Source organism: Danaus plexippus, chromosome 4, assembly GCF_018135715.1.
Source record: "Danaus plexippus chromosome 4, MEX_DaPlex, whole genome shotgun sequence".
NCBI classification, from domain to species: Eukaryota; Metazoa; Arthropoda; class Insecta; order Lepidoptera; family Nymphalidae; genus Danaus; species Danaus plexippus.
The window spans coordinates 2,904,243-3,048,421 of NC_083538.1; the positions used below are offsets into that span (position 1 = coordinate 2,904,243).

Genomic DNA, 144,179 nt, shown 5'->3' on the forward strand with positions numbered 1-144,179 from the left:
GATTTGGAGTTTATCCAAAAAAAAATTAATGCGCAAAAAGTAGGTATATTATATAGAAAAATTTGTCACATAAAAATTAGTCATTATAAAATATAAATAATGAGATCTAAGACTTTCGCGAGTTTTATTCATTTAAATAGAATATAAATGTCCATTTAAGTGTACGTATATAAGTAATATATTTCAATGAAGGGTACTTTGAACTTTTTATTCGATACAAGTTTTATTTGTTATACAACACAAGAAATCTCTGAGGAGTTACGATGTTGACGCTCAGTCAATGTTTTTAACAAGAAGTGAGGCGTTTCAAAACTTGATTATAAAAAGATTTAAATCTTATTTCTCTACACTACATCCTGTCTTGAACGGTTTTTTTGTACTTTGATCAAACGTGAGCAAGCGAAATACGATACGACAGACACACAATTGCTACTCATATTGCGAACTTAGTAATAATTAATTACGAATATAGACCGAATTGACAATTACCATATGGAAGAGGAAGTTGGCATTTATTATTAAAAGAAAAATCAATGAATAAAATTTGCTGTTAAATAAAAAAAAATTGACGGATTTTTATGAAAATCATTTTGCTTTTATCAAAATTTTAAAAGTAAATACTACGGATGCTTTTATGAAACTAACATTTGTTGATTTACATTAACTTTATACTGAAACTTCTCCAGCAGATAGTTTAACTAGCAGGTGTTAGGGCTTTCATCCTAGATGCTGTTTAAACCCCAGGTCTAACAGCAATTATCCATAAAAGGAGATAGTTGAAGGCTTATCTCATGTGTAATGCTTTAACAGCCTTACTTAGTGTAAAGCTGTTGGAGCGTTAGCAACTTATTCTTAATGAGTATGACAGTAACTAACATTAACAAAATAGCGTTAGTGATGCCCTTTTATATACCTTTAATCTATAATGTAAGAATCCAGGTCTACTCAGTGGTTTGCAGTTTCGTATTAGGGCTTGTCAAATAGATTTATTATGTGAATTGTGTTGGAAGTATCTGTGGAAACACACATATTTCATTGTTTTGCTATATTACAGTATCCGACCTAGGACAGTCTACTATTTGGCAATAGCTGAAAGAACAGCTATACATGGTTACAGGCAGGATTCTCCACTAGTTGAACAGTTGGCTCGATTGTAACTAGCACTAAAAAGTGAGACAATCCGTTCCATGTCTTTTTGTTTTTCGTCTTACATATGAAGTTATTTCAAATATTCCGCGCTGTCGTTGCTTGTGTCAATATTATGTGAGGTTATTTACTGTACATTTTACTTAGAGATCTTTTTTTTTATTCATTCGTTACATTACACTACAGCAAAGAAAACTTTAACTCCGTATTCCTGTAATTCTAGTGAGTTCAATGATAGCTAGATAGCATTTTGTAACAAGTCTAATAATGAAAAATTAAATTGATCATAGGATATTCTAAGATTAATTCGTCATTAGCGTAATATTTGACATCCTAGTAGACTTATTTAACATAACAAAGTTGTGAAAATACGTATTATATTGGAGGTAGATGTTATAGAGACAATTAAGAGGAAACGCTTTTCATTAAATGAACATTATTTCACAAATCATAAGGTTTATATTACAATATACTTTAATTTAAGAGTCAAGAGAGTGTGTACAGTTTTTTATCTATTTATCTGCATATCTATTTGTGATGGTAGGAATTATCTGGGGATACTAAGTCCTCTATGTTTTTGTTTTAAGGGCTTACCTTTTTTTGTACAAACAAAAAACTAAATGTCAACATACTGTAAGTCGATTATATTCGTCAGGCAGACGACAACGTAACTATTACTCATTATTAACTAATAGAGCAGATGTCAAGCTGAAAATAAATTTCAATTTAAATACGTTTCTAACTTAAATATCAAAATTTATTAGTAAAAATGTGTAATATTTGGTATATCGTCTTACAGCTGTCACACCATTTTCTTGTAAATTTGTTAAACGTCCTAAATCCTGCCATGCAACTTGATATTTCAGTCATAAAGAAAGTCTAGATTTTTAATTAAAATATAATGCTATTTTTCTAACCTAATCTAATTTGTAAATATTTTTTTATTAATGATATATTATGATTCGATCTGCTACATTATATACCTACCTTGTATGGAAATATTGATAGAATAATAAAAAAAGTAAAATATTTATCTTAAAATGAAAATTTTTTTCATATGGTAACAAAAATATAGGTAAAAAATAGAATGCTAAGTTAGGTTGCGTTGTAAGTGTCACTTAATTTTTAATGTTAGCTCTTCATAATAAAAATAATTTTCTCAATACTATTAAACGTATTAGGAAAATAACTAAACTAAGTAGCTTAAGCTATAAAAGAATCTTATAGCTATTTTGAAACATCGAATTTTTAACCATAATACAAGCATTTATTTCAAGTATCTATTTTATAAAAAAGATTTACTGGTTTTAAAAACATTAAACTATAGCAAAAACAATGTAGTTACATACAAATTTATAAATATTTACTTTTAAAATATTTATAAATTATTTTTAAACATACTTATATTTTTTTTATTTTTTTTTGCAGAATTAATTAATATGTCTTAAAATTACTTCTCTTCTTCGAAAGCTGTCCAGGTTCATGATTATGGACGATGGTAGTACATACGTGAATTCGGGTTCCAGGTGGTTCTCGACATCTTTCCATAGCGCGTACAATAATGGGAGTCACGCTCTGATTTTTCTGGTAGTCACCACGGATATTCCTCCCGAGACACGCAAGTACCGATTTGCCTGAAGAAAAACTATCTTGCAATATGTTATTATCAGGCCTCATGGTGTCCGCATAGCCGGAGACGTTTATTCTTTATCCTTACGACGCAATGGCAAACAGGTGCATCTGTTATCTGTTTAATATATTAGACCATAAAATAATAATAAAAAATAGACAAAATATATGGGAAATGATATGTAGCAAAAACCAAAGAGCGATTTTTTTTATTACAGTACTAATAACTTCGTTATTTCACACGAAAATTTAATTTGACGATATCAATACATATCAACAACATTGTATTTGTATTTGTTCAATAGCAATAACTCCCTCTATGTTAATAAGCTGTCCTCCAGACGAAATTGATTAGGGAATACAACTGTGTCATGTTCTATAATGGACAATGCAATTTTTTGTTATCTTTTAGATAAAATATATATAAACTTCGTTTATTGTGTTAAAACTTTGGATGTGTAATTGAATTATATATACAATTTGATTCACATTTGCTTATTAAAATGTTGTTGAACTTAATTACATCATTACCAAAATAAGAATTATGTTACGCCTTATGAAGACTCAGATTTAATAGACATTACAAACATGTGGCGTTCTGTATATATATACATATATATATATTGATTTGTTTTTTATTCGTTTTACATGTTTTGCCATTTTTTTTTATTTTCTTGTATTTTATTTAGAATTATTTTATTATTATTAAATATTTAAATATTAATAATGTTGTGCATATAATCCTTTAACATTTTTAAATTAACTTATATTTTGTTCTGTATTTGTTATTTTAGATGCAAATCTAAATAACGTTTTCGAACTGTGAATTAAATTATTTTTGCTTTGAATAGAACAAATTGCGAATACGTTTTAAATTACACATAATTTTAATAGTTTGAAATGTAAACAATTTCATGAAAACTATTTTACACATTCAATTTACTTGTATCCATGACACATTAAAATTTTGAATCAGCAAAATTAGGACATATTTAGCGGTCGTTAAGTCACAATTAAAACTTCAGTAACATTATTATAATGGATTGAAGTTATAAGTGGAAGCTATTACAGCTCTAAGCTCTAATTATTTATTAGTAGTGTTGATGATAATTTCATATAAATTTATTTACCGCTGTTGTATTCATAGATATCATAAAGAAAGAATGAATTTACAAAAAGTATATGTAAACTCTCCTAGTCACTCGGAAAGTTTTTTTTTTTATTTAAGCAATACTACAAAATTTAATGTCCACTTATTATTTTGCTTCTCCAATAAACTTCTGAAATATCTTACCTGTTGGACTCATTTCGAATCTATGCGTAATCATATCTAATTTAACCTCTTGAATAGATTAAACCGGCTTAACTATTGTCACGATCTGTAGTTACTGTTTCAACAGTAGGAGGTTGTAGTTTGTAATTAGCCTAAATGTCATCAGCGGCAACAAAGCGTCTATTAATTGAACATAAATTGAATATGTACACACTTGCTATATCTATCTATACGAGGACACACATAAACGTACTTACACGCCCACATATAAAAATATGCATATGTCTTAACAGCGTTTTCAGATTTATCAGAACAGAAAACCGGAATCATGCTCTAAATTTACTAAAAAGACACATATATATATTGACCACCGCGCGCACACACACACACACACACACATAAACAGAAATGTACACGCACACGAATTATACAGGGTGGCAACCAGAGGTTCCAGAAAAACTACGAAACCTTCTTATATATATTATAATAAGAATTATATATTAAAACTTATAACCTATACCTAAGACTATATGATTGCCCCAATGTTAGGATAGCAATCCCATTTCATAGCTTGTGTGGTATCAGGAATCACACGGCTTGGTGTTCGGTCCGCGGAGTCAGTAACGTCACTCGTTATATGATATTTTATCCATATAATGAAGATTGATGATAAGGATGTTTCCCCGGCGTTGTTAATTTATTTTTTAATATGTTGCGCGTACGTAACACACGCGTAAATACGCAACAGACTTAAACACATACAAATTGGGACTAAAAGTCATAATGACGAGTGTATGAAATGAAACCATGTTTATTAAGATAATTTATTTAAAGCATTTTTTAACATACAAAGGAAGTAGATATATCGATTATCGAGTAATATAAAGATTGTAGCAAACTTGGTACAAACATTCACTATGTATAGTACATATAACATTGATCTTTGAAAGTTTGGGTAACGAATACATTGCACGAGTGCAGCTGAAGACTGAACCAGATCTGTATGTATAGTATCTGATGTATAGATTTATTTTAAAATCAATTGTTGCTGATAGCTTTCAATGTGTTGTTATTAACGGGACAATACTTTAATTTTTTATACAGTTTGCAATAAAATACAACACTATACTGTAAAAAGTAAATAATAAAAAAAAACATCATATATACATTTACGTTATATAAACGTTATAAAAAAATCGTCTCAAAAATTATCCGTTTATTGATTTATCTATTATAATAAAACATAACAAAAAAAATAAATTGTATCAGATGGTATTCAACATTTATGAACATAAAGCCTCTAACAGGTAACATCTCAAACATTTAAAATAAATGTCAACTATGACAATAATTTCCTAAATAACTATACAAAAAATAAAAATAAAATTCTGTTTTCCAAAACAGCCATAGATTATGTTGTATTGTTATAAAGGCAAACAATTTATTCTAATTTTTTTATATATTTCACTAACAACTAACGTTTTTAACGTTATAGTCACGCTGGACGCTTAGTCTAGACTACTTCGAGTCTCTGTGAAGCGGGTACTGCGATCAGCGGTTAATTTAAACCATATATAACAATATATCTAGGTTATTATAGCGAATATATGAGGAATTAATCTTTCTCTTTGAAAAATAATATAAATTCTCTATATGTAATTTTAGTTTCGTTTAATTTCACATAATGCGTATATAATTAGTCTCTTAACGAATAGCAATATTCATTAAGTGTAAATATTTGTTTTTTTAAAAAATACACAACTTCTTTATGTATAAATGAAACTAATATTTTTCGGATTACTACGTCTGCCCGAGATCATGGTTACTGCAAAGTTACCGAAACGTCGGGAGTATGTAGTTTTTAAAATAATAAAATACGCGTAGTAATCCGGAAAAATTCAAGATTTATTTAAATGAATACTCGCGAAAGTCTTAGATCTCATTCTTTAAATTTATAATTTTTTATAATAAAATGAATACCAATATTATTCGAAATATTTTTAACATCTTTCTGAAATACATTTCTGAATAAGCAAAGTATACATTCTGCTAAAATCTAAGCTACAAATATAGTTAACCAGTTTTTTGACAGGCAGGAAGGAAGTATTAAAAAAGTATATATGTTTTGGTCCCTTCAACAACATCACTGTAAAATTGTTAATGTTTTTGACTGTTCGTTATATAATGTTAAAATTTTATTTGCTTGAATATTTAAACCTAAACATAATCCTGATTTTAATGTCCTCATAATAATAGCCCTGCTTTATCTCCTATTCGGATGAGACAGTCGGATCTGGTTCCTCAAGATGTCGCAGACTTCTATCACCATTCCGTCTCGCTCGGTTCCTTATCATCTCATTCGTAGCTACTTTCACTGGAATAAAAAAACAACAGTGTCTTAAAACTAATTAATTAATTAAGAAGTTCTAGTTCAGATCAGGAACGTTTTATTCAATTTTATAACAGAAACGATGGTCAATGAACATTTAAAGTTGTGACAAAAATAAAATAAAGAATAATTCTCGCGATCAAACGTAATTATTTCAAAACAATGGGTCGCTGCACGCAAAAGGCGGAATAATTGCAATGAAAAAAAAAATAACACCAACGATCATAAGCCCATCCAATTTTTGCGAACGCATCTATGAAGGTTGTGGATATATTAATCATTCCTAGTTCCGAAGTCCGATAGTCCCAGGGGAACACGTGGTGGTAATTGTGCCACCCCTCGCCCAAAGCTGCCAAACTGACTATTCTGTTCTCCACAGATTTTATGAATCTGCAAAATTATCAAAACATTATGAATATCTATCTTATTTCATATATATTTTGGGATTTTGGATGATAAGCGGGTTTTTTTATATACATAGCGTTTAATTTCCTCACCTGTCGTAAGGTTTATTTCCCCACATGTGAGCGAAACTGTTCACGCTGTAGGCAATGTTCAGCGTGATTGTGAATCTCGTAACGAAGCTCAACACGAAACTGTTGATGTAGCTCTCTTGCCAAAAATAAACAGGAATAGCGATCGGTAGGAAGACATTCAGTAGTACAAATAATGGAATAAAAAATCTGAAATTAAATATTTTATTTATTACGTGAATACATAAATATTAAACTGACTGTTCATAAATCATACTTGGAACTGATTTTGATTTTTATAATCTTTAATTGACAAATTATATGACACATTCATGTATGTGTACATACAAAAAGAAAAAAATAAATGAATCTATCATTATCTTGAAATAAAAAGCGCCTGAACATAAAAAATAGTTTTTATTTTTTTTTGACACGTATTTATATTCAGAATAGATTATCATTATAAAGGTTATTACATTTTCTGCCATCTAACAACTGGATCAGCGAGCAAGTCCAGCGACGTTTTTCTCAATGAGATCCTTCGATCTTCAACGGCAGGGTGGGGGGTCAGCACCAGCCAGCCAACGTGAGCGAACCAGAACCCACGTCTCACGTCGTGAGGATCCGCCACGGTTTCAGTGTACTTATGATGAACCCGATGATCCAAGGCCCATGTATAAATATCGCGCTGAAATAACATACCATATAGTAAATGTATGAAAAAGCTCCCCCTTATTGTAATTATTATAAACATTCACACGCAGTCTCAGTTATAAAGGAAGCTAGGACGATAAATGTGAAAGCAAGAATTCCAGATAGAGATTTTTTTCTTCCAACTAAGAGCTCATTCAGTGCCAAAGTGTTGTAACCTGAGGATGAGTTCGGGTGCTGGAGGTTTCTCACTTCTCTAGAACTTACTTCATTAAGTTTCACTAAATGTACTGATACTATGGAACAAAAAATTCTCATACACTTCTACATCTGATTCGAGATGATCTCATCTCATACATTTAGCTTATTAATTATTAAAGTAATGTAATAATTGTCTTTATTAGTACTTTGGTGGAAGATATCTGGGTTTTCAGAATTATAAGAACAATAGTCTGTAAAATTGCTATAAAATTCAGTGAGATCATGAACAGATGATACAATTGGTGTTAAAAAAAACTTTTAAGGGTATAAGTAATGTATGGGGAAAGAGAAACTAATTGATATAAACAGTATTGGACATTAAGACTCATATTTGGAGGAAGCCAAAATGTTTAATTGGCCGTTCAATCAATAGTCTACCATCTTTACTAAAAGTCGCTATCTAGCGGATTGTATGCTTAGTCAAAGCTTGCATCATGGCTACATACGAAGCATTTCCCGTTCCTCAATAAATATATATCAATTTTAATACTGAATGATTATGTGCATAACGTTTGTGACATGCAAATGATTTGATTTATAATGATAGGGCTACATGTTATTGATATAAAAAGATGAGAAGTCTGTCATCAGGAATTCTTTATTTAATGCATTTTTGATAAGTTTTTTTCTTTCAAGCTGTTAAATTTTTTCTATTCCGTTTATATTTAGCAGTGTACACCAAAGAATAACTGATACATTTAAACCCACGTCAAGGTCACCGCTTTCAAGATACCTTCTGATAATTTAATTAAAATTAATGACTATTATTATTACGATTCCATTGTCACTATAAACGTCGTTTGACTATTTCTCATAAAACGTGGAAAGGCTAAGCTTGCTAATTAATGTCATCGATCCAAGTCATTTGATTAAATGGCTAGATAAAAAACGCAGTACAGATATACTTGCCACGACCCGCCCCCTCACGTTGCATAAAATACAGAAAAAAAAAAATTCATTAGTAACACCCAGCCTCGCGACCTTCTGCGGTGTGGGATATTGTTAAATTCGTTCATAAATTATTTTTATGTCAATTACAGAAAATGCATTCAAAATTTGAACCGTGGAGTAACTGTATCTTGAAAATTATTTTTCTTACTTTTAACACCCACCCTTTTATTATCGGCGATGAGTTATTATAAAATTCGTAATAGATAAATTTTACACCACACAGAAGATTCCCACCAAATTTAGCATGTACGAGCTATATTTTGAAACAGTAATTTTTCATTGTTGACGCCCCCACAACAGCGCTAGTGGGTGGCATTTCTTAAAATCTTTTCTTACTTGACCTTTACTCGGCAAAAGGAATATTCCTACGAAACTTCAAGTCTCTACGCCTTATGGTTCCTGATTAATCGTTATGAGGCAATACATCGGTGGAAATCTCTTATATATATATATATATTATTTATTTAATATCCAAATTGACCATTGCTTTGTACGCGTCATACATTTCGTTGAAGAAGCGACTTATTTAAGTTTTCATGACATTACATTAAAATTTAAACCGAAAGTATGTTTTAAATAAGATTTAATTTAAATTTTATTACATTTCTTTGTAAATCAACGAAAATTGTAAATAAAAAGTTACAGTTTCATATATGAAATTTGTTATGTTTATTATCGGGATTGCTAAAAAAAACCTAGATAGCACGTGTCTGTGTAATATATTTTTTAAATATTTTTCCTTTTTCTTTTCCATAGCCGGGACGTCCTAAAACCTTTAATACAATAATATAAACACATGTTTTAGGTAACTAAAAATTTTAAATATCTTTAATTATTCAGAATTATTATGCAACATGTATTAATTAAGAACGCAATATCATAATTTAAAGCCAATAACAAAGGGTCAACTCAGCAATTGACTCTAATATAAATGGCGCGGTGATCTGTTAACAAACATGTATGACTATTTTTGTTTCAAATTAAAAGTATAGATGTCGCTGAACAGATTTTATAAGTCAAAATGATTTTTATAACGTTTCATAGATCACACTTGGAACTGATTTTGATTTTTATAGTCTTTAATTGACAAATTATATGACACATTCATATATGTGTTCATACAAAGCGAAAAAATCATTATCTTGAAGTACTAAATTCGACAATTGATAAATATAAAAAGCTCTAATCTATTAATTATATTTTAATATAGCAATGTCTTTACAAAACAATTAAAAGAAGGCTCAAAAGGACTCCTATCCAGAGCCGTAAAAACATTTACAATAAAAAAAAACAATTAAAATGTAAGTGAAAAGATATGGTTCTAAAATTTTAATACATGGCAACACATTTCTAAATAAATAATTAGGAGATGTTGACCAAAAATTCAATTGGTCTTTCTATATAGTTATCCGAATTAAATTCGCATAATCTATTTTGTTTTGTGAAGTTTTCATTCTTTATAATTCATTACAATTCTAATACGAACAATTAACTTTGTTTTAATTTTATAAAAATATCATGGGGACTTTAAAATTACCGTTAATTAATATTCACAATTAGATTTCCCTTTCAACATTCGCTTCATAAAATAGTATAGAGAATTTTATAATGAAGTGACTTGAAATTTAATTTCAAGAGTCGTCCAACATTTTACAAATTATATTAAAACGTAAATACATATATATTAAAGCAAGTAAGTAATTTATGAGTATACCTACATCACAATTTCATTATGTTTCATAAATAAGAAGGGTTTCTGGGAGGAGTCGCTATTAAGAGATAAGTTAATTTTTGTGCATCAAAATTTTTTTTGTAATATTCAAACTTTTTTAATACATTAATAAATATAAAAAAAGGTTATTGAAATTCAGTTAATTTTATGATAAATATAAGACAATCTGGTGAGGGTCTACGGAGTTACAAGTCTGTATAGCGGAGATCATTATAATTAAAATATGTATTATGAGTAATTGAAAAAATATTCAAATCTAACGCTTTCGTATTGAAGAGGATCGGTATTATAATAAATTACATGAGGAATTATGAATAAAGACGTAACAGTAAAAGGAAAACATTCTATCACTGACTTATTATTCATACGCCCTTTTTAATAATAAAAATAAATTATATTCTGTATTGACATCGTGTCATGAGAAAAATGCTTAAATTCGAAGTCATTAAGTCAATTTATAATAGAAACCTTAAAGTCTCTTTAAACTACGTCAAATTATAATGTATATATATAAAATATCCGCCACATAAATAGCAATTTTTGTAATCACAGATATCATTGTGTTCTGTAAACAATTTAAATTTGTATTACAGTAAATGTAAACAAATAAACATGCATTTTTGTTATCAAATTTTATATTTATATTGCTGAACACCTGCGTGGAAACTAACTGTTATTATAGTGTTTATCATCTGATAAAGACTGCATACAGAGACGATAAAGGGTCTCGGTTATCAGAAGTGATATCTATGAATGGTAGATAAGGCTTCGATCGGAGATTTAAACTCATAATTTGATGGGAAGGAGTCTATATCGTAATTGTTATGAAAAAAAGTCAACTCGGAACCGCCTCACGATTACCATTAGCTAGACTGACGTCATGGTTTTCTAAGAGGTCATACCACTAAAAAAATTTAAATTAATTTAAAGTTAAAGGATTAAAACCTTATTTATTTATATTATGACAAATTTAACGGTACCCAGAATTACTATTTATTTGACGAGTCGTTAGAAATATAGCTAAACTAAAGGCTATTCAACAAACTGACATTGAGATATTACAGTGAATTTTCATATTTTCATTACTATTATGATACTGAGTCATACACAAAAGAACGTGTAACCGTCGAAGTATTTAAAATGCAACGATTTTAGATTGTCTTATAATTATTTATTTATAATCATCTACGTATGTCAATTGGCATTTATGTTCCTTGCATATTAAAATTATTGTGTACAAGTACTATCTAGTTTTAAACCATTAACAAAATAGTATTAATAAAAGCCGCGATTAAAAATTATTTTTCTGTTCATTTTAATTCATAGACATATTAATAACTAGACCATGTTTCTTGTAGATGTAAAATATATGTAAAACATATGCCAGGAACGCGTGTAACGTTGGGTTAATCAGAAATAAGTTTGAAGATTCTTTCATTCAGTTTCGAAATTATGTAAATATTTCTTCACAAAACATAAATCTACAGCTAAATAGCTCTTAATAATTTGATGGATTTGGCAAAGAACCAAATAATTATAAATGAAATGTCTATTAAGTATTCCTTGTCATTAGTTTAATAGTATCTAAATTGGGAAAATTGGCACGAGATTACGTCATACTTTGCGTTAACAACATCGTTATTCAGGGAAAGTCAATAGAACATGAACTTGACCGACTAGTTGAGTAATATTCACAGTTAGTTAGTTTTTATTATAGAGTATGAAGAAAACAAACAAAATATAACCGAAACTAGAGGAACCAAATTAGTAAAAATAGTTATATAATAATTTTACTCAATAAAGGTTTTAAATCGTTACTGAAATTAAAGTAAATTGAAAAAAAAAATGTTCAAAAAGATGGCTGCCTATTTTTTTCTCTATATTGTCAGAAGGATGACAATGTGTGTGTGAATATATGGAAGGCGACTTAGTCACAGTAACCGTATCATTAAACACTCGTATGTATGACGTAACACATGTGCACGTGTCTCATAAAGCTATATGTATGCCATAGAAAGATTAAAACTAAGTCAGTTTTAACATAAATTGGGGGGATGATGTGCATCAGTCACTAACTTCTAATTTGTTCTTATTAAATTACAATAATGATAAAATTTAATTATTAAAAATAAAATTGTATTCCACATTAATTTTTTTTAAACATTAATATGAATCTATTAAGGATTTTCAACCCATATTTACAAATACACTCCACACCAACACTGACGCACACGCATGCATGCCTTCGTAAACATGGTGATGTTTACGGAGCCTAGATTTGGAGAAAGCCAAGCATTTTATTATCGCAATTATTATTGTAACAATAACTCATAAATTATCATCTGCCTGCCACCTAGAAACTAAATATGTGGTATAATACAAGTAAGTTATTATTTATTGCAAGGATAATAGTTCTGCTATAAATATATTAACATAATTGCTGTCAGCTATACATGTGTAAACATTTCAAAAATTTAATGCTTAACTTACCTGTCCAGTGACAGTGAATAGCAGTGCGAGTAAAATTCTTAAAGGCAGATTCGCTTTGTACGCTCTGTGCGACCAGAGCCTGTGCACGCCGGCTGTAATACCGAAGCCCGATGTGTATATAGTAAAAAAAACTGGAACAAATATAAACAAAATTTTCTTGTATTATCTAACAGCATTAGACTGGGATCAGATTTCATGCATAAGAATTGCTCTAGCTTATACATATGGAGACTTATTTTATTTAGGCTATGGCTTCATCTACAGTTATGCCTTTTTTAAATATGTTTAAGTTACACCACTGTCATTTTATGTCATTGCTTATTAGTGTCATTGGGTTTTGTTTGTTTTAAAGCGTCATAAAACGCCGTCGACTGACACGATTTACTTCGTTTGTATTAATTTTAGTACGTAGGTTCAAACGTTAATGAGAAAATAAATCTTGGATTTTCATTATCAGTTGTCATCAGAAGATATTCTGAACATAATCACAAGTAATTTGCCTTTGCAAAGGTAGCCTTTGAATAGTTGAAGAATTAAAAAATACAAAACACATCAAAAAAACTGTAATTCGATTCTTGCTTCATTTAAAAAGATCTTAACCTTTAGTACGGAAAATAATAGAAAATATACAAACAAAGGTAAAAAAGGAAGGGGGCGAAACATTAGCCACTGTAATGGAATATAGAATTTCAGTGGCATTGTTTCGTAAATGAAGTTATGACCTTCACAACTTCATATCAATTCTAGTCATAGTGTAGTCATAGTTGTATTACACTAAAGAATTTAATATACAAAGTGATATAAAACCAAGCCTTTTATGAAAATATGAAGTTGTATGACGTCATATACCTAAAAAAAAGATTATATGTTCATAACATTATGAATCTCAATAACTCGACATCAATAAAAAAATACTCACCAAATAATATAGTATATAATTTCACTCGATTAACTAGTATGAGGTAGAAGCCATAAACTGTTGTCGAATGTAAGCACAGCTGAACTAATAAATCCGGCCATTTAATTCGTGGTTTAAATTCTAGAGCTTCATATTTCATTAAATCAAAATCACTGTCACTTTTGTTATCAATAATATCTTCATTTAACTGGTCAGCTATACTATGTTTAGTTTTTTGTCTCATTATCGTGTATTTAAGTTTTCAGAGTTCAGCGTTTCAAATCAGACTGAAGCGTTGTAGGCGTCGATGTATTTGTAACAGAAATTACTTAACTTTTGTCAATTTTGTTAATACCAGATTCAAAAACATACCGACACTATCGTGAATGGCAGGTGTTTGGATGCGTCATAATTATACTAAAAATTGATATGAATATGCGATTATAAATAAAAAGAAAAACGTAATCAATAGACAGTTGTTATGACTATTATTAGACCGTCCCCTTTTATTTTTAGGTTTTCAGCTATCCGTCACTACAGACGCGTGGAAACTTGTCTTACAAATTAGATTTTATAAATTTTCTCATTTATAATATTAATATTAATATAAATTTTATTAGTGGTGTAAAATGTTGGTTTCAGAAATATTCATTTCAGTATAATAATTGACAGAGTATAAGTAGAGCTAATAGCGGCTACACACGAACGCGTATATGCATAGGCGTTCTTAAATGTTTTATAGAAAAATAAATTTTATTCAATATGTTATCATCATAATACTTAGAAGCAAATGTAAATATAAGAGTCGAAGGGAATTATAAAAAAAATAATGTTATATAAATATAAGTTAGGATAGTTAATCCTATCTAGAACAATACGCATGCATAAATATTGTTCATACAAAAGTTAGGCTTCGAACAGAATAAATAAGTAATCTGTAAATAAAAAAAAATAGATATTCCACCACAAATATTACGTAATTTATGATAATACCTACATTTCTTGCATGATAAGATTAAATTATGGGTTGCAAATTTTAAACAGAAACACATTTTCAAAAACTATTGAATCCTCTCCATATATGACAGCCTATTGTATGAAAATGTCTGGTTTAGTTAACATTATAGCTCATGTATTTATTCAAACGATATAACTTCTAAGGGAATAACTAGAGGTTTGATTAGACTTATTAGAAATTTTTCAGCATATTAGTGTTAGTATTAAAATTGTGTGCATGTTTATGAAATTGCCTATAATAATCACATATATTCCTTTATATTATAAATATTTTATTATTAAAATATAACGCATCTACCTTTTATTGTAAGATGATAGCATTAGTTTCATCCTTAAAAATATTCACAATATAAATCCTATATTAAATAATACATTAAGATTGAAAGAAAAAAAATATATTGTCTTCAATTCTTAAGTGTTAATAAAATGAATGTTACTAAATCTTTATATAAGTAATATAAATTGATAAATGAAAAATTTATAACATTAGAGCAAAATTCAAAATATGTCTTGGGAAGTTTAATATATAAATTCAGTTAATAAACCAGCTATGGGTATATTTTGAGGGAAGAAGTCAAGGAAAAAAGACAATAGATTTTTGGAGTACCACAGAGAACAAAAGATTTTGCCAATATCTTCTATTGTCAATATCTTAAATATTTTTAAGATGTTTGATATATATCTAATATGGTGTCATGGTTTTAGTAAATTAGCTTGTGGTAGAACTAGTGCTATACATAAGAAATTCAACGCTCTGTCCTAAATTGAGAATAGTTTTCCAAAACTTTTGTGGGAAAAACTGTCAAAAGCCTTTCCTAATTTTTGAACAAGTGCATCCATGAAGTACACATATCAGCTGGCTATCATCTTGCTATGAAGCAGATGTTTAATGGCATAGTATTGTTTGAAAAAAAATACTACCCTAATAAAAAAAAAATACGAAAAATTTATACATGATCCTTGTAGGTTCTTACGAAGATGTGCTCACGTAATTCAAAGCCCTTAAATAATTGAATATGTTCTACTGACTGTTTTTGTAAATATATCTTCATTCCTAGATTTTGATATCAAATATTTCCAGTGTTTCAGTTGTTATTTTTAATCAATATTTTATAAAAAAGCACCCACTGTTCAGAAATGTTTAAGAAAAATTTCTTTTAGACATTACTACAAAGTTACGCAAGGTATTTTTTTATTTTCGAACCATTTTCTTATTGAATGTTTTCTTGTTGTTGTAATTTGTTTTTTTATTATTTAGATCCTTTTGAGTTCCCGGGTTGGGCAGGATTCTTATAAATAAAAGATTACTCAGTAGATCAGTCCATCTACTTAATAATATTCTCACAGTTCACCACTCATTATGTCTATTTCCTCACAACATTTAATATAAAAGTACGAAGTATATTTGTATTTTTGATTCTTGTTCCACTCTATTTGAAATGTAGTATAAAGTATACAATCCCGTATATTATATAGTCATTTTAATATGTTAACTCAATCACCAGCTCTCAATGTTGGAACATCTCAATCAATATTTTACTTTTTGAGTTTTATTGTCCTTCTAACGAGTTTTCTATTGTTAGCAAATAATATAAACATTCAATTATTACGAGTCACTTAAAAGTTTGCTTTTAAACGATAATACTTTTGTCAAATCTTTTTCCTTAACTGTTTTACCGGTGATTGGTGCACGTTTTTCCTGATATATATTACTTTTTTAAACGATTAACATCACGGTATTTTCTCCGATTAATTTTTAGGAAGGAGCATTATCCCAACGATGTCTTTTCTGTCGTTGACTCTTCTATTTATTTGCCATTTGGCTTTATAATTAAAACACTAAAATAATATGAACTATCAAAGTGACCATTCAAACAAATTTTTCACGACTTCTTATTGGGACACGTATTAAATCCTGAGATTTTTGCTAGTGTATAACTATATATATATATATATATATATATATATATATATATATATTGTAATATGGATCGCACATAGCTTAACCCCATTATTGTAACAAGAAGTAATTACCGACTCAAAAGTAATTTAAATTGGATTAGCAGAAAAATGTTAATATGGGCGCCAAATATATCAAAAACATTGTTCTATTTCATAATTTTTGCATTGCACAAGTCATCCCAATAGCCTTTTATAATTTAGAAGAAATTTAAGTTGCTAAGGGTATCGGTTGAATCGAGTTCTACATCAAATACGTGGTCTAACTTTTAATTTCATAAATATTCATTCGCTATTTGTGAAATAAAGTTATGAAAGAATTTTAAAGTTTCTGTAAGAAAAACCCGATGTCAATTATTCTTATATAATTTGTATTAATTTATAAGTATGTGTCTTCATAAAGTTTTATAATGGTCTGTATTGCTAAATTTTGTGCTTCCACAATCCTATGAAATGTTAAGGATATATATAGGATGCGCTATGAGGGCAATGAAGCAGACTTCCTTTTGGTTTCCGTTTTTAATATTTACGTATTTTTATTAAGTAATATTTTTTTGTGATGTGTATAATGAAGGATATATTTTTTATCCAAGTTATATCAACGTCAATTATATTCTAATTTTATGTCAAAATCAATTTTACTATATTTATTTTTATAAAACGAACATTCGAGATCTTTGTCAGATTTATGAAAAGCGTGTTAAAAAATAAATTGAGTTTAGATAATTTCAATACGGTTCAAGTGTTGCCTCTTTCGTTCTGATATACATATTTGTTTTGTTTTAAAGGACAAACTTTCCGTCTATAACCCTGCTACGCATTCCGTTTATAACCATTAGTATTTGGGATCCATAATTTATGTCACTTTATTTAATTTGGTTACTAAATAATCAAATTGAACGACTAATAAAATGTTAATGTCATGACTTAAGTGTATGTTCACACGTGACATTTAGAATTATGAATCACTATTAACATTTTCATACTAATAGGACTGTATACTGTTTCTTTGATCTTTATCTATTAGAGGTTTTTCTTTCGACTTTTTTCAGGGACGTTAGTATTAGTTACGTAGTGACTTCACATTTGAGATATAATAGTTGTGTTTTCAGAATAATTTTAAGTCATTTGCTAAACAATATAATTAGATTTGGTCTATGTTTGTTGGTTACGTAATGAACATAAAATATATGGAGATGTCATTATCAATGGTTGTGTGAAGACTGATGATATCATTTCTAGTATTTACATTCAAGGCCCCTCAAGAATTATCTAAACGAATTGTTAATTCTATTATGTAATTAATTTTCAAATTGAATCTTTATTAAACTACTTATAAAACGGATGACATTTTCTTTCACAAATTATATGTCTTAATACGTTAATTTTCCTCTACATATAAAAACTTTCGCTGACACACACTTGATTAAACTATAATCGTAGTAGTTGAGTGATGTCTCAAAAATAATCTATTATATTTCCGAACCGAGAAACAGCAATATCACAATAACCTTTCGTAATTCTTTCACGGAAAAATACGACTCAAATTAGTCATGCCGACACTAAAGTTTGAGGCATTACAGCGCGGACCGACTGCGCTCGCGTTCTATGGTGGACTGTTATGGTGGCACAATGAAGCCGTTGCGTTCTATGATGGGGTGGGGTCATGGTCAGACGCTATGTATACATGTCGTCACACTATAGGCACATCTCCTGACTAATGCGCCGTCTCACTAGACTGGCTATGATCTTAATTAATCTAAATCATAAACTCTTTATCGCCTTATTACTAAGAGAAGTATAATCAAATGAATTAATTGAGTGACAAACTAATATTACTAGTTTAATGTTTTTTACCGAAAAAATATAAGTGTTTAAATTCTAGTCCTGTTACTTTTCACTGTCTCGTTATGTGACGTAGTTCATAATGTCATCATTGAAATTCGACCTGATTTATCAACGACCCAATTTATCTACAGATCGTCTTTCTATGGGCAGTTTTAATGGTGTCACGAAGGCGTCACTTAGGCGAGGCTAGTACCTACGCATACTACAACAAGGCACACCATACTATATCATTCTATAGAACATTAGGATGTCATAAAATTTATTTAAATTTGAATATTGATAACATGTCACCTGCTTCAGTTACAGTGTTGAAAATGATTTTTTTTTTTTATTAATTTTCATTGGTTATGAGTTATCGCTACATATGTTATTAATAGATTTAATATTAAGATTTTTGCAAACATCAAAGCATATAAATAAACACAACATATACCCGTCACCTTGCTATTGTATCTGTCTTTTATCTCACACCTGCAAGCTTTACAATTTTGTTAGCTCTTTGATAATGTTTATTATCATCGACACAACAAGGTTGTAGCTCAGTCAGCCGTATACACTAAAAACTTTTCCAAATGAAAGTGCTATATAATATAGACATGGTACACTCATGAACACGTTACTCTTATAATAGCTGTTTAATCGTCCGTTTAGTTTTGTTCATGCGTTAATAAATAAGTAACACGCGGATAAAACATTTCTTATTTTTTTTTTAAAGAGAAATAAAAATAATATATTCATATGGATATAAAATATTTATTTCTGATTTAGTCATACAGAAAAAAAAATATTGCTTAACGATATTTACTTATTAGGTAACATTTAATGTATTATAGGTCTCAAACTTTTGAGAACATAAGGACAGTTATGATATAGATAAAATGACAAATCAATATAGAGTTTAATATTTTCTGTCATCTCACTAACTCATAGGAAAAATTATGTCTTTAACATATGTAAATAACTGTGGCTTGCTGAAATTATGTATATGAAAGTTTAATAGTACTAGCAAATGCAATTTTCTTTTTGGATACAACATGGAAGTTTTTTAACCTTCTTATGACCTTTCTTTTAAATTCCTATCCTTATAGTGTATGTATATCACGCAATAAGCAGTCATAACTTTGTATAAATCCTCCGTCATGATCCTAAATAGGACAACGTTCCTTCCATTTCCGAGTCTTTCATTATCTTATATAGAAAATATTTTTTTTGAATAAGTTTACACTTGTAATTGCATAGAAAAGAGTACGGTAGCAAAAGTTCCTCTAGAAACTTATTTATGATAATTTAAGGAAGAACTTAGGAATCATAGATGTTAAAGTATTATATCGATAAAAATACTACTATGCCTCAATGGCAACATTACACAATACATACACACATCTTATGAAACACAGTCAAATACAGTAGCTCACATAGAGAAACATATGTGCACCATAGATACAAACAGCAAAGTGTAGGGAATACTGGTAATGTCGTATGTCATGCTCCCTAAGGAAATATTACTGTAGTTTTAAATGAAATTAATATGGAAAAATTTTCATGGCAATAACTACGTATTAACTTAGTTGTATTTCTCCAAAAATATACATTACTACCTAAGTCGTAATAATTCACGCTTTAATGGTACATAAAAATAGATTTAGTAAACATATAAAAATTTGAAAAATAGAATCTTCGGTTATAAGTTACAAATTTAAACCAATATTTTAAGAAATATATTTTTATAGAATCAGAGATATTAAAAGTATACTTGGTCTCTATACAAAGATTTTAAATGCTTTTCAGCAGTCTTAATTCATTATTATGGTAAATTATTTTGTTGACTGTACCTTTAGGAACCTGGGACTCGGCCACGTACAATCTGTGAGAGATCTAAGATTTTCGCGAGTATTCATTTAAATGAAACTAGTACTTTTCAGCAACCGTGATCACGGTTGCTGAAAAGTAACCGGAACGTCGGGGGTATGTAGTTTTTTACAAAAATAAATCACGCGTAGTTCATCCGAAAAATACTAGTTTCATGAAAATAATAAGTGTTGTTATTTCTCTCTGTTCACTTCAAGATGTTCAGTACTGGATGGTACACCCTACCTTCATTAAGATGTTGCTTTTAAAATAAATTCTATTTTAACCGCTCGAGCATTGTTCATTTTATTCCAATAAGTTTATAGTATCAATCCGTTCAATGTGATGATTGTAACGGCTTCCTTGCTCTTAGGGGGATAAGTGATAGAATGATTTTGCTTGAAGGTAGCCAGTAAAATGTATCACCTCAGGATCGTATTCGGTATTAGATCTCAGACATTAAACTTCAAAAAGACAAAATGTCTTTTGATTTGACTTTTATTTATTCAGATAAATAAATGTTAAGTTATCTTAACATATATATCGGATTTTATTATAAATTCATTATTTTAAAGACAGGACGCCAGCCTCGCTGACGTCTCTAATGTCACTTGTTTCAGTAAGTTCCAGATATTTTAAAATGAAACTTCAATTCTTCTAAATGTTCTTGTATTTCTCGAAGGTTCTTTATGCTCCGTACTCGCTGAACTCTGTAGTCCCCTGTTGTGCGTCCAGACGTCATATTTAAACCAGAATTCAAAAATAGTTCTATTCTCTTTGATTTCGTTTTACTTTTAACAATAGTAACGACGACCAATAAGTTGTTACAATAATTGATGCCAGTTATTTCCATGTTGCATCCGTCATTGAAGCTGCTTGCGCCGATACGGCCATTCTGGCAGGCGGTGCGTGCTCTGCACCTGCCTGGTGATGTGTTCTCTCTTGCTTAGCTTTCGTTATGTTCTCGTACCCGTTGCAGGTCTCGTAGAGTAGATGGGCCAGGTTCAAGAATTGATGCTTCATCATCCGAAGTCATGCCGATACGGTTATACTGATGCGTGCTCTGCATTGTTTTCTGTGATAACAGAGAGATACTTATGTAGTCTAGGTACTTCCACAGTAAACCTAGATAACTTTATATTGTTATAGTTATGGTTAACAAATTTGTTGTGGTCGTATGGGTTACGTTGTTTATTACGACTCATCGTGAGACGAAATCATAATATCAGGTCCAATTATTTAATCTACTTATGGCTTTGGGGCGTCACACGAACATTCATAACATACAACACATTTTTTTTTTTTTTTTTATTCGTTAGTCGTAAGACGTGTCCACCCGTCTACAACATTACTTTTTTTTTTTTGTTTTTTTTTTTTTCTTTATTTCTTTGTCGTAAGACGTCTCCACCCGTCTACAATATTATTATTTTTTTATTATTATTATTTTTTTTTTTTTTTCATTTTTTTTTTTTTTTTTTTTTGTTTTGTTTCGGATCCGCACGCCAAATGCATCTTTTATAGTAATATATCTCAAACTAGGTGTTAGACAATCACATTACTAGCAATGATTTATGTAATGCGTTTGAATGAAGTAATTTGAACAACATGAAATACGCTCACCGGATAACTATTAGGTAGGTGAACCGTCCACCTAACTGCTTGCTTAGTAATTCTGTCTCGTCCCTCAGATGCTGTGAAGTCTCATCGTAGCTGGTCATGTGCCACATTCGTAGCTGGTCATGTGCCACATTTCGAAGTCATCCACGGTCTAAAATCACTTTACAAGATATTAATCATTCTCAATTATTTTCTGGATTTTGTATAGTTCACAAAATTTTAAATATAGGGATATTCGATTTCTGGGGTTATATTTTTATTATTACAATATCTCCCTTCTGGAATCTTTTAATCGTAGTTCGACCTCTCAAAAACCTAGCTTTGTATCTTCTCTCCGCCTCGACCATCCTGTTTTGAATGTGTTGGTGCATTACTTCGATTTAAACGGACTGATTGTTGAATTGTAATCTAAACTGTCAAAGCATAATTGACTGTTTAGTTTACGATTTGTTTTCTACACCCAGAGATATCATTTGCAATTGATTCTTGTATAACGCACCACTGCGATCTTTAAGAGTACATTTACCAGTTGGTATTAAATTAAAATTCGACGTGATCTCCTTATTCCCGTCGGAAACACGATTCAAACGCATGACCACGGTTAGCACAAAAGGAACAGAAATTAGTTATATTCGCAATAGACGTATTTTATCAGGATTTTGGAGTCGAGTCTGCTTTCGTTTGAATTACAGCATCGTTTTTGTAGAGGCACTGCCGTGTGTTAACCAGACATGTTGCAAATATTACTATGAAGAGTATGTCTATTGTCGTATTTAAATCAAGCAATAGTCTCAGTAGTTTGATATTAAAATCATGTAAGTTCTTATAGATCGAGTGAGTACCTCTCTACTCAAGTCTTCCCAAGGCCTCCCTACGTCATCTCATGGTATTCTTAAGGATACAGCAAGGACCTGTGGTTGGCTCAAGAGTAACACGCGATTAGTTCAGAGGTACGCTCTCCACATCTGTGGTGTAGACTTGTCTTCTCACGGCTCCACAAGGCATCCCTACGGAATCTCATGGTTCTCTTATGGATACATCAAGGACCCGTGGTTAGCTCAAGGGTAACACGCGATTAGCTCAGAGGTCACGCTCTCCAGATCTGTGGTGTATAATTGTCTTGTCACGGTACCACAAGCCTTCCCTACAGAATCTCATGGTTCTCTTGAGAATACATCATGGACACGAGGTTAGCTCAAAGGATAATAACAAATGTTAGCTATGGTCTCACGTAATGCCTCTTGTGTAGATGTTGTAACTAACCAATCGTCTGCACACATTCTAGCTCGCTCCTTTAAAAGACTTTAATTCGTCGTAGTTACTGATTTGGTACGTATTTACAGCCGTCAAGATGCGTTTGAATCAATCCCGAACACACACACTATCACCGGGGTCAAAAGATGATAAAATTAATATGATCTTGTTAGTAATTTTAATCGTATCCCTTGTTTTTTAGTAGCAAACGTTCGGTCACGCTCTGCAATATTGACATCCTTTGCATGAAAGACTGAGGAGCGTTCTTCATTACACAAGTTGTCCGGATGATTATTTTCTTGAGCTGGATCAGGATTTATAAATATACTAAGACCGGCAGTAACTGATCACAGGAGCGATCCCACTTCTGATATCGGATTTTATTATAAATTCATTATTTTAAAGACAGGACGCCAGCCTCGCTGACGTCTCTAATGTCACTTGTTTCAGTAAGTTCCAGATATTTTAAAATGAAACTTCAATTCTTCTAAATGTTCTTGTATTTCTCGAAGGTTCTTTATGCTCCGTACTCGCTGAACTCTGTAGTCCCCTGTTGTGCGTCCAGACGTCATATTTAAACCAGAATTCAAAAATAGTTCTATTCTCTTTGATTTCGTTTTACTTTTAACAATAGTAACGACGACCAATAAGTTGTTACAATAATTGATGCCAGTTATTTCCATGTTGCATCCGTCATTGAAGCTGCTTGCGCCGATATATATTATATTATATGCATACCTTATATTATAGACGTTTAGGAACAATTTCAATGCTTATTTCAAATTCTCCTGACATGATCTTTGACAGACATCAAAGTGTAGTGTTTGTTTACAGGAACGTTGAAGTAGAATAACACGTTTTAAATTTTAATGTCAGTTAGGATAATTATAGGAATGAAACACAAAAAATCCAGTAACAAAATCTTAATGGCTTACAATAGAATATTCATTAACAAAAATATTAGTATCAAAAAACTTATAATTTTCAGCAATAAAAGTTACGTTTCCTCTTTGTCTGCAAATAACATTAAATTCACATTTTATATAATAAGACCTTATGGATGTAGGCAAGAGCTAAAAAGTTATTTAACTGAGATAATTCTGAGATAAGAAAACCAAACATATTTTGCTTGATCGTCGTATCGGTTTAAATTACTATCTTTAGTTAGCTTAAGAGATAAACTAATGTAAAATGAAATAAAAGTGTTTAAAAAAATCATCTTCCCTATATTGTACATTGACCACCGTAAATGATTTTTTATTTTTAAAATAAAATTTTAGTTCTTTATCTTTATTACAAAAAAAAAAAAAATAGTTTCGTTATCAAAAATAATATTTAAGAATGTTCGAAACAGCTTGAATGAAAGAAACAAATATTATAATTATTATTATTGCATTACATTTTTTATTGTTATTGATAAAGTATTTTATTTAAAGCACAAATAGTTTTGCAGTGAAAACAAAAATTCATAAGAATCCATAATTAATATTAGAAATGATTTTACAAAAGGAGACAAATAAAAAAAAAATACTATGAACGAGTAAAAAGGTCGATTCTGTCTAGTGTGTCCTGTGCAAAACTATTTCGTGGAAATGACATTGAAAATTTGTAGTGACGCCATTTTCTAAGAAGTAGCTTTTACAGCACCGATATCGGAGATAACAATTTTACAATAGTGAACAGACGTATGTACTTATGTTTTTCTTTCAGAAAATATCTACAGATTTTAATGTAGTTTAGCAGTAAAATTGTTATAAATAGTTCAGATTAAACTTAAAAATGTTTTAGGTTACAATTTATCCTATAATTACGTTTGTTTTCTAATAAAATTTGTCATAGCATTGGGATACTACGTACCTACATTAACAGCTTTTCCATGTTCTGTGTACCTATTCTCTTTTTTACATATAGTTTTTAATTTGTTTTTATAAATATGTACATTCGACCAATAACTATTATTTCAAACAAAATAAATATACATATAACATATAAAAAGTTAAGTATGTTATTGTCAATATAATTTTCATTAATTTTTAATATTTGCATATTGTTCTTGCCCAACCATTTACAAAAATTGGAAACCTTGTTACTGATTGAACATGCATAAAATACACAATAAGTTTTCTGTGATTATTAATGACACAGTTTTTCAGTCACGAATAAAGTTTCAATGTATTTTATGAAAGAAAATATTAATATTTAATTAAACTATGTTTATCTTCAAACATTAACGACGATTATACCCTAATGTATGTCACGTATATATGTACAAAGTAATCATAAAGACGTAAAAAACGGGAGATTCAACAGAAATAATATAAGCGCCTGATAAAATATAATAGTCATTTATTAGAACTTAGCATAACGACTAAAATGTAAAAGGGAACTTATTATTGTTAGTATATTATACGTTATATTTAAGTATCAATAAGAATCCATATTAAGTATATTCATGTAAGTATCCATATTGTATAAAGAAAATAGGTGCTTTAATTTATTTTAATTAAAGGTCGGAATAAGAGAATTATCGGAATAAGAGAATTATCATATAAGTGTTTCATTGAATTTATTTCTTTTTGTAAATTAGATAATTGATTTTTGAAACAGAATTACATGAACAACTTCAATAGAATTAAACAATTTTAAATAAAAATGATTTCTCCAAATAAAATTTAAATTTTTAAAATATACAAAATGTACAACAAACTTTCATTAAAGCTTTGATTTTTTATTTATTTATTGAGTAATATAAAATTAAGCATAATGCTCTGGAGACCACTGATGAAGTATTTACGCTTATTTCATTGCAGATATTTTTCATAATTTGGAAATTAAGAATATATCCTTTAAAGTAACTAATACATATTGCCGCAGAAATGAGATGCACATTGCACACACATACACCCCCCCCCCCCCCACACACCAATACACGGACTAGTACCTCAAACATTTCTTTTTTAAATAAACAGAACTTAAAATTAAAGTTTTGTCGTGAACAAATTGTAACCTAAGTCTTCATTTGGTTTTTCTATTAAAAATTGAGCTAGACATGACTTAATACGCAGTAATAGTTTTTCTTTGTCGTGTCAGTGTCCACGTGTTCGAAAATCTTTTAAAAATATAATATTATGGTTGTTATTAATTCAAATAAAACATTGGAATTTACACATGAATTGGTATCTCTTATTTTTCCTTTATATGTCTTTTTAATTATTTTATAGATATAATTGGTAATCTATATTTATATGTTTTTACATATATATGGAAGAGTAGACATTAAAGACAAACTGTATTTAGGCATTGTTTGAAAGTACTTTTAGTTATTACATTTTTCTGACGTTTCGATTACTTTTCAACAACCGTGATCAAGGTACAAGGAGATGAAATACAGCAGTTAAATCCTTAAAATATTACTTGATAAATGCACTTGAAGGTTTTTAAATATTTTTTGTATGAAGGTTGCTTGAAGGTTTTTAAATATTTTTTGTAGGAAAAATACCAAAAGCGAAAAAAAAAATAACAGATACGTCCGTATGTAAATTTGCTATTACATTTGTCAAGGCTTCATATTAGAATGTTAATAGATAATTGTAAGGAATTTCAATACAAGCTCAAATATTCTCCGACAGAAGTTTCTAAAAACCCGTAGCTTGAATGAAGGAACGAATTATATTTGAATACAGAAATGAACAAACGTAGATTTAACATAGATACTTAATTGTTAAATTGCCATTCTATTAATTTTAAAACAAAACATATATGTAATATGGTATATATATACAATATATCTATATATCATACTCGAAAAGATAATAAAGTCAAGGACGGTTTATGCATGTCCCTAAAAGGAATTTTCCGGAGTGACGTGAGCAACCATTATTTGTTCCGGACTTGCAATGGAAATTATCTGTTAAGTTTTTTTATTGTAGATGTCTTTATTATTTTTTACATGCTTTTATTTAGCCTCATCTGTATGTATGTATGTATGTATGTATGTATGTATGTTTGTAACCGACCTCTTCCAACTCGTTTATAACCCATTTTAAACGGACCGTTTTCGCTCAAATTTTGTAGGCTTATCAAGGAACGGTGGCAAATTAATACCTGGTAGAAATTATATCAAAATCATCATTGGTTTGCCAGAATCACCATATCACATCATAAATCCTTTACACGAGAGTGAAAGAGATAGAGCATGCTCGCTCAAGCGCTATTGTGTTTGTTGATAAGCTACGAGTACATAGCTGCATTATCAACAGCGAAAAATCAAAAACTTTTGATAAGGAGAATTTTATGTTTAATTTCTAAGTGACTGAGCTGATACTAACTTAATCGCGATAATTACAAAAAAAATTCCGTGCCACAAATATGACTAATGGCAGGTTCAACCAGGGAGATGTGTTCCGGAATCGCACTTCATGAAATTTATATATATAGCATTAGATGAAATCTATCGGTTACGAAATATTAATGTATAAAAAGTGACCAATAGGGTTGTTTACATAAATCGTTACAGTACTACATTCATCGCAAGTGTAGCTATGTATGGTAACAACACAAAGAGCCTTAGAACGTACACGAATTGGAGACGCAGCTCTGTAAACACAGCTTTATATGTCAATGAATTAAAAATTAATGTAGCTATTTGGTAGTAAAATCAAACATTCGTCGTCTAGAAGATTAACACATCCGACAAAGACAAAATTAACTAAAAAGTTAAAAATAAAATATAGTTAACAAAAACTAAAAAACATGCTTTTCTAATTAACCCAACTAAAAAGTAAAAAATAATGTTTAACATTAACAATAACAGTGGGTGGAAAATATTAGTATTGTTATTACAAAAGCATGGGGTGCTTTGTACCACATCTTTCATACTATTTTTGAACTATTACTTTTTAAATACGATTAGCTCAAAAATAATAGTGTACATATGTTGTAATTCAATTTAAAATGGACCTTTGACTGCAATGCTTTTATTGTGAAGCTGATATTTATCACACACGACAATATCATAAAATTCATCAAATTTATTATAATGGTGTGACAAAGGGATTATGTTTTTAAGAAAGTAATAAGTAAGTAAAATGAACACTTTACGATATGAATGAAAGAATGGTAAGTGTGTATCTGAATATTTTATTATCATTTGATTTTCTGGAGTGAAGAATTGTTACAAGTTCTTTATGTCACATTACCTGTACCTGTATTCATGTACCTGTACCTGTATTCATCATCACAAGGCCTTTACTCAGTAGTGGGCCTATCAGTGCTCAATGCTAAGCAAAGGTCTCTTCTCACATGGTGAGGATTAGAACAGTAATCACCACGCTTTGAATTGAATGAATATTTACAACGCTTGCAATATTTTATTGGCATGTCTTTTCTGGAACCTTACCATAAGTTTTGTTTTCACCATGGACACGCTAGATACGGAGTGTTAACAGATTTTCATTCCTAAGTCTCCGTACATGAAAGTACCGCAGAAGGTTTATTGAAAACTGGAAACTTTCGCATATACTGTGACATGAAAACTTGTTCTAAGGATGGTTAATACCGATCAGATTGTATCTGTATTCTGTGTTATGTCTGTGATGTAGATGATCTTTTTACAAAGTCACCATGTCGAGGTTGACGGAGTTTCTTATTTGAATTGATTATAACGTGATATATAAGAGATATCGATTTTATTGCCAAAATACTGGGTCCTTATTAGAAACTTCTTATGAAAAATATCTTAATTTGTTCATTTATTAGCTCTTTGTACATCTTAGCCTTCGAAATTAGAATATTGAATTTGTCAAAAAAAAGTTCTGTTTTTTTTTTTATGGAGCTATTAAATAATATTAAGAAAAAAACAATTATAAGACACTTATGTATTTATTGAATGAAGTATAATAAATATTTATATAAAAATACTCGTATGTCATGATTACAAGTCGTGATTATATCATATTATATTATATTATATCAAATCACACGACCAAAAAAAAAAATCAGCATATTTTTTGCCCATAAACCAAATCTCGTCTACCGATTAATGGACTTTTGCATTGTTAACTATTTATTTATTAAAATTTGTAAAAAAAACTAAAGATTTAATTTAAAAATTAGCGTAAAGGAAAATTCAGGCATATTAAAAACATAATATATACGGCCATAGTATTTAAATGAACTAATGACGATTAATTGACTATCATAAGTGCAAAAAATATATTTTTTGTCGTTATCTGTCGTCTGTCAATACTTTTTATTATTTGTTGAAAAATATTTAATAGATCATGCACATTATTCATTACTTTTCGAGTTATTATAAAGATGAGTTCTTATTATGACTTCAAGTTGTCTCCGTCTGACAATTCAAATTCGATTCTATCCTGATTGCTTTAAAACCATATCCCACTTAAAGCTTGCATTATGATTTGTATGAAAAGACTATTAGCTGCTAGTTCAGTGGTGCGAGGCCAGCTCCTACAGCAATGATTGGTGGACAGATGAAAGATGCTGGTATCGAGAGGTCTTCAAGTTAGTAAGATCAGCTGTTGTCTGTCTTAATTTTGTTGAAAGTTTTCCTTATGATCAAATACTAGCAACAAGTAATTGCAAAACGTTTCACACCTTTCACAGTCATAATCAGAGGGAATTAGTGGATTATTATTCACATAAATTGAATGCATCCTGGTTTTTATCTCATTATTTCATTAATTTCAGAACGCTGAATTGTAAATAAATAAAATATCTCAATCAACTAATGTTAACTATCGAGATAAATTTGATCGTTTGATAGAATTTTTTTTGGTACTGTTCTCATTCTTCTGTAGCTTCGAAAAATGTATAAAAAACCAAAAGTTAAAAAATATATTACTCAAAATATATTCCGTATAGTCATTCAAAGAGTGTTTTAAAAAAAGAATGACCTATTATTTTATTATTAATGTTCGGAATTCATATAAAAAGTTCCAGATACATATTCTTATAAGTAAATACTAAGAATAGTCGTGATTTGAATGTTATACATATAATGAGATGTAAGACTTTTTCGAGTATTCATTTAAATGAAACTAATATTTTTCAGATTACCACGCGTATTTTATTATTTTAAAAACTACACACTCCAAACGAGATGAGATCTCGTCTGCCCGTGATCATGGTTGCTGCAAAGTAACCGAAAAGTCAACTACTTCACGCCGATCTTCTGTGAGAGATTGGTACTTCCCCGGTCGAGCCAGCTCATGTTCGAGATGTAGTTACTTGACCATAGCTAAGCTCTACCACCTTTATACCTAATACAGTTTATCAAACTGTTCTTGAAATTGAAAAAAAAATGAAGTTTTACTTTTTATTTTATAGTAAGAGATTATTATCTGATATTTTAGAGAATTTGTTGGCTAGAACTTTTTTATAATGTTAGCAACTGAAGGAAAAAATAATTCACTGATATTAAGAAGAGGATTTTTGTAGCCGCGTACTTCACACTCCATACATATTTCTATTTAATAACGTATTAATCGATATACGTTTCAAACATTTTTTAATGAAAAAATTTAAATTATTATCGAATTATTTATATCATTACACCAGGGTCTCGTTTTATGTGTAATCTACATGTAATACTTATTTTATTTATAAAGCCATTCGTATTTTAAGAGTCAATTTTTTTATGAAAATTGGCAGGATCATAATCACAAACTATTTAGTTCAGTCTATTTGACTGAATAATAAGTAAACAATGAGAACTCTAGAATTGCAAACGAAATATATAAAGTCCAAAGCATACAATTTTGTGGCAACGTTGATGTAAGAAAAACAAAATTTACCTTTTGAATAGTTATCAATGTTTTCATGTAAAATGATTAATAAGGATATTAATTTTGTTCAAATTTTAAATTTTAACTTAACTTAATAAAATAAAGATGGCAGTAAAGATGGCAGTTAGAAATAAAGAACTATAAATGTCCATCATGGTGCGTTTAAAGCGGCATGAAAGTTCCAAAAGATGAGTCACGGTTGAATGAAAATATTAGAGACCTCTCTATGAGAAATTCCAACGTCAATGGATAAAATTATAAACACGTAACTATTATTAAACAGTTATCACACTAGACTAAACAGAATAGATCCTATATATTGAAATATTCTGAAAAACATAATAAAATTATCATTGATGAATTTTACGAACTTAATAAGAAGGTTCTATATTCTATAATACGAATGTAATTTATCTTATCAATTCTATTAATAACAAATTAATAAAATTGATAAGAAAATTTATTTTTTTATAAATCATTAATTTAGTTTAAAATACAATAATATTATATAAATATTTTTCCGTGCCTTAATATTAAAATGAAATGCATGAAGGTGGGGAAAGTGTGACGCACATCTGAAAGTATAAGTAAGAGGAGCTGGCAGAGTTAGTGAGTAAGCTTGATGTAATGATCATTCGTTTAAGACGTATGAAACGTACTGAACTGTGGTATGGTGTTTGTTTGAGTGTATACTTTAAACGGGGTAAGTTATTTTATAATATAAATGATAATATTATATTTATAATAGTTATAAAAAAATATATCCGTACATAGTGACCGTCAACAACATTTTCAAACGTAGATTAAATATTTTTTTATGATTCTTAAAATCATGAATAAAAAATTAAAAATATATATATATTAAAATAAATATTCTTACCAAAGAAGGTAATAAAATAAAAAAAATTAAAAATTAAAGACGATCCCAACTATTAGCAAGTGTGATAGATTCTAATGTCAGCACTTCTGTACAAAACATAAATTAAAATATATGGTGACGATATTTACATTTGAAAAATAATTGTAAAAAAATACTATTTATAGTACTTATAGTAAATAACAATAAATAAAAAAATAGTAACTAAATAAATTTAGATAGTATACTATAATGAGCTATCACTGGTTATAAATAATGATGTTTTTTTTTAATTTTTTTTTGAACTGAACAAAAAGTTTCTTAAAAAAAAGTTTTATTCAACAGTGTTTATCGAAAGTTATGTTATGTTATGTTAATGAACAGTAAAATTTATCCCAAAACGGAAAAGATTCAGCCCGTGTTTATACTGAATTATACGAAAAGTGAATTTGTATCAAATGAAACGTTACGATAAATTCATGCTAGTATAGGAACAAATATTTGCAGTCTGTGTGTTTACGTGACGAATGCTATTGTTGTTTATAGAAAACTAATAAGAAAAAAATCCTTATAATATCGGAATTTAAAACCATGTCGAAAAGTCATAAAGACGACAAAAAAAGAAACGGAACTGTTAAATTCAATGAAATCACATAACCGAGAACATTTTTTATGTTCGAGGGAAAGCTGATTATAAAAAACACATTTGAGTGTTTTAAAAGCTTATAATCGATGACGTAGCTGTTGGATTGAAATAATTTTGTTGTCTGTTCCCTAATTTACAGAGATATATTTTTGTCGTCTATCGAGGAGGCATATTTTTGTAATATAATAGAAATAAAATAGAATCTGTTTTGTGAAAAATATTTTTAGAACTCGGATTTTACTATGTATGTTTTAGTTTATTAAATTAAATGAATAAAAATTTTAAGTCATGTTTCGCAGAGTTTTTTTATTTCAAATTTATTGTATATTATTGTTGTAATAAAGAAAAATTATACAAAAATATTAATAGAAAATAAACAGAAAATTTCGTGATACATAAAATAAATGGCAAACGATTTGATTATTTTTATTAGATGATGATTTTAAGAATATTAAAATAATAGAAAAGTCGAAAAATATACCATTAAATATAGGTGACAAAAATTATCTCTGAATACGAGGCGGAAAAATGAGATCTGTTTAAATGAAGATAACATTGTTATCTGATTACATTTTTATTTATTTCTAAAACCAAAAAAAAAACACCATCTTAAGTGTTGTATTGATATAAATCCTTTTTTTTATGATTAATTTCTTTTTTATAGAATTAAAAACATTACGGATTCTTGAAATTATTACTAGATTCGTTATATTCTTTTGTATAATATTCAGTTATATTTGACAGATTAATAAAATTTTAAATAAACTTAAATTAATGTCATTATATATGCTTGCATCGAGGACTTACGGCATCTGTACGTAACCTACAGATAATGTATAATTCTTTACCAAGGTTATAAAACTTGCATATTTTTCGTGCGAATCATGAAATACATAATAAACATTAAGTAAGACAAAAGTATACTGTTTGCTTAGCACAAGTTTGCGACTTCACACTACATACGAATAGTTTCACGTTAATCATTCATTAAGTTGATGCTTTAATGTCCGTATATTTATGAATGCAATACTGTCAACTCTCCGTATATTGTTTGTGTCGACGCAAACTTAGCTTGGTCATAACAGATTAGTCATGAAATTGTTTACCATTAAAATTTGATGGATACAGATGAGCTTGAACGTAATATTGAAAGAGTTAGAACAAGTTAGTCATAAAATAAGTCTAAGGCTGTTGCAGGTCTGTAACAAATGAAGGTCATCCAACTAAATAATATCAAAGAAGGCCTGACCACAAAAGTTCTAGAAATCCTAGGTACTGCACGAAAAGTTTGTACAGAACGACAAATAATCTTTGAGTCTTGTTAAATAAACATAAGAATTTCTTCACTCCTCATCAGGAGATATTAATGTGACTTAATTTTATTGCATTTAAGTTATGAAAACTATTTAATTATTAATCATATTACACAAGTTATAAATAGGTACCTTTCGTATTAGTCTGAAATCATGTCTCCTATATATATTTAAAAAATTTTTTTTGCCATGGAATCTATTAATAATGGAAAAATTAGTAAATGCGTTTTTAAATTACTAAAACACGCTATAATAAAATAAAATATGTTGTTCTAAAAACTTGAATGTAAAATATAGATTATATAAGTATAAGTATATAAAAAAAAACTTTATTGCTGAGCGAAGAAAGGATGTATTGTAACATTGAATTTTTTTTAAGATAGCAACAAATATTTATGTTTCCGACTGTATCGATTTCCCTAAATACGTCGTTTTTAATTTCAATAAATATATGACAATATACAGAATTATTAAAATACATTTTCCTATTATTCCATACTAATCCTATGAATATAAAATTTTTTGACCCTACAAAATTTATTGATTTAAAAAATATACAGCTCACTGTCACCAGTTATGTAATTTTATTAACAATAGTCATTTTATTACAAATCTGATGCCCTTATAAGACTACGTATAGGACTCGCCTGAAACGCAATACAATGTTATAAAGCGTATTATAAAGTGACAAAGGTTTAGTATTTTTTATTAGTAATTTATTAAAGCCTTCTCATCTATAAGCATCGTTGCTAATTGTTCTATACCTTTACCAAAACTTATTAACGATTTTCATTATATAATTTATATTCATAATATTAATACTGTAAGGAACCTACATATTTTGCTTCTGCTGAGGATAATTAAAATTAAAATTGTTTTTATAAATATCAGTAATGTCTTAAGCATATATGTTTAAGTGAAAACAAACTTCTAAACATTAAACTGAGTAAATTTGAGCACGATGACTAGATACTTTACTAACACTGTGAACGAGCGCGTGATTTGTTTACACACACTCTCTCTCTCTCTCTCTCTCTCTGGATTTATTTGTAGATTCCTACATTTTATGTTTTTAAACAAAAAAATATTATATGACACATAAAATTTATTTATTTTTTATCAATCTTAATATTATTCCTGTAACAAAGTTCACAATTCACAGTTACCATTCATAGTTTCGAAGTTGACGAGCACTTTATTATATAAGAAAATATATAATATATTGATGTTTTGAAACTAAAGATATTTTTGTAATTCAATAAATGTTTTGTAATCAACATAAGAGAAGCATAAAAAAAATTAGTGTATTTTGTCATTTTTAAATATCCTGGTACGTATTTCTTATATTTATAAAAAGTATGCACTTTTTAAATAACTTTGGAAAATATTAATATTATAGCTAATGGTAGTATGGTATCATTAATTTAGTCTTAAAAATCTATTATTTAATAATGTTATATTTCCTTAATTAATATCAATTATTATACGTGATCCTCACATAAACAACTGAGTGATATGTGACTATGTTTTATTTACACAATAAATATTTATAAGAATAATTTTATTTACTCTGTAATATGTAATAATATCGGTGAATTCTACGCCTTCTGGTCACGCTCCGTAAATTTTAAGTTAAAGTTCATATTTTACGATAAGGGAATCAATGATAAGCCTCTGTAAGTATATTTATTTTTATTACGTTCCAAATATCGTGATTTATCGTTTTATATGCGCCCTAAATTTCACTTAGATTATGTCGTTTATTGTAATTACTCGTTACTTTCACATTAATGTGAATTTTTTTTGTAAAATTTTATCACGATATCGAGTGTTTCTTGAAATTTATTAAATATCAGGTCGTCTTTATCCGCCTGTAGGTGTTAGCTTGTGTTAAAAGTACAAAGCGTTATAAAACTGCAATCGTTACAGGGTCATACTTGAGGTTTTAGTATGTCTTTTCGAATTTCGATGTTTTGAAAGTATTATATAAATTTTATTTTAAACAACAAAAATTTTTTTTTTTTTGCAAAACGAAGATCGCATGATTAATGCAACGTTATTGAACTATATTTAACAAAGAGTGATTAACACAATGCTTGCAGTATGTAACTATACATATTAGCACTGCTTTAGAGATTTATTTTTATTTTGTTATCATTATAATAACATTTAATTTCATTAACTGTCAATTTAATATTACTTTAAGCGGCCAATTATTCATATTGGCATATACAAATACATATTTTTTATTATTTGACTTCTAACAGACAGGTAACAATGAGAAAGTTTAAAGCCATGCCGTTGACAAAGGTACATATCAGCGACCTCTTTGCTGTAGAATAGGTACATTTTATGACAAACATTTTCTAGGACAGGTCGTAAAACGTTCAGAAACAAAGTCGAATGGCAGGCTGAACGATAATCGTCAAACATCACTTTTATGATAAATTATCATATTTGTAATTTCGTAATTTCAAATTTACATATATTTATAATAAATATATTTAAAATATAGTTTTTATGTACTTATTTTCAAGTTTCATATTCGTTAATACAGAACTTGAACATTCCTTTTTTGTATCAACTAATTCAATATATTGATTTGCAGATATTCTCATGATATTATTTATTTTGGTTACAACATCCTTACAATAATACTATATTTTTTCTTAAAAAAAAATCTTATATTCATCACGTTCCTCCGTATTCTCGTCGAAATTTTAATTTGCTCCAAAGTATCCGTTTTTAGACGTAATGATAAATAACTTTAAAAACGATCAAAATACTTGAAAATAGAATATTAATATGATACCGTCATCTTAATCAATAGAATAGCAACTTTTGTATAGCAAAAGTTGGTACGTGACTAAAACAACGTCTGTAGGAAGGTTGCTTTGAATTAACTTAGAAGAAGGTGTTGCAAGAAATAGCCACTTAAAGATTAATAATATTTTCTTAAAGAAAAGGTATTCTAAAAGTTTTAAACCGTTTGAACCAGAAATTATAATAGTGACATTGACGTTTATGTCAAAATAAAACAGAGTATATTTGTTTAGATATATATTTTTTTTATTTAATTGTGAGTAGTAGATTCTCTGAAACATTGTTTATTCATACAAAACCACGATTGAGTCATTAAAGTTTTTATTGACAATAAATTTGAAGTTAAATGATTTCGACATGGTCTTTTATGTTTCAAATCAGTGATTGAGTATATTAAAGAAAACATTTTGCCTATGTTTAAAGTCGTTGTAGCTGCGATATGGTATTGTAAGTAGTAAAATAAATGATTGTTGGAAATCTTAATTTACTACAATCGGACGATAACATTTGCATCCAAAGAATCACGAATACAACAATACGAGTTGTTATTCATTTTTTTAAAGTATTTTTCCTTTTTTTTTTTTGTTTAGGCTGCAATTTCTACTAGAAAATGTATGAAAATTAACAAAAGAAACAAATATAAGTGTACGAAGATGCTCTATACAGTTTTTTTAATCTTTAATAGTAATAATCTTTATTATTTTAAATATAGTAGGTATGCCAGTCTCAAAAGTCTTGTGGCTATTTATCATATATTTGTATTTTATATAGACTAAGAAAGATCCTGAAGTTCATGTAACAAAACACTTCATTTAAGATCTGCGAGACACATAAAATATAATAATTATTTTTTAAGTTTGTCTTTTATTTTTGGTTCATTGGTTCGGAGACTAATATTTGTTTATCTGAAGAAGAAAGAAAATTGATAGACAGTATGAAATACAAAAATCTTTTAATGGTTTATTGTTTTACCTTCTACGTTTGGAGCCGAAATAATATAAAAAGGAATTGTTCAAACAAAACATTGTTGAAAAAACAAATTTAATACACTTAAATGATTTTATTCTGTACGAGAAAAAAATCTCACAGAATAAAATTTTAAGAAAAAATTCTTTCATAATTAGTGGTCGGCATATATGAAAAATATTTAACATGAGAGGGTATAATTAATAACTCTAAATTTATTTATTTATGTACAAAAAAATATGATAACTTACCTCTTTAAAGATATCTCTGCCAGAAACCCTCTTGAAGATACGTATTTTGCTGTGAAATGAATACTACTACTAAAAGACTTGGGCCTGTCCAGAACTAATATCAATTCATTCTTAAACGTACCTCGAAGGTAACCCTAGTAGGTTCTTTTCAAATTAGGTTAGGTAGGGAGAGGAACTTGGACGGTGGAGGTGAGCGTTTAACGCGCGTTATATAGGGGCCTTTCAAACCTACACTTGGGTCGCAAGTCCCAGGCACAGTTGAAGCTCCTCTCCCTGCAAAGCGATGGACCCGGCACCCGAACGATGAATCCATTGAGTGCTAAGAGGTTACGTCTCGTCACATGACAGTTTACAAAATAAAAAGCAATTGCATCAGTAAAATTATCAATCATCATAAACGCTTTCAATAGAATTGAAATTATATATTTTTCTTTCTTTCATTATATATGCTATCTACATTGCCAATAATAAATTTCAAATGTAAAACGTAGATACTTGTAAAATCATTGTTTTAATGATTTCAAATAGTACATTGAATAAAAATAACGCTCATACAACAAATATATAATCGAATCTACTTTCTCAGCGGTCTCAATTATTTGATTATAATGAACAGCAACCATGGCCGAACTTTCCGGACTCATCATTATTTATTAAGGCCACACCACTTGTTTATTTTCCATTGATGTGACACCAATTTTTCTATGCTACAAAAAGATATCAAAGGTAATTCTAACCATCATTCCAAACTACATAACTATATGGCTTTGTTTTTACGTTTTCGCTTGTACATGATAAAATAAATAGATGAAAGTTAAGTATGACAAGTGATTAATTTCTCAGATTCTCGTCTGTGATTTGTATGGTATCAATAAATTCTATAAATAATCTCAATTTAGTCGTAGTGTAATCGATCTTTATGATTTCTCTTCATAGTATTAGCGTTGTATTAAATTAATATAATACAATTTTTCCTTCTATATTCATATAAAAATACATGCATAATGTGTAGATTAATTAATATGAAGCTAATCATATATATACGTAGATTACTACATATTTAGTTTTTAAATAAAACAGAAAGAGCGGTTATTCAAATGTGATGTTGCTTTTAGGGGTTTTGCAATGAATTCCTTTGTTACAGAACTGAAATGAATTGTTTAAAGTTCATTCATTGAAAAAGTACAGAACTGATTGTAAATTCAGCAATACCATCCGCGTTTAACGAAATAACAGTTAATTTGTATTAAAAGTAAATAGTTACGGTGCATTATTCGCATTGTCATCTCGTCGGAAGTATGTATATCCATCGGAGAAAGTGGTGTCTGTTTAAAGAGAACTGAGGTGCCTCTCTCGAGGTCAAATGAAGAACAGGTTTCGTTATGAACGCTTGGTTCCGTTGAAGTAAAAGTTTGTATTATATTCAAACGTACATACTTTTTAACGGAAGGTTATGAGAATTTTTTAACAATGCACTGTCTAAAGTTGAATACCATTGACATCAATTTAATTGATTACGGGTGCTTTGTAGTTATATGTCTATTATATAATTTATTTTTTTTGAGATGGTATCTTAAAATGTTTTTATAGCACAATAGTCAGATTTAAATTTTTCTTCGATGATATTATACTTTTATTATTTATGAAAAACAATGTTAAATTTAATAGTATGATTGATGATTGATATTAACAAAGAGTTAAATTGTTTTTTAAGAGCAAAAAATGTTGAACTATAATTATATTTAAATTAGAAAGTAACTTTTAAGAGAAGGGCATGGGCTACTTATTGACACAAAAATCGAAATCCAAACGATGCAGCGAGCACGATCTAGTTAAATATAATTTACCCAATGTCATAGCGGCTGCAGTGAAAGTATTGCATGTTCATTCTCGAAAGATCTTATCTTCAAAAGGCTTTCATATGTTCTCTGTATGCTCAGATCTCAGAAATGGCATACAGTATAACTAAATAAGATGACCACCAACGACATAAAATGAGAATACTATGTATAGTTTTATTTAAAATATTTTAATTATAATATTATAAAACGTATTATTTTTTTTTATGTTTTTAAAATTCAAATATATTTTTTATAACGACAATAAGGACGGCAATAATATACTCTTTTTTAAATTAAATTCATGAAAATATCATCTTGTTCAGTAAAATAAACAAAAACAGATCCGGTTACTATTGCTATACGTATTTAATTCAATTTTTTGTAACAGATGGAATTAAAAAACAGGTTTGTGATTGAGCAATGTAAATAAGAGATAAACTTAGAAGTTTAAAATAAAGAAAATAAAAAATCCTCAGCTACCTTTAGGTGAATATAGTTCAACATAATATTTTACAATGAAAAGTTTAAGGCATATTTTTTAAAAGTTCTCTGTAACTCTCATAATAGCAAATTCTTTTTGCATTTGTTTTTCATATTATTTCAAATTTTATTCAAATCAGAACATAAAGAACATTTGTTCTTGGTATGAGCGCATAAGCGGATTTATCTTCATAATGTTGTCCGTGAACTTATAATGATGGTCTATAAAATATGCTTTTGAAAAGTAAACCTAGAGAAAGAATTAACAATCAAATATAAGAATTATTAATAAACGACTACATAAACTATTTTTATTTCAAATGTATTTATCCTTATGTATATTTAGTGATAGAACATAGCTATGGTCAAGTTACTATAGCTCGAACATGGGCTGGCTGATGGCTCGACCGGGGCAGTATCACCCTCTCACAGAAGATCGGCATGAAGTAGCCGCTAATGGCTGCGTTTAATCCGATAAGTGAGGGAGCTGGTTGCCCTTTACCTTTTCTTACCCTTTCCTCTCCCTCTTCCATAATCAAGGTCGGCAACGCATCCGCAATATCCCTTATGTTGCAAAGGTCCATGGGCGCCGTGACTACCTTCCATCAAGTAGTCCGTATGCTCCTTTCCCGCCTTAGAAATAAAAAAATGTTTCAAAGAATCTCAAGTTTTATTATTATACAAACATGCTTATCAAAGTAATTTCGGTTTAAATAAAATTAGGGTAATATATTTTTTGTATTTAAATTATATTTATGATTTAATTAAATTATGTTTTAAGACACATAAGCATGTCATGGTTTTTTAAAACTTTATTATGTATTATTGTATATATTATTTAATTTACTTGAACCTCACAAAATGTTGACTGTTCGAATACTATATCATTACATAAATTCCGTGTACTTTTATAAGTATGGAGAAATAAAGCAAATATTTTATAGTTAACATTTCGTTTTAAATTCCTATCGTGAAACTGTAATTGTGCCCAAAATTATTTTAATACTTTCCAAACCTGTTGAAGTAAAACATGATTCGAAAGCCCTTTTTTAAACCTTTAAATGGTTCTAAATGAACTAATGTAAGCAAAAACTTGTGTCAAATCCATCTGTTAATATAAATGTTTTGTAATTAAACAAATAATTAAATTACTTTTTCATTATTAAATTTATTTTATCTGTAATATTATAAATGTTGGTTGGGAAATTTTATTCACAGACATCTCTTTGTTGTCTAAATTTTAACTTAAACCGCAAAAACCGAACACAATAATGTATAATTATGATGTTGTGTTGGACAATACATTGTTGTTCATGAGTAAAATTTTTTAGATCGGTGTTTTATGCAAGTAGATAAAATTAGTTTCATGATAAAAAAAAACATGATTTCGTATCGGTTTGTCAGCTTACAATTATAAATCAAATTAGCTGATCTTTTAATTCCTTATAACTAATAAAAAAAATGCATAAAAGCATAATAATAATAGTATTTAGTTAGGAATATATAAGCATATGTATACCTATTACCTATTTACTTAATCGAAACGACATAAAGAATGCAAATCGTTTTACAATTTATTTTCTTAATAAAAGTATACAGAAGAGGATAAAAAATTATCAAGATTAATTAAAACTTTCAGGTGAAATTAAAATTAAATTTAAATTAAGTAGATTTCATTAAAATAATGACATACTATTAGATTTGCGAGCAATATTAATTACTCGATACTTACGCTGTCGATCAGTAATTTACAAAATAGGTCGAAAGAAAAAAAACAACAAAAAAATATAAACGAAATTAAACTTTCTACTTAACGGTGTTTGGATAAACCATTAATCTTTAACACTATTACAATAAAGATCAGTTTCCTATCGCCGGTGTAGATTCAATGAGTGCCATAGTTCTGCATTGAAAGTAAAGAGTTACTGTTACTTTATTATAACCGGGACAAGTTATCACAGAAAGTTACATTTACAGCATTCTAAGGTCATTTATTTTACGGCTGATGGTATTTTAATAGTCTTTATTCAGGCTAGCATTCCATTAAACTTTTTTTTTTTCATATCCGTTGTCTTTTTGTAAGCATTACATACTCTTTATTAAAAGTAGGTCATTTTATTATATTGTTTTTACTGAAGACTTTCAAACTATCTGTAGGCTTTTAATTGAATCGTGCAAATCGATTTCTCACCTGCATTGTTAATTTTAATCATGATAAAATCCAGGACGTATATTTTTGGTGGTGACATGATATTAAAAATAATTTATGTATTCTTTATAACAAATTTAATATGGCAACATAGAATGTTTTTTTTTGCAGAAATAAACATCAGGCGTTAATCATGACTGCATCCGCTTTTCTACACGATCCAACGCATCAAAAAAACATAGGAGAATTATCTCAATTGGACCCACCGAGACAAAGAAGAGATTATGAGTATGTAGAGATAATAATATTGAAATAGAATATAATATTTAACAAAACTTATTTTAGTATATTTCAATAATGTTTAAAGAAAATATACATATATATATGTCGGAGAACCATGTCCAAGTTGATTATTAAGAACTGTGACGTCAGCGATGCTATCGTCACTAACACTATTTCCACCTGTCAGGTGATTCATTTTCACCAATAAAGCACTTCCACTTACTTGCACGACTTTATTTTCAACTTTAACTAACACTTAGTAATTTCTCCTGGATAGCTCTCACACTACTAGTCCTCGCCACCAACGTCTCCGAATATAAATGGTTTTCGTGGAGTTATTACATTTACTATTAATTTTCAAATAATCAATAATCATTACATAAGTTTTCGTAATAAATTATTAAATCAACTAAACTTTATATTGCCATTTAAAATTTAAAGAAATCATAATTGAATAACATTGATTACAAAATGGTTACTGTTTAAGTTTGTGTTTTACTAAAACTTACAAAATAACTTATCTTTAAATATTACAAATTACGATACGAATTGACATTTATTATCCTTCAATACAAATCATACAACGATCTATAAAACAAAGAATTTTGTTAAAGTAATTACTAACGCCTTGACATTGTTTATGTCACATCTACCCTCTAAAGTGAAATACATATGAAACAACTACCCTTTATAATGGTTTATAAATGTCGTTGCGCCGACATATATATAGTTTTATATCTGTAGCACGGAAAAAATATAAAAGGACAAAAAACCTATCGTTGACCAGAGCAGTACACATTTGTCTCGTAATACTCAATTTGAGGCGTTTTTGGTGCTTCATTCGTACATTTTTGCACATTATAGTACTGACATAGATTATTAAATCAAGTACGGGAAAAGACGTAGACTAAAAGATAACTAGAAATCGGTAATATTTCACGTCGTAAATGAATATGAAAAATAAATTTCTATAACATATCAAAAATTCTAACGTCCAAAGTCAGTACTATAGCAAAGAATAATTATATTTTTCCAGGTGGCAAATTGTATGGCGGAATGTTTTGGCCTTCGTCTATCTGCATATGGCAACTTTGTATGGAATATACCTGATATTAATCGGCAAAACAAAAATTCTCACATTAATATTTGGTAAGTATATTTTATTTAAAAATGAGCTTTGGATATTCCTTTCGTTTAAAGCAAAAAAACTTAGAAAAGAAATGGATAAACTGATTTCGTATGTACAGAAATTTAATAGCAACTTGCATAGTTTTGCGTTTGTAAGACTCACTGCAGAAAATTAATTTTTAATGTATAATACCAAGATTGAAATATAAATACATTTTTGGCAAGGCTAAAGACTGTTGTCATGAACTTACAAGGTATAAGTCTTGCTTAAAAAAAATTAACTTACTTTATGGGATCTAAGATTTTCGCGAGTATTCATCTAAATGAAACTAATATTTTCGGATTACTACGCGTATTTTATTAGTTTTAAAAACTACATACTCTCGACGCGTCGGTTACTTTGCGGCAACCGTGATCATGGTCAGACGAGATGTCCACTTATGTCCCAGGGACAATTTTGCTGAATTCGCTGAATTTTTGTATTGAAATTGAATTACAAGTCACATATAAAGATGTTGTTTCAATTGTGATGTTTACTCATTTCATTTTGATATACACACTGTCAAATTATTTTTTTTTTATAATTTTTAAACTTTTTTTGTGTTTGTTTAAATTTCTAGCTGTGACTATCTCGGCGATGTCAGCCATGGGTGTGACAGCAGGCGCACATCGTCTTTGGGCTCATCGGGCGTACAAAGCTCGATGGCCTCTCAGAATCTTCCTTGCTGTCATGCAGACCATGGCTTTCCAGAATCATATATACGAATGGGTTCGAGATCATAGGTAGCAAATATTTATAAAATCTTAAAATTGTAAGAATATTTATTTGGGTACTGATTTAATTTCTTGTCCGTCAGAACGTCGTGTTATGATTGCTTTTTCCTAGTTCTCAAAACTTAGGTACGGAATATGTTGTATAACTTCAAGAAGCAAATCTTTCACTAAGATTATAAAAATCATTTCCTTTTCATTGTATCACTACTTTCCAAATATTATAACCGGCCTGTCCAAAGGCAACAATATACATTTTTGTTGCCAGAGGCTTCATTTAAAACGGTATTTCGTCCTCGATTGTAGTTCAATTAAATAGCAATTTATATTTGTTACAAAAGAAATTAATTATAAGCACTGAAATTAAGGCACGTCTTACATTTTCTTTAAATTTTAATAAAAAAAAAAATACAAGCCTAAAATATTTCTGTTACAGAGTTCATCATAAATTCACTGAAACCGATGCCGATCCTCATAACGCTAAAAGAGGTTTCTTCTTTTCCCATATGGGCTGGCTCATGGTACGAAAACATAAAGCAGTCTTCGAGAAAGGAGCATCTGTTGATATGTCAGACTTAGAAAAAGACCCCATTGTAATGTTTCAGAAAAAGTAAGTACAGTTAAAGTAAGTAAGTAAGTACAGTTAAAGAAAATATGTACATCTCAACTCATTAAATAAGATGGGTAAACACACACACACACACACACACACACACACACACTGACACCATGATGAAAATATAGATGAAGGGAAAGTGTTTTTAAATCAACAATAACTCTACATTTCTTAATATTAATATAAGGTTTTCATTGATACTATTTGTTGACAGGACATATTTAGTGCTAATGCCTTTACTCTGCTTCGTTGTGCCCGCGTGGTTACCAGTAGTTTTGTGGAACGAAAATCCTTGGGTGTCGTGGTACGTGGCTTCCATGCTACGCTATACTATATCTCTGCATTTTACCTGGCTCGTCAACTCCGCAGCCCATATTTGGGGAAATCGACCATACGACCAGTGAGTGTTTGATACTTTACACACCCAAAGAAAAAGTTGCCTCAAAAGGAAAGGGTTATAAAATATTTTTGTTTACTTTGCCTCATCACTATTAATATATTCAATATAGGCATAGATTATTATTATTTATTAACATTTCTCTTAACACGATTTAGCAATCTTCGGAATTAATTTATTTAACCTTGAGTTTATATCCCGAAATCGAAGTGTGACCGAGTGAAAGTTACGACCGTACAACGACATAATACGTATAATTAATTTCGTTGTCTAAATTTAGGTGTGCCAAAAATATTACAGAATTATCAAAAACACATTCATATGTATGAATTTATGTAATATAACTAATATTAACGGTATTACGAATTTTCTAAATTTTTAAAAGACTATTATTTATTTTACAGATATATAGGTGCCACCGATAACAAAGCTGTTGCAATTTGTGCTTTTGGTGAGGGTTGGCACAACTATCATCATGTCTTCCCTTGGGATTACAAGGCTGCTGAGCTTGGAAACTATAGTACAAACTTGTCCACAGCTCTCATAGACTTTGCCGCTAAGTATGGTGAGTTAAGCAGAAATCAATAGAAAATAGCAGAGTAGAAATCGGATCAGGCTATATTTATTATAACGAAATAGTAATCAATAACAGTATAATGAAGGTTTTTGTGTAATAAATTAGCTTAATACTATAATCTTTGGCTTGGCTTATCTAGTTTTTATTTAATAACTTCATTTTGTTTCAGGTTTAGCGTATGATCTTAAGACTGTGTCTATTGAGATGATACGCAAGCGAGTTTCAAGGACAGGAGATGGATCGCATCCCCTGAGCAGTAAGAAAGAGTCGTTAAACCAACATGACCATCACCACCCTGAGAATCCAGTGTGGGGTTGGGGTGACGAAGACATGACTGAAGAAGAGAAAAAGCTAGCAGAAATTGCCCATAAACTAAATTAACAGTTTAAATTTAAATGATATTTCTTTGAATCTGATATTTTTTTCTTTGGCATCTTAATACTTTCTTTGTTTATGAACTAACCAAAGTCACTTCTATATTTGTATACTTCTATATTTTTATACGTCTGTACTTTACTCGGACTACTTATAGTAGCTATTGTTTTTGTGGTCAAAGACTTCGATAATTTAGGAGATTATTTTTAGTGATTGGCTTTAGAGGTAGCTTTACTGACTATTCCGATCAGATAACTAAAAAAGCCTTTATAGGGATCAAATATACATTGGAAATATTGTTCATATAAACTTCAATGTAAAAGTGGAATTTCATTGAATAATTGTAAGTATCAATAACAATAAACATATCTGCTAATATTTCTTTCTAACTCCAGGGAACTAGAGACTTGTATTAAATTATTGTAAATATAATTATATGTGATAATAGATAAGGTTAGAAGGGTTTCTTAAAGAAAATAATTTATTTTAAAGAAGTCATGTATTTTATAAATAAGGTTAATTTTTTTTTTGGTGTTATTAAACTATAAATATTTAGACACAAATAAAAATCTGTGTTAATAAATTGAAGTCAGTGAGTGGTGTTTTATTTTTTAAAATATTTAATTTATGCCTTTTGGCTGAGGCGACAGAATTAAAGAACGCTAGATACTATTTACAAAACTTAATTTTCATAATATGTAATGAGTGACAATGATTAATTTAAAAAAAATTGTTTAAACTCAATTTTATTAAATTAGTTAACAGAATGTATATCGAGAATTTTATTTGTTACGTTGTGTTGTGAAAATTTTGCATTTTATCTTAGGTTTTTATGTTGGCCTCAGGTTTGAACAAAATGTATTTTGGTTATCATTTATTTGAGAAAGGTTTTAGTCACTTTCGTAAATGATTTTGGTTTTGTTTTCGTGACGGAAGGATTTTGGTGAGACTTTCAACAACAAAAATAGTTTTTAAATACTGTCAGGAGTAGATTTATTAAAGTTGGGGACGATTTTAAGCTTTCTGAATCGGGAGATGTCTATTTCTTATTTATAAAGATATGATCAAAATAACACTTTTATCTGAAAAAGGGATAAGAGAATGTTAATAATATTAACCTGTTCCTAATTCAACTTGGAAGAGGCCGCAGGAAATAGCTTGTTTAAGAATTGTAATGATTACAATTCATTAATAATATAGGAAAATTTCAGTTCTTCTTAATGAATTATCCTTAGTAGATTCTGTATTTTGCTCTCCAAAGCACATAAATATTTAAGCGATGTTCTCACCATTGATCGGTTTAAATTTTTATTATAATAACGTGTCTTCTTTGTGATGAAACGTGAGAACTGTTATAAAAGTTTTATTGTCTTTACTTTACCTTACAAGAGGACTTAAAGAGGACTTCTCTTTTACAAGAATTATAAAATGTCAGCATTTTTATAGGTTTACTATTTATATTAAAAACAGAAATATTATAAAAAAATAAGATATTTGAAAAGCTATTTAAGTTCTTATTGCAAAAAAAAATTCTTTTTTTCTACATTTTTAAGGACTTTTTTTATTTTCCTTTGATTTTACTCTGACTTATTTAATTTAACTAAAGTTTTGTTGACTCAAGTCAAACAAAGTCCATTTTTATTGATGCATTGATTATATTGAGCAAATATTTTATGATACTCACAGTAAATAAATGTATAGCTTTCGTCTATTGAATTCGCTTGGATGATAAATATTGCAAATAAAATTTTAGGTTCATATTGTGCTGGTGCAGAAAGAATCTTCAAAATTGTCTTTTACCTGAAATTATTCTTGTTAATATTTCTGTTGGCTAAAAAATTATTTTTGTACGATCAATTCTGTTTAAATTGCTAGAAATTTATATTGTGTTCCTGCCCAAATAATAAAGCAATCACTCAAAAATAAGTTTAAATGAGAATAACATATTTCGGATATACTACGCGTGATCACGGTTGCTGAAAAGTAACCGAAACGTCGGGATTATGTAGTTTTAAAATAATAAAATCCGCGTAGTATATCCGAAATATATTAGTTTCATTTAAATGAATAAAACTCGCGATAGTCTTAGATCTCATTACAAAAATAAGTTATCGTGTCAATGATTGAAGTTAGATCTATTACGTTGATTGATAAAAATTCCACAAAATAAACTGTATAAAGATGAACTAAAGACATTGTATAAAACTAATATGGTTTTCTTTCTATTTTTATTTTTTTGTTATAGACGCTATCTTTAATTAATTTTAATGTGTAGGCAGGTCAAGGTCAATTTGAACAACAACTACAACAAATATTTGAAATACATAATTTAAGTTGAGAGATATTGAGAACCTAAATATTATTATAAATAAAATGTATATAAAACAATAGAAGATAAGTATAACTTTGTTTATTTTGTAAGAAGTATTTTTTAGATATTAGACGTAGCTAGACACGATTTTAGCTCTCAAAATTATAAAAAGATTTAATTTTAATACCTTTTTCAATATTCAAGAATGTTTTGTGACCGGTAAACAACTGGTACCATGATTATTAAAAAACGAATATACTTATATATAAGATGTTTGTAATTTGGTAAAATCCAATTATGACACAATATTTTAAATGTGTTGTAAGTTGTATATGTATAAGCCAATCCTTTTGAAATAAAGCAAACACATCCATCTCCCGATAAAGTTCCTCGTGTACCTGCGACTAATGATATAGTTTCCAATTTTAACTTCATCAGTCTTGGCACATGGTATTACTTTTCTTATTATAAACTGAATATTTGTAACAGTCCAATCGAAGATAAGTAGATGGAAATTAAGCCAATGGTACTAAACGTACTATGCCAATAATAGGCTATTCTCTCTTTTTTTAAGATACCCGATTGAAACATAGAAACCGGTAAATTGTTCCGATTCATTACTGTTCGTATGAGGAACTAGAAAGCGTATCATTTTGTCCGGATGCGACGAAAATTATATCGAAAAGATCGAGATTTTCCCAGATCGAGACTCGTGCGATATTAAAAATTGGGTCCAATAAAACCAAAGTGTCATTTTTACAAGCACTTATTACCAAAACGTGATGATCAACAAGCCTTTTCGTATATCTCTCCACGAAGTCCAAAGCTGTTACGTGACATTCTGGACTACTTGTCCAAATGTGGCAACAGTATGTGTTTGTAGAGATAAAGAAATTCTCCCGGCATGAAGTACTGTTATATTTTTGTAAGGAAATGAATTTCGAAAAAGTTTGGTTTTGAAGATTACTTAATACCTAAAACCTGTAAGCGGGTCGTGTATTCCAAAGAAACATTTTGAAAAAGTGGAGTCAACTTGAGAGCACTCTCTTCAAACCCTTTATAACGAGCCATTTACTACTACTTCTAAAGGACAATCCCTCAGAAAGTAGGAACTTCATGATTTAAGACCCGGGGGTATTTAATACTGAGAAAATAAGTAATTTTATATACGTTTTGTTATATCTCATATTATATACTTTTTCCTTCCCATATAATAGAGCAATTACGCGGGAAACATTAAGATAGATTTTTATAAATATATTAAGTATAAAATATAATTTTTTTGCTAAGTTAATTAAACAATACATAACTTATGTGCAAGTCCTTTTAATTTTTTTTCCAAGACAGAAGTATTAATGGATTTTTTACATATTTATTATAAGATTTTTAATTCTAATTCTATCGTAGCGTTGTTCTCATGTGAAGGTTACACAACTAGAGTTTCCTTTAATAAAATATTATTTACGTATATATCACTGTTAATAAGTAACAAAAACTTCACTATTACAAACTATAAATTAAAAACAATAAATAATAAATATTTAACAATATCAATTTACAATACAATAATCGATTGTATGTTATTCTGTGGTGTTCTCGTATCAATCATATGTAATTTAAGCCTTATAATAACAGCATAAATATTATTATAATCTAAAAAAAATTGTCAACGACATAAAATATATATAAGATATTTCAAAACTTTAGTAAAAATAAATATTATCGGAATTTTTTACGGCATTAGACATTGAGGATTATTTAAAAATATTTCAATATTATATGTCAATCTAAAACGTTATTGTGCGTCGGACGATTCTGGGCTAAATATGGATATTTTTACCCGTACAGATAACCCATTTCTATCGAAACCTGTTGCACAGGAAATACACGTTGGGTTTAAATGAGCTTTCTTATTGAAACCTGGTTAGAGGTTTGTATTATCAAGAATATTACTCTATATTGCAGTCATAGTGAGTACTTATTTACTCCATATTTAAAATTCAGTTCAAAACTATAGAGATTTATTGATAACCATTATGTGCGTATTGATTTTACGATTCAATGTTAAAAAAAGTGTAATAAGAAAAAAAAATCGGTTAAAAAGCATTAGATGCGAATATTAGAATTTGTTAAAACGAAAAAAACTGAATGATTTTATTTTTAAGAAGGTAGGATCCATTCATAACATCTTATATAGAGAAAAGACAACAATGGATCATAAACTCCTACAATACTTAGTTCTTTCAAAAGCTAGAGGAATTTTAAAAGGGAAGGAGCTTAATATTAAAATAAAATATTCATTTTGATATTATCATTTTTTGTATATATAATTTGGCGCTATTTTTAATATATTCTTCCAAAGCAATAAAATACCAAGCTCTGCTGGTTCCTCAGTTCAGTAGGAAGTGAAACTATTATGCTACAAACTGGAAATAATAGCAATGCGAATGTGAAAACAAGGAAATAATAATAATTCAATTCTTCATTAATTTCTTTATATAACAATATAATATATTTTTGTGTTGTAATAAATTATTATACTTGTGACGTATAAATAATATGCGTTATATGCTAAGAACAGTATCAGTCTCACATTTTATTCATTTCTATCAAAAACTTCGTTATTATTTAAATTATCTTCTTTACGCAAGGGATTAAAAAAATTGCTATCATGACCTAAAATTTTTACATTACGTATCTTACCGTCTCCTTCATTAATAGTATCCAGCCACTGTGGGGTCACTTGATAGTCTACACCGACTGGTTTGCTTCCGACTAGACGGAAATCTTTTGTAACATCTGCGGCGTATTCGTTTAAACTGTTAGCGAAGCCTGTGTCGACAACAACATTGGATATCGAACTGCTGATTTGTGGATACTTATCATTCAAGTAACCATTATTTAAATAAATCACTCTCTTCTGATACCTATCATTGAATGCATTATTTCTGAGGAGAGTGAACACAGCGCCGGTTAAAGCCATATTGTTCAGTATGCCCGTGGCAAGGGTCATCATTTTTAGTGTTGGCAAGAAGAAAGGCAAGATGGCGGACATCAGTAATCCTGGCAATATCAAAAGCGGCATTATAGCGTAAAAACGTTTGGTGAGCTTTTTCATCGAGGTTCTACTGGTGGTCGCCCCGTCAGCTGAAATTAAAATAATAGCTATACTTCCAAATACTGAATAATGTTATCGCAATTTATAAAATTAAATTAAAAATGTATTGACGAATAGAGTCTAAGAAGCACTAAAGAATATTTTATTATATTTAATAAATTATCGTAAGACAGAACGATCAGAAATTCAAACGATGCTTATAATAGGCTATGTTTAATAATTTTAGTATATTGTTCTGTATCATTTGTGATGTTATTTTAACTATCTTATAGTCAATAACTAGTGCGTAGTCAACAACATATATTACTAGGTACATATTACAAAACTATTAAATATCTTACCGAGGAAAAAAAAATAGATTTTTTCTATTTATTATAAGCATAGTTGTTGCAGAAAAGGTATACTTTCAAAATGAAACAAACTATAGATACAACCTTTCGCCTAACGATAGTAAAGAGAAAATTAATATGAGACGACGTTGAACTTGTAGATTTTAAGCATATTTCTAACACTATAAAACTGTCTATTGCCACAGCTATCACTTAAGATATGCTATAGATATATATTTTAATTAACGAAGTTGATTTAAGTTTTTTTCGACAATAATAGCATTTTAGCTGTTTTTTTTAATATTTTAATTTGAACCAAATGTGAGTGGTTCTTCAAAATGTGTTAATTTTATATACTGTTTTACTAATGAGAGCTAACTGTAACTGTTGTTATGTTGCTAAGAACGAATCCAAATGTGTTTATAAGTAGATGGTTAATTATTTAAAATAATTTGACTATCCTATTTTGTTACATTAAAAAAATATCCTCAACATACATATTTTGTATTACTAAACATAATTTAAGTTATAAAAATTGTATTTATTTACTTTTTACTAAGTCAATTTTCATCACTCCATCACTCGTCGTCCCCAATTTCAAAACGTAGTTATTGTTCAAAGTCATCTCAAGGGACCGTTGTTGTAAAAGGCCATTAGTTCCATTAAATAACTTCTCCGATAGTTCCTCATCCGAAATGTTAAAGCGCTGCCAAGGGAATGTCTCTCTGAAGCGTCCTGGTCCTTGTATGTCTGCTTTTAAAGCGCTTTCCGCTTTCCATACTCCGTACGCGTTCACACATTTTGACAGACCAATATTTTTAACACATGTAACAAGGCTATCGAGATTTTTGGATGTATTGTTTAAATCTGTTACGTTTTCGCGATGTGAATCCGGTCTCGCGTAAATAAAACATGACGCGAAAATAAGAATGTCGGCGCATGCGCGCATCGCTGCTGGCAGACTAAACAGCGGTCGACGCTAGAGTTGCACTGATAGCGTTTACAGAATGGAAAGTTCATTTCCCTTTCTACGATTGATTACACTTAGAAATAACTTATTATTAAATTTCATAACAGCTTACAACGGCTTGTAAATTGATTGCTAAAAGCTATACAAAGATGATTTGTGGTAGGTAACAGTGTATGTTAATATCGTATATTGAGATGAATGCAACCATAAAAAAATATATAAAATTAATTTGTTGAACAACTTCATTCTTGCACTCAGTTATTTAAATTAGTTTTGATAATTGCGAGCTTAGTGGCTAGATACAATTGCTCCGACACTAGTGTATGTATGGGCGATATGTTTTTTGGTGAAAGTCTGCATACTTTTTCAAAAAACGGTTCAAAAGCCGAATGCACAACATTAGCATAGACCGCTGTCCGGCTCGGTCACGGACAAGCAACGAGCGTGTCATCAACCCAGGTTTCACCAAACTTACGTGATACGATTCTTGATACATACTTAATTATACACGCACGACAAACATAATTTTTCCTAATCATTTCTACGTGTGACAATTAAAAGTGGGAAATATAATGAAGTGAGGTCGAGGAATTCTCACACATTTAAAGCACATTTATTTGATTATATGTGATTATGGCTTTGTCTGTTACATGGAACGTGAACAAGTGTTATAAGCGAGCAGTACTGAGCGACGATTTCAAACATATTGTTTTATTATTATATTAATATTTCACACGCTTTAAAAACATTTAGTTGAATAAAATATTACAAAAGGGCAAATATATTTTTTACATATATTTGTATTTACATTTACTAAAAATATTTTTGAGAAAAATCAGTTTGATGTCAATCTTGTTTATAGATTATTCCAATTTAAAAGAAGTCTAACTGATTTGAAATGGTATAGAGTAATGTTAATGTATACCTACTTATTAAGCACTTTCGCTATAGATAAGGATCTGAGGAAGTCGGTATTGTCCGAGGGGAAATGTGACCGTTAATGAATCGACATTAGTCCTTAACAGGCTGACAATATCTGGGTCGATATTTCCACGATTCAATCACGTAGTCCTACACTTTCTTTTATTTGGCGGTGACCATTGTCTCCATAGGACTCTTTATATCCTTCCAATCCATCATAAAGGCATCAGTTAAATTCTGGCTGGCAGTCTGCTATCATCGAATTTTCGGAAGTTATTATTGTAATAAAATTATAACAACTATGTGTCGAATGTTCGGAGTACTGTCATTTGCCTACGTGGCTGTATTTTTGTTGACAGTGGTGCATTGTGATGAGTTAAATAATTCTAAGGATTTTCTTAATAAAGGTAATATATTAATAACACAATTTTGATATTGAGAAAAAATGTATGTGACGTATATTTTTGCTTTTTGATATATAATATTTTTAATATATATATTTATATATATATTATAAATTTTGAAATTGCATGTGCTTACATGTTTTAAAATATTACTTACGATGAAAAGATCCATTGTAACAAAATACTTACTTAAAATAGAGTCATTTTTTGCTTTTATATTGAACTGTTTTGTTCACTCTAAATCGATTGATCGTTAAGGAATAAGAGTGTAATCTAGAATTTTTAAAATAAATGAGATAAAAGTTTATGAAATTAGGAAGTCGAGAATACATCCTATTTCTTTAAATTTGAAAAACCAGATCATATTTTTGTTTTAGAAATTTATCTAACAAGCGCTTTATGTATGGACTGCATATTTGCTGGATTTTTTAAATATAAAAACTAAGTGTTCCGTGTTTTTTTTACTTCATTTAAAATAATAACAATATATGTTTTGTGTCTTTAAATTCTTTGTCTTTTTAAATGTTTTTAATTGCGTGACTTTAAATGCTTTCGTGATTATTATTTCTTAAGTGACGTTGATTTAATCTCTAAGAAAGTTATAGCTCTACATGAGTATGTTATTTGAACGTAATTAATTATTATCAAAATTAATATAATTCCAGACACAGAAGTCGGCCGTACTTTTGGTCACAATGCGCTGAAGAGATTGTCGTTCATCTTCCTGCCAGTAATGTTTACGCTTGGCGTCATATCAACACTTCTGATGTCCCTGGCAGTGATATCCGTCAAGAATCTTGCTATTGGAGTTGTTCTTCTTATAGTAGCTGTCAGTCAGGTAATTTGATAGATTTTTTATAGTGTTACTACTTATTTCTTTGATAAAAGTATGGACCAAAATAATACATAAATAAAATAATCCTATGGGACAAGTCCTTTAGTAAATATTTTGCAAAATTTTTAGGCTGTATCAAGATTGTTTGCTGGTGCAGTCCCAGCTCCAGCTCCTTTAGTATTCCACCCCCGAGCTGAACTCCTGCCAGCCCCAGCACCTGCGCCCTGGCCTGTCAACGGCCCCCTCCTCTCACCTTGGGCCAGATCAGACAACGACGCCACCATATCCGATTAATTATTCGAAGCTCATAAACCAGGGGTGGAAACGACATCCCTAACGAATCGTTTAGCATTTATTCGACTTCTAGCTTTGTCATAAGGAATGACTAGCACAAAGGTAATAAGTCCCACCTTCGTCTGCCTGTCTCGAATTATATTCGTGAAAGTTAGACGACGATAAATTATTATTTATTATTATTTATTTCTTATTTTTAAGTATAAAAACAATTTTAATTACAATAATGCTTTCATTTTCCTTCCCAATGATATTTCAACTTTTTTTATATTCCTTTGTTGAAGTTCCTTAACTTGTTATGCAGCAGATATGAATTAGTTTCAAAAAGTATTCAATTTTCTATTTTATTTATACTATAACACTAGGGGCTCCCGGAGTATCTGATGTTACATTTTAAGTAAGACGATCTTCAATAGAATATTGTTTCGTAATAATTTATACTTCATAAAAAAAATCATAGAGCCTTTAACTTCAAAGACTAGGGACTTGGCAAATTTAATACTACTTATTGGTTTTAATTTACTTTTATTGATTTAAAAGTAGAAATTTAATTTCGTGTTATGATTAAATCAATTTAAATTTGATAAACGAAATTCAAAATGTTTTGGTTGTTACACTCGTTTTGATAGATGTTATTAAATCAATTTCGTATAAATTTATCATATTGGCCATAAAAAGCGCTTCAATATTCATTTCTTCTTCATACTCTGATAATTTAAAAAAAGTTTCCTACACAAAGATCAAACAATTTCTTTAAATCAAATTGTCTACCAGAAGAAAATTAGGAGTTATATTATTGTTTAAAATAAATATTTTTATCTCGGTAATATACCGTCCAGTGTATAAAAATTATACAAATTACAGCTATAATTGTGTGAACTGTCTGAGGATAAATAAATATTAATTATTAAAATGGTTTACACACTTAATGTTATGGGGAATTCATTTAGACTATAAAACCGATTACAAGAACGAGCAGATCTATATATAACGTTGCAGTGAAATCCTTCGACAACTGATATATTGAGGCTATTGAACCTTTAGATTTTCTAACGTGTTCTCTAGAAGCTAATCATAAAAAGAGTGAAGCAAAATAGCTACCATAAACATATAATAAAAATAAGCTTTTACTGTTAAAAAATATTAATTAATTTGAACATCTAAACGATCTATTGGTGAAAACAGAAGATATGAACGATCTCGATCAGGATTACAGCAAAGAGAGGGGCGAGAATTGACTACACTAACGTCCCGACCGTCGCAATGACTGCACTAACCGCGCTGTTATTGTCAGTAGTTTTTATAAGTTCCTCAATAACTTTGATACAATGTTCGTCTTCGAGAAACGACGAGAATCACACAATCAAACTCCACGACGCTGTCGACCTGAAGATACCTAAAAATAGCACGGAAAAAATTATTTCTCTTGAAATAAACATGAATAAAAATGAAGAGACAGGTATGTGATTCACTGTAAGTTTTTATTAAGTCTTTTGAATTGCAAATCAAAGGCATCTACATTGAGAGAAACAAGAAAATGAACACTGAAACCAATATAAACGCTTATTTAATTAGAATAAAATTTATTGATAAAAATTACTTACAAAACAGAATAATATTAAAACGGAATTAAAAAAAAATAATATTTAAAAAGAGTTTTTAAATGTATCATATTATTTTAAGTGTTCTTAATATAAAAAAATAGTGAAACAGAATTTAATTATATCTACATAGAGATGTCACTTTAGTTTATTTTATAGTATTTATAAGAAGTTCCAACATTTAATGTAATTATGAATTCTATTTCATGTATATATATTTTGATAATAATAGAAAGAAATGCGGCTATACATAGTACAAATATGGATATTTGAATGTTGTTAATGCTTCGTTACTAATACTGTCTGTATTACAAGAATTTATATCTTTTTGGGATAACACATATCTTTTAAAGATTAAATATTCGAAAAAAAATATCTTTTATATAGATTTCTCTTAAATTCCAGATAAATTCCATCACTAGTTACATATCTTATTAAATTAAAATCTAGTAATAAAACAAATTTCGTACTAACGAATTATACAGAAACACAATAGTGTAGATACTCGTAACAATAAGACATTAGTTGCTTAAGTTTCTTTAGACCGTTAAAACGTCTGAATGTTCCAGTACAACTACAATGCTTTATATAGAAAAAAAAGCTGTAATTTAAAACAAAAAAATGCACCGTAAGTAATAGCATTGTTTATTAGCAGTCTTATTTTATAGAATAACTGTGTTAAGTTTGGTATGTGGCATAGGAACTTTTGTTTTGTATTCAGGATAAACAACTTATGAATGTATTGACCCAACAAAACGTGGTCATAAAATGAAGCCATTTTTTATATTAGGCGTTAGAAAATTATGGCATTGAAACCACGTTTTTCTATTACTTACAGCGGTGAAAGTTACCATCTGTAATATTCTGTTTGTTTTTTTTGTACGTCTCAGAAAACAAGTAGCTGACAAAGAAGTGCTCTAGAATTAGTTTTTATTTTGTTTATTTTAACAAATTTTTATATATCGAAAGTTCCAGAGAATACGAGGAATTCTATATTTATAGTCATGTACGTATGTTGATCAGTCACACATAGATTTTAGAAATTCAAAATTACTAGAGCAATTCTGTTCCGATCAATTTATTTTTATCTCCTATTTATACTTTCATAATCATCAAATGATATTAAATGTAAGCGAGTTGGATACAGGGGTAAAAAAAATATACTAATTTAATTTACATGCAAATGAAAAAGAATGGTCCTATTTACAAATGTTAATATTTTATTTTATAACAAATAATCTTTTGTAAAATCGTGAAGAATCTTTTCTTAATCTTTTGTGAAATCGTAAATCTTTATTAATAGAAGGCGGTGTTCCTCTGGATCGTCAGCTCACTTGTGGACGGACCCTTACTGCATACATCTAGGTTTTATCGTGTACAATTACTATTGATTATATTTATTGATTTACTATTTAATAAATCAGTAAAAATACTTTTAGTTCGTCTACAAATATTAGTCTAACTAATGTCATTGTCGATGAAAGCTACATCAATCAAGTGTCCTTGATGAACTAAATGACTTCCATGGGACCTTAACTTTATGGAAGATGAGCTCAGATAAGGGATCGTATTTACTACATATAGTTTTCAATATATTGACAATAAAATTAGTATATAATCAGGATAACTTAGACACATTTTAGGATAATAGTTAATTATAAAGCTAAGGTATCCATTGCAAGTGGATCTTATAAGACGCAGGGATCTTACTTTCACTATTATAAATACCAGAGTGAAAATGCCGTTGAATATGTTGAAAGTGCTTAGAACAATCCTAAACTTGATAAATTACGTGTTACGTGGATATGTGAAATTTATAATCTAACAAAATCAATAAATACTTTTAATCACCCTATCAAAATTTTTAATTGAGTCAATAAACATATTTTAAGGCATATAATACATATTACTCGGGGATATTAAAAAGTCTATTAAAAAGGCTTTTCGTCAATATATTATTATCATTTTGATGTATATTTCGTTGATTTCCTCCAGTCTATACAATGTATTATTATAATATAATCATTTTGTAAATGTTAGATATTTTCATTTATAAATATCATTAACAATTAATTACTAGTTACTGAGATCTAAGACTTTCGCGTGTATTCATTTTAATAAAACTAATATTTTCGGATTTCTACGCTTTATTTTATTAACGTCGGGAGTATGTAGTTTTAAAATAATAAAACAAACCGTAGTTAGAGGAGAATGTTAGTATTATTTTAACTATTTAGTTATTTTCATATTTTGACGAATACATTGGTAAAGTTCTCTTTCTCTCTTTGACTTATTTTGCACTTCGATAAAGTCCTACAGAAGTAGTGCCTGTCACAAATTCATACATCACATAACTTATGTGTAATTTTCTATTTTCGATTTACAACAAAAATATCAGCACTCAATTTATATATAAATGAGAAAACATTAATATTCTAAGTGAAATTGTTTTGAAATAGTTTTTCAAATTATAATAGTAAGCTTTATAAAGCAAACATTAATTAAAATATATCGTAACTTATGATTTAGTTTCTCCCATAAAAGTAAAAAACGCGATGAAGCTAAGACATACAGACGAAATTATCTTTTTAATGGGACGCTTCAAAAATGCTGGCAGCGACAAATATCCTGTTAGTTTGTCTAAAAGTAATAACATCAAAACGTCTCTTAGCATATTGTGTACTTTAAGGAATTATTTTCATTAAATTGTTCGTAACTCTGTCTTTCGTATCATTCGAAATTTTAATATCCTTCTTGGATGGTAGTGTTTTCTTTGCTATTTAAATAAATATGAATAAGTATTTCTTCACGTATCTATGTACATACTATTTTGAACTCACATATTTGTAAATCTCATTATGAAAATTTATTTCTCGTATAGCTTTTAAAGGAAAAGAAATATGATGTGTTTTCTTTCAGGTCGAGGCAATAACAAGAAATTGATGCAGAGGATTCTGCCGATGTTTATATTACCATTTGTCATGCAGTCAGCAATCGTCCCTCTGTTCCTGGGTCTTCTGAAATTCATGTTATTTAAATCACTGATGATTGGAAAATTGGCTTTAGTACTCATCATTATAAATGCATTCAAAAATAGCAATTCATTTAAAGGCAGACAGGACGAAGCCATAGCCAACATTCATTACGGTTTCCATGGAAACGGAAACGAGGAATACGGTTCATATTTCAATCGTTAATACGTCATGTCTTTATTTTACCTAATAATAATAAACAATAAAGTTCATTTTAGTTCATGAACCAAAGATTGTTCATCTAAACAGAGTATAACTTCCAAGGAAATGACAATAAATAGATCAAGAGATCTATTGCTTTGCAACTAAATAATGCAACTAGCTAGATTATAATGAAAATATTTTTCCATTGCTTTATTTATTTAATTTAAAATATGTTTTGTAGGTTGTTGGATTGTTCATAGAAGCTTTATATAGTAAATTATTAAGAACGCTTGTTTCTTTAATCATAATGTTATATTAATGTAAATATCTTGTTAATTAAATATTTAATTTTAATATAAGAGAGTCGCTAATAAAGAGAATACAGAATATATCCTTACTTTCAATCATATTTGGGAAATAATGAAGAACGTAGATGAAGTATTGCATGGTACCTAATATGAAATCTTCAAGGTGCATAGATTCGAAAACATTTTGAAGAACGATTTATGTCACAGATAATTTTTTCTGTTTTATTTTTTTATACCAGCTAGTTCTATTATATACATTTTGCATTTGTTTTCTATTAAACTGTGACGTCATTAAAACATGTACGGTTTACGATGACGCAAGAAATTCTAGTGACAAGTGCGTAGTTAAAACTCAGATTATATCTCCAATAAATCGATGATGACTCATGTAAAACCGGCAGGTATTTTGGAACAAATCGCTCAACATTTGAAATAATGTCAAAATTGAGTTTTAGAACATCCTACCAATGGAATTATTTGAACTTATATGACACTGATTATAATCTATCCATATTTTATGGTTATTGTACTTTTTGTTTCATAGAACAGAAATTGAAAACATTTAAAGATGTTTAAAATGGCAAACTTGCGTGTTTTAAATTTACGATATATTTTAATTATGTATTACACACGGTTACTTGTTGATTATATTGTAACGCAGTGTCAAATCTATATGAAACAACTGACATTATTGCACAGATTATAACAGATAATTGTACTTGTTGATCCTATGTTACACATTTTATTCGGTAGGAGGAACACAAAATGTATATATATATATTGTTAGTAAGGTATAAATAATAGATTACTTGTTATACTTACTGATTATAATTGTGTTTTTTATTAATTCTGTAATATAATAGTACGATGCACATACTTTCTAAACACATTCTCTTATTTTGCCTCTGAAATTGAAATTCTAATATAAATAAAATATAGTTTAATCAGCAAAGCATATCATGAAATGTAATAAAAATGCAAATTAATAATTAATTTAATAAAAAATTCTCTATGTTATGAATTTCATTTTTTTAATGTTTAATTTAATATATTGTTAATATTTGATAATATTACAAGTCACTTGTCAGTAATTTCCAAATACTTAAAATTAAATGCTAATATTCTAAAAGGTTTTAATCTATCGTGTGTACATTAAACATGCCATTTATTTCAAACATCTCGCTACTAAATTTCATTTCCATCACATTCATGTTTATTTTATTTAAATCAATTATTTTTCTTTATTTTACTCAACAAACGACTGACAAAAAAACTCTGGTTGTTATTGGAAATAAAGAAAATAATCCAGGTAGGTAAAACTTATTTTTCATATTTTTCGCTATCTCTTTACCATAACAGATTAATATTGAAAATATTCTGACTTCGATATCGTAAAATATTAATCCCAAGGAAAGGCTACTGAAAGTGTGTTCCTACTTTTTGAAATTTGTCAACTAAAAACTGGTAACTATTCGTATGCAGTTATAGATTCTACTACCAAAAGTCTATAGTAGAAAGGTCATTAAAAATATTATATTTTCTTTAAATCTTTACATTTTATTTGTTTCAACACTTTTCATATGCTTTCTGTTTTGTACTGTACTGTATACTTTATTTCAGTGTTCCTTCAACTTAAGTAAACGATATTAATAGTTCTCGATTTATTTATTTGATAGTTAAAGTGCGGTTTGTATAAACAACTGCTATATAATCGTGTTAAATGTTTGGTTCATAACATTTAAATGCCGGATTAGAATGCATTTGCTTCTTGTAAAATTATAGCCTTACTATACCTTTGTATAATTACTACAATACAATACACACCTAACGTACATAGGTTTTTTATTATGAATTTTCGAACTATAATAACGCAATATAATATAATAAATTCGCATTTGTCAATGATCCAGATAAAAATTATAGCACTTCCTATTCACTTTTCCATTGCTGTTTAAATACTACAGGCACTTTTCAATTAATTTCAAATTCAACATGAAAGACTAATCCTTCAATTCTTCTTTTCTACTAATGTAATAAATGCAAAAATTGAAGCGAACTTATGGATGTAAACTATAAAAATAAAAAATAAATATTTGACTTTTTAAAATGAAATATGTATTAACATTAAATGAGAGTCTAGATACACGCAATGTAGGTATAATATGTATTCCAAATAAGTTACCTTACTAGTAATACCTGATTTTATTTCTTGTTCAAAGAGATAATCACTTGGTGCAGAACTTGGTCAGCAGGTTCATAAATAAAATAATTTTCGATTTAAGAATGAATAAAAAAGGAAAGAACTTAAGAAAATGTCATAACACAATTTTTGTATATACACACTTTACCAAATATTATTATTACATTTTGTTTTTGTGTTTGAAATGTTTATTTGCATCTAATATAAAACTATTCGTATTTTTAAACTTTATTTTTTTTATTTCATGTATGTGGTCCATGCTTATATTGCAGAATTTTAATGACGATAAAGATGTGTTTACATTATAAATAGCATATTTTAGTTCTCGTAGTATCTTCGGATCTATCTTAGGATATTTATATCTTGTGCGCAACAACATAGTCAAAACAAGTCAATCATGTAAATCTCGATGTCAGGCTGTTAGATTGACACGTATTTATCTTCCGGCTACCCAAAGGATAAACAAAATTGATTAATTATTTTTATTATAGTAGTAGGTATTGACGATAAAGGTTGTATGAGGTAAATGGGTATCCAATATTGGCTTGAAATATCCATGACATACTTAGTTAAATTGTTATTCTCACATTAAATAGTCGTAACTATTGTGTTTGCTTTTCATAATGACACAGAAAAACTTTATAAGTTATATCAACAGAGCGCGCGTTCTTTACTTGAGTGTAATGGGATGTTTAGACTACGACACTTGATATGGTAGACTATTTGGTGTATACACTAGTGTCTCTGTAGGCAACCAGGTACCTATTTCAGTTGCAATATTAATTACGACACTATAAAGTCTGCATCAGCCGTTGTGTGAACAGGTTGTGTATGTTGTATATAGATGTTTTGTAAGAATTTTGAAGTTTTTCTCGACAGTGCATGCGTCTATTGCACAGAATAAATTTAACGTGGTGTGAAAAAATCAGGAAGATAATAATATTTTTTTCTGATAAGAGTTCGGGGATTTGAGTTTCGGAACGATTTATCCGATGACTATAAAACTGGAAAATAAAATGATACTAAAAGCAACAAAGTGAAGTTATTTTTCTAGTTTCGTAATAGTCATTTTCCCTTATTAATAAGTAGTCTTCATATATCATTCGACATAAGTTTTTAGAACGGATGATTTTCTGTTCTTAACTCATTGAAAAAACTATGTTTAGCATCTTATTACTCACATATAATAATGTGGAATAAATATTAACATATAACCTAACAATATAAATTCAACATCACCAATAAACAGCTGTGAATATATCACGTTTGTGATCTTTGTCTAAAAAAGGATTAGAAGTAATAACTGTTACACTACTTACTACTACACTCATCCACGCTGTCTTCTAAATGTTCTAAGTGGTCGCCGTCACACTACAGTCTGCATACGGAGTTATTACAGTTTTTTATCCACAAATCTTCACACGTTACAGTAATAACGTAGGTTATTGAATGAGAAACGAGAAAAACTTCGTATGCAATATGACGATGCAAAGCTAGAGCTCGCAAACTATTTCCATACAAATGGAACTCAGAATTTTAGGAACTTCCAAAATTTTGGTTACTCTTTTTAGCTTTTACACTTCTATTGTTACACCGCTACCATATATAAGGGACAGAAAATCTAAAGTCCGTTCAATACTAATAGTTCTTTTCTACGTTTATAAAGGTTATATAGTCTTATATTTTTTAATAAATCGCAAAACATTTTTAACATAAAGTCTCTGAGACAAGTATTCATAAAGACAGCATTATAAGTACAAGAAAATAACTCGTAAATATAACAATAATGTGTGAATATAAATACAAGGAAAATCTTTAAATCTTCCAAAGATCTAAGTGTTACAAGTGTTGTAAATGATAACGGGCAACAATCATCCATTATCATAAAAACATTTATCTGAAGAGAATCATTCGATAACAGGGAGACAAACGGAGTTGATAAAAAAGAGTCAGAAGTGGAAAGCGTACAATACATAAAATATAAGACAAAAATTATTGGATTCATATTATAGTTACAACAAGGAACAATTGACAATAATCGTAGGTTTTCCTTCTAGTAAAAATATTTGTATAAATCTCTTCTCCAGTCCATGATATATTTATTATAATATTTTTCGCATCTTAATGAGTATGACAAATATGCTGTGGTAATTGGTCGGTCTTGTTACAAATTATATGTACTTAAAATAACTAGCTTATCTCATTGATATTGTTATGTATTATTTAAATATAAATCTATATTGTATACGAAGCTGACAAAATATTTAAAATTTTACGGCAAATAGATTACAGTCTAACTATAATGATTTTATAAAAACGCTTTTCTGTTAATTGGATTATATATTACTAATTAACTAAAATTCAAGCAAAATGTTTGTTTTTCTTTTAAACATATATTAAATACATTCTCTATTCGCATTTAACGTAACGTCGTCTTTTTCATTCGATAGCCTGTATTAAGTATTTGGATCGCTAAATTGAAAGTTACTAGAAATGTATCTTTTTGAATGACAACTAAGAATCATGAGATATGACAGTCCTAAGTCTTGCTTCGATACGCCGAACAATCAAGGCTGTTAGGTCTGGTAATGAAAATGAAATTGTTCCGTAAGCTGTAACGTAACTCGATTGCGTACTAAGTTCCTTCGCCAATTTTATCAACATAGTTAACAGTAGTTTAAACGCTTTAATACTGCGATCACGTCTCAGCGGTAACAGTTTTGAGTGAAAGTGATTTATGGTAAGTTTATACGAAATATATATTTTTTTTTACATATTTATTAAATTTTGGATATCTCTTCATATAATGTCTCATTCGTCATCATCAATTAAATAAATGTCAGCAGTGTTATACAGATACCGACCATCTACATTTTGTTTTGCGGTTCATTAAAATACTGTCAAACAATTTCTATTTTACGTAATAAATAACGTATATTTGGCATGAGTAAGGTATTTTATGCTCCACACCTAAAATACGTTTTAAGCGACCTTGCAGTAATTTAAATAAAGATTATTATTAAAATTTGAGACATACAAATTTGAAGTAAATTCTTTCTTAAATAGATGGTGAAATAAAGTTTTTTTTTTTATACCAACCGACTTCAAAACATACCTACTTCAAAGAACAAGTACCTACTTTTAGAATAGGTAATTTTTAACTAAGTATTTTATTATATATAATATGTAGTTAATTTTTAAGTGGCTTCAATGCTATATAGTGAACTACTGTTTTCCTAATTTTCTGTTAGAAATTATATCTTTTTGAACGAATATTTAGATAAAGTCGAAGCAAAATCTTTCTGTTATATTACTGTATGTTAATTCTGTAATTAATCATTAATTAAAAGCACTAAACAATTTCTGTGAGATAAATACAAGTAAAATAAGACAATACATTATACAAAATAACGAATTAAAGAACCTAATTATATAATTCAGTCGTAAAAAGGTTTTGATAATCCAAAATTCTAATCGGAAATGTAACTTTTTTTTTATTTGACTACAGATAGTAATTTACATATCACTTTTTTTAATAATTACTGAAACAAATTATCTAGAATCTAAATAAAAACTCGATACTGATTGTTACGACGGTAGCTGTTGAAATAAAAAAAAAAACCATTAAAATCGCTTCGCCCAGTCGAAAGTTATGAGGTAACAAACATGAAAAAATATACAGACGAATTAAGAACCTCCTCTTGTTTTGAAGTCGGTTAAAAAGATATTATATTCAAACAGAGTTTATGTCCCCATTTGCTTGTGACTTCTAGTTCATAAAGCCAAGTAATTAATTACGCTTCTAAGTAAGAAAAGCATACTGCTCATTTAACATTCACAATTTACCTTTTAAATATTTGACCTTTAAAACTGTCATAGAAAACTTAATGACATCTTAAAAGTGAACAAGTTTTAATAAAGAAAAACTTGTGTTAAACAATATTAATTATAATTCCAAATTGATTGTGCTATTGAAGTTTCTGTATTGAATTTTCCTCGTATGATAGATTAAATACTATACAATAGCTATAAGATATGTGCAAATTAATTCTTGATATTGGAGAAAGAATTTTTAACTCTACGAGTATTTATATAAAAGGTCGTTACTTATTCTAAACTAAACCCTTGCTTTAGATGTCATACTCACGATTTACTGCACCTTTATTTATTTTTATTATTTCAGATGATTTCCCCAATAATAAAATGGATTTGTAATCATAAACTTTTAGCATTCTTGGGTGTAGCGACGTTTTGTTTTTTTGTATCTACAGTTGTTCTTTCTGTACAAAACAGCAAATTGAAAGAGTCCTCTCACATTTCCTCCGAAATGGTAAGAATGACCTAAACAAAATTCATAAAAAGTAAGAATTAAGTTGTTCAAATAACTATCACACTTTCTTCTCCTAGGATAACCGATATAGGCTCCCAGATTACATAAAGCCTACAAATTATCAGTTAAAATTGAGTCCAAACATAGCACAAAAAACTTTTGATGGGATAGTTGCTATCTCACTGTACATTACAAAACCAACCAAGACAATCACATTACACACCAAAGATTTGGAAATAAAATCAGTGGATTTTAAAAACTATTTTAATCAAAGTATAGAAGTGTCTTCTTCAAATATAATAGAAATCGCAGAGGTACTACAAGTCAATCTACAGAAGGAAGTAGTGCCAAATACGAATTATAAGCTAGAAATAGAATTCTCTGGCAGATTAGACAAAGGAATAGTTGGTTTTTATTCGAGCACAATGAGGAACCGAGAGTAAGTAGTTTTTATAAACGTAAACCATTAAAACATAAATCGATCACAAAAACATTTTATCTACCAACGCCTATAACCATTTAATTCTTAAAGATACAGCTTTGTTTCGTATGTAAAATAAATAACAAGGGTTAATATAGATAATTTGAAGTATAAATTTTTAAAGAAATATTTCATTTTTTTAAGCACCAAAAATACAAAGGAAATGTTTTGAATGCAAAAAAATTTTGTTCATCCAATTCGATTTTACTAAATATATACATTTATACTTTTATCTGTATCTATATCACCCACTTAATTTTTTTTTAGGTTTTTGTTATTTTCTTACAACTAAAAACTTTATTGATAAAATATATATATATATATATATATAAATCTTTAATTAATAAAGTCTTTATTAATTAATTATTTAGGAAAAGAAAATTGGAATTAAAAACAATTTTTATGTTTGTAGTTATTTACCTGCTTAATTCTTAATAATTTAGAATCCAATGCTTAAATAATATAAAAAGTTCTTTTGCAAAAGATTAGTTGCCACTTGTCAGTGTATCGGTGATGCCTGTTTGACAACATGAGTGTATAATACTTCGTGACACCGAATAAATGTTTTTGTCGGTGTTATTGCTCAGTTTTAATAATTTACCGTTTATATGTTACTAATAAGATCATTTCACGGTTCATTGAAATTGAAACCTGTTCGGTCTCTAATAATTTCTCGCTTTATATCCAATACTTCCATCGATATAATGGAGAATTCGTATAAAGTTAAACTCTCCGAGAAACTTTCCTCTTTGGTTCGACCAGCGCATTACAAACTATTGTTAAATCCGAATCTTAAAACTGGAACCTTCTCAGGAGAGGTTGAGATAAATGTTGTTGTTAAAGAGACGAGGAATTTTATAGCCCTCCATTCAAAATTTTTGGAAGTAAATGACGTAAAGGTAAACAAAAATCGGGAAGAAGTTTCTGTTTCAAAATTTTTGGAAGTTACGTCTTTGGAACAACTTTTGATTCAATTTGACAACAACCTTCCTCCTGGAAATTATGATATAAGTATCAAATTTAATGGAAATTTAACTCGGAACATTGTTGGTTTTTATTTGTCCCATTTAAAAGACAAGAGGTACTATTCACATTGCGATAGAAAATTCTTATTTGAAAGTTGTGTATACGCTAGAGTAAACAAATTATTTTTTACAGTACAATGGTTGCTAGTAAGTTCCAGCCAACTTATGCTCGACAAGCTTTCCCCTGTTTCGATGAGCCAGAATACAAAGCAACATATGACATAACATTAGTCAAACCCAAGGAGTACATCGCCCTGTCTAATATGAATGTAAGATAACATTATTGAAGGTAATTAAAAAAGCAAAACAGAACAAAAGACACTTAAAAGTGCAATCTATTTTGTTACACTTCATTGCTATTAATGAACCGTTATTGTTTGCAATTATTCTGAATCATACTTACATATTACAAGTACTATAAAGTAGAAGATATGAGGTCTATTTTTGTAAATATTTCAATGGAAGAATAAAAGCCATATAACTTGTAAAGGGGCCAAAATTATAATTGTAATATTTTAATAAAAATGTTTGTAGGAAATATCAAGGTCCTTAGCGAATTCTTCAGACTCCGAGGCAGTCACCTTTGCAACCAGTGTTCCGATGTCGACATACTTAGCATGTTTTGTTGTTTGCAATTTTGATTATAAGGAGGTCGATGTTAATGCAAACGGTATCGGAAGTAACTTTAAATTGCGAGCCTTTGCTCAGAAAGATCAGACGCATAAAATAGATTTCGCTCATGACATTGGGAAACGTGCCACAGAATTTTATATCAATTATTATGAAGTTCCCTTTCCACTTCCAAAGCTGGGTAAGAATATAGCTATTGTTTTTATTTTCCATAAAACCCACTTAATGTTAATTTATAATTTTTTTATAATGATTGTGTTTTATTATATTAGTGAAAATTATACAAAAATATGTCTTCATATTAATTCAAAATAGTATTGCTGATTCTATCTTGTATAAAGCCGATAAAATTGTCTCATTGGTGTTGAATATTCCAGATATGATTGCTATTCCGGACTATGTGTCTGGAGCAACGGAACATTGGGGTCTGATAACATATAGGGAAACATCCTTTCTTATCGACAATGATTTGGCGTCGTCAAGGAATAAATTAAGTGTTGCCAACACAGTTGCACATGAATTAGCTCATATGTGGTTTGGTAACTTAGGTAATAATGTAAAATATATATTAAGTACTTTTTTTATACTTATTTTTGAGAAATTAATTTACTTAATAATGTTAAACAATTATGAAGAATAATTTGTTTTAAATAAAATTTTTCAGTTACAATGAAATGGTGGGATGAGGTTTGGTTGAATGAAGGTTTTGCTTCATACATGCAAGTCAAAGCTTTAAATGCTATTGAACCTTCTTGGACAATGGTTGGTACTTTGCTATTGATGAAATATAACAATAAAAAAATATATATCAATATGTCTATTTTTTTTTTCTACTTATTTTTCAGTTGGATCAGTTTTTAGTGAGGACCATGCATTCTGTGCTAGATATTGATTCAAAATTATCAAGCCACCCCATTGTGCAAACAGTTGAAACACCCGATGAAATAACAGCCATCTTTGATTCTATCTCATACAATAAGGTTGATGTTACTTCTTAAATTATATATTTAATTTTTTTTGCAAATGAGAGTTTTAATTTAATTTTTTTTTTAATTTCATTGTTCAAGGGAGCCTCGGTATTAAGAATGTTAGAAGGTTTTATTGGTGAGGAGAATTTCAGACTTGGTGTTTCGGATTATTTAAAGAAATATAAATATGGCAACACCATCACACAAGACTTGCTTTCGTCGCTAGAACCATATTTTAGAAAAGATAATCCCACCCTCAGTCTAACGTGAGTACATTAAAGAATATTGAATTGCTGAAATAGACTGAATGCATACAGAAGTTATTCTATTTTCAAAAGTTACTTCAAAGATATATTTATCTCTTTCTCCATATTCTTTTAATCATATTCTTGCTCTTTATATTAATTTACGTCATCAAGTACTTTAACTAACATCTATAAACACTAGCACCTATTCAAGCATCTCGAATACAATGTTCTAGAGGTTTTAGAATCAAATCCTATAAATTTATATGAATTATTTGTTATATATTTATATATATTTTTATTTGATTTTTAATTAATATCACCTTAATATTTTACTCTAATGCTTTACTGTAAAAAATATTTTACACGTTTAGAAAATTAATTACACACAATATGTATTTATAAATATTATATGAATTTCCTTCTTTCTTTCAGTTACATAATGGACACTTGGACAAGACAGATGGGTTACCCTCTGATAAGTATCAAATCGGGTGATAAGCCGAACACCTACATCATCCGTCAAGAACGATTCCTCATAGATCCAGAGGCAAAAGACCCTGAACCATCAAAATATAAGTGTGTATAAGTCTATAAATACTATAATATATATTATGTAGAGAAGAAACCTCTTAGCATTCAATGGGTTCACCGTGCGGGTGCCGGGTCCATCGCGTTGCAGGGAGAGGAGCTTTAACAGTGGCTGGGATTTGCGACCCAGGTGTAGGTTTAAGGGTCCCTAACTAACGCGCGTTAAACGCTCACCTCCACCGTCCAAGCTCCTCTCCCTACCTAACCTAATTTGAAAAGAACCTACTAGGGCTGCCTTCGAAGTACGTTCTAAGAATGAATTGATATTAGTTCTGGACAGGCCCAAGTCTTTTAGTAGGTTGTAGAGAGATTTTGCTGTTATACTTTTCGCTGTTACTTTTACCTATTTCGAGTGAGTTCGTTAGTGAGCTCGTTTTATTTATTAACCTTGATGGCATGGTCTTCGGGGATGTTGGTTTCCCAAGGAACCGTGAGCTCTATCATCACAACGCGCTTTAAAATTCGCGAATACATAAATATGTCTGGTCTGGAGGACGACGCACAAATATCCTCTTGGATTATGTTTCTCATACGTATCCATCATTATAGTCCAATCCGAAGCCGCTTTAAGGATAAGGTAAGGCTTGACGTTTGATTTTGTAGCCCTAGTGCTTTCTCTCACAAAACCTACTGATCGCTCGTTTGTGGTTATTTCCCTTAGCGCTCTGGCTACCGAAAGACTAACCGCTTCACCTAACCTATCGTGATGACGCGAGTATTAACTGCTATCCAGGAGTACCTTACATCCCACCAGCAAATCCTTAGCAGTTCCAACTGCCTTTCCACAGATATAGCAAGTTTTTCGGTACCTTTACCCCGTCTTACTAAATTACTCTGATCTGGGAGAGTCATTTGGAACGCATTGGGATAAAATTTTAATCTAGCCCTGGGACATCTTTGTCTTTTGGGAGCGATGTAACGACTTAATCATGGGATTTCCCAAGGATATATCTCTTGGAAACTTTAAGTTGTTTTTAGAGCTCCGATGGCCTTACTAGACTCATCCCAAAACTATTGGGATCCCTGAATAAAGCTGATGAATCAGCCGATAGCGCGAGCCAAGTCACAACTTCAACATCTTTATTATTCCTTCATCTAATTTTGACAAAAGGGTTTTATTAAAATCATAGACGCGGAAAAGCCAATTTAAACGTGATGTTAGGTAGTTGTCGTAGATCCAAGCTTTTTTGACGTTACTGATATGTTGGCTATCTACCTCGTTAAGATCGTGTAAAAAGCTATCTACTATTCCTTTTAAAGATGGAGTATGACCTATATTATCAATTTTACGATCGAGAAATTTAAATGGTGCATTTTCCGTAACCGTGGAAACGCATTGACCGCCTAACGATAATCCCGGACAGATGAGGTATATTTTGTATTCCGCCTACTGAGACGCAGACAGTGACATTTACTTGGTTTTGTCCTCAATCCATCCGTCCACTCACAGAACTTATCCGCTTCATCCAATAGTACCTGACAGTGTTTGGGGTTACGTGTCACTATTGCGAAATCGTCAGCAATGGCTAAAATGGATTCTGTGTATTTGTTATTGAACTTGAACCGATACCCCCATTTTTCTGATTGCTGATTGGTTTATCTACGAAGATATTAATTACAATATTAAATAGTATTGGAGATAAATAACCTCCTTTAAATATTCCTACATTGTTACTCAAAGTTTTTGAAGGGCCTTCTTTAGTTATGATAGAAAACTTTAATTTTGAGTAATCTGACGCTATCATATCACCGTTATTGTTTATGCATGTTCGTGTAAATATAAAAAGTATGTATAGATATATTTATATACTATAAAATTTTATTTCACAATCTACACATCTAGATAACTGAATAAAGATTTGACAATACTTTTTAGGTTTCACAATATATATTTTTTTATTATTTCAGCTACCGTTGGCTCATACCAATTACATACACCAGTGATAAGGGTAGAAATGATAATATCACCTGGTTCCCTGACAACAGTGACTCGAGTGAGTGTTCATATATATTTAATATATATAAATATATAGTACATTATGGTAATTAATTATATTTACCCACAGTCCAGTTGACTTTAAATGATGGCGAAGAATGGTTTAAAATTAATAACAATCAAATCGGTTACTACAGAGTCAACTATGAAGATAGCATGTGGATTAAATTGGTAGAGCAACTGAAAAATAAATCCACTAAGGTAACTTATATTGTTATAAAATAATCTTATAATTGATAATTTTTATTTCAATTTGTTAATCATATATTTTATAACAGTAATTTTCATGCCTTACATCAGGGGTTCCCAAACTTGTTTTGTTTGCTGTCCACTTTGAGAATCTATAATTTTTTGCGCCCTATGTTTTCCCTGGATATCTTACCGACCCTCTTTAGGCCTGCAGCACCCACTTTGGGAAAGGCTGCCTTACAGTATATGTCTTTCTATGTTTATAAAATATATATGTTTGTTTGTTACAGCTAACAATATCAGACAGATCTCATCTCCTAAACGATGTGTTCGCTTTGGCAGAAGCTCAAATAGTGTCGTATGATGTGGCTTTAAACCTGTCTGCTTATTTGGATGTTGAAACTGATTATGTGCCTTGGGAGACGGCGAGCTCGATATTCTCCGAACTATCAGACAGATTACTAAACACCACCGCCCATGATCACCTCGAGGTTAAATATTAAGATTATTTATTAATGTTAACTCATAACCTTATATTGTATGTTAGTTAAGTTAACGTTTCATTGATTTAACTTAACATTTATTTAACTATTTTAACTTCCAGGTATATATACAAAAAATAATAAAACCACTGTATGATACAAGATCATGGGAGAGAAGTAACTTGACGGTTATTGAAGGGTAAGGAAAGTATTTTAAAATGAAAATCCTAAATAATTTTAAATTATTTGAAGGGTTTTTATACAATTTGTAATTTAGATTTTTTTTGTAAGTACACAATAATGTCTACTTAAAAAAAGCAATATGGCTTTTAACTAAAATTTTAATAAATTTTGATTGATAAAATAATATAAAGAAAATAGATTTGTTTTTATACATAGATTATAAAATCAAATAAATACTAATTTATTTATATGTTGTATTAAAATAGGTTTTTTTGTACATTTTCAGCTTACTCCGTACCAGAGTTCTCTCTCTGGCTACAAACTATCAGCTACCCGAAGCGAACTCGAAGGTCCGCAGTTTATTCTTGTCCTGGTTGAGTTCACCCAACGAAACTAAAATAGAACCGGATCTTAGAGACTTTGTTTACTATCACGGTATGTAAACACTATAAAATAGTTAAATTTAAATATAATTTTAATTTAATCACTAGAAATTTAAATTTTAAGTCGGTGATATGTATTTATTGAAAGTTCTACTCGTATAATAAATTCAAAATTGTATGAGGATTCATGTATGCATAGATAGTCTTTGACGAATGAAACGAAACCTCTAAGCATTCCATGGAAAATATACTGAACGTATTTTGATGAAACTTTCCAATTGTATAGCTTAGACATCAGAGCAACGTCCAGGCTGTGCTTTATCTACTGTTTCTGTGTGGTTTGTACCAGACCACGTCATAACAGTGTACGTAGTGTGAAATGCCAGGCGATAGATGTCGCTGACGACTGTTTAACATTTCTGATATATAAAAAGCATAACATTTCTCTATGAAGACAGTAAAGAAGACAACTCAGACGAAGTCGCGGTCAAATACTAGTCATTAAAGAATAGATTTATAATATTAAAAAACGTATAAAGAAAGGTTTTATAATTTTGATGTCGATGTCTGCACGTGTGTACCATGTCTGTATGTAACGTAATATCACTCGAGGGGACGGACCGATTAGGATGCGGCTTTTTTAATTTGAAAGCCAGTTCCTTGCGGTGGTTTTTAGGTATGTTCGGTTAAAATCGGTCCAGCATTGTCACAGTATCAGCTCTGTCAGAAATTATGTATTGCGTTTTTGGCGTATGATTTCTTTATGCTTATGAGTATAGTCGTTATTTGACCGATCAATGCGTTGTTTTTCTGTTTAATAAAATTTTCTTAATTGTATAAGGGATGAAATCAGCGACGCAGGAAGAGTGGGATAAATTGTGGCAAATATATGTGAACGAGGAAGACGTCCAAGAACTGTCCAAATTGAGGAGTGCTTTATCAGCGCCCAGAGATGGAAATATATTACAGAGGTGTGATTCGTTTAATTTGTAATTATATGACGTCAGACTCCAAAAAGGTTTTATTGCTAACCGTTAAATGTGCAAAGTTATAAGCAAATACGTATGTGATATAAAAAATTATCATTAAAATAAATAAAATACTATTTTTATTTTGATGTCACAAAGCCAAACGATTTGTTTTAAGCTCTCTATTATAAATTTGGTCTTCAAATGAAGTCACCGAGGACCGTTTTTTATAATAATTTTTTTTCGTTCAATTTGCAGCTTTCATGTTTATGAAACAAAAATAGTTTTCTTTTGACAAAAAAAAATTCAATATTTCAGGAAATCCATTCAATAAGTGTCTCTTACTTTTTTCGTTCATCATTTTTAAGACAAATCCTTTATATGTTATTTTCAGATATCTCACATTAGCGTGGGATGAGAACAATATAAGGAGTCAAGACTACCTGACTGTGGTGCAACAGATAAGTTCCAACCCATCCGGAACAGATCTCGTGTGGGATTACGTTAGGAACAATTGGACAAAATTCGTTGATAGATTTACTTTGAACAGTCGCTACTTGGGCAATCTTATACCAGGCGTGACCGGAAGCTTTAAAACTGTTGATAAACTTAAGGAGGTACTTTATTTTAAAATTCAATTACATTATATGTTAAAATATGATATTAATTATTATTACAATTCTAGATGGAGTCGTTCTTCGCTAAATATCCTGATGCGGGCGCTGGAGAACTGTCCCGTCAACGAGCGCTGGAGAACGTCCGCGACAATATCCGCTGGACCAACAAACACATGACAGTTGTGGCAAATTGGCTCAAGAACAGATTATAACAACATTTAAATATGGAATACGTTAATTTGTGGCGTGAATTTTGAATTTGGAACTTAATGATCCGTGGCGCCGGAATGTATGAAGATGATGTAATTTGAATTTAGAATTCACGAGTGATGTTTATATTATAGTGGACTTTAATAAAGTGTTGTTAAACAAATACCCTGTTTTTTTAAGGTTTTGACAGGTTTTATTTTTTCAAATATTTACTCGATAAATGTAGATTTTTTTAAAAGGTCTAGATTGTCTCTCCTGCTTGACAGAATGAACAAGTTTTAAAGTTGCAAGAGTATTTAATCCTTACAATATGTGTAGATAACCTTTTAGTCAAATAATAATAGGAGTAAATGAAACTTGATTGTATTTTTTAAGATGTTATTTATATTTTAAAATTTACAAGTGTTTAGTTACAGTTTCGCAAGTCAATGGGAAGATATTTTCATCCTGTTCCCTTTTTTCCCGTTTAGTTCGGAGGACAACGTGTGTTAGGTGCGAGACGTTATTGTAAATCCAAGATGGCGAACTAGTTTTTATATAGTATGTATGAGTATTGTATGGGCACTTGCTTGCTCAAAGACTTAATAAAATGATATGAAATGATAATGCTTTTGAAATTCATTAACTTTATATAATATTATAAAATATATGATTGATTGATTGATGAGAACGCCCGGTATGCTTGATGACCGAATGCGAACTTGTAATATTGCAAAGAAAAATGAATGATGATGCGTACATTTACATGATCTCGTAATTATATCGTATAAGTATAATATTGATATTTTTACGGTAAGGTTTTCAGTGCGAGACTAACTAGACTCCAATTCTAACAGTGCAAAACTACCTCTCATAGTCTAAGACTCCATCTCTCACCGTGCAAGACTAAAAAACGATTAGGTAGGTGGTTCTAAAGGTTCTACTTCCCAAAATAAAAAATTCACATTGCTTATTAAAAATTTATTATTTTCATCGTACTCATTATATTATTTTCATTATACTTAAAGAAAAGGGAATTAATAAAAATTAAATTGCTATTATTATTATATCTGCCTTATGTTTTATAATCTTCTTTCTAACATGATGTGTTTCAGATAATTATCTTATTATAATGAAATAATATCAAAAGTGAAGTATTGAAATATATTGCAGTAGATTTCTTAAAAAATTGCCAGTTTATTCAGAAGTTTGTGTCAAAACTGTGTACACACTATAAGTACCACGTACAATCTGAAATATTAATAATTAAATTAATAATCTGTAGATTATGTTGTACGTAATGGTGTATCCCACTCTATTGTGCTTATGTCTAGGCGTTTATTTAAATAAAGTTTCCTTTTTACTCATTATATATATATAAAATATAAAATAAATTTACCAAAACTTATCTATATATAAGATAATTTTATTAATACCATGACGAAAGTTGGTAAGTCTACGGTGACAAAAGGCCCCGCGTTTATGCGTCGGGACTGCGACATACTGACACACAAGATGGCTATTTCCTGTATTATATGTTTACTGAGACACCATCTAGCGGCTCTAAAAGGTCCCTCGCCGGACATTACCGCGCTCTGTAACGATTAAGGGGATTACTTTATGAATTTAAAAAAAAATCTAACTATAATTTTGAAATACCTATATTGTCTTTTATTCACAAATTTTTGATACGTTATAATATATGTTTGCTTTCTTTTATGGTAACTGAATAGTTAAATTAAAAATACATCTTATCTGACTATGTGACATATTCAAAGACAACTTATTCGTAAAATTTAGATATTTCACGAGTAAGTTGTCTTTGTCTTTGAGTAAAAAAATAATAATAGTGAAAGTCTAGATAAAAACCGTAAGTATAATATATTTCTTTGGCAATGAAAAGCATTACAATTTTAAGTGAAATTATTTGATTCACGTTTTGGAATACATTAACAGTCGTGTTAAAAATAGATAGGATTCTGCTTTGTACACACAGATTTCAGCTCACTGCTTTCACCACGTGTAGTTAAAGTTTTGGTTTTGTAAAATAGTACTACGATGTACAGTTCCAGTTCAGTTTTATTCAACTTCACTGCGCTTCTTTTCATTGGAAAAGTGTTCTTACCTATGTTTTTTTAACACTATTAGTTGAAATCATTCTGGCGTATACAAATATTGACATTAGAACTAGTTGCATAGTGAAAACAGTGGTGTGTTTGATTATATTTGAGAACTAGCTGTTACCCGCGACTCCGTCTGCATAAGAAAAACAATAAGAAACAATGAAAAAACTGAAGCTCCGTATGCGTCCTGCCTCCCACTCGCGCGTTACTAAGTTACTCTTTATTACATCAGCTACCCGTCAATGAAAGTCCCGTAAAAATCGGTCCAGCCATTTCAGAGATTAGCCGGAACAAACAGACAGACAAAAATTGTAAAAAATGTTATTTTGGTGTGTGTACCGCATACATATTCATACATGTCGTAAAAAACGGTTATTTCAATATCACAAACAGGCACTCCAATTTTATTTATTTGTATAGATAAACAAACAATATTGATTGAGATGATGATGATTGATGATTATTTTATTTGGTACTGTATATTACACAAATATCCGTAATATGGGTTATTACACAATAATACTACCAGAGAAGTTAGACCAAATCATAAACAAAAATTAAATTTAGATATTGTAAAGGTGCACTTTGTTTCTAGTGTAACTCATTATCCCCTTGTAATTTTTTTAAAGAGGTTTTTCGTAAATCTTTCAACAATTATATTAAGTACTGAGATCTTTATTTTACAACATCTTTCTTTGTTTGCTAAAAGAGATGATGAATTTGTTATATTTAAATGACATTTTATACAAAGTTTTGATTTCGTTAAAGAAATTCTTGTGTGTTCGACTGCAGAGTATATTAACTAAAACGTGATTGTTTTTATAGAGTTTACCACCTCATTGAACATGCCGTCTCCATACAGACAGAACAGGTAAAGCTGAATTAGTGTCGCGATTGGAAACTGCAGGAGAGATACTATCTCCATAGCGTCAAGACTATTCTGAAAAAGTGCAAAATTTTTTAAAATTTCCTTCTTGTTGCTCGACGGTTGGCAAATTCAAGAATTACGAAATAAAAACGTGTTTGTCGATTCTTTTCATTAAACTCGTAAAGACTTAATGTTTTAAACACCTTTATGTCTTTTGCTTCAGATGAATTACCTGGTAAAATATTTTCCTACCTAAAACAGCTATATCGGGCTATAAACCGGAGATGATTTTAAAATTAGAGGTTGCAGGATATTATTATTTGTCTTACCCATTTTAGTAATTGGACAGCAGCAGAGCATAGCGTCATAGCAGCAATACAAAAATATATTCCTAGAACATTTCTTATTAGGTCATCCAAGTCACTGATTGATCTACAATTTAATATTTAATGTAATTGAGGACAACAGAAAAAAATTACTTATGACAAAATTTTAAAGTTTTACGATTAGCTTTGTTATTAAATTAAAATATTTTTAAGGATAGTTAAGAGGTCTAAGCTAAAACGTCTTCTTTTTATTTATAGGGACTAAAAGGCGCAATTGTCCCATTTACACCGGCAGATAGATCCTAAATATATCTCTTAGCATTGATGATTAGGAATCAGAATGGGAATCTTTTTAGACCAAGTCGGGGTTAAAACAAGAGAGGATGGGCTAGGGATTTCCGACTTTAAATCATCAAGTCGTATTGTAAGTGACCATACTTTTACACTCACAAAATTAACAAAAAAGTGGAACTAATTATCTACTTCATAATTTTCTTAAAGAAGAAATGACTTACTTCAGTAGAGAAACATGGATATAATGACACTTTTTAATCCTACAGTGAGCACGATCATCTCTCCTCCTTGATAAGGATAGGTCATTGCCTCTTCCTCCAATATGTTCGCTGAACTGATGTAGCAATAAAAATTGACCTCGTATGAAAATCATCAACCCGACAGCAGTTACATCATAAACTGTGTGAAGTTTGACGCAATACTCAGCAGCTATAACCTCTGCTACAATAAGTACCGAATAACTAATAACATTAGCGTCTTGAGGGGACCATCCTGGTAAAATATGAGGATACATTCTGTCATTGCCCTTGTATACGTGGTATCCATACTCAATGAATGGCGACAGAACATAGACGTTAGCTGCATAGAAATAAATGCTAGACAGAATTTTCGCAAAACCCTGGAATTGTTTTGTATAACTGTCTATGTGTTCTGTTAAATAGTCATCTTCTTCATCCTCTGATTCGTATTCGTATGTTAAATCTCTTTTATTCAATACCTCATTTTCCAACAAGGTTGTTTGCGTTATGAGGGAATCCCAGAGTTTCTTAGACAGGAATATTGAAAACAATTTTGGGACACTCATCGTAAGAAATGTGAGTCGACCAGAACATGCCAACAGTTCATCCAGATCACCCAACGCCAAAATAAGAGCAATTAATTGTAAGAGATTGCAAACTAAGAAACAGAATATTGATATTTTTACCTTCCAAGGTACAGTGGTTTGTTCTTTACCGAGCAGCACCCCTGAATCCTGAAATAGATTGTCTATGATGTCTTTTACACTAGCTTTGCTTTTTTTGACGTAAGCAGTCCTCGGATTGAAAAGCCACTGAAATGTTTAAAACATTATTATTTTCTTTTCGTTTTCTCAATTTATGAAATCGTGTAGCAAATTAAAAAGCGAACAAAATTATAGAATACGCAGGGTGCTAACACTCCCTTAATCTTAAAATGTGTTTTTTCACCAGATATAGTCAAGAAAAATACCTTTAGAAGTGATCCCATATTGTTTGTTTGCTGTGAAATATAAACCCGTACTGTTGGAAAATGTAATCATCAAAAGGCAATTACACGAAAACATATATAAAAGTGTCGTCATTTTTTATTGACATTTTTCAATTAAATATTTTATTAAATATAAATGTTTGTTCACAGTACAATTTTTTTTTAGGTTAGTTATAATAATATGATATAAAATGTTGTCAAATCTTTATTCTTCCGTTGTGTTTTTTTTTGTGAATTTAGGACTATTTACAGCTACATTTATTTAAAATAAATATTAAACAAAAACTAATGCTTTTATATAGTTTTATATTTTTTTGGTATGTTTTTTCGTTGATGACGATGATATTAATATAGGGTATTAAAACTTTTACATAACGTTATCCATTAATTTCTTTGCGTCTTCCCCATCGCAGAGTATATAAAGGGATCTCAAATTATTTCGAAGATGGAAGGGTTATGTTGTTATACATATATATTTTTTATCAGAGTCTTTTCATATTTTTAACAGAAGTTTTACGGAGCCTGAATCCTTTTAACATTATAAATGTGAATGTACAACAATTGTATTTTGTGTGAAGTCACGTTACACACAATAGATGTCGCTGCTAGATGGATACGATGTCTGCTGTTTTAAGACACTATATTTTTTTCTCTTAGCCTAATTACGATGTTCACGCGGACGAAATCGCGATTAAAACTAGTTAAATATACTTAAATGTTTCGCAATTAGAAAAATGTTGAAACATAATTGTTTAATTGTTTTTGCACGCCCGCCTCTAACATGTAACAAATTACGAGTACTTTTACGTTATTATACATAAGTTTTTAAACCAGCATATTTAATTTATAAAATATTAATTTAGAATAGGGTCATAAATGCAACCTGTCTATATTTCATATATTAATAAAATATTTTACCTTTCTCGATGATTCTGTAATTTTTTGTACGTCAAAAAAATTTAAAGTTGTTTATTCGTTCTTTTATATACACCATTTTATTTATTAATTATTTGGAACCGCATGGCTATTATTGGAAATTCGAGATTCATTTGATGTCTTATACAGGGTGATAGTAGAGAATAATGTGATATATAAGATGCCTTAACCCGGAAAATTGTTCGAATACACTACTTTTTGAAATAATCCAATGAGGAAGTAATAATAAATTTTACAAGTAATTTTTTTTTGCATTAATATAAAACATGCATTTTTTTTCTAGTTAAAACTTTTCGGTGAGTCTGGCAACTTAAAATTTAACAACTCAATAGTTTAGAAAGACTTAGTATTTAGAAACTTTTATAATTTTTTTTTCTATGGCCTATCAATGAATAAGCAAACGTTTGTTAAATACATTTTATGAGTAATATTTTTAACTATAATTTATAAACACCAGCTCTATAACATTAATTTTTGCAAGTCAAATGTATATGACTATATTTACTATAAGTATTTTAATCAAGGTTTATAGTTGAAAGCCGTCAAGAAACTCAATTGAAGTTTGAAGAAACAAGTAAATGTGAAGAAACTGTTAGAATATTACTCTCATTCTATCCTAGAAGTTTTAATAGCGTTTAGTATATATATAGACACATTTTTTGGATCCTTTGGCTTTAGGATACGGTGATATGGTCCAAAAATATTGTGGTCTTAGACAGGAAAAGAACAGGGATATAGTATTTTTCCAACCTAATATCTTTTTGTATACGAATAATATTAGACGTTCGAATTTCTTTCTGTTTCACAATAAGTAAGTTCCAACACACCTGAAATACAACGTAAAGAGATTTTGTATTCAATTATTTGACGAAAATTTTAATATACCGATATACTTTTTTTTTACCACAGTCACGTATTAGCCATAACGGTACCAATTGATGACCCATAGACCCGTAGACCCAACAGTTTTAAGAGTTTAAAACTGTTGGGTCTAACTTAAAAGGATGGATAATTTTGTAAGCATTGTCGCTACCTTATTTACTACCTTGATTTAATGTCAATGAATTAATGTGACATTTAAAAGGCTATCCTTTGTGCTGCGTTGCCGCTAGAAAACAATTTTGATACCTTGCGGTGTATCAACAAGCGGTTATATGGTATTTATTTTGGCAAAATGTTATTGATTTGGAAGATGTTCAAACGTAACGATGATACATATTCTGATAATGCCATTAAAATTTAAGGTTTCGACAAGTGATACCTGTGCCACATCTCGTCTGCCCGTGGTCACGGTTGCTGCAAAGTAAGCGAAACGTCGGAGTATGTAGTTCTTTTTAATAATAAAATACACGTAGCATGATCCGAAAAATATTAATTTTATTTAAATGATACCTCCAATCTCCGCGTAATATTTCTTTAGGACTATTTGTTTGCGATTCCAGGATTATCTGTTATAAAATAACTCTTAAACTCTAGTAAGCAGCAATGATTTTGGGAGTAGATGAACAGGATTTTAATTAAATAGTTGTCACAGCAAAATAACATATCTCTTACTATGTTAGGACATATGGTTGTCAGAGCAATACATGTTTTGCAAGCAACTATTCCTGTAGTATTTCAAGGGTTTTATATTGCTGTATTTCAAGAGAATACAATTATTGTATTACGTAGTATATTTGTGTTGTATTATATATAGTATAATTTGTTTTATTTCTAGAGACTTTCATATAACATTTATCTATACTTTTATTTTTTTATCTTTACTGACCTAGATGAATAATGTTCTACTAACGAATCAAATTTTATATCTCTTATAAATCGATGATTTCTTTTAAAATGAAACTTGTATCTTAATTTGTTACGATCTTAAAATATGAATTGATAGTTAATCGTTTTTATTTAAATAATCGATCGCCAAAAAATATTGTGTTTTTCAATTATAACAAAGTTCAATTCTGTATAAATGTTTTACTTATAATACAAAACAAGAAAAAGAAATAACATTAAAAGATATTTAAAAGTGAAAAAATAATTAAAAAACAACATTATCTACACTTATTCAGTCTTTGTTTTTTGCTGTAAGCAATTTAAGGACTGAATGGCCACTGAAATATTATTTTCTTTCTGAATATTAAAAACAAAAAATTAACGAGAATATTTAAATTTAAAAAAATCTTTACAAGTGAGGATATATTATTTACTTAGAATGAAAAATAAAATAATGCCATTGTAAAACAGTCAGAAACAATAAGTCACTTTAAATTACATAATAAATAATAGTGATAGTACTTCTATGACACTTTGATAATCGTATTTTGTGAGCACTTTATTATACATTTCTGGTTATTTGGGGCTAAATTTACATCTGATTCAACTCAAAAGTGACTCAACAAGATCGCATTAATCATCTATGTGTTTTCGTCCTTGCAAATATTTTAAAAGGAACTTTTGTCATCTTATAATATATAATCTTTGAAATTTATGTTGTAACAGTTTTATATTAGTAATTAGACAATTTCCCTCGAGAGTGTTAACGTGCTGTCTTTCAAAATTTTAGTGTACATTTTATTATTAAATTTCGCTATTTAGTCAGTGTACATAAATAACTTTAGCCAATTAGCATTACCTGGACCGTTTTTCGTAGACATTTTCAAGACAAGTTTAGTAAAATATATAAAAGAATATATATCTAAATTATATTTAATTTAACATTTATAAGACTGGCAAGTAGTAAATTCTTACAAGTCATAATAATTCCATTAATTTTTAATTACGTTTCATAACCCGCCCTTTTCTTGTATCAATGAAGGTGTTACAAAATCCGATAATTAATTTAGTTTCAGTCATGGAAAGAGCTTCTATAGCTATATATAGGGTTTTCCATTAAGGGCGCTTGATCTTTGAAATGCAAAAAAAAATACATGTAGGAAAGATATTTGCGAAATTTTTTTTTTATTTGGAAGGTCTATCGACCCCATTATGTATGGAATATGACATCATTCAAATGACCGCCACGGCTTCGGTTGGTGGCGCGCACACGAAAGGTCCAATTTTCGATGACTCTGGCGCACAAATCGGGCTGTATTTGATCGATGACGTGGCGTATGTTGACTTTGAGGGCATCGGTGGTTTGCGGCTTGTTGGCATAGACCTGCGACTTAAGAAAACCCCACAAGAAAAAGTCCAGCGGGGTCAAATCGCACGATCTCGGTGGCCAGTTCACGTCGCCTCCGCGCGAGATGACCATGTCCAGAAATTGCTCGTGCAGAACTTCCATCGTAGCGTGTGCTGTGTGGCACGTAGCGCCGTCCTGTTGAAACCACATGTTGTCCAGATCCATATTCTCGATTTCAGGCCAAAAGAAGTTGGTTATCATCGACCGGTATCGCTCACCATTGACGGTGACGGCCACACCATTATCGTTTTCGAAAAAATACGGACCAATCACGCCTCCGGCCCAAAATCCGCACCAAACAGTCACTTTCTGCGGGTGCATTGCCACTTGGTGAACCTCGTGTGGATTGGTCTCGTCCCAAATACGGCAATTTTGCTTGTTGACATAGCCATTCATCCAAAAATGCGCCTCGTCGCTGAAGATGATTTTTTTGCCAAAATCGGCGTCAACTTCCAACTGCTCTAATGCCCAGTCAGCGAACACACGGCGCTGTCTATGGTCATTAACCTTGAGCTCTTGGGTCAGCTGGATCTTGTACGGGTGCAGGCTCAAGTCACAACGCAACATTCGCCAAGTTGTCGTCTGCGAAAGGCCGAGTTCCTGTGCGCGACGCGGAATTGACTGCCGCGGGTTTTCGAGGACACTGTCGCGCACAGCGGCGATATTCTCGGCAGATCTCGCGTTACGTTGACGCACGGGAACCGGCTGATTGTTAACTGACCCGGTTGACTCGAATTTGTCCACCAATCGACGGATAGTCGACTCGGCAGGACGATCATCGCGACCGTAAAACGGGCGAAGTGCGCGGAACGTTGCTCGAACTGAAGACCCATTTTCATAAAACAATTTTATGATTTGCACGTGCTGCTCGACACTGTAACCTGCCATGGTGGTTTGGGAGGACGGAATGAATATAACACACTGCATTTGACAGCTGTCACTCAAACAACATGGCCGCAATCAGCTGTTAAAGTTCAAGCGTCCCTATTGGAAAACCCCATAGTATCTAGATTAAACAGTATCACATTTTAATCGAGGTTGGCGCTAAAATAAACATATAACACATCATAACAACAATAAAAGGAATCATAAACTTAATTTACCTTTCATTTTATGTGTCGTGTTCTATATTGTCTGTGCTGTGGCTTTGTGGTTTACGCAACGATTTGTATAAATAGGGACAACTTTATTGAAAATATCACATATTAATTTTTTTTATTAGCAATGAAATGTCAAAAATTTATTGAGCAGCGTTTATTCTTGGATAGGTTTTGTGTTTACGGCTCATAAAAGGCTTTTATTATTTATATTTCTATTGGTATTAATCTATTGCAAGAAAATCAAATGCTTATCAGCCATGTTGCAAAAAAGACGACAACAGAAAATACCCTTAATCAACGAGAATTCGATTAGTCACACCTAAATTTGACTGCTTTTCTATTCATTACAATTTAGCAATACCAAATATTCTTGGTTGAAACGTATATAATACGGTGTCGATAAGATGGTCACTAATAAGTGTTTTTGCATATCTTTTAACGAAGTTCAAAAGTCGGAGGGCACATTTGGCAGCAGCTGTCAAATGTGACTGCAGTAATCCTCATGTGGACATTCATATCTCGTCTGCCCTTGCTGCAAAGTAACCGAAACGTCGGGAGTATGTATGTAGTTTTTTAGAAGTAATAAAAAACGCGTAGTAATCCGAAAATATTAATTTCATTTACTACTCTACTTTTGCCGTATTTTAAGATTCGTGGATATCCCAATACCTAATACCTGAAAATGGTCCGTCTATTCCATGAAATTTTTTAAAAAGCAGTCGAGTTAAATGGCGGTGAAAGGACAAAGCTTGTGTTTGGCATTAAGTTTTACAAGTTGTTTATTCCCCCATTTAGAGACTGCATGAAATGCGAATGCGGTCCACCAAGACCTCTCTTTGAAACTTTATTTGATTGATCCTGGCAATGTAAAAGAGATTTGAATTGAAGACAGCACTAACACCCGTACCCTCCCGGATATCGCTATCGGGCCCTCGGACCCGTTTCCAACCAAGACGGTGGAGTCACTTTGGAATTAAACACAGCGATCAAGACCTCCTTTCAGTGACTAATCCATTTATCCACTGCTGAAGGCTAGAAGAGCGTTCGTGTTCTCGTCTCGTCATCTTCCATAACTGAAGTACTGAACTGAATATTTTTTCAAGAGAAACAAATGAGACACTAAGTCATTATATTTTTGTCTTGTCTATCACATTGCCTATAACTATAGATTCCATTCGCTTCAAAAATATCCAAACACCAGACACAAGAAAAATCTGAGCATATCCTACTAGCTTCAAATTGAATGGTAATTTTTCCGGCTTTTGATGATATGGCTTCCCACTTCCTACTTCTCAGTATTCCTATTGTAAGGAAATCATAAGAATACAAGACATTTCTATCTTTTAGTTAAGCCACAGGGTTCCGTTTTAATAAGTTTATTGAATCGGTAGATCCATACACAAGGATATCTGAAGAGGTGTATGACACCTTAAAAATAGTCAAAAAAAGTGTAGCCGTGTTCACGTCACGTTACTTGATATGAAAAAAAAAAATCAGAGAATTCACTTTTCATCATATTCAATATTACATTATTATTTAACACTATTCAGGGTCACGTTATATAATTTTGTTTTTAGTTTTTTTTCTGATTTTATAAAAAAACCATTCGTCGGTTAATCTCGAGGAAAAATATTTTTATTTGTGTTATACTATTTTTATGTAAGATTATAGTATTCATGATTTCAGTCTTTTAATAACGAAAGTTATTTGAAATGAATGTCTGTTAATTCACAAAATACGGGGGCGAAGTAGGACTAGGGATCTGTAGCTAAATAAATATCCCACTACAATATTCTGCTATATTTGATGTAATGTCTTTTAACTTTTTTATTTATGATAAAGGGGGGAAAACGAGCAGACGGCCTACTTGATGGACGTAGTACAATTGTCCATGGACATTCGCAAAATATTTTTGCGGATGCGTTGCCACCCATGTTTGGGGAAGAGAGAGGAAAGGTTGAGATAAAGGAAATGGGAAAGGGTGGAAAAAAAGAAAGGGCAACCGGTTCTCTCACTCATCGGACGAAACGCAGGCGTTAAAGACTGCTTCACGCCGACCTTCTGTGAGAGGGTGGTACTTCCCCAGTTGAGCCAGCCCATGTTCGAGCTGCAGCAATTTGACGACAGCTAGGTTCTACCACCTCAAAAACTTAAGTAATGAAGGTTTTATATAAAATGGTTTTAATATTTTTATTAAGTTTCAATCGATTAACTTTTTGAACTTAATCTATGTTTTACTTATATACTATGCGGTTTTATTATTATATCATACTTTTTCTCGACATTTCCATTACTATGCACCAAACCTAATCACCGGTAAACGATTAAAGTGTCTGTCAGAAAATGTTCATGTCATTTTAAATGTATACCCGCTAAAATTTCATATTTTTATTCATCTTTATAAGTTAAAAAAAAATCGTTTACTTCTGATTAAATTACTAATGTAATATATATATACAATTTCAACTAGTTTCAGTAATTATAAAACATCTTAATTATTTAAAGCTGTTCCAATATTGGTCTACGGATAGTGACAGACTTATTTAAATTATTTTTAATTATTTCAGTATTATAGTATTGCCTCTGGTACGGTAGGTGATCGTTTGAACAATTTAGATTGTTCATGTACAAAACGATTTTACAATTACAACATGGCAACCCTTTAATGAAGACTTAAATAGAATGAAAACAACGTTGCAACTTCGAATTATGTTCTCGAGAATGAATTTTTGATATATTTTATTTCAATGTAACCATATACATCCTGAAGCTTTTACTACAATTGCTGAGGACACCGAGCTTAAGAAACCTACGTATTTCTTCTTTCTTTAAAGTAACAGGATATTATATTCTTATATTTTAAAAAGGTAACTCAAATAGCACTTTATTATTTCATTTATTTCAATTTAATTGCAGTAAGTATATAAGTAACTAAAATAAAAAAAAAACACGAGCTTTGTAACTGTATACAACACCAATCTTTCATAATTCATAACAAAAAGTATATATTTTTTTAACTGTAACTTTTCCATTTTTACGCTACATTTGTGCTTTTTGCATAAATCATATCTCCCCATACTCCAATGTAAGGTATTTCCGGAAATGTAGTTCTATTCAAAAGTACGTACAACTCTTAAAGTATTAAGAACTATATCGTTTATCGAAGTTTTCTATCAAAATCAGTTTTCTTTTCGACTTTTATCTTCTCGATAGGCAGAAAAAAAAACAAACTATTACTGTCATCTACAACTTATAACAGTTCCTTTATATAAGTTTTTATTCAATATTTTTCCGGATATGTTCTTTTATTAGTTACCCTATATTTTATTGCGAATTGAGACAACGAGGTGTGCCCTCGTCTGCCCGTGATCACGGTTGCTGCAAAGTAACCGAAACGTCGGGATTATGTAGTTTTTAAATAATAAAATCCGCGAAGTAAATCCGAATAATACTAGTTTCATTTAAATGAATACTCGCGAAAATCTTAGATCTCATTATGATTTGTAGCAAATTTTACTTTAAAATATTTATATTGTATATATAATATGCTGTGTCACTCACATTAATATTTTTTTAATATAAGTGAAAATCATAATTTTTTCTCAAAAGAAATGGTGATAAGAACGGTATCGAAAAAACACGTGACACAAAATAATTAAAAGTTAAATTCGAAAACAGCACAGGTTACACCAACATATTGTCGAATTTAAATAATCGACACTATATCGAAGTCTTTTATCTCATTTATATAATTCAGGCGGAGAAAATTTATGTTAACGACAAAATTTTAGGAGAATGGAGGTCATATTGGTGTTAGACTTTCAGTATCATTCCGATCTAAAGCTCATCAAGCTCGTGTGTACTATAAAAAAAATATTAATTTATTTAATATTTTTTTACGTGATTTACGCCAGATCTTAAAACCACCACCACGTCTGACGCCATGTTCCATGAACTATAAATGTTTTTATTATGCTATAGATGATTTATGATAGTATAACTCTGAAATCAATTAAATACTAACTGGATCTGAAATTTCATTAAATATCCTGTAATAATCTAAAAAATAACGAATTTAATTATAGTGTTATGAAAATGATACTTTAATTTAGTTATGTAATTTAGTATATCTTTTAATATTTTCTAATTGCGTTTTAAATATTTATTTTTAATAAAATTAAATGCAGCAATTTATCCGTGACCTTAAATAAAGCAGATGGTGACTGAGTTATCCGGAGATTTATTTGTTCTCAAAAATCTCGTGTGCGTCAAGTAATACTAATAAGTAATATACGTTCAGCCTAGCATATGAGTGCTTATAATATAGTGCACCAAAGGAGTAACTAGCTTTACTAACACAATAATCATAATGGTCATAATGTCATGACAATTTTACGTTAAATTTTTAATAAATTGTTAAAGATCTGCTTTTAATTATTTCCGTCGTATAAAGAAATTGATTATACCAATTAGCTGACATCTTAAATCTATAATTTAAATTCCGCGTTTTACGAGCAAATTTTTTGAAATACCAATTATTGTACTACTGCTGAAATAAATTATAAAAATACAGCTGAAAAACTGTCGTTCAACTATTTATTTTAAAATTAAAAAAAATAATAGATTTAAATAGTCATTTACCGAATACCCTGCCACGCGTGAAGCACTTAATAGAGTAATAGAGCTGATACTTTTACACTGCTAGATTGATATTAATTAAAAATTAAAAACACCGCAAGGAAAGTGGCTGTAAAATGAATGAAACCGCATCAAAATCGGTCGATCCGCTTAACAGCTAAGAGATTGAGTTGAGACTCAACTATATGTATACATATATATATGACAACTAAAGGATTGCACTTGACTACAGTAGATAGCAGTGTTACTGTAAATAAAATATGATATCAATATTCTAGTGCACGAGTTGTGTTTCAAATTCTGTATAAAACACGTGCTAGCGGAATGGCGACGGAATAAAAATACTCTCATCAAGGTAGCAAAATAGAATTATTTTTGTTACCTTTAGCATAAATGTGCTAATTGATACAGTTACACACGATTTGCCGTAGATATACAAGGACATAGATATACATACATTATCTACTGGGTCATTTATAGACAAATATCATGTGGAGTAACGTAAGAAAGTTAATATTATTCCAATAAAACTACATTTATCTTAATAATATATATAAAAAAAATTTTATGAAACTGTCATTTCTTTGTGATACTTTTCATTGCTAACTCTGCTTTTTCATAACTTAAGTATTATGTAAAGATTATCGAAGTAGCCATAATGTAATAACTTTCTGAATTATTATTCAATTGAAAATTTCAAGTAAATCACATCGAATAATACATTCCTTGAAACATAATCGTAACATTGCCCTCTCTTCTATCATTGAATAAATTATTGTAATATTTTATTATTTTTAAATAAATTCTATTAAAGATATCTAACTTAAACTGTTTGATTTCACTCGTCACGTAGATTTTGATTACATCTAAAACAAGATGATGAATATAATAAAAAAAATATTGGACTTGTTATTATATATAAAGTGGAGTTTTTGATAAGGAGTACCTTTTTGCGGGTACGTGATGCAATTCGTTTTTCATAAGGTTTTTAAAGGCGAGGAAAAGTGATAATAATTAAAATTTCTATCACGATATCAATATTTATGTTATCTCTTAGTATAAGAATGTAAGGTTGCGTAATCAATATTTTGTCTGGCGAAATAACTAGCTGGCGGTAAAATAGGTAATTCCGCAGAATTTAAGGTCAATTTATTAAAATATAAACCTTGCCAATGGTTTAATAAGAATTTCATGAATTTTATATGAAAGAAATGCTTTTCAACTTTCATTATATCGAAGCACATTTTTAATAGACATAATCATAGTGTCGAATAATATATAACGAAATAATTTTGTATATATTTCTTAGTGAATAGACACGTATTTTCTTACCGATTTTAAATTCATGATTTTTTTAAACAGTATTATTATTCTATGTTTTCATAAGCACTTTAAAATTATTTCAAACATTAATTTTCGCACATTATAGTATTAAAGTAAGAACGTGATTAGGAAAAGGTTTATTTTTTTTTGAAAGTTCCAAATGTGGCAATCAAATGAAACTAATATTATTCACGTTTCTGGAATAAATATATTCCGTCCTGTCCTTACAATGGCGACTGCATCTTTTATTGATGACCCGTCGTTGAGTCGGTCACTCAGACAATTTAAATTAATACATTCCACATGATCTTTCTTATACCAAATTAAACAACGATTACGAAATTTTAAGGTTGTAATAACAACGCCTTTACTTGAAATCAATTTTAGTTTTATTAAGATATATAAAAATTTATTGAAGTAAAAATATAAAAATTTTATTTTTTTCTGTTTAAGGTGGCTTACAAAAGATTACATAATTAGCGTGGATATGTCTTTAAAACTTTTATTTAAGATAAAAAACTCTTTGGAGTTTTGTTACTTCCTAGGGCTTGTATTAATAATAATATGACCTATCACACTTATGTGTAGTATGATGATCAAAAATACATTCTTGTTTAAAATTAGGGTAAGTCCTTATTTGAAGTGTGCAGTAATTTTCCTTCAGTAATATTATTTTTATCCACATATACGAGTAACCTTAGACACAGCTGATTGGCCTAAGTAAGTAGGTACCTCCATCTCGTAAAAGATTTGCAGTTGTTTTTCGCGCGATTGACGAGTTTTTGAATCCTTGACTAATTTTATACTAATATAAATTCTATAGTTATAAAATGTAAAAATATCATCTTGTCAGGAGATTAGGAAGCAGTTAAAACACTATCACATATAAGAAAAAATTGTTTAATTATTTCTTCACTGTTTTATTACTAGTATCTTTTCAGTATTCAAATGTAGTATCAAATTTAATATTACTAAGATATAACTTATAACTCTTATGTGTCTCGTAAAATGATATATAAAAAAAAAGTATGATATATATTTTCTTTTAGCGGAGCGAAAGTCGGGATTTAAATATATTATGATACTGTAAATTTAATTACAATAAATACATATGTATACTTTATATTATATATAGCAAGATGGCCATCATGTTGTGATCTGTGACTAATTACTGGTCATAACTAAAGCAGGTATAATGAGGGTTCGGTGACGCCAAAATCACTGTCTCGAGATGACGGCTAGGAAAATTAATTGAGAGGCCCGAGACGTATTATGTACTAGTTTTAGACCGTGACTTTGTTTAATATATGTTATATAGAGTCAATGAGTAATTTCAAAATTTTTCTGACTCTTTTCAGACCAAAAATATTGTCCTTAGTTTCAGTTAAAAGTGTTAAAAGAACGACTGACTGGAAATAAAATTTACTTATTTTAATGATAAGCCTTTTAATTTCATTGAGAAATTTAATTGAGACAACATTGGCACATACACGATGTTTCCTGATGTTTTAATGTTTTATACATATATATATATACAAACGTGTGTGTGTGTGTGCGTTTATATGTGTAAACACCTTACAGAAACTTCTCTAGGCAGGCTCTTAAAGGCTTTTACTTAATTTTTCTTCTCTTTGTTAAAACACAATTTAGAAGCGAAGGAGTTGAAGTGTTTGTATACACGTTTTGTTTAGCTAACAGTTAAACCACATTGACGTCAAATATCTAAACTGACGGTTACATATCTGACGTCAGTATAAATCCGATACAGGGGAATACCAGAGTCCAGAGGCTTTGTACTAGTTATATTAAATCTATTCGTTCAATAAGAAATACTAGCTGAGAATAATTGTAATAAATCGAAAGCCTTAAATGCTCCTGAAGCAATTAACCATAACCAGATTTTAAAACTCTTTATTTATTGTAAGTCATATATTATCACACACTAATTAAAAAATATCTTATATTATATTATAAGGCAATATATTTTTTAAACAATTAGCACCATTTACATTTAATAACGAAAATTAATAATGGAATAATGGCTTGGATAATAATGGAATCGTTGTATACATTTATGTCTATGTTTGAAAGTCCACATAATACGTTAAGATTATTAATCGATATTTCGAGCGATGTTCTCCTAATCCTTCTTATTGAAGTTGTATGCTGCACTAAAACTAATTTATCACGTGAACTTGTATGTACTTATAGTTAACAATTATATTAGTTAAGAAAATTGTCGCTTGTAGTTAATTTTGCATTTTCTATACCGTAAATCGTTTAGTTATATTTGAAAAAATTGTTAAATTAATGAATTTAATGGATTTAAAGATACACGATCAAAACGGTGTGACCTAAAAGATTTTTTTCTTTTCATCACTTCCTCATTATATCTTACGTATCGCAAAATTCAAAGCAAAATATTTCTTAATTTGTCTTTGTGAATATTTACTTCAACAAAATATAAAACAAGTTCCTAAAATATTTATCAAACTCAAGTCAATGTTTTAAGGAAAATCAATTAGGGACATCTTAATATCTCTCATTTTTACGAAGAATAAAGAATAATAGAGTTATTGTTATCTAAAAAAAGTTCAATTCTATCACAAATGTCGGCGTATTATAAGAAATTCTATAGCTAATATTTTATGAAAGCAAAATCAAGTTGAACATAAAAACCGGATTATTTTATAATTGGTAGATTACATTTATAGTTATAAAAATACAAAACCCATAAATCTTTGCAACAAACATAAAGTAATTTCAATATATATCTTACTCATGACGACATTAAAAACTATTTCTTTTTTTACAATAATTATTTGATACATTAATTAGTTTTTCCTTGAAACTTCCTAAAATTGGTGGCCTTTATACAAACTATGACTGTTACTTCATTATTCCTATTTATGTTTTTATATAATTACGACAATATATTAAATGTACAAAAAAAAATATATATATTTTTTTTTAATAATATTTTTGTTTCTTTAATCATTTTTAAGAGTCACATGCATATGCGACCATTATTAAATGCTAGCTGATTAATTGTTTATCATTAGATTTATGGTAACGAGAGAGTTACTGAAAATATAAACATTTAGAAATACATATATTTTCGCCCCAAATCTTTCATAATTGATCGATAATAATAAAGAATATAATAATTTATAACAATTTTTTTTTACTGTTACGATATTTTATGTCCAAATTAAAAAAAAAGCGTTTATATTCACATTACATTTTTGATAAATTGAATACTAGCCGCAATTTACGTTAGGATTATTATTTTGTGGGATAAAATATTTTTTAAAACAAAAATTGTTAGTAAAATGAATTATGAAACATAATGTAACGAAATTCTAACTTTGTTAAGTTATAATTTTTTAATAACCGTTCATTTTGATATTGAAATTAGTACGAAGTGGTATTGTCAAGATTTTTGAATAGTCACAATGTACTCAATAGTAAAGGTAGGTAAATTTATAAGTCAATAGAATGAAGTCGAAAAATTATATATACTAAATTAATTAATTTCAGAGGATATGGGATTCGATCTTTTATAAAAATGACACCATCAGAATAAACCACACAATATGTTTTAAGGGAATTATTGAAAAACATATTCAAAAGTCTGGGATATGGTTTAGTAATAGGTCAGAGATACAATGGGTTGTTAAAATATCAATCCTTTCATTTTTTCTTACAAACATTACCCAATTTGTAGCCCTTTTTATGGCAACAGACGACCCAAAAAAACTGTTGTCCTGCTTTAGTGTATTTACATTCTGCGCGATGGGACTCCTCAAGTTGTCATCGTTGTTGATATACCAAAAACGTTGGCGATCCCTTATAAATAAAGCTTCTATGGTAGAAAGCTATTATTTAAAAAAGAATGAATCTCAAAATGGAAAAGAATCAGAAGAAGAAAACAGCTTCATGACGGATCATATTCACTTGTACACAAAACATTTTCATAGCGTTTCTACAAATCTATCCAGAATTTATAATTTTACGGCCATTATTTATATGGTTTCACCATTCATAGAACACGCGATTCAAATCTGCAGCGGAAACAATGATCATAAATATCCTCATATTCTGCAAGGATGGGCGCCACTGGATTTTAACATTTTTGGTTATTTTTTTACGATTGTGACAGAGGCAGTAGCTGCTATATACTGTGTCATTATTCACAAAACCTTCGATTTAACTGTTATTGGGTTAATGATATTTATACGAGGTCAATTTGCTTTGCTTCATAATTTAAGCACTCGTATTGGAGGAAGAGGAAATAACTTATTATTATCGAAGAGGAGAGATGAACTTGCTCATGGCAGGATCAAAGAGTGTCATAAAATCCATCTTGCTTTACTAAGGTCAGTTGTTAATAATACTTTTTGTCTTTGACTTACGATCACGATGTTGATTTTCTAACTTGATATTCGGTAGCAATACTTTTTTTAATATATTTACAATTCTACCATATAAAATTATCAAAATAAAAAACAACACACACAAAATTTGCCAATCTTTGTCATGATAAGGTTATCTATAGGAATCTTATTACATCTCACTGAAATTCCAACACCGTCTAAATCCTGGTTTTTAGTGGGTTTTTACCACAATTGTAATCGATATTATTCAAAGACCTAAAAATTAATAGTTCCTGAGATTACCCACATTCATTTTTGCATATTATTTGTATTACAATATTAGTATTTCGATTTTAAATAAACATTAATAATTAGGTCAATTAAGGATCTCGGTGAATTCGTGCAGAGCATATTGGGCATATACTTCTTCGTAGCAACTCTAACATTATGTTCTGTAGCTGTTCAGTTACAATGGGTAAGCTAGATACCAACAATAATAAAGACTAACACAAATAAAATATTATTTATTTAAATGAAACTAATATATTTTCGGATATACTACACGGATTTTATTATTTTAAAACTACATAGTCTCGACGTTTCGGTTACTTTTCAGCAACCGTGATCACGGGCAGACGAGATGAAATAATAAAATCCGCGTAGTATATCCGAAAATATATTAGTTTCATTTAAATGAATAAAACTCGCAAAAGTCTTAGATCTCAAAATATTATTTGTTCAAATTAAATCAAGCTGTGTGAAGTTATTTCGAGTAACAAAGAAAGAATATCCCTGGGGTTATGGGACAACATTTTTTTATAACTCGCTTTATCCAAAGAAACTTAGAAATGTGATCTTAAAATTTACTACCAGATAGCGATACAGACGATGTAGCAACTTATATACTAACTAATAGCAGATATAGTTTGGTGGATGCAAAAAAAAAATTATACAATGAAAAACTCAACTAAACTCATTTTTTCAGAAACATCTTAGCACCACACAACTTATATCTCTCCTACAATACATGTGTGCGAATTTGACGCAGCTTTTTCTCTTTTGTTATTATGGTGACGCCGTTTGCCATAAGGTGAGGCACAGGTGACTTATGTTATGGTACACAAAAAAACTGATGATCTTTCATCAGTAAGCACACAAATAGAGTAAAGCAACACAAGTAAGCGAAGACATATGAGAAAAATATTGAAAATAAAAGGACATGACTATTAGTCATTTAAATTATATTGAATTAAATTTTATTTACTTGTTAATGTAAAAGAATATAAAACAAAAAAGAGTTGCAATAATGTTTTGAATAATTATGAAACCAAATACGTTACTGCTGCTTTTTTCAAACAGAGTTCCGTCAGTTTGGGCGAGGGTCCTTTTTGCACTGCCAGCTGGTGTCTTAGTGCGAAAATACGTCGTGAGCTTGTCATTTTGTGTGTTGGTATGTCTCAACCTCGACGAATATTCGCAGGGCCTTTCAACACACTAGATTTACATTCATTTATACAGGTGATTTAGATTAGTATATACTTAGTCTGGTCATAAATATTATTACAATATTAAAAATACACAAGATGTTCGTTTTTAAAATTGTTCAATCTCATTTTTATACGATTTTTCATTCTGTGTTCTTATTTCCTCGTCAATCCAAACTTTATAATCCCCCATACGCTTTATATGGTCAAGGTTTTGTGTATAGGACTTTGAATAGGTACAATAAAACCTATTCTATGACGTAAAAAGATCTGAAAGTGAACAAAGTGTTCGTACGAACAACAAGATCAAAGCAGTAACTCGAAAAATTTCTGTCCGAAAGCCAAAAATTTTGTGTCGGAAGATGAAGGACCTAGAACCATATCACCTATTTTAAAAGATGATTTGTAGCCTATAAGAGTTAATACATTATTTTCAGTACATTGGTCTTTTCTCAACTGATAATAAAAAAAAGAATAGCGAGGTAAAATCAAATCAACTCCTTGAGCGGTACGATTAAGGGAGGTCGCGGTAAAATTTTAACAAACAAAATGACCGTAGTTATATTGAATGCTCTAAAGAAGCTACCCATTAAGACAACAAAGTACTGTGGTGCCATTATCCGACTTCTGTGAGGTTTGGTGGTTTAATGAAGCGTTGGCTAGGAAGGAGTAACTGTGTCATATATTAGTAGAAAATCTGTCAAAAAACGGCTCAAATTTTTCCAGATTTACTCATATTTCTTGAGACGGTACTTAAACTCCTTAACAAAACCTTTTTCAATGACCCTTCCATCAAGACATAGCGAAGAGTCATAAAACTCATAACTCGTTCTTGGTTAGATTAATTGGTCCGAATTTCATCAGAGCTGAAGACTGGCCGCCAGATGGCAATGAAGTAAATTAACATAAGCACCAGTCCTGATATTAATTCACGTCATTATATTTTATGGTCAACTTTAGAAAGTAAAGCTTGTTCTAAATAGAATTATAATTTAGGGTCAGTAAGATAATCCATATGATTAACAGTAAAGAAATTTCCCGTCATAAGGGTGGTGCTGACCTCCACCAAAAAAAAAAACCTTGTTTCTTTGGCGTCTAACAGCTTTCATGCAAAATGGGAGATCATACTATACTTAATCACTTAATTAGCTTATAGCTTATTCATTTAAACAAACTGAAGAGACAATTCCGTGATGTCACCACTTTACACAAAGGTTTCACGTCTTTGACGCTGATTTATTAAATTTCATTTCAATTAAATATGCAATTAATACTTAATGTCGGTCTCTATGCTCACTTTCACAAATCACTGTTGAATGGGCGCTTGGTACAAAATGAATAACGATTAGCGGTGTCTTTAAAAAAACATGTTTATCTTCGCGTCCACACGCCTTTTAGAATAATATACGGACAAAAATTATTTCCCTTACTCGCTGCACATTTTGTTCACATAGTCCATTTTGCTATCGTCATATACAATTATAATTTAAATAGATTTATGTATTAAAATAAATAATAATGTTTTCAGATAGTTCGTGCTGCTTACAGCATATACGCTGTGTTGAGATCGTCATCATCAGAATAAATAGTTCGATAACTACTAATAATAATAATTAATTAGAAATTAAGATCATTTTAAGTTGATAAATATTCTTTTAAGATGTTTAAGTTCAAGCTAAAAGTTATATCAAATCTGAGTTTCCTCCAACGGTAATGTGAAGGAACCAACCAGCTTTTCGTTAATGCTATTTAATGATTGTTACAACATTCCTCTAATAGTCAGGATAAAAACTGTTGTTCTTGGATCTGATAATAGTAAATCAACATAAATATTGAGATCTAAGATTTTCGCGAGTTTTATTTTAATTTATTTTTGTAAAGAACTACATACTCCCGACGTTTCGGTTACTTTGCAGCAACCGTGATCACGGGCAGACGAGATGTATATCTCGTAGTTTATCCGAATAATACTAGTTTCATTTAAACATAAATATTGCCAAACAGTCACATTCGCGACGCACATATTATATATACATACAGATATACCCTCTACGGGTTTGTCGCCCTACATGTCTTTGTTTTTTAATATTTCACCTCCTTGTTATATATTTTCTCCATTATAGCTTTTTACCTACTAATAAAAAAAGACCGAGAAATAATTTGGCAAACTATAATATCATCATTAACATTCTGCTGAACTAAATAAAATCATTTAAATGTTTTGGTATGTTTTAATTTTATATTTTTTGTATAATGAAAACTTCTTTCTGATTATATCTAACATTTGCTAGGATAGGATTTACATGTAACAAAATCATAGCAAGTCCAAAAACAATAGCATATTTTAAATTATCGTTACTTCATTTAAATATAATTATTTGAGCCAGTGGTTTTCTGGTTTTATTTAAAGTCACGACTCGCGTGGACAGTATTTAAAGGCTTTCCGATGTGAATATCATTTTGTATCCATTATGTTTTGTTATTTTAATGTAATAATAATAATAGTCGCGATTATTTTTTGCCTTTAAATGTTTTTGCTCGATAATAATAATCGTTTAAAATCTTTATAAAAGAGATATCGAAAAAATTAGTTCGTCATATATGGGTTTTGGTTAAAGATAAAATTATATCCTATTCACATAATAATCTCATTTCAAACCATTCAAGTGCGTTTAGTGTTATCGGTATTGTTCGTACATTTTGATTCCTAAAATCATTATTACAACAGCTTTTTCATACAATAATATTTTTAAGATCAGAGAATGACGAAGGACGTGACTAATGGAATGGAAAAGAGTGAGATTATAACTTCCGTTTGCTAAGTATCTGCGGTTCAGCACATGTTTTTATCTCTTATTAAACGGTGATAAAGTGATCCAACCTGTCATAACAGTATCAATACTCGTCTCAACTAAAACCATCATTATATATCAAAGGATCCCTTCGGGGTTATTATTGAGTTAAGATTTCTTTAATCAAACATCAAATACAATATTCTTAGAAACTAGGTAAGAATTGACTTTTTAAAAAATAAGATTCGATACAATTCCACTACTAATTTATTAAATTTACATAAAAATAAAAACAATTCTAAATGAATAACTTTCAACTATCTTGATTTAAACTAATCGTTAAATGAAATCCGAATATAATACAATCGAAAGATTTAAACACACTTCGAAAATCTACTAACGACTAATATACATATTCCTACAATATATATTGTAGGAATATGAGAGGGTAGGAGAGAATCAATGTAGGAATATGAGAGGGTAGGAGAGACTCGAAACGACATATAAGCAGTTGTCAGAGGACATCAGGGCTCTTTTTTCGTTCGTAACGCGCGTTGGTGTATAGTTTAGTCGTTAGTAGATTTTAGAAGTGTGCTTAAATCTTTCGATTGTATATTCGGATATTCGGATTTCATTTAACGATTAGTTTAAATCAAGATAGTTGAAAGTTATTCATTTAGAATTGTTTTTATTTTTGTGTAAATTTAATAAATTTGCAGTGGAATTGTATCGAATGTTATTTTTTAAAAAGTCAATTCTTACCTTGTTTCTAAGATCAGAAGTGCGATACGTACCTTGAGAACCCCGTTTGGAAAGGCCTTGTTATTTCAATTTACCCACACATTTTTTTTTTTGTGTTTTATTAAATATTTCTTTATAACTTTTTTTTTAGACACTGAGTTATTTTAAATATCGTGTTACGTTATTATCGAGAATATTAATTTGTGTTAATTACTTTGATTAAGCGGTGAGTAAGCTTTTATTGCGTTTGTTTGTTGATACGTTAATTTCTAGCGATCATACTTATTTAATTATTTTATTTTGTTACTAAAATGTCTGAACGTGAACGCAATTGTAGCCGCAGTGGTCTTGATAGTAATCCTCGTCGTGATCGTAGCTAGAGTCAGGGTAATAGTTCCCGTGAGTAATCCTTTGATGAGAATAACATGTTGAGACTTGATATGGAGGCAATGATGTCTCGTCTTAAAACGTTAGAGGCGAAAACAAGGGCTTCGTCCATGCCGCACCGCGCGTCGGTGAATTCACACGACTATGAGGAATTGCGTTACAAAGGTTTGACGCCCGGTAGCGTTTGTAATAGGCAGTCATCACGACAGTTGCAGACACCAACGCGCGTCCGCGATATATCTCGCGTTTCCGATCGTCGTGTACCCTATAGAATGCGTGAATTATCGTCGATAGGGCATCTGGTTTCTCCGATGCATGTGACTTGACGTGAAGCTACCATTCAGAATGTTATGATCATCAGGATCCGAGATCTCGCTCGATCACGACAAGTAGGCGACGCGGGTATACCGTTGGAATTAGTACAGGCGAGTGTTACCGATTGCATTGCTAGTGCCATCAGATCAATTAGTACGGCTGAAAAATCTCGGTATTACTATATTTCGAACTTTAACCCAAATCTACACAACTTTGACGATTGGTGCAAACAAGTTGATTGCGCGAAAGTTTTAAACAATTGGAATGATTTAGAATGCCTTTCGCGAATAGGAAATTGTTTGTTAGGGGATGCGAAATCTTGGCTCAATGAATAGGTGTCTAGCTACCGTAGTTGGACCAATTCTAAGAAAGAATTCAAACCTTTATGTCCTGAAGTACCAGATTTTGCTGGAATATTGTTTGAAGTTATGTCTAAGAATTCCGATCACTATCCAACGTACGCGTAATATGTACGCCGGTCGATACTTTGCTTACGTATAGTGCAAGGACTCGATGAGGAGCTTATTTCGGTTATAATTATTCGCAGTGTCATTGATCCAAATATTAGGCCTACGGCGACAAATGCTAAACTATTTCCGAATGATTTAGTCGAATTCTTTTCAATCTATGTTAAACCAAATACAATTAGTGTTTCGAGACAACTATACTCGCGTTCGGAATTGTGAAACGTTACGACAGATAGACGATCTCTGGAGTATTCACGTAAACGTAATCTGAGTGATATCAGGTGCTTTTTCTGTGGGCAGTTGGGGCAAAAAGAAGCTTTGTGTAGTAAGAGACCCAAAATCGAACGGTTATCAGGGAGTTTATCAAATAGTGAGGGCGTTAAGTTATCTAGGCTCGAATCATGCACATATTTTATGAATTAATGGTGATGATTGTTCAGTCTGATGTTTCGATGACAATTGATACACCTCTGGTAGGTAACTATTTAGAGAGGGTTACTAAGAGGATAATTAATGAATTCTCTCGGTACTTGATTACGGGAACTGCTACATCAACCGTAAACATAGGTAGCATGTCAATTAAACTTAAATCCAGCATTCCTGTGTATAATCGGTCATATCAACTCTCACACGCTGAAACGATCCGTGGTCGTGACATAATAACAGATTTGCTTGAAAAGCAAATAATAAAGGAATGCTCGTTTTTAGCTACCACTATTGAATACCTGGGTCGTACGATTAGTAAAGGTCAGGATAGGCCAAGTCGTCAGAAAGTGCGGGGCTTAATTGATTCAGCCGAACAAAAAAAATCTTAAGCAAGTAAGGCAATTTCTGGGGTTAGCTAGCTATTTTAGGCGGTATATAGTTGGGTTTGCCCAAAGGGCTGCTTGCATAGCGGCACTTACTAAAAATTAACTTTCATTGAGGTGCTGAAAAACAGGCCGCTCGTGACTACATCATAGATTGTCTTACAAGTGAGCCAGTACTCGCCATTTATGATCCTACGCTGCCAATAGAAATACTACACAGATGCGAGCTCGATTGGTTACGGAGTCGTCATGATGAGAGTGCATAAGGGAAATCGTAAACGAGTACTGCCTTATTGTAGTAGACTCACTCAGGGAGCTGAGAGGAAGTAGCACTCGTACGAACTGAAGACGCTGGCAGTGATTAAGGTATTAGAGTATTTCAGGCATTATCTTGTGGTTGCACACTTCATCGTGGTTACTGACTGTAACGCGTTAAAACTTACCCAACGTAAGAAAGACTTGTTGCCAAGGGTGGCTCGGTGGTGGGTATACCTCCAAGAATTCGATTCTAACCTGGAATATAGAAAAGGTTGTTTTTTGTCCCATGCAGATTATCTTAGCCGCAATCCGGTTAACTTATGTACCATTAAAAGACCGCTAAATTGGGCGCAAGTTGCTCAGGCTTCTGACGAGAAAACTCACTCTCTAAAACAAAAACTGGTGAATGGGCAGTTAAACCTCAGTCGTTATGACATCCTTTAAGTCAAGCTCTCACCTATTGGTGAAAATCCTAATTTTTGTTGTTATATTCCAAAAGGCCATAGACTGTCTTATGTGTATTTTCACGACGAACATGATCATCAAGGGGTTGATAAAACTGTAGACTTGATAACAAAACACTTTTAGTTCCCAGGGTTGAGAACATTTGCAAAGAAAAAAATACATTTCCCATTGTTTGGTTTGCCTTTCTCATAAAAAGGTAGCTCGTGCTCTTTCACGGCTCATTCATTCATGGGAGAAAACCAGACGTAGCATTTGAGGCAGTCCATATGGACACCTTGGGCGCCCTACCAGAAACTGACGGTCACCGTCATGTACTTATTATTATAGACGCGTTTTTAAAATTTTGTTTATTGTATCCCATGTTCCGACAAGACACTGACGAACTAAAGCAACACTTCACTACCATGGTGTCTCTCTTTGGAACTCCAAAATTAATTGTCACTGATCGGGGACGCATGTTTCAATGTTTCAATGCACTGATTTTATTAATTGGGTCAAGGACTTGGCCAGCTGTTTTGTTGAGGTTACAGCTGATCCTAAACATAACAAAACGCAAGACAACTCAATATTCTGCTTTAAACCTGCTTCTAGGTGCTGAAGCTGCCACACCGCTCATACGTAGTTTGATACGAGACGTTACTGTTGAAGGCTCAAGTGGTAATCGAGAAGTCCTTCGTCAAATGAGTCGTCAGAGGGCATCTAAACTCCTTCATGCCAACTAAACTCGTCAAGATGCCTATGCTAACTAGAGACGTAAACAGCTCACTCTTTTGAACTAAATTCCTTAGTTTTTGTTAGCAAGGTGGCTCAGTCAACAAGGAAGCTGAACTCATGTCTGGGATAACCGATTGCCTTGGAGTGCATCGGGCCGGTTATCCCGGAGGGGACGCTTAGGTTGGGATAACCATTTGCCTTGGAGTGCATCGGGCCGGTTATCCTAAGAGGTACGTTGAGCCTGGGATAGCCGTTTACCTTGGAGTGCATCGGGTTCGGTTATCCCAGGAGGGACCATAGGCCTGGGATAATTGTTTATCTTGGAGTGCATCGGATACGTTATCCTGAGGATCTGGTCTCTTGGTTAGGAATTAATTTAGTATGTTCGGAAGCTTGACTTTGATAGTGAGTTGTCTATCGAGCTGTGGTTGTAGAAGATCATGAGTTTATTTATGGGATGTTGGTCGGCCAACATTGCCTGTATCAGATGGTATGTTTTGGAACATGTTTTTATAATAACCTTCACACACACACACCAAGTCATGCCTCAAGCAATTCCTTGTGGGTCTCTGACGAGGTGTGAGGGGGCGATCTTCCGACAAGTCCCGCCCCAAGTGGTTGGTTATTGGGATGTTTTACAACCACTTTGTGTGGGCTATGTTTGTTTAGCTCACTTTACATTGACGTTAACCATGATGTTACTGTTGAGTTAAATCAAAAATCGAAAAGATTTCTGCCGTTATATTTCTCAATTTCAGACATAGACAATGAGGGAGAAGAGTTGTGTCATGACGCCAACTTGCCTCCGGAGGTTGACCTGCCTGTGGAGGGGACTGAGCCGCAATCAAGCCCGTCTGGAATGTCAAGACATTCAAAACTGAATACGTCTAGTGCGAATGAAAAGAATTTCCTGCCCTTGGTGCTAATACTACGTTTTGGACGTCAAGAAAGTTAAACACAAAGGAGCCCGGGGACGTGCTCATGTCAGGAAAGGCCGTGTAGGAATAGGAGAGGGTAGAAGAGAATCAATGTAGGAATATGAGAGGGTAGGAGAGACTCAAACGACATATAAGCCGTTGTCAGAGGACATCAGGACTCTTTTTTCGTTCGTAACGCGCGTTGGTGTGATAGTTTAGTCGTTAGTAGATTTTCGAAGTGTGTTTAAATCTTTCGATTGTATTATATTCGGATTTCATTTAACGATTAGTTTAAATCAAGATAGTTGAAAGTTATTCATTTAGAATTGTTTTTATTTTTGTGTAAATTTAATAAATTTGCAGTGGAATTGTATCGAATGTTATTTTTTAAAAAGTCAATTCTTACCTTGTTTCTAAGAATATATAAAATACATTGATTCAAACGTAAAAGGGAAAATACGCTGAACTCGAAACATATCGGCAAAAAAAGGGTATTTTTCACTACAAAAATAGCTAGTAAGTGTTAAAACAAGAAAAGATTAAAAAAAAAAATAGTGAAAATTATTATTTTTCGTCATTTTATTGTAAATAATTGTTATTAATAATATATAATACGAATAAATATTTTTCAACTTCTTTTTCCAAGAGTTGGTATCACTCGAAGTAATAAAAAGAAAAAAAAATACATCAGAGAATTATATAAAAAAATCAAGTAAATTTAGTTTGTATGTCTTAGAATTTATATAAATGCCTAATATTATTATTTTATATCTATATATTTAGCCGCGAAATAAACCTCTCACAGTACTAAGTCTTAATAGTTTTGCACGACGTTAAACTACTATTAGTTAAAAATATGGGAACCAGAATACTTAACCAAGAGGAAGCAACATTTATATGGTCCGTAAATTAATCCTGTTTGTTGCTTGTTTGTTGTTACAATATAATTTGAAGTAGTTTTAAGAAAATATATTATCATGTAAAATTTAGTTACTGCAAAAATATAATAATGCCATATAAAATATATTTATTGGTTCTGAATAAATGATATCATATTAAAAAATACAACTTAGATCGTGAAATTATTAAGAACGTGTCAGCGCTTGTTTTCGTTTAATAAGGAAAATTCTCCAGTGGTATGATTTAATCAAACCATCATTCCTATTTTATCGTAAATGAGAATATTTAAAAGTGAACCGCTGATAAATATTTTAAATGAAATTGTTTTACTAGATTTACGTTTATGAATATTTATTACATTCATAATTCTTTAATCCATAACATTAAATCGCATTAACATTGTACATGGAAATGTAAATAATATTGACGTATAATTAAGAATTTAATTTTAAAGATATTTGAAAAGAATTTAAAAGTATATACGAGTGAAAAGCTTTAAATTTACACAATTTTGAACAAAAAAGGACGTCTTTTAGTACTTCAAGTTTTATTGTACAATGTACAAAAATATGTGGTTTTATTATTTCCATACACAGTCACAGTAAAATTTAAACGAGCGAAACATGCACGATCCATTACCGGCATTAAGAAATATTACCGTTGCAACGTCAATTCTGTTGCATTTATACATCTTTCAATCGCAAATTCTCCTTTATTTACGACTCATTTGTATTTTTATTCATGTGACATAATTTGTTCTTCAAAATATGTAGTCTTGGTAAGGTGTTGCACTATTTGAGTAAAAAAACAGATGCCAGAAGTCAAGTGGGCAAAACAGTATTAATACATCAGAGATAAACATACCTATTGTAAGGTATTCTGTCGTCCACGCGCTGGTGAGAAGCTCTTCCGACACCAGAATGCCAGATCGACATGTATGAAGTGGGAACAAGCGCTGGAAATAATGACGTAAAACTTAGTTTTTCGGATACTAAGCTATAGTATTTTATAAATAAGGGATATTATTTTATAATTGTATAAGCAGGCAGTAACGGGCCACTTTCGTCTGTTGCTGTAAAGGAACGGAAACGTCGGGGTAATGTAGTTATAAAATAATAAAGAAAACGATTATTTAAATGAGTTTAGTTTATGTCTATAATGACTTCTCTTATTTCAACGTTAGGATCTAAGATAACATCTTTAAGATATCTATCTCTAATGGGAAGCTAGAGAATTGGGAGTATCCTACAGTTTTAACAACGAGAGGGCTCTAATACTACCTATATCCCGGTTTCGAATAATTTCTCCTAGATTGCCCTGAAATGCTTGACTATAATATCAAGTTGGATATTCCTAGGAAAGTGGAGTTTCTTATATACCAGGTCGGGTCTGTTGCTATACGCTTAATTTTATATTGTGTAGCCTGCAGTTGTTAATTGTTAAAGAAGGAACGTGGCCGAAGCATAAACTTGCGTACAATATTCAAGTAAAGAAAAAAGTGTACTTATTTCTAAGGGTCAACTTCTTTTTACTGCAGACTAAGGGGTATATATGACATAGAAAGTATGCAGCTCTGTTTCTAGCTGCCTCTTAATTAGCACGAGTATTTTGTAGACTAATCAGCGAGTAGCTGCTTGGTGTGATCCTTGACTTGTGCGGTTTATGTATACCGATTATGAAAATTGCATCTGTTCAGTAGAGAGCGATTAGTAATAGATAGTTCACATCTGCCAGAAGAAATATTAAGATTTTATTGAATTATGGCCTCTATCAATTGTTTTGAGTTTTTTCCGAGCTACATGCGCGCTTTCTTAAATATGTAATCTAGGATTCCCGGTCTCTGAGAAGGAACGCGGTGGTTCTCAAAATTGACCTCTAAGAGTTGATGGAGACCATAGTCTTTATAGTCTATGTCAGACTTGTGAGAACAGGAGTCCAGACTGTGTTAAAGTTTTAGCTTTTTAAAAACATATTTGAAGCATATATAGTTTATGACATAAAGTATCAAAGTCTTATAATATATAAGTAGACAGCGATTTTTTTATGCTAAAGAGGGCAACCGAGAAGACGGCCTACCTGATGGGGGTAGTAACGTCGTCCATGGACATCCGCAACATAGATTTGCGGATGTGTTGCCACCCTTGATTAGGGAAAAATGGGGAGGAATGTGGGAAAGGGAGGGAAAAGGGAAGGGGTAGGAAAGGGTGGGAAAAGGGAAAGGACAATCGACTCTTTCACTGATCGGACGAAACGCAGCTATTAAAGACTATTTCACGCCGATCTTCTGGGAGAGGGTGGTACTTCGCCAGTCGAGCCAGCCCATGTCCGAACTGCAGCAACTTGACCACAGCTAGGCTTTACCACCTTTAAAAGGGATGTGTTAAGTACAACGGCTTCTTCCACCATAAAACTGCAACATCTTTAAAACGGACTTAAAAAAAGGAGTGAGTGTCGTCGCTAATGCCCAAGCAAATTTAATGAATTGTTTCGTAAATCTCAAGAACTTTTCTTTCATCATCTGGAAATTGTCATATTTATTGTATAAATGTACATTTGCCAAAGAAAACCTTTCTTTTACAGATTTTTTTAAAGTAGAACATGCAAACTCTTAACAAGGATATTAGGTAGCATAGTATAAAGAAAGGAGCTTTTACAACTTTTGTCACATTCCAAAGCAGGGGAATCTAAAATTTTCTCAGTAACAGGATAAAGTAGGAAATCTTTTTTCTTTTTTGAAGTGAAACTTCGTTAGAATCGTTGTGATTTCAAACCTGATGCAACGGAAAAAACGACAGGTAAGAGACACAAATACAAAAATGTGTAGAATGAAGCCGGTAAAGAATGAGACAGAAATATACATACTATATATCAAAATAGATGTTCAAATATAAGTGTTAATGTGACTGATGTAATAAATGGTAAGTGTAAATGTTTTTTAATCCTGTTTTAAGTATAAACTAATATTTCAATGTTTTTCAATCAATAAATTTGATTTTTATTTTATACTGATCATGGATTATATATATATATGTCGGAGCGTCAGAATTAATTATGATTTTATTTCCATTTTATTTTACAAATTATTACGAACTAGCTGGCAACGTCAAGCAGTTAGCTTGAGTGAGGTCACCCCGGTGTCGGTTTTGACGTTGGACAACTGACAGAGAAAAAAAGGGAATGTCACCGACATTTTTTGGAGTGGATGAACTCGCTGCGTTACCAACTAAATCTTGTTCCATCGTTCACTATGTCTGATAACGAGCTATCTTCTGATCCTCCGTTACATATATATATATAACCTCAATACACCACGTGTATAATCTTATTTATTTTATTCTGTTTTAGACCACTCTCAGCAACAAAATAGTGTTCCAACGGGATATAATTTAGTAAATAATGATTATAAGTACCAATAATTAATACTAACCTTCATCATTTAATTTTAAATAATTAAAAAAAAAATTTAAATCTAATAATAATTTAGTTGGAAAAACTTTAAAATTTAATAATTTAATTTAAAAACATATACTTAATTTATAATTCATGATTTAAAATATTAAAAAAAAATTAATTTAATTTAAACTTATATTTAATAATTCTTAAATTAACAAAATGATTTATCATTTAGATTTATAGGAAACAAAAACAATTTTAAGACGTATGAATATTTTTGAATTGTAAAATAAATTGTAAGAAAATTGAAAATTAAAATGATATTAAAAAAAATAATAATTTAGTTTTAAAATAAAATGTGGATAATTTTTAAATTGTACATATAATTTAATAACCATATTTGAAAATAATCATCATTTTAAAATGAGTTTTTAAAATTAATTTTATATACATTTTCAATAAATTATGTAACATATCTTTAAAAATTAATCAAAATACTTTCATTTTTAAACGAATAAACTTTGTAATTATCCTACCCTTGTTATATATATTCATCTCATTCTTTTCTCGATTTACTGAAGTTTAACTTCTATCGTGTGTGAATCGCACACACACCTTTTTTTTATCCTCGGTGTCCCATAATCCCAGTCAGCCAGCTATCTCTTGTAAAAATTTAATCAAAGTTTAAATAATTTAACAATAATGATTTCAAATATTCTAATTACAACATTCTATCAACTTAATGTGAGTATATTGCGTGCCTTAAATATATTTAAATAAAGATATTCATAAAATATGTGAGTATTACGATCAATGTATTATTATTTGTATAATAATATGTTTGTGAAATTAATATCACTAAAGCCTTATTAAAATATATATTTTTATTTGCCGCATTAGCATAATTAGTTTTCTTTGAAGAGTTTACAAAAAAGATGTGAATTATAATTACATCATAATGGTTTGAAAAAATTTCATGAATCTATCATCTCTTATTTAAGTTTGAAACTTTTGAGATTCTCTTATATTTTTCATTATAATTTGATATTGGTTTTTTATTTGGCATTGAAAATATTACGTACATTCATTATTATAAACCATCTTAATATTATCCGTTGAAATGCCGTATATACTAACATACATATATTTTTTTTTAAGGCTGACAGCCTAACTTTGGTCAAGTTACTGCATCTCGAACATGGGCTGACTCGACCTGGGAAGTACCACCCTCTCACAGAAGATCGGCGTGAGGTAGTCTGTAATGGCTGCCTTTCGTCCCTTTTCAGGTAGGCTGTCTGCTCGTTTGTCCCCTTTAGCATAAAAAAGTCCATTATATTATTACTTTTATGGGGAAAGTGTTTCTAGAAATAAATATATACAGAAAACTGTTACTTGTCTGTAGCTGTTAATTATCTTATACTTAAATATTATAGTCTCGGTGAAGTAAATAAGAAAAAGAAAGATTTTACCGAAATGTTGCATTTTTGTTTAGTTTCAGAAAAAATACTTATAAAACCATAATTTTTTTATATAATGAGATTCCTTGAAAAGTTTTAATTTACTAAAATTATTTACTCATATTTCAAAGAGACAAAACTTTTAATCTATACATCTTACTTTGGCGATTCGTTTTACAAAGACTATGATGATATTTTTTGGCAAGAAATAAAATTACCACCTGAAACTTTATTACATTTTTTAAAATATACCTGGTACTTATAAAGGCGTTTAAAATCAGACTAAGATAAACAGATGAGCAAAAGTAGAGATTTAATCGGACGATCATCTGTAGCAAAATGTAGAAAAGACATTTTTGTATATAAAACTCGACCTAGGACTTTGAATAAAAAAAAAAATGTAATGTGAAGTATCTTTTATATCTCATCTCTATTTTATTCAAACGGTTTATGATTATCAGTTAATTTAGTAAACTAATTGTGGAATAAGATTAGTGTTAGTAATCTTCAAAAGCAGAATTGACAAGTTTCAGGATTCTAGACAATCGTTCGCAAAACAAATAAATAAAAAAAATCATTGTGAATTTGGAACCTAAACGGACATTACATGTAAAAGAACAAAGAGTCTAGAAATTGCAAAAATAATATTAATTGATGTATTTATTTATTTATTCAAATGCCAAAACTTCTTGCTTGTAATTGCCTATGCGAATAAAGTGTGAATATTTTTTATAAAATCATATCCAGGTGTATGTACATCCTTATATAAACAACTAAAAGTTAGCCAAAGGAATAAACTTATTTTTGGTTATGAGTCCTTTCATAATGTTGATTGTATAAATCAAATGATTGATCTGAAATATCAACTTCCTGCGACTGTTAGGGTCAACATTCATTGGTCAAAAAACTTAAATTCCTGATGAAATGACAGTAAGATATTCTTTGTTATATTATTATTTAATATAAACCCAAAATTATTTTAAAGTGAAATCGGTATTACAACATCATATTTACTTATATTAAAAAAGGCTTTTTTAACTCATCACTGTTAAGCTTAATAGATTTAAATACAGACGTAGATTGTTTCACGACTAAAATTTATAGTTGCATTTTTAATAGCCTTTAAAATTTTATGTATACACGGTCCTTATGTGTGCACAAGATTTATCCGATGCTTTTAAATTAATAAAACTTTTAGACTGCCATGTTGCATGATTAAAAATATAATATTGGAAGTTGGGGATTGACGTGATCACGTATATTTATATTGCTTGATGTTATGCACCAGGTTACATTGGTCGTAATATTACATAAACATGCGAGTCAGCTTGTGGCCACGGACAATGCAACCTGAAGTTACGCCAAGCATGGTGAGTAATGTCTAACCGCTTATTCCTAATAGCATAAAATTACTTTCGTATAAATGTCAACAGGATCCACATGATAATATAAAATGTACACGTGCCGGTGATTAAAATAAAAACACACCAATCGAAATATTAATTTAGCCACTAACAATATCAGTCGTTCCGGACATCGATAAACATAAACAGATCTATTTCCAATTATCTTATGACAATATTAATTTAGCTGAGCACCTATTTAGGGAGGCAATAATATTTATTACTTTTTGTTATTTCTTATCTGTAACAAGTATTGTATGCATATGGATATAAGAGTATATATGTATTGGACATTTCAATTTTCATTTTACCTGTAGATGAACCCCCCCCCCCCCTTTGTAATCATTTTTATTATTAGTACTATGTTAGTATTTTTATTTTTATTGTTAGTGCATAAATAATGCTTTGGCAAATTCAATGTGCATTTTTTTGAGTAAATGGTGTATCTTTTTTTTTTTTTTGATGACGCAGGGAAACTCTTTTTACGAGCCGTCTCACCGGCAACTTCAACAGCAACATATTATCAATGATTAAGAAATAAAACTTTCATATATCCAGGGATGGCATTAGCCACTTAAAATAATATATAAACTCATTACACTAACAATCTTCCTTCGTTACATCTTATTAAAATCTTCCTTCGTTACATCTCTATTTTATTACACTTAGGCTGATTATAATATAGTTATTATGGTAGTGACGAAAATGAAAATTAAAAAAGTGTATTCAATTTTACACTTTTTTCCCTAACACAGTGGCAAATAGACGTATGGTTTGCCTCTGATGATAAGCAGTCACCTTAACCTAGGGCCGCTTGCGATACCTGTTGTACTAACTACGCGTTACCAACCCTCCAACAACCTCCTCCAACAATCTTTTCCTCTCTACGAGAACGTCACACTGTAGTCCTAGAGGAAAATCTTAGCAGGGATTTTATTTTAGCGCCAGTTTCACGGACATAAATTTCTCTGAAGCTACACTGTATGCGATCAATCTGGAGTCAAGATGTGAGGATGGACTTCTTGCCGTTGGCGAGTGGTGCGATGATAAAAATTTACCGTTGGCATACTATTAACCAGTTCTTCGGAATAAATCTCATTATATTGACGAAAGAAAATATATGGAGACAAGATCTCTCCTGAGACTTGACGGTTAAATACTGCCTATGAGCATGGGATCACTGATAATTCTCACATCTAGGTTTTGAAGGAGTCCAAAAGTCAAAGTTCATATGAAGGTGCTGAGCCCTGAGATGAGAGCAGTACTCCATGTGGGATCGGATTTGCACTTTTACAGTAATAATATTTACCCAGGGGTGAAGACGCTCATCGCTTTTAGCATACCAAGTTTAATGGAAGCCAATTTGGTCTTATTAGCTAAGTGACTCCGGAATTGAATATCCTGGTGATTTCGACAGCAAAGAAACTTTGTTGGTTTAGAGAATTTTCCGGAGCTCTTTGACGACAGCGAATGGGGTTTTCTTAGCGATACCCACACAAACTTGTATCTTACTGAAATTAAATCGAACGAAGTTGTTAGTACCAAGATCGAAGACCCTAGATAGAGTACTTTAAATTACATACACAAGAAGTGAGCATCCTTCTACCAGACCCAATCGAAGACTTTCGCCATATCAAGGCTAACTCCCAATGCGTCTACTTGATTCTTAATGACGGAAGTCAAGTGATGAGTGAGATACACTGGATGATCACGAGTCTGGCGACCATGGCAAAAGTCATTCTGAGGACTCCTGAAAAGATCGTGATCTACGTATCTAGGTATTTCAGCAGTTTCTTGTTTATTAGCTTGTTCATCAGCTACTAAAGGGCAAAATTAAAAAAATGGTTGCTCGCCAGTGACGAACGAATTCTGCCAATGAAATTGATCTTAGCTCTGGTGAACACTCTTTTTAGGGTTTGTCAACTTTGTCAGCAAAAGGTCAAATAAATTCTTATTAGTGACTAAACCAGTAGTTATAATTCAGCAAATTTTACAACGTACTCAGTAAATCGAGAACCGAGCCACTCTTGTAGATCGGGTTAAATACCTTCTAAAATCACTGACTTCCCTCTAGGATAGTGGTCAATTATTTTGACAGTTGTCAATTCGACAGTCCCTGCCACCATCATGGGATCTTTACAGGCATACATAAATACTGGTGGGGATGCCATTATCTGTGTGGACCAACAATACCAAGAGATTCCCGTCTTCGAACTGCTTCTTTCTAGAAAATGTTGAATATATGTAAAGTATTCATCATCTTCAAAATGATACCAAACATTCGATCTAGCATACATGCATACATCGGCACGACTCAGAAATCTATCTTCGAGATTTTATGCGGGGTATATTAATTAAGATTCATCAGCTGGACAGGCTACCTGCATCTACGTAAGGAAAAGAATTGTCAGTTGTGAAGTTTCTATATATTGATATTTTGCTTATGTACTTCGCCTTCATTGCAGAAATCCATTAATGTGACAGATAAAACTGCTGAAAAAGCTTTTTGTTTTGTTTTATTTTTTCTATTTCTGTGATAAGGGTAAGACAGGGAGTAGATACCTTAGTAAATAGTAGATTGTGGTGACCGTTTAAGGAACAAGGTACGATGACAGACCGGGGTAAAAATTAATGTAGTTTTAAGGTACGGAAGGCCACCTGGTTCCCTCTGTTGTAGCACTCTTGTAATCTCTCCCACTGAGGCACGGCTACTCCTCCCAGTATGACTTACCAGCCACCGATTTATCTTCTGAGGATTGCTATGTATTCTCTGGGTCAATAAACTCAGCTATCAGGCGGTCAGCCAGCAAGCAACCGATTCACTAAGTCTCTCTGATCGCCATGACCACGTATTTCTGCCTCAATCAAAGCTGGTACCCCACCTGTAACCAGGTACCTGCTGTAACCCGATACTCAGGCGGAACACTGAACATATAACATAACGTCTTAGAAAAATTTTAATTTATTTCCTCTTATCATTATTTTTTTGGTTTAAAGCCGGAGGAAGGTAATTAATGAAATAAAATACAAATCCATTTAAACCTATTATAACACTGACATTCAACATTATTATAAGACTAAAATCAAGGAAACACTAGAAAAAGCCACTTGTTATTTAAATACCATTATAATAGTTGTTATTAATCTCTCGTTATTGTAGTCTCTGCAAAATTTGCATTATTTACAAGATAATATTGATTTTGACTAAAAATTTTTTTAAATACATTTGAAGTGCTCATCAAATAATAATTATATAAAAACTTTGGTTGTTTAGTAGGGTATATTGAAAGACAAAATTAAAAATAAATTTTCATTTCTTTTGCAGACTATCATCAGAATAATCATCTGACGTACCGCATGAACGAGTACAACATGTCATTTAAAACTGTTGTCAAAACAATGCAACAAGTTTTATTTTATTTTATTATTATTTCGACACTAGTTTTAGGATGGAAACAGAAAAATTTGCATAGAATCATAAAAAATAAAAATACGTAGCAGGTATTTGTGGAAGGCAAAATAAATATATTTTTTCCCATTTATTTATCAACCTTATATGCATTTGCGTATCAAAGACATAGTGATGATAATATTTATAATTTATAGTATGCTCTGACATAAATAATAATAATTATCTTATCCATAACAAAACAGATTTGACATTGAGAATTTTGTATTATTATAAAATTTCTTTAAATCATCACTATCAAGGCTAAGAGCTTACATACGGGTTCCAGTCTGTTCATCAAAATAATGTTTTAATTTTTTATCGAATAGGTAAGGGAATATAAGAAGAATGGAAATATATCTTCTCAAAATGTTTCCTTACATATAACTATGAACTCTTTTATATTTTAATTAAAAAAGCAAGATATTTTACAGAAAAAGATGTGTTATTTGAATTTTCTAGTAAATTTTAAGGTTTGTTTATTTTTTTAATGTCAAAGGTGGAAAACGAGCAGACGGCCTCCTTGATGTGCAGTAGTCACCATCGCCCATGGAAATCGGCAACATCTCTGTTGCGGATGCGTTGTTAACCTTGATTGTTGAGGAACAGGGAGAGTTGGAAATAAGGAATTGACAGGAAAGGGTGGAAACAGGGAAAGGGCAACCGGCTCTCTCACTCATCGGACGAAACGCAGCCATATAAAACTGCTTCACGCCGATCTTCTGTGAGAGGGTGGTACTTCCCCGGTCGACCAAACCCATGTTATGGTTACTTGACCTCAACCTCAACCCGACCTCAACCCGAGCTAAAGTTACTTGACCTCAGCTAGGCTCTACCACCTATAAAATTATTTGTTTGGTAATTTTTTTACAAAAGAAGAAGTGCAAGTAAAAATAGTGAATGGAAGTTGTGGTGAAGAAAAAAGTATGTGTATATTTAAAGCGATTGTTAGTCTCAACTTAAGACACTTTTATCTGTTACTAAATATTCTTGAACCGCTTGGATTAATATAAATACTTTGGGGTTTTATAAAAAAAACACATTTTCGTTTTATACCTAATCACATTTTTTGTAGTAGGTTAACCTTTGTACGAATACGTTATTAAAGCAACTATTTCACTAAAAATGATACAGAGATCTCAAGAAGAACATATGACTACAAACAACGTGTTACAACGTTTATTTGTCATAACTAATGCTATACATGTGTGCAGTCACGTAGTACATAGTTTGTTAATGATATTATTATTAATGGCTAATTACAATAGGCATTACTTATTTATAATAAGGTATAATTTATAACTAATAATATATAAAATTCATGTGTCATTCTCAAAATCATAAATAGATATGTATACATATAGTTATATATAATATATTGCGAAAAGTTGCAAAACTTTAGTCTTCGCATATTCTTTTGCTATGTGTTGTTTTTTGTTTTAGAAAAAAGGAATTCTGTTAATTAGACTGCTTTATAAAACCAGTGTATTTTCTACATAGAAAATGCTACAATTACATTACATTTAAGAGAAATAAAAGTGAAAAAGTTGAGGCTGTATTAGCATTTTCTAATAAAATTACAAATGAAAGATCGTTTGTTATAAAGAACGTTTTATTGAAAATAATATTACATTCCATTACGACATAATTTTGTTATTTTCTGGTAGTTTTCTTATGACGTCTTTAGAAGTAATGGCTCCTATATCTAGAATCATCTGACGAGGTCAATTTCTAAGTAAATCATTTGTCATTACAAAACATTATTACTCATTATTTCAGAATACAGATGTAACAAAAAAAATATCCTTAACCATTCTCAAAATTTCATAAATACTTTTATATGTTATTGTACATAGCAAATAATGAAGCACAAATAAAACGTCGTGGATATTTTCACAAACTATCAGCCCAAATGTTACATTCGTAGCGTGATTTCAGGTTCGATTTCTTTTTTTTTATTAGAAATATTATCATATCGAGCTATCAGAATCGCGTGACACGACTGAGATGAACGGATGCGACAACTCAATGTCCTTTTGTCACAATTTCTTTCACGGACTTAAAACTTTCCAGAATGTGCCTCAAACACTCGTCAACGTGCGACCTCGCGCTGTACAATCCATTCAAATTGCAAAACTAAAACCAAATTGAATTGGCAGTTTGTTTTATTAAAAATCAATACTTTATGAATATCACATAATATGATTTAAAAAAAACTGTCCTATTGAATTTGCTCATGCAACTATAAAATTGTTAAAAGTGTCATTAAACCTCTGACAGACTTAAAATATATAATCTACTATAATATTTTTTTTTTATTTCACAGATTATAAATTGATACTTAAAATTAAGATAGAAATATCCCCGAAGTAATACATACATATAATAAATACATATATATATATACATGATATAATCTATTTAATGTAAGCATCACAGGGTTTAATGCGTGCCTTATCTCTTCACCTTTAAACAGCTTAACTGATAAACGTTTATCTTTGCTCTCATTATATTTCATTTCTTTCTTATGATATTTTCCATTTGATTTCTTAACTCAATACATCTTAATACACAATTTGTTTGAACACTACATTCATATATAATTAAATCATTGAAATCACTTTAGAATATGTCAATGCTTAGAACGCCTTTGAAATGACATTAAGCATGCATTTGTAACAGGTTGGAATAGACGTAGAAGTATCTTTTACCTAGTTATATGTTATATGTAATGTAATAATGAGAATGTTCTCTAAAAAAAACATTCAAAATAACGATGAATATTTTGACTTTTGACAGCAAATAGCAAAATGATCATCTCGTTCTCCTATAAAAAGGCTATATCTTCAATTGTAGTCAGGAATTCAATAAAACATTTTTATAGCAAAGCCATAAATAATGTTTTAAATGTGGCATATAAATTGAAATCAAATGAAACCATATAACAAAGGATATAGAAAATACTTCTCATTTCATATACATAAACGACAAATGATAAATACATATATTTTTTTATTAAAATGACCTATCTCTTAAACGATATATGGAAAAAGCGTTAGGTTATATATAATTTTCATTTGTGGCTATGGTTTTAATGTCATTGAAGTTTTTCTCGAAACATTTTACTCAAGGTCAAAGAAAAAAATAATAATATATATATATGGATAATATTATCATACTATATGTATTAATTATGTAAATATTTTACTGAATAAATTTTATATAAAATATTATTTTAATTAATTAAATTAAATCTGACGTCGCTAGTTCTTCTACATACGATTTTTTTTATTATTAACTGAGTAAATGTACTTCCAATTATTAAATATGATATAAATATATTTTTTGTTCTTAAAAAACAATAATATGTAATTACATTTTCGGATAGTTCTGATAAACAAACAGATGCTGTAATTAATTATATAAAAACCTATAATAGATTTAAAACCGTGAAGACGTTTTTTTAAAGCCATTTAAGTATTATTTTCTTTCCGACCTTAGTATTCAAGAGCTAACTGCGAACACGGATATAGACTGTTATACAATTGATGGTTACAATATGGTGGCGAGATGTTCAATTTAATAATTTGAACTTATAGACTAGATGCCATTTTAAGGAGTTCAGAATAACGGCCAATCGAACTAAATAATCGCACAATGCAATTTGCAATTATTTTTGTTACTTTATTGTAATTGGTGTTTATGAGGACTGTTTAGTTTTAACTCACTTGTATTATATGATTGATAGTTACGTAATTTTAAGTGACGAGGAATTGGTTCATATTGATTTTTATAAAACATTTCTTACTTTTACTTTTTGTTATAATGTACAATTATTATAAAAATTAATTATTGTAATCACGCTTGTATGTCAGACAAACAAAATGTTTTTTATTTTTAATAATCAATTGCAGTTCGTTTTTACTTTAAATATTTATATGCATTCTTGTTATCGCATCCTTATTTATTGTAAATACAAATTACATTTTTTTTAATTAGCCGATTTCAGCGGAGGGTATTTAAAAAAATATTTTCTTCTTTATTACTTGATTTCTTTTATTTTAGTACTCTCGTACGCTTATAGTGTTATTGCGGATTAGGTACAACATTTAAAAAACCCATGTACACACACACTCAGACATTTATTCATATAAATTTTACGTCTGTTAAACTCTTTAGAACTATAAGCATATTTATTTTTTTCTACGTTTAGTAAAATCAGTGTTAAGAACATTGATTTTCATAATTACAATGTATGTTTGATTGTGTTGAAATTTAAAATGCCATTGTGAACCAAACCATCTTCAATTGATTTGTCTAGATTTTAGTTTGGTCTCGACAACTTTTTGACTGGTTACGCTGTCAAAGCCATTAGGGATAACAACTACGGTCAAGGCGAAACTAAAAAAAAAAGTAATTACGTGACATCTATCTTTTTTTTTATAATATGGCCTTCGACATCTATCTTAATCCAAGATGTGAACACCTAAGAGGAAGAACTATTTATTTTAAACGTATTTATTGCTTGCTGTCATTTTTCAAGAGCTTCTTCAACATCAAACCTTCTTTTAAAAAGTTACACCTTCATAACACAATTTATATTACATACAAGTTTTTCATGATTTTATTCCATTTGGATAAAAATATAAATAAATAAATTTATTTAATTTCATTTCTTACTATTTCAGGACTGTTAAATGTTAATGGTTTGCAAAAAAATAAAATTGATACAGTCTCGTTAGCACAAGTTGAACAATATTCGTTTGAGAGCCAACATATGAATTCTAACATTGGGTATAATTTTTATTTGTTATTCTTTTCTTCCTTTTCCTTTTTCTTTTTAATTCCTTTTCCTTTTTAATTTTCTTTTCAATATAAAACTAATTGTCATGTATACAATTCGTTGCAAACCAAACAGACCATAAAAAGTATATGATACAAAGTATAGGTCTTAAGTCGATTGAAATTATATATTTTTTTTATTTAATTAATTCAAAACATTTTCTGTATACATTTATGTATAAATATAGTTATTGCGTAACGGATTGTTTTTAGCCTTAGTATTCATATAAACTTTCGCATAAGCTTGTCCACGACGGTTTAGTGACGCGATTTTGTGGATTTACAGATAATAACTTTTGACAGCGGTTTTGATTGCTTCTTAACGTTTACTGTAAAGCGTTTCAATATTAGAAACGTATAAATAGACTTACGTACGACATCAGCGTAATAGTTATCTTATAACGAAAAAAAAATCATCTTAATCTAATTAATGGTTCTATGGTAAATAAATTGCCAAAAAATTATTAAAGAGTCTGTCACAGAACATTTTAATTTCGTAATATAACGCACATAGCGCTAATGAGATCAAAGACTTCAGCGAGTATTCATTTAAAAGGACATAGCCCATGTTGTAAGTAACATCTCTTCAGGGCTTATTTTATACCAACTAGTTAGTATAGCATAAGTAGAAGATTTAGATTAGTTCTTATTACATATATCTCTTGACTATAATAATTTTAGAGTTAAGTTTCAGCTATAACATAAAGGAATAGTTAACAGAACGTACTATTAACTTTTATAGATAATAATCTACTTAAAAAAGAATTGTTCAAAATTAATGTTATGTGTGTTTCGCAAGAAAATATATATTCTGCTAATTAAAGTTAACATCAGAACAGTTTTATCATCATGGTTTTAACTGGCGCCTCTCTTTTTCAGACTTTTTTTTCAAAGTTCAGGTACCACTACATATTGTTATGCAAAAATTTATAGTTCTTACAGCAATATCCGCATGCTTCTACACATACACACAAAACTAATTAACAGCAAAAATATAACATCCATTTTAAAATCTTTTTATTATCATTGTGAATAAAAAAGTTTAATTATTTTGTATGATTAAACATAAAAACGAAATGAGGATGAGTCCAAAGTTTGCTTTATCAATAAAAAGCTGAAAACGAAAAAATACTCTAATATTCTCAACCAACAATCGCCAGATGAATTTATTTATCAAACGTAATTATAACTTGTTTTGCATATTTAATAAAAATTTGATATATGAGGCATTAAAAATACTAATAAATCTTTATCAGCGTTATTAAGATTAGTCGAGATAAGAATCACTTGTTATCTATAGTATCTGTATTTATTGTACCCTCTTTTTTTGTCCTTATATCTATAACAACAATAACAATGATTTACATTCTTCGAACAGCTGTGACAACTACTTAAGAGTTTGTAATGTTAATGGACACCTTACTTTGAATTAAACGTTTTTTTACTGTAACACATTTCTGACCCATTTTTTATCTAAACTTTGAACTAAGTAAACCGTAATATCGTGGAGACGATTAAAAATAAATTTATCAAGTATAAAAATAAGATAAAAAGTATGTTTTAGTTTTTGAACTACGCCCGTTCGTTTTAGTGTTGTTATTTCAAAAGAAAACTAAATATCTTTTGTAGACTTTTCAATGAGGCTAATATATTGAAAAATCATATCTGCATCCTTATCACAGGCTTTCATAGCCACGATACTTACGGAACTTTTCCAGTTTCTTACAAACCTACGTTGAGTTTATTACGTGCCAAAAGTTAGACAAACGCTCTGTATGTTTTGTTTGTATACACATTTGTGATAAATATACTAAACTATCTTTTCATGTTTAAGACTATGCTTCATTATGCTTATTGCTTAGGACGGAACTTCCCCAGTCGACTGAATTCATCAAAATAAAATTATATGGTAGTTACTATCAACTACTACAATCGTTTTATTTAAAAAGTTATATCTAAGATTTTGGCGAGTATTTAAAGGAAGTAATATTTAGGGATGCACTATTGCGTTTTGTACTATTTTAAACTACATACCCCCGACGTTTCGGTTCCTTTGCAGCAACCGTGACGATGGGCAGACGAGATGAACAAAAATATTTTTTGTTTATATCACACTACATCCGAAAACATTAGTTTTATTTATTTAAATAGTATTACAGAAATTAGTAGAAATTTTAAAGATTTGTTTGAACTTATGATAATTAATTAACTAGATGCTATAATGCACCTCCAATTGACCTAGAACACATGAATTCCTTGTTCAGTGATAAAATACAACAGACATTTTTGTTACATTATAATAAAAAAATACAAGCAAATTAATTTAAAATTAACATAAAAATAGTTATAATACTTCAATTAGATAAAAATATTATAAAATTAAAAAGAAGTAAATCAGACACCTTAACATTATTCTGAATATCGGAATTTGTTCCTGGTATTTTCAAAAAAAAAAAAAACACAAAGTATAATAGATTCCGTCATAAACACCAATGATATAATTGTAACTGGAATCCGCAATTTGGTAATTAATGATAATAGTACAGTGCTAACATCAGCGAAACATCAGTTGCGAATGCGCGAGAGTCATTGTACAGTCGCCTTGTCGAAAATTGTTCAGTGGAATATTTTTTTTTTTCACTTTCCGTCATTAGGAGTGCAATTTTTGTTATCGTTTGTGATACAACATTATGTAACCGAAAGATACGAATAGTATTAGCGTCAAAACAATCTAATGACATATATATTCGCTGTAAACAAAATTCTCTTTGCAGTCTTTCGAGAACGTTAAATCCGATCGCAGGGAAAGTGCTAACTTAATAAACCTCTTTGGTGAAAATAAGTTGCCTTAAAATTCCCACTACAACAAGGTAAGTGAAATATCAACTCACGTTTCGTTTCAATTTCATTTTATTAATTGATTAAGTTTTTTTTATTTTTATCTTAAATAATGTTTGTTTCTATTTCTTATTACTTGATATTTTTAAATATTTATTTTTATTTAAAGTTTTTATATATATTTGAAAATTTTAATATTTTTTTTTATATTAAATCCAAAGAAAAGTCCGTTAAATCGTTTTACTTTCATTTGTAAAATATATCAAAATAATAAAAAAAAAATAATAACTAAATAATAAACGTCGTCGTCGTAATTTGTCGTCCCATTTTAACTTAAATCTTGTCTGAAATTCACACTATTGTGTTTAAAATATATAATAAAAAAATCAAATTTTACAGTTTCGTTGAAGTAAATCTGTTACTTCCGTTTCCTAAAAATTAATTTATTTGGGTAGAAAACTGAATAATACATATTCGACCGAACATATTAAGTTTGCTATTATTATATTCATATCAGAATAGCGTTAAAGACAAAATTAACTATGCTTGGATATAAAAAAAAAAACGGAATAATGTTATATGAAATAAAAATAATTTAATACAAAAGTAAATGCGATATATTTGCATATTATCTTATCTATTGACATGACGGCATCATCTTTCCATCATTCGATCGTACCACGAGGTCAAATGTCGACAGCTAACAGTATTTTCCTTTTGTAAGCACAACACATAACACACGTAATAAAAGCGGACATTACGTTTCTGTAAGAATTTACCATTTTATTGTATTATTCATTTATTATACGCGTCAAGTCATATAGGAATTTGTTTTGGAATAAAATAAACTTAGAAGTGGACTCTTGAACACACGGTAGAGTTAAATTTTTCATTTATATCAACTCTATATATGTAATCTGCCGTTAGAAACTGCTAGGAACTATAAATTTTCGGTGTATTATTCCAAATTTAAAATATTATTATCACGTTCAGAATCAGTGTATATAAAAACAATAATTATTTTTCTGTAAATATAAAGCGTATTGAACATTGAACGAAACCGCATTATGTTCTTAAGAAGTTTCTCAAAGTTTTAAAAGTAGATGAGATAATTTTTGCCACAAATCAATTCCCATTTAGTAACAATTTTTACATGTATACAAAATTCATTTCATAATATATTTTTTTAATATGTCCAACTTATTCTATATGTATATAGGAAATATAGTAAAAAGTCGAAAGGCTTCATGGATGGGTAACCACCACTACATTCTGTACCATCGCCTACCAGAAGTTTGCATCGTCAAACTGTCGAACTAAATACGCAGCGTTAGCGGTTTCTCATTCATAAATCCCCCTACATGATACTATCAACAGAGATTTATCAATGAAATACAGAAAACGATCCGTATTTAACTATGCAAACTTGGGTTAAGGGTAGTGTTTAGTCAACTCAAAACCAAGTATATACCATCTCTTATTTCAACGCTTCCTTAAATATGGAAAGTTGCATCAAAAAAGAATTAGTTAACCTTCAAACATGTACATAATATTATAATTTTAATAACATTAAACTTCGAAACGACAATTTCTAAGTGGGTCACTTAGGTTGTAGCGTCTTAGGTAATATTTTTTCATCTAGAAATGCTTTTCTTTTTACGTTAAATATCTTTCAAGTGGTGAATAAGAGTGATTTGTTATCCTACATTTTCTGGGTACTTACTTTATTTAATTGAAAACCAAAGAAGGTTTCTAAGAAAAAGGTTTTTCAGCACAGGTCCAATAAATGTGTCAAAGGTTACCTACGGCACTGTACAGACTTGTCAAGGGCAAATCAATATTATATCTTATTATTTATATCACAGATAATAAATATTTACATTTATAATCCCATACATATTAATTTTTTTTTGTTTGATATTAAGAATAAAATGGACATTCACATATTATGAAGATTAATAGTAAAATGCCGAAAATAAATTAATGAAGATATTAAAATATATATATTTATATATATATATATATATATATGTTTTATGTCTGTTAATATCTTAATTACTAGAACTATAATTGTTGAACAGTGACATTGTTTTTAACTGGTCTCTTAAGCCAACTTATATTTAGAACTCAGTTATGACAAATCGAAACATCATTCAAATCGCTTTACAAAAAAATATCATAAGCCTTTATTAATTAAATAAAAAATCCTTTTTAGCTTTTATTAACACTAATTAGAATACAGTGAATAGAAAATACAATTAACTTGAACGCAAAGAAAAAGTACTAAAAACTCGATCGTAATTACCTACAGATAATTAGAAAGCACAGTGTCACTAAAAGCAGAACATGAGGCAGCTTAAACATTTCATTATTTTAATATTCCTACTTATATGTGTACATAAAACACAGATTTACCGTAAATTATGTGTTACTTATTTACACATAATATATTAACATGTTTTAAATATGTTCGTGTGAGCATTTAAAGAAGTGGATGGATTTTGGCTTGAAATAAATTACAAAATTATTTTTTTCAATAAAAATTAATAAAATGCGGAGAAAACTTTAAATGTAGGCGAATATTAAACGATAGATGAATGAAGACATAACAAACTTTTATGTAATGAATAAACATATGTTTAAAATTAAATAAACCATCTGGTAGTTCTGATTTTATTATTAAATTGTGTGTACTACGAACAATAACGGTAATTATGAAGGGAGACAATTAACATGTTATAATGATCAGAAATTAAAGCAATTTATAACATAATAATTTGTAATATCATTAAGTTAAAATGTTAATAAAGACATTAAATTATTCGACGTTAAAATATTAAATTAGCTTCCACGATAATAGCCCTGATGGATGTTGTTTTGGACAATTATTAACTAGCTTTTTTGGTCCATATTGTACTTTGAACAATTCACAAATTTCATTACAAATGATTTAGTATGTTGTGATTTGCATAGAGAGAAAACATATCGTATTAACAGGGTGGCAGGGATACATAAGAAAACACTTTAGACTAATATTGTAGGTTTTTTTTCAGGCGAAAATGCCTCCACAAGGCCAGCAATCGGAATCATGGGTGCTGAATGAGACGGATTTAAACAAAGACGCCGACACACCGATCGTCCCACCCTCCGCTGAGAAAAGAAAACTTCAAATAGTCTGGCGAAATGTGATACTTTTCGCATTATTACACATAGGAGGAGTATACGGCGCCTATCTGTTTTTCACACAGGCTATGTGGTCGACTAGATTATTTGGTAAGAAATCTTGTAGAAACGTACAGAGTGGTTGTTAGGAACGATCGATGAAATTTCATGAATCATAAACATCTGGTTCCTGGGAATTCATGGATATTTAAAATGTTTTATTAACAACTTAAATTTCCAAATCCCTCCTTAAGAATTTAGCACTGGAAGGAAAATAATTTTTATCACCTGAAAGCCAAAAATGTAAAGTCTTTCAACTTGGCTAGTTAAGTTTAAAATTTCGACCTGAAGTTATAGAAAAGAAAGTTTAGATAGACGATTTTAAATGCTATTACGATCTCGTGGAAAATGTCAAAAAATATAATAATAAAAAATGCTTCAAATATAAAAAATCATACAAAAGGATAAACAAAGAGTGTTGTTGTCTTTCTTTATTCCTTATCACACCAAATAACGTATATAATTTCGCTCTGATTCTATTACAGTGAAATTAAAACTTGCTAATAAATTTTGTTAAAATTATAACACAGATATGAATCCATAATATGTATTAGGAATTATTGAAATTATATGATTATTTTAAAATTGTTTTGCAGCTGTTGTCCTATATTTATGTTCCGGATTGGGCATAACGGCCGGTGCACACAGACTCTGGGCTCACAAATCGTACAAAGCAAGGCTCCCTCTACGAATGCTATTGACACTCTTCAACACAATCGCATTTCAGGTATGTAAACCTTAATACAGTAGAGAAATATGCTTTAGAGCTATTTTTCTTTATTGTTTTCATTTTTATCGTGAACATATTCAGTGTTTGGTAATATTTATCCGCGGATACCTCATAAATATTTATAATAGATTTTAACATTCATATTCTCATGATAAAAAATATTTATTAGATGTATTTACGACTTTATTCATACAATTTTATATCAGCCTTTTTATCAGACTTAGGCGATTGCTTATGCCAGTACACATTTTTGCGATTACATGAATAATGTTATTATCGTGTCTGTAGTAAAGGAGGGTTACTTTTATTTCACTGTTTACCAAAATTTCTGGTTCGGTTGATATTTTTAAAACCAATAATAATAACATGTACATTTCAATCTTTCAAACTATTTCGTCATAATATATTATGTCGAACGTCAGTAATACCAAATATAGATTGTAAATAGAAAACTTAACGTCAATTAATATCCATCTAATAGACTAATATTTTGTTACAAAAACTATTAATATTATATACTCTACTGTATATAATCTACCTTATCCTTAAACACATAGTCTCGAGAAATTTTACTATTTAACGTTCGTTCATAAACATACGTTGATACAATCGTATGAAAAAAATTATGAATGAATATAATATGGAAACGCTATTTACGCAATGTGATTGTGGAAACTTGTAAAAGGGCTACTTACTCGAACAAAAAAATATATATATTCAATAAAATATACTTTATCATGACATAAGTAAAATCATTCTGTCACACACATTAAAACTTTTAATTACATTTTAACATTGATTACTATTATCGTATCATGTTGTCATTATGTCATCTTTGACCCGTAATTAAATATACAAGTGATGTGCGCGTGATTGGTAACTTTCCCGCACTGCCTCCCTAAACCTATCGAAGTATTTATACGTTCTTTAGCAGAAATAAATCGCGTGTTATTTTTTTATCACATCGTTATGTAATTACATCGGTTTTGTTTACTTGTTAGCAACTGGACTATTTTGGCAGCTGTACCTTGAACTCCACGTGTCGAGTGTAATGTATACACATGATTCGGAATACACACGACCAGTTACTCAGTAATCACATCACTGTCAAAGTCAAATCTTATCTCTATTAATCATCTGTGTTTTGTTTATGAAATATTATTTAATGTAGACGATTAAAGCGCCCTAGCATTAAGTTTGCTTTTTGTCCAACATTTAAATACGTTTGCAAATAAGATTAATGAAAAATTTTTTACTACTCTCGTTGTCTATAACGGAGAAAAATAATAATTTATTTCTAAAATGGAACGTAAAACTACTTAAGCATAATCTTTTTTATACTTAAAGACTTCAAATCTCTTTTTCTACGTAATAGGTAGCGTGGTATAATACTTTTTTCATAAATATATATCAATAGACGTTAATTGTATTTAGTAAGGATAGAAAATGTGAAAATGTAAAGAGAATATTATTAAATTCTTTTGCAATTTATCTAATAAATGTTTAGTTATAAGAATAAATCGGTATTTATTCTTTACACAAAAAACACTACGCGTGTCCTTAACGGTATCAGTAAGAGTGTATTGTTTAGTTTCTCCTGTGTGTTATTCAATAATTTATTTAACCATAATGAAAAAATCTTTATTCCTGGCTGACTGATTTGAAATGCTTCATAAATTTTCTATTTCAGGATTCTGTAATAGACTGGGCCCGTGACCATCGCATGCATCACAAATACTCCGAAACTGACGCTGATCCTCACAACGCGACCCGAGGATTCTTCTTCTCTCATGTTGGATGGCTGCTTGTCAGGAAGCATCCAGAGATAAAAGCAAAGGGCCATACGATCGACATGAGCGACCTTAAATCTGATCCTGTTCTGCGATTCCAGAAGAGGTTAGTTGTGCTTCATATATTTTCAAACTTCTGTACTACTTATACCTGGAATAAATAATCTAGATAATTATTCTCTATGGGAAACCAATTCATTTATATATGGATATTGCCTCTATAGAATTAATACTCAAATATCTTAAAACATATTCATTACGTTTTATTAGTTTAATGTATGTAAATATAGTTTTATTTAGATAATAGGCTAATTTGATGGAATATTTAACTAATCTTTCGTAACAACTAGGTGACTCATTGGACACACGTTTGAATTCGATTCCAAAGTATACCAATCACATACTACGTAATTAATTAACATTCCTCACTAAGGATCAACGTGAGTTTATAACAGAGAAGGGTAATTTCATTATCAGGATTCCTAGTGTAATGGTTTAAGGTTCTTAATTAATACCGATTATCTTAAATTTTTGATGCTAAATATTTAGAAACTAATAATCCTGTATGAAATTATTATTACATATATGTATGTATTTATGAATTTAAGTACTCATGTTCAAGAGGACATACAACATATCTTCTTAAACCTTTTAATATTTACTTTATTTCAATTTTTTTTTGCAGACACTACCTTCTACTAATGCCTCTGGCCTGCTTCGTTCTGCCAACTTACATTCCCACTCTGTGGGGTGAAACATTATGGAACGCCTATTTCGTGTGCGCTATATTTAGATACGTATACGTCTTGAACGTAACTTGGCTGGTAAACTCTGCAGCTCACAAATGGGGCGACAAACCATACGACAAGAACATAAACCCAGTAGAAACTAAACCGGTTTCGTTGGTAGTACTGGGAGAAGGCTTTCACAACTACCACCATACCTTCCCATGGGACTACAAGACCGCTGAATTAGGACATTACCAGCTGAACTTTTCGAAGCTCTTTATCGACTTCATGGCAACAATTGGTTGGGCCTACGATCTTAAGACGGTATCAACTGACGTCATTGAGAAGCGTGTGAAAAGAACTGGCGACGGTTCTCACAAAGAATGGGGTCAGGAAATTAAGGAGAAAATTAGTCAGGAATAAATTCAAAATCTTAGATTATATTAATCAAAAATAATTAATAATTATAATGTAATTAGTTAAACATAGCTGTCATAGCGTTCTAAACATTTGTGACAATGACTGTAAACAGATTTGTGTTGAATATATAAGTATATATTATAAGATAGTCCGTTTTGATATTAATTTATTGATTGTTATTGTAATATTGAATTTAAAAGACTAAATAGTTTGTTAGAAAAATAAAATTTTATTTATAAGTCTGTATTCATTGCCCTAATTTTCTACATGGTACTCGTAAACTCTATGTAAACAATACACTATATCTAGAAACCTTCTACAACATTGCTATTTCAATTAGGGTTGACTGTTGCCTTACTATGGTTGCTAGTAATTTGCCCTCTTGTTTGGATACGGTCAATTACTTTTACCACTATGGTGTTCTGAAAAAGTTCGTTATAAAATAATTATTTGAATATTAAATAAATAGAGACTGACTCGTTGTACGGTACACTGATACATGAAAACCTTTTTCTGCTATGTTACACACCAAAATCTGGTACAAATAACTACATTATTTTTACATTGATATGAAACAATCTTGCCGGTAGTTATCAAGGTTGCGAGATAGGGATATTTATAAAAATAATACGTAGTTTTATTTTCGTTATTCCGGTAATGATTGCTCGTCATAAAAAAGTTGTTCTGTTTTCTCATACATTTTTATATCACATAAATTGTATAATGAAGTGTTTACAAAATATTTTGGCAATAAATAAGTGTCAATTCGATCTTTAAAATTGTGACGGTCAAAAAAATAAATGCTCTTTTATAATATTCCAAATTTAAATTAGGTCATGGCGTTTTTAATCATTATCCATTACGCACATTTATATTCTTATGTAATGAATAAATATTTTTATAGGCAAACACTTGTCAGTTTTAAAACGTTAAATAAAAATACGCACAGATTTGAACAACCTGTATATTTTTTCATGGCTTTCCAAAGTTTCCACGTACAAGCGGTTACTCTCGGGCGCTACTGTTTGAAAGACGTGTGCGGACGGTTAAAACAAAACGTATTCCATTTTTACTATGTTGACAGTCGATAATAACACGGACAGCGATGATATATATTCATCGTATGGGATCGGCCTTTCGTTATATGACGAGATGAGTAATTTCGTTGAGAGTGATTTAATTAAGAGTATACTCACTTTGTTCCTCGGTACATCTATGGTATTTAGTTTAGTTGGGAATATGTGCACTTGTGCAGTTATAGCAAGAGATAAAACCATGCGGACTCCTACTAACTGTTATCTTCTGAATCTTGCTATATCTGATCTCATGATAACTGTGTTTGTTCCTATTGAATTGTATATAATTTGGGTGCCAGATTATTATCCGCTTGGCGAAGAAGGTTGCAGGATACACTTTCTTCTTTGGGATCTTCTGAGTAACTGTAGCGTTCTAACGATCCTGGCTTTCACAATAGAGAGATACCTTGTTATCTCGAAGCCTTTTCTACGACAAAGACTCCTCTTGACTTCGCGTATATCCAAAATATTAACATTGACCTGGGTGGTTTCTTGTATATTCTCATTTCCAAGTGTGTACTCCATTTATTTCATAGAGAGAAAACAAAACGTGTATTGTGTCTTTACCGTGTCCGAGAGAGATAAAGTTTTTTACATAGCTATCGAGTTGTTGGTGTTCTTCTTTTTCCCGATGACTGTTATATTCGTGCTATTTATTATGATAGTTCACAAATTAAAAACAACCGAACCGAAATCCAGAGCTAATCCAGCTATAAGTCATCACAATAGAAATAAAGCGGTAAAGATGTTGGGTTAGTCAGACCTATTTTTAATGTTTATATTAAAAAAAGTAAACACAGTAAAATATATTCTATGACTAATTATAATAAGAGCTGAATTCGTTATTTAATAATGGGTTTCACTTCAATTCAATACGTATATAATATATCCTGTTAATACATTTTTATTTTATGTTTGACTTTTATTTCAATTTAATTAATTATTAGTGAAAACTTTGCAAAGTCTTAAAATTGTTCTTACCAAACTTATATATTTCTACTGTAGTGGTCACAGTAGTAAAAGTGCTTAAGGATATTTAATTCCAGCTGCTGTGGCTGCCTCGTTTTTCATCTGCTGGTCCCCGTACGCAGTACTTCGTATGATGATTGTCATACCCAATTTAAGTTACGAGGAATATAACGATGTAAGTAAATATACACATATGTATCATACAAAAATATAATCGTTTTATATTAATAACAACACTTTACCTAACTCAATTCAGTTAAAATGATGAAATTCTTAAAATATCTTTTTAGGATGTGACGTTTTTAAAACAGATTTTCACGTAAATATTTCACCGATTAAATAAAATTTTTGATTCTATTTTTTTATAAAAGTTTTTATTTTTATTAATAATTTTACAAACGTAAGAGCACTAAGCAAAAGTAAAAATCAATAATTATACACTAATAGCTCGGTCGTTTTAATAAAAAGTAAGTAGCGAGATCTAAAAATGCAAAAACTTAGAACTAACAAGAACTAATCACATGTCAGAGATATAAGCATTGTTTACTGTATATATTTATAATGAGTGTACGACGATGGCTGGTAACTCAGTGAATATTAAATATTGATAAACTGTTCGGCTCATGTCGGGCCGGAACTGTGACTCTGTTTCCCATAAATCATGAATTATCATTAACTCTCCCTGGTAAAACCTACTTCAATGTCACGGAAATGCAAATCAGTTGATACTTTAGTAAAATTTAATAGATTTTTAATGAAATATTATTTGTAATTTATGTTAATCGAAAGTAATTCTTTGGAATGCCAATACCTTTATTGCCCCTTATTAAAATCATAGAGAAAGCAATTCGTCGGCATTAACTGAATTAAAGATTGCAGCCTATATATATAAAGTTATATTTTTGACTTACCACGGTGATGACGGTAACCGTGACCACGGTTGCTGCAAAGTAACCGAAACGTCGGGATTATGTAGTTTTTAAATAATAAAATCCGCGTAGTAAATCCGAATAATACTAGTTTCATTTAAATGAATACTCGCGAAAATCTTAGATCTCATTATATTTTTGACTTTCTTAGGAAAACAATGTCAGGAGCCATCTCATTACGCAGAGAACAAGTAACAGCAAAGTTTAAAAACAGGCTTCATAACTGATTCCAACAGCGGTATAAAATTCCGTAGACATATTAGTATTCAATTTTCATTTACGACAACAAAATTACATATTTTAATTATATTGCAAAATTTATTTTCAACTGAACTATACGAGGACGTGTTGTAAAAGCCTTTAGATTTTCACCTCAATTAAGGACGTTATTATAAATAAATTTAAAATTATTTTTTGCTGAACTGAATACTTTGGCAATACGGATAAATATTGCAACATCGTTTGTAATTATTTTTTTCACCGAAATAAACAATGACCAAAATATATTGCATTAAAAATAACAGACTTTTGGACGATTTTTTGTTACATATTAAAAATAAACATATAAAGATTTCAATGAGTTATTTGGATACTGAAGATAAAAGTGTTACCCTTAAAATATTTACCACCTTATCTTTATGGGCACTTTGAGTGACAAAAAGATAGAGTTCTTCAAATGCATTTATGCAGGAAGGCTCAAATGCAGGAAATTTTGATGCTATCTCTGCTTAGTATTTCCGTGGCTTTTGTTTTGTACAGTTTAAGTTAATATTGTCTGTGTTCTGCTTTAAGGTAATTATATATAAGATGTCTTTTGTTTAACGAAAGTCTTTTACTTATATCTAGCATATATGTATGTGTATATACGTGAAAACCATAGTCAAAACAATACCTATAGTTACTTACGTTGAAGCCTTATATTTTTAAATAACCTAGATACCAGCTTTAGGACTATCTGTCACACTAATTTTTGAATAAACCATCTGGGGCTTCATCGAAATGCATACAAAAAAAATCATTCTGCCGTTTAGTAGGATTTCAGTGACAGTTACTATAGAATTATATACTCATATTAAGATGTTTGTCACTTTATGTTAATGTGTTTCTACTTTTTAATATTTATTTTAGAAATAATACTGACAAAACCTATTCAGTATAAAGTGTTAATATTTGCATACCTAGTTCGTAGACGAAATGTTGTACATAACAAGTTGTACTTTTAAGGCTCTCAACAGCTCAAGCTGGACATGTTTAAAAATAAGACTAAAAATTTATTCAGACTTGTTTCCTTTCAGCTATGGCGTGCCTTCGTATATTTAAGCTCTATAAACAGTTACATGTCCACCGCAATCAACCCGATACTTTATAGCCTCATGTCCAGAAAGTTTCGACAAGCATTTAAAGTGAGTACATGATAAATAATATCAATCATGAGCCTTGACAACTAACATGTCGCGCTTAAACGTGTTGCAAAATCAATTTTCAATTTTCCCACATTCAACTGATATAACTGAAAATAAATGCTTCAATATGTTAACAAACCTTTATACGTATACTGTGTTTTTGATAATTTTTTTATATTAATATATTTTCCTGTTGTATATAAAGTTTTTTTTGTATCTACGCTATCATAGTATTTATAGATTCTTCCGATTGTTTTATCTGTTCAATAGACAATAACTTATGTTTTGTTAAAAATTTATTTTCAATGACATTTTTTTTACTTGTAAACTTTTCTAATAATTGTAATCTAACACATTTCCTATGTTTTATATATTATTTACGTAAAAGGCAATTTTTTTTGTTCTATGTAGGTAAATTGTTATAATCCAATTCTTTGAAAATAAAAGTTAAATTAGAATGTAATAAGGATGTTTTAGATCATCTATATATTATATTTATTTATATTTCAGGATCTACTCAAAGGAAGAAAAGTACGGAGAATGACGCTAACAAAAAATATTCAAATACATTCAAATGTCTAACATTTATTGAAAATAACCGGTAGGGAAGGTTACGATGTCTATATGAAGTCAACATTGAAGGTTTACAAAGTAATTATTTTAGATTATTCGAAGTATTCAAATTCCATACTTCCATTTTTTATTACGACTATTGGTTACTTCTGTAGATATAATATACTATTTCTAGTCAATATTTTGTTTACAATATTAATTAATGATTTTAAATTGTTACTTTTGTGAAATATAAATGTTGAAAGTGACTTTTATATTAATTTGTATACAATTAATCTCAGTTTAAGTTAATATCTTTATGTTTGTTACTTTTTTGAATTCAATTTGTTTCAATTAAAGAGTTCCTAATATCAAAGACTTCTGTCTTAGTCTCTAGTCGTGTTTTAGCAAAAAGTTTCTTTATTGAATTACTAATAATTTTGTTTCTGTGAATTTCACAATTTAATCTTAAAATTAATTTATCGATATCTATAAACGATATCGATATCTATCTTTTTATATATCGACAGTATTTTATTATAATAGTTGCTAATATTTCGTCGACCTTAGACTTAATAACAATCACCCGTGTATATTATGTGATGTCGTCAACTATAGTGATTGACAGTATGTCATTCTAGTTAATCATATTAATTGAAAAACATCGCTCCCTTTGTAAACATTAAAATAAGTTTCGTGATAGTGTATAGTTATGTGTACCGAAACTTTCATGGCATTTTTATTGCGTAGTTTTAGATATAATAGAGGTATGGAATGCGTAACACGAAATTCATGGTAACACAGTATATTTTTAGGTTGAAATCTAATATTATCACTCTTCGTCTCTATATAATAAACTAGTTACTAGCCCCGGCTTTGCACGGGCTCTTTACAAAAAATATAAAATAGTCTATTTAATTTTGAGAATTATTAAACTTATATTATGATAACTTTCAAATATACGCTCGATTTAAATGATGTAAAAAGAAATTTATAGTTACTGATGTAGGCTTGAAAACGAAGTAATTTATTTTGATAAGACTTAATACCGTATTTATGTAAATAGCTTTCCAATAAACGCTTTTGGAATGCCAATTCTTATTAGTTGTAAAATGGATATAGTATGTTATCCTTATAGTATAGAGATATGCCACCGCGGACTTTTCTGTAGATATATATAAGATACATAATTCCACCATATATTATTTTGTTATAAAGCAAAGAATTTAGGCAGCGTTTTCGTTAAAAGCTCTCAGACGGCTCATGTTTTCCCGACATCTTCAACAAATATCGTTAATGTACACACGAGTAAATACAAAAACTTAACAAATTATATACTAAAACTTTTCTCAAAAATCACGCTATTGAGGGGTGATAATTGTTTGATAATCGGTGCAGTAGTTTTTCCGTTTATCGCGGACGAACAGACAGACACGGCGAGGGGCTTCGTTTTATAACATGTATTGACAATGTAAAATCATTTCGTAGAGCCAATATTTCAGTAGTATTACTTATATATTGTATAATAATAAAACTAATTTATTATTAATATAACGCCGTCTTAAATGTATACAATATTAATTATTTCACTTCAGATATTTTTGTTATAAACTATTTGTTTTGGGTAATTTATTAATGATAGACACATGAAAACTGTGACAAGAATGACTTGATCCCTGTCTCAATTTTTTACATAATACATGAAAAATTCTATTAATTTTAGAAATGCCTGACGTATACAAAGCAGACTGTAGTTATTATTTAGAGTGAGATTAGGGTCTCGTCACGTTTCAGATCAGAGGAGATTTCTGTAACACTATGCGTGACGATTGATATTAATTATCTGCGCTCCGTAACCACCACTTTTAACTATACTTATACTTCTACTAGACAATAAAGAAAGAAAAGAACATATGGATAGTTTTTTATTTCACTTGAAGGTAAGTAAAGAAAAAAAAAATAAGCTACTTTTTCAGCAATTTCAAAAAGAAGGAAGTTCACAATACGACTAAATGTTTGTGAGATTATTAGTCCTGGAATTATAGTTCAGTTTTCAAATTATTTTTTATTAATCGAAAGAAAATATCCTAAGATATTTCCATTGCCGCTACGTCAGGATTTGATTGAAATAGAACTCGAAAAATCTAATAAAATTTCATAATGATGATGACGCGTATCACAAAGGGAATTTAATATGCGGGTAAAGCCAGAAGGAACAGCTATTTTAATATTGCAACAAAACCAAAGAAAGAAAAAGAAGGCACGTACATACATTTATTGGAGATAAGTAGACCATGATACACAAAACTTTGTCGACACGATTTTTTTGTACAGAAATAAAATAAAATCCATATTAAGGATATAAGCTACCAAAACAAGCGTTTTATTTTGATTTTAGACGATACATATTTACTAGTGGGGATAATTTGTAGATTTTCTTTGATACGCCAGTAAATGCGTAAATTAAAGTATTAACAAAAAATTGTAAATAAATTAATTATTGTAAAGCATATTGTAAAAACGTTAAATTAAAAGTATTAGGTATAAACATGCTAAGTTGTAGTAACGAAGATTTTGCTGTAAACCGACCGAGGTAATATCATTACGGGTTCTCCGCTAAGTTGTATGAAAGTTAAATGATAAAAAGTTATCGATAATATGCGAGAATTTCCAAGTTATATTTTCTTTCTATCTATACTAAATACAATTTTATTTAAAAGACCCATTACCCATAAAAACTTTCAAAAACAAGTATATGATTGCAACCTAACGATATATCGTTGCATTTCCAGCCATTGAATCAGGAAAAATTAGCAGAAAATGCCACTGTGATTATAATATAAAAAGAACGTAGTCTTACATATAATTCTATATGTTAAGAAATAAATACGATAAAAAAATATTGCTTGTTATGATAAGACTTTTGTCTTGGATCATACGAATTTGACTGAAAATTTTCGGAAGTCTTCTTCTTCCTGGCAATTTATCCCAGCATTAGCCAGGGTCTGAAGTATATGTATGTTATATATGTCTTTAATTTAACTAAACAAATGGAAAATAAGTATCATAATGAGAAATCAAAAGTAGGAAAAGAAATTCCACAATTTAAATGAGTACAGTTTTATATAATTTTATTTACATTAAAAAAACAGTGTTAACGAAAAGGGTAAGTACAAAACCGAAATAAACTTATATGAAAAGCTGATAATATGGTGCATAGTCATTTGATGTTAAGTATTGCCTTATATTACCAACATTTACCTTAAACACCTTCACCATAGCTGTAATAAGACGTGCCGTAAAGAATGAAAATATTCTATAATAAAAGGTTCACTAAAACATAATATTATATATATAAAATTGAAATAGAAAAGTAATTATATAAAGTAGGTGATATAAAATTTCATATTGATATTTGATCACCCGCATTCAATTATATTGAAAATTTTAAAAGTTGAAGTCAATCATAGTTTTTAAAGCCATAGCACACGGCGTATTTTATACGCGCATATGACGCCCGTATACGCGCTTTACACGAGATTTGAAAGCAACCTTATAACTTAGACACACAATGCGGTTGTGAAACGCGCTTCTACTGCACGTCTACAAGCTATAGTCGCTCGTAGCCTTTGCGTTTGATCAGAGACTCCTCTCTCCAGATGTACAATGGCGTCCGTGGATACATCACTGCTGAAATACAATTGCAACTGAAGCGCGGGCGGCGCAGAGTGCTTGCATGCGTGCGCTTGTATCATCAATGCCAACGCATCAATCTTTTGTCCGACAAATTCCTAATACGCGCTTCGCCTGCGCGTATAAAATACGGCGCGTGCTATGGGCCTTTCACAAACAGATCTCGACCAGCTTTCATATCATAATTAAATATGTGATGACGTGATGAGTAAATAGTAAAAATATTGTAGTGAGTCACTTTTCTTTGTTTTAAGGTATTGAAATAAAAGCTAATTAACATTTCCAAAACGGGTTTTATAAATTGATTTTGAACTTTTTGGGTGTCGCTGGTCACGTTTTTCGAGTTATTCCTAGCAGCCTTTCTCATTTAAATTATTTTCTAATATGTGTGTGAGGTATTGATATTTTAAATAAATAGTTAATGTGTCAATCAAATTACAGAAACTTAATTTATCTACTATATATTTAATCTAAGAGAAACATATTGATACAACAGTCATTTTTTGGAAAATTCCACGAATAATACTGATGTAATTGTATTTAAGGTCTGCTAAAAGATAACGATAGTAATTTTGCATTACGAAAAGGTAGAACCCATACATATATATTAATTTAGAATTTTGTCATTATAATGATAAGTTCAGCGACACTTTAGAAACTGTAACCCAGCTGTAAATAAAGTAACTTTCACAATATTGTATTCTACTTTTGATTGTGGTCAATTATTGATCGTCTTTAAAGAAATAAGATAATATTTTTTTTTGTAAAAGTGCGAAAAAATATTGAATTTCTTACTATTTATAACGAATGGCACGAATATATTAAATCACGGCAATATTTTTATGTTATATCAGCAGTTAGATGTCAATATAAACTTATATACAATAAAACTCTATGGAAATTTTCCGAGGATATAACGATATTAATGATTTAGTAACAATATATGAATTGCGACACTAATTCGCTACTTGCGTCGTCATATCACGTTGTTATATGTCTTTCAAAGGAATTTTTTTATCAATATTTATGATTTATTTAATTACGAAAAAGACATTAAAGCTCAAATAATGCAATTAATACGCTTACTGAAATTACGAATATGTGGCATGTTATGTTTACAATTGAAATAATATAAGGTCCCTCTTAATTGCGAATTATTTAGCTAAAAAAGCGACAAATGTGTTCTAAATCACATAATTTTTTTCGAAATTTAGACAAAAAAAAATGATTTACTTGCGAATCAAATCATAATTATTTAACATATGTAGGTACAATTTTATCCGTAGTTTTAAATAATTCATTATTTAAATTCGCAATGAACATGAAATAATTCAACCTAAATCCATTGATTTGTCACAGCCGTGAGTTGTTTTTAAATTGGAGACTGTTTCTTTAAAAGCAATAAAACGAACGCGAAATACAATTGAATACTAGATACAAGGGCAGTGCTTTACGAAATAGCTAACACTATTATTAAGTATCTATCTAGTTTAAAATATTTATGCTTCGTTGACGTTTAAAATAATGGTATTTACATATTTTTACTATATGATAATAAAAAAGTGGTCTGTATTCTGTACTGATGTCACAAAAAAATTACAATTTAAAAAAGTTTTAAAAATATTAAAATAATTAATACGTTAAGGATAACTCATTTTTGTATTGAAAACATCGGATTTGATAAACAGTCTAATGGAATGAGTTAGTAAGACGAAGAAAAGTATTTAAGAATTTAATGAGAATGGTTTTATTTGTTTCATATAAAAATAAAACTATAAAAAAAATAATTATCGTAATTAGAATAAAAAAGAAGTAAATAATGTTTTAAATAAAAATAAAAAAGGTAATGTATGTAATCAATTGTCGGTAATCGGACCGTAACTATGTTGATAAATTAATCTTACTTTTGAACTTCATTTGACATAAGTGTCAGTGATACAGTAAGTGCATCTAATAACACACACGTCGCACATGCTAAATACAAAGTTATACGTCTAATGCATAATAACTGGAACAAAGACTACGACTCTAAAGACCATATTAAAAGGATGGTCATACTCACAGTAACTCAGTCAAAGTTCAAGGATATATAACAACACATTTATAGAAATTTAACATTTATAATACAGGGTTAAAATAATTAAAATTGCAAATGACGTCGTCGGGTTATGAAATAGTCTCGCTTTCAAACCTCATTGCTGGCATTAATTAACACTGGAGGGCTGAAAAGACTTCATCTTAAGATATTACATACATTATAGGATCCAAATCCAAATTAAAAGGGAAAAATGGGAAAGTGGAAAAGATAAAAAGTTTACATAAGACTTATCATTTGATTAACCTTTTTTCTCTATACAGATACGGTTTATTTTTTATTTTTTGTTGAATAGAAAAAAATCCTCTCTACAGTTGTCACCCAATCGACAAATCAACATTTAGCGTAGTGTATCAATTCCACGCTATATTGTTTAGAACAAAAATATCCCACTTTGCATTATGAAGGCAAAATTGATTGTGAGTCAAACAAAATTTCATTATGCATACATAAAATATTTCTGTTAGAGCATAGTTAGCTCTAATACTCTTGGCGTGCCATAACTTCCAAAGATCCGCCTACAGGGCAATAAAATCAATTAACTGCCCTCAGCCTTGCTGAAACTCAAGCCGTGATAAATATCCTTTGTGTACGAACATTTAAAATGAACACATGAATTTATAAAGTCAGAACAGAATGTGTTTTTCAATAGGGACTGAAAGTAGGAAAAAAATTGCTGCCATGAGTAACAAAGGAACATCGTAATAAATTGTACTCATATTTTATAAAATAATCAATATTTTAATCTAATTGCATTGACATTTTTTTTTTAAATTTATAATATATAAATAATCTTTACCTTATTTGTTTGATTTTCTCCTATTTTCATTATTGAGACCGCGCAGAATAAGTGTTTTTGGCTTTTTGGGCATGAAAATATTCGTAAGATAGGTAATAAACCAAAACTCAATTAAAACTCTTATTAAACAACTTTCATGACTTTTTCGTATCCGAGAAAAGAAATAAAATTAATATCTTATTCGGCAGAATCTTTTAAATATAATTTATTGTATTATATGTGTATATAAAATTATTCCTTATTCCTCATAAAGTTATAATAAAAATATACTTACGTCTGAAATCGTATTTTTGAAGGATAAAAATTTATTTTCCGCATTATTTCTCACTAGTTTGTGCTGAATTCAATTATCTCTACGTCTTCTAAAAGCATCACTCAAAGAAAGTGTCGTTCAATAGGAATTCGAATATTTAATGTACATGAAGACGTTGAAGTTTAATTTTTTTTTTATTTGTTTGGTTAATATCACTGAACCTGACCCTTTGCCCTTTGCCTTTTAACCTTTACGCAGATAATAACACGTTTTCCTAGCCTTCTTCCAAATTGTTTTTTTTTTTTTTAATAAATAAAAATTATTATCGTTCTTTCTAATCGGTAACATAAAGAACACTTCGTTTACGCACTACGGATACTAATAACTCATTTCGGTACTGCTTTCAATAATTTTAAGTGAAATGAAAATATATATGGCACAATTTTAGTTCATATTATTACGTTTTAGTTTCTCCTAGAATATTACTCGTTCGCATGAATTAGTCAAATAAAAATGAATGTGAAATCGGTTGGCTATAATCAACACTTAATCAGGATTTAAAGAACTAATCTAACGTTTTAATTAAGTAAAAGATTTTCATTAGGGCCATGTTCCAAGAGGTTGTTGTTTTTGTAAACAAATTTACCGTATTTTATAAAATACTTATTAGTATTTCATAAATTTAGTTTCTCTAAAATTTTTCTTAATCAATATAATTTTTGAAAGCTATTCTAATTTTCTGTATATTAATTGATATTTTGGTATTCCTGAAGGAAGTGTATTTTAACAGTATTATCCAGTACCCGTATGACGTGTGTCATAAGTTCCACGTGAGTTTCAAGTGCAGAACAAGTTTTCTCACATATTGAAGCTGTCTGCTCTTAAACTTAATCTCGAAAAGAAACAACACTGAAACCAAAAACCATGCAAGCCTTTCAGACTAGTTTTATCACACACCATTAATCCTCGGAACTTTCAGCGCTACTGGTGTGTGATGACAGTCGTATCTTCTAATGTAAAATTTTCAAATTTATTACATTTTTAA

At 30.0% G+C, this 144,179-nt stretch overlaps 10 protein-coding genes across 18 annotated transcripts; 7 read left to right on the forward strand and 3 right to left on the reverse strand.

Moving 5' to 3' along the window:
- Positions 1 to 4,858: 4,858 nt before the first annotated feature.
- LOC116768434 (acyl-CoA Delta-9 desaturase-like) lies at positions 4,859 to 18,493 on the reverse strand. 7 transcript variants are annotated; one of them, XM_032659157.2, is made up of 8 exons: positions 18,381 to 18,477; positions 14,266 to 14,310; positions 13,915 to 14,180; positions 12,996 to 13,126; positions 7,387 to 7,598; positions 6,935 to 7,120; positions 6,658 to 6,827; positions 4,859 to 6,422 (listed from the first exon to the last, which is right to left on the reverse strand). In XM_032659157.2, exons 3-8 carry the CDS (start codon positions 14,135 to 14,137, stop codon positions 6,319 to 6,321), a joined length of 1,026 nt encoding a protein of 341 aa, XP_032515048.2. In that variant the 5' UTR covers positions 14,138 to 14,180; positions 14,266 to 14,310; positions 18,381 to 18,477; the 3' UTR covers positions 4,859 to 6,318. The 7 variants fall into 7 exon arrangements, with proteins under 7 accessions (XP_032515048.2, XP_032515046.2, XP_032515045.2 ...); XM_032659155.2 differs by lacking the exon at positions 14,266 to 14,310 and having other exon boundaries at positions 18,381 to 18,493; XM_032659154.2 differs by having other exon boundaries at positions 13,915 to 14,310; positions 18,381 to 18,481.
- A 13,363-nt stretch (positions 18,494 to 31,856) lies between these two features.
- On the forward strand, positions 31,857 to 47,311 carry LOC116768735 (acyl-CoA Delta-9 desaturase-like). The gene is made up of 8 exons (XM_061526417.1): positions 31,857 to 31,947; positions 42,741 to 42,857; positions 43,888 to 44,000; positions 44,600 to 44,762; positions 45,187 to 45,360; positions 45,581 to 45,766; positions 46,168 to 46,328; positions 46,510 to 47,311. The coding sequence occupies exons 2-8, from the start codon at positions 42,763 to 42,765 to the stop codon at positions 46,719 to 46,721; spliced, it is 1,104 nt and encodes a 367-aa protein (XP_061382401.1). The 5' UTR covers positions 31,857 to 31,947; positions 42,741 to 42,762; the 3' UTR covers positions 46,722 to 47,311.
- A 4,055-nt stretch (positions 47,312 to 51,366) lies between these two features.
- Positions 51,367 to 53,441, reverse strand: LOC116768580 (uncharacterized). The gene is made up of 2 exons (XM_032659325.2): positions 53,023 to 53,441; positions 51,367 to 52,173 (listed from the first exon to the last, which is right to left on the reverse strand). Exons 1-2 carry the CDS (start codon positions 53,420 to 53,422, stop codon positions 51,623 to 51,625), a joined length of 951 nt encoding a protein of 316 aa, XP_032515216.2. The 5' UTR covers positions 53,423 to 53,441; the 3' UTR covers positions 51,367 to 51,622.
- Positions 53,442 to 54,587: 1,146 nt separating this feature from the next.
- On the forward strand, positions 54,588 to 56,066 carry LOC116768619 (protein apnoia). The gene is made up of 3 exons (XM_032659373.2): positions 54,588 to 54,771; positions 55,434 to 55,606; positions 55,733 to 56,066. Exons 1-3 carry the CDS (start codon positions 54,666 to 54,668, stop codon positions 55,895 to 55,897), a joined length of 444 nt encoding a protein of 147 aa, XP_032515264.1. The 5' UTR covers positions 54,588 to 54,665; the 3' UTR covers positions 55,898 to 56,066.
- A 1,035-nt stretch (positions 56,067 to 57,101) lies between these two features.
- Positions 57,102 to 61,035, forward strand: LOC116768551 (uncharacterized). The gene is made up of 2 exons (XM_032659293.2): positions 57,102 to 57,356; positions 60,418 to 61,035. Exons 1-2 carry the CDS (start codon positions 57,161 to 57,163, stop codon positions 60,693 to 60,695), a joined length of 474 nt encoding a protein of 157 aa, XP_032515184.2. The 5' UTR covers positions 57,102 to 57,160; the 3' UTR covers positions 60,696 to 61,035.
- Positions 61,036 to 65,765: 4,730 nt separating this feature from the next.
- LOC116768361 (aminopeptidase A-like) lies at positions 65,766 to 76,643 on the forward strand. 3 transcript variants are annotated; one of them, XM_032659058.2, is made up of 18 exons: positions 65,766 to 65,922; positions 67,366 to 67,512; positions 67,590 to 67,951; positions 69,152 to 69,287; positions 69,553 to 69,829; positions 70,026 to 70,196; positions 70,313 to 70,410; positions 70,494 to 70,628; positions 70,716 to 70,882; positions 71,297 to 71,440; positions 73,361 to 73,446; positions 73,519 to 73,649; positions 73,928 to 74,128; positions 74,242 to 74,318; positions 74,589 to 74,737; positions 75,527 to 75,656; positions 76,048 to 76,270; positions 76,339 to 76,643. In XM_032659058.2, the coding sequence occupies exons 1-18, from the start codon at positions 65,920 to 65,922 to the stop codon at positions 76,480 to 76,482; spliced, it is 2,781 nt and encodes a 926-aa protein (XP_032514949.2). In that variant the 5' UTR covers positions 65,766 to 65,919; the 3' UTR covers positions 76,483 to 76,643. The 3 variants fall into 3 exon arrangements, with proteins under 3 accessions (XP_032514949.2, XP_032514950.2, XP_061381571.1); XM_032659059.2 differs by lacking the exons at positions 65,766 to 65,922; positions 67,366 to 67,512; positions 67,590 to 67,951 and adding an exon at positions 68,501 to 69,074; XM_061525587.1 differs by lacking the exons at positions 65,766 to 65,922; positions 67,366 to 67,512; positions 67,590 to 67,951 and having other exon boundaries at positions 69,168 to 69,307.
- A 782-nt stretch (positions 76,644 to 77,425) lies between these two features.
- On the reverse strand, positions 77,426 to 81,332 carry LOC116768668 (uncharacterized). Its single transcript, XM_032659446.2, has 6 exons — positions 81,280 to 81,332; positions 80,292 to 81,121; positions 79,780 to 79,882; positions 79,418 to 79,522; positions 77,896 to 78,054; positions 77,426 to 77,710 (listed from the first exon to the last, which is right to left on the reverse strand). The coding sequence occupies exons 1-6, from the start codon at positions 81,295 to 81,297 to the stop codon at positions 77,657 to 77,659; spliced, it is 1,269 nt and encodes a 422-aa protein (XP_032515337.2). The 5' UTR covers positions 81,298 to 81,332; the 3' UTR covers positions 77,426 to 77,656.
- A 14,872-nt stretch (positions 81,333 to 96,204) lies between these two features.
- LOC133319917 (uncharacterized) lies at positions 96,205 to 98,372 on the forward strand. Its single transcript, XM_061526163.1, has 4 exons — positions 96,205 to 96,848; positions 97,221 to 97,320; positions 97,831 to 97,935; positions 98,205 to 98,372. The coding sequence occupies exons 1-4, from the start codon at positions 96,205 to 96,207 to the stop codon at positions 98,370 to 98,372; spliced, it is 1,017 nt and encodes a 338-aa protein (XP_061382147.1).
- Positions 98,373 to 124,235: 25,863 nt separating this feature from the next.
- Positions 124,236 to 131,604, forward strand: LOC116768419 (acyl-CoA Delta-9 desaturase-like). The gene is made up of 5 exons (XM_061525025.1): positions 124,236 to 124,507; positions 127,529 to 127,748; positions 128,294 to 128,424; positions 130,118 to 130,323; positions 130,903 to 131,604. The coding sequence occupies exons 2-5, from the start codon at positions 127,535 to 127,537 to the stop codon at positions 131,366 to 131,368; spliced, it is 1,017 nt and encodes a 338-aa protein (XP_061381009.1). The 5' UTR covers positions 124,236 to 124,507; positions 127,529 to 127,534; the 3' UTR covers positions 131,369 to 131,604.
- Positions 131,605 to 131,737: 133 nt separating this feature from the next.
- Positions 131,738 to 136,484, forward strand: LOC116768611 (pyrokinin-1 receptor-like). The gene is made up of 4 exons (XM_032659365.2): positions 131,738 to 133,193; positions 133,488 to 133,585; positions 135,635 to 135,742; positions 136,253 to 136,484. The coding sequence occupies exons 1-4, from the start codon at positions 132,440 to 132,442 to the stop codon at positions 136,322 to 136,324; spliced, it is 1,032 nt and encodes a 343-aa protein (XP_032515256.2). The 5' UTR covers positions 131,738 to 132,439; the 3' UTR covers positions 136,325 to 136,484.
- Positions 136,485 to 144,179: the final 7,695 nt, after the last annotated feature.

Coding starts and splice junctions, on each gene's coding strand:
- LOC116768434 (XM_032659155.2), bottom strand. CDS start 14,137: ATGAGACAAAAAACTAAACATAGTATAGCTGACCAGTTAAATGAAGAT. Junction 7,121..7,386: donor GTTGTTAGATGGCAGAAAAT/GTAATAACCTTT, acceptor ATTTAATTTCAG/ATTTTTTATTCCATTATTTG. Junction 6,828..6,934: donor GGAAATAAACCTTACGACAG/GTGAGGAAATTA, acceptor ATAATTTTGCAG/ATTCATAAAATCTGTGGAGA.
- LOC116768735 (XM_061526417.1), top strand. CDS start 42,763: ATGACTGCATCCGCTTTTCTACACGATCCAACGCATCAAAAAAACATA. Junction 44,001..44,599: donor AATTCTCACATTAATATTTG/GTAAGTATATTT, acceptor TTAAATTTCTAG/CTGTGACTATCTCGGCGATG. Junction 44,763..45,186: donor GAATGGGTTCGAGATCATAG/GTAGCAAATATT, acceptor TTTCTGTTACAG/AGTTCATCATAAATTCACTG.
- LOC116768580 (XM_032659325.2), bottom strand. CDS start 53,422: ATGCGCGCATGCGCCGACATTCTTATTTTCGCGTCATGTTTTATTTAC. Junction 52,174..53,022: donor GAAAATTGACTTAGTAAAAA/GTAAATAAATAC, acceptor TTTTAATTTCAG/CTGACGGGGCGACCACCAGT.
- LOC116768619 (XM_032659373.2), top strand. CDS start 54,666: ATGTGTCGAATGTTCGGAGTACTGTCATTTGCCTACGTGGCTGTATTT. Junction 54,772..55,433: donor TAAGGATTTTCTTAATAAAG/GTAATATATTAA, acceptor ATATAATTCCAG/ACACAGAAGTCGGCCGTACT. Junction 55,607..55,732: donor TTATAGTAGCTGTCAGTCAG/GTAATTTGATAG, acceptor CAAAATTTTTAG/GCTGTATCAAGATTGTTTGC.
- LOC116768551 (XM_032659293.2), top strand. CDS start 57,161: ATGACTGCACTAACCGCGCTGTTATTGTCAGTAGTTTTTATAAGTTCC. Junction 57,357..60,417: donor GAATAAAAATGAAGAGACAG/GTATGTGATTCA, acceptor GTTTTCTTTCAG/GTCGAGGCAATAACAAGAAA.
- LOC116768361 (XM_032659058.2), top strand. Junction 69,830..70,025: donor CTTTCCACTTCCAAAGCTGG/GTAAGAATATAG, acceptor TGAATATTCCAG/ATATGATTGCTATTCCGGAC. Junction 71,441..73,360: donor CCTGAACCATCAAAATATAA/GTGTGTATAAGT, acceptor TTATTATTTCAG/CTACCGTTGGCTCATACCAA.
- LOC116768668 (XM_032659446.2), bottom strand. Junction 79,523..79,779: donor CTGTCCAATTACTAAAATGG/GTAAGACAAATA, acceptor GCACTTTTTCAG/AATAGTCTTGACGCTATGGA. Junction 77,711..77,895: donor ACTTACCAACTTTCGTCATG/GTATTAATAAAA, acceptor TTAATATTTCAG/ATTGTACGTGGTACTTATAG.
- LOC133319917 (XM_061526163.1), top strand. CDS start 96,205: ATGGCAACAGACGACCCAAAAAAACTGTTGTCCTGCTTTAGTGTATTT. Junction 96,849..97,220: donor ATCCATCTTGCTTTACTAAG/GTCAGTTGTTAA, acceptor ATTAATAATTAG/GTCAATTAAGGATCTCGGTG. Junction 97,936..98,204: donor GTGACGCCGTTTGCCATAAG/GTGAGGCACAGG, acceptor TTTTTCAAACAG/AGTTCCGTCAGTTTGGGCGA.
- LOC116768419 (XM_061525025.1), top strand. CDS start 127,535: ATGCCTCCACAAGGCCAGCAATCGGAATCATGGGTGCTGAATGAGACG. Junction 127,749..128,293: donor GTGGTCGACTAGATTATTTG/GTAAGAAATCTT, acceptor ATTGTTTTGCAG/CTGTTGTCCTATATTTATGT. Junction 130,324..130,902: donor GTTCTGCGATTCCAGAAGAG/GTTAGTTGTGCT, acceptor TTTTTTTTGCAG/ACACTACCTTCTACTAATGC.
- LOC116768611 (XM_032659365.2), top strand. CDS start 132,440: ATGTTGACAGTCGATAATAACACGGACAGCGATGATATATATTCATCG. Junction 133,586..135,634: donor GTTACGAGGAATATAACGAT/GTAAGTAAATAT, acceptor GTTTCCTTTCAG/CTATGGCGTGCCTTCGTATA. Junction 135,743..136,252: donor AGTTTCGACAAGCATTTAAA/GTGAGTACATGA, acceptor TTTATATTTCAG/GATCTACTCAAAGGAAGAAA.